We start from the raw sequence: 144,179 nt of genomic DNA, 5'->3' as shown, positions 1-144,179 counted from the left end.
TCAAGAGTCGGAGGTCGACTGAGGATTTGTTGAAATTGTGTCAAATCGAGATCGAGGCCGCGATCTGATTGGTTGTTTCAGTTATGAGTTTTGATTGGCTGTTCTCGTGGTGTATCTTGATCCTATCTGTTTAGATGTAGTTTATTTGGTTTCATTTTTGGCAAGGTATTTTAACCTCGGATCAAATTTATTAGTATTCTTATGCTGTGCATTTGCGTGTTAACACTGAATTTTCATTTGCTAGGATGGTCTGTATAGGTTTCGGGCACCTCTTTTAATTTTGGAAGGCTTTCTCCTTGTTGCTTATAAATAAACTGAGATATCATCTCGCCTTTTATTTGCGATGTTTGTGTCTTATAAGTCGATTGTGCCCTGTAAGTGTTTAAAATTTGGTCTAAATGAGATTATGGCATTTTGCTTTATCTCCAGAATGACTTTTCTTTTCTTTATTGATTATTAATAAGTGTGGGGAAGGCATCTCGCCTTTTATTTGCATTATTGCGCTCTATTTGAACATTCAGGTTTAGCTTTTCCTGGTAGAAATGGGTGGCCCTGAAAAGGGCCGTTTTTTTCCGAGGACGTAGAAGCAGTGGCTTCTATTTTACAGTGTAGTTTTCTTGGCTGAGGTTAGTCTTCGTTTCACTTTGCTGGCTAGCACGCGGCTCTTCTTCTTGTCCTTCATGGCGAGAATGAGGAGTCTCATTTGCTCCATGATCTGGTTGTTTGTGGTCGTTGAAGTAGAGGGTTGGTTTCCTGGCGTGTACACGCCGTGGATGTTGAAGTGCTCTTCCGCCCTGGATTCCCTCTCTTCTGCCTTTGCTAAGCTTTCCTTAGCTTTGTCTACGAAAGCTTGCGTGTGGGCCTCGATCGCGGATTTAAGCTCTGTTGCGGCCTTGTCTTGTATGTTGATCATTGCTGCCAGAAGGATGTCGTCATCAGGGCACCCCCTGAAGTCTACACGGCATCTGACATGGTGGGCGTTGTTGCTGAGTTGTGTGAGCATGTGGTCTGCCCAGTCAGAGCAGCCTTTCAGGTAAGCTTTTGCTCTGACGACTTCGTCGTGGTAGGGGTTGCCGTTGACTCCTGGGGGGCCGGCTGTAATTGGCGCCGGTCTCTTGGGGATTCTCCCCCTGGGTGGTGCAGTGCTATGCCAGTTTTTTGATTCCATATTTCTAGGTTTTTTCCATTCCCTAGGAGATCGTTTTCCTCTGATACTTGTTTGATGATACATAGTGAGCGCGTTGTGAAAGAAATTGCTGTATTGCCAGACTTATGCCTTCCATTGAGAGTGTGCTGCTTTAAGTATACACCCTGCTGAGGGTTGACCGAAAAGCGCTTTCTGCAACCAGTCCACCCTCCCCCTTCCCTCGACAGGCGAGACGCCTCTATTGTGCCAATCACGAAATGCCCTTTTCAGGGCCCCCAGTGTAGATCGGTATCTATAAATCTCATACGAAGTAGGCGAGACACCTACTCTCTTATAAAGACGTTCTTTCCCTATAATAAAGGCGAGAAGCCTAACACACTATAAGAGTCGCTCTCTACTCAGCACGGAATGTCCTTTTCAGGGCACCCTACATATATAAATGACTATGTATCTCATACCAGGCAGGCGAGACACCTACCTTCCTATCAAAGACAAGTGGTTCTCATAATAAAGGCGAAAAGCCTAACACACTCTAAGAGCCGCTGTCTACTCTGCAAGGGGCGCTGTAAAAATACACGTCCTCAGAGGCCCAGCTCTGAATCGTGTTATTCTGGTAAAGTGGAATCTAACTAGGTCATGAGCCCACCACCCCCAACACTTGAGGGACACAAACATCGCAAATAAAAGGCGAGATGATATCTCAGTTTATTTATAAGCAACAAGGAGAAAGCCTTCCAAAATTAAAAGAGGTGCCCGAAACCTATACAGACCATCCTAGCAAATGAAAATTCAGTGTTAACACGCAAATGCACAGCATAAGAATACTAATAAATTTGATCCGAGGTTAAAATACCTTGCCAAAAATGAAACCAAATAAACTACATCTAAACAGATAGGATCAAGATACACCACGAGAACAGCCAATCAAAACTCATAACTGAAACAACCAATCAGATCGCGGCCTCGATCTCGATTTGACACAATTTCAACAAATCCTCAGTCGACCTCCGACTCTTGAGCCATTCACACGCTCGATTCATACCGTCCACTTTGACACAAGCGAGACACTTGTGATCAAGCATGATACTATAAAGCCGAGATGGCTCGTATCATTCACAATGGCGAGACACCATTGATGAAAATCACTAAACAAAGCATGATACTTAAAAGCCGAGATGGCCCGTATCATTCACAATGGCGAGACACCATTGATGAAAACTTACTAAACAAAGGCGAGACACCTTTGCTTACCAGCCCCTACGTCCCTAAATTTTTCCTTTTTTTTATTAATCGGACTCTGCAGCTGATGAAGGTCACTTGTTGACCGAATAGCGCTTTCTGCAACCAGTCCACCCTCCCCCTTCCCTCGACAGGCGAGACGCCTCTATTGTGCCAATCACGAAATGCCCTTTTCAGGGCCCCCAGTGTAGATCGGTATCTATAAATCTCATACGAAGTAGGCGAGACACCTACTCTCTTATAAAGACGTTCTTTCCCTATAATAAAGGCGAGAAGCCTAACACACTCTAAGAGTCGCTCTCTACTCAGCACGGAATGTCCTTTTCAGGGCACCCTACATATATAAATGACTATGTATCTCATACCAGGCAGGCGAGACACCTACCTTCCTATCAAAGACAAGTGGTTCTCATAATAAAGGCGAAAAGCCTAACACACTCTAAGAGCCGCTGTCTACTCTGCAAGGGGCGCTGTAAAAATACACGTCCTCAGAGGCCCAGCTCTGAATCGTGTTATTCTGGTAAAGTGGAATCTAACTAGGTCATGAGCCCACCACCCCCAACACTTAAGCTATTTGGCCCTGGGGCCGGCCGCAATGTGGGACTGTCCGAACCGGGAACCGTCCCTTAACACTGGTTACTTTGTAGCTAGTGTTTTGGGTACTGGCGTGACGGGGTTTTTTCTGCTTTATCGGAACACGCCTTAACCTACGGATCACAAGGAACAAAATGATCTATGTACCATAATACACGGACATATGATAATGATAATCACATACCACGTAGGCGAGACAACTACGTTCCTATTACTCACTAGGGAACAATAGTAATAACCAAGAAAACCTGACAAACAACCACTAAAACCAAAATTTACACTTGTCGGGGGATTCTGTGCATACATTCTTGAATAGTCAAGACATAAGACACCGGACAATGGCTTGACAATCAGCCAATCACAAAGCTCCTTAATGACACACTTTTAGAATCAACGGGAAGCACACAACACCACATAGCTCCTTAACGTCGGTGCTCCCCTCAGCAGGGTGTATACTTAAAGCAGCACACTCTCAATGGAAGGCATAAGTCTGGCAATACAGCAATTTCTTTCACAACGCGCTCACTATGTATCATCAAACAAGTATCAGAGGAAAACGATCTCCTAGGGAATGGAAAAAACCTAGAAATATGGAATCAAAAAACTGGCATAGCACTGCACCACCCAGGGGGAGAATCCCCAAGAGACCGGCGCCAATTACAGCCGGCCCCCCAGGAGTCAACGGCAACCCCTACCACGACGAAGTCGTCAGAGCAAAAGCTTACCTGAAAGGCTGCTCTGACTGGGCAGACCACATGCTCACACAACTCAGCAACAACGCCCACCATGTCAGATGCCGTGTAGACTTCAGGGGGTGCCCTGATGACGACATCCTTCTGGCAGCAATGATCAACATACAAGACAAGGCCGCAACAGAGCTTAAATCCGCGATCGAGGCCCACACGCAAGCTTTCGTAGACAAAGCTAAGGAAAGCTTAGCAAAGGCAGAAGAGAGGGAATCCAGGGCGGAAGAGCACTTCAACATCCACGGCGTGTACACGCCAGGAAACCAACCCTCTACTTCAACGACCACAAACAACCAGATCATGGAGCAAATGAGACTCCTCATTCTCGCCATGAAGGACAAGAAGAAGAGCCGCGTGCTAGCCAGCAAAGTGAAACGAAGACTAACCTCAGCCAAGAAAACTACACTGTAAAATAGAAGCCACTGCTTCTACGTCCTCGGAAAAAAACGGCCCTTTTCAGGGCCACCCATTTCTACCAGGAAAAGCTAAACCTGAATGTTCAAATAGAGCGCAATAATGCAAATAAAAGGCGAGATGCCTTCCCCACACTTATTAATAATCAATAAAGAAAAGAAAAGTCATTCTGGAGATAAAGCAAAATGCCATAATCTCATTTAGACCAAATTTTAAACACTTACAGGGCACAATCGACTTATAAGACACAAACATCGCAAATAAAAGGCGAGATGATATCTCAGTTTATTTATAAGCAACAAGGAGAAAGCCTTCCAAAATTAAAAGAGGTGCCCGAAACCTATACAGACCATCCTAGCAAATGAAAATTCAGTGTTAACACGCAAATGCACAGCATAAGAATACTAATAAATTTGATCCGAGGTTAAAATACCTTGCCAAAAATGAAACCAAATAAACTACATCTAAACAGATAGGATCAAGATACACCACGAGAACAGCCAATCAAAACTCATAACTGAAACAACCAATCAGATCGCGGCCTCGATCTCGATTTGACACAATTTCAACAAATCCTCAGTCGACCTCCGACTCTTGAGCCATTCACACGCTCGATTCATACCGTCCACTTTGACACAAGCGAGACACTTGTGATCAAGCATGATACTATAAAGCCGAGATGGCTCGTATCATTCACAATGGCGAGACACCATTGATGAAAATCACTAAACAAAGCATGATACTTAAAAGCCGAGATGGCCCGTATCATTCACAATGGCGAGACACCATTGATGAAAACTTACTAAACAAAGGCGAGACACCTTTGCTTACCAGCCCCTACGTCCCTAAATTTTTCCTTTTTCTTATTAATCGGACTCTGCAGCTGATGAAGGTCACTTGTTGACCGAAAAGCGCTTTCTGCAACCAGTCCACCCTCCCCCTTCCCTCGACAGGCGAGACGCCTCTATTGTGCCAATCACGAAATGCCCTTTTCAGGGCCCCCAGTGTAGATCGGTATCTATAAATCTCATACGAAGTAGGCGAGACACCTACTCTCTTATAAAGACGTTCTTTCCCTATAATAAAGGCGAGAAGCCTAACACACTCTAAGAGTCGCTCTCTACTCAGCACGGAATGTCCTTTTCAGGGCACCCTACATATATAAATGACTATGTATCTCATACCAGGCAGGCGAGACACCTACCTTCCTATCAAAGACAAGTGGTTCTCATAATAAAGGCGAAAAGCCTAACACACTCTAAGAGCCGCTGTCTACTCTGCAAGGGGCGCTGTAAAAATACACGTCCTCAGAGGCCCAGCTCTGAATCGTGTTATTCTGGTAAAGTGGAATCTAACTAGGTCATGAGCCCACCACCCCCAACACTTAAGCTATTTGGCCCTGGGGCCGGCCGCAATGTGGGACTGTCCGAACCGGGAACCGTCCCTTAACACTGGTTACTTTGTAGCTAGTGTTTTGGGTACTGGCGTGACGGGGTTTTTTCTGCTTTATCGGAACACGCCTTAACCTACGGATCACAAGGAACAAAATGATCTATGTACCATAATACACGGACATATGATAATGATAATCACATACCACGTAGGCGAGACAACTACGTTCCTATTACTCACTAGGGAACAATAGTAATAACCAAGAAAACCTGACAAACAACCACTAAAACCAAAATTTACACTTGTCGGGGGATTCTGTGCATACATTCTTGAATAGTCAAGACATAAGACACCGGACAATGGCTTGACAATCAGCCAATCACAAAGCTCCTTAATGACACACTTTTAGAATCAACGGGAAGCACACAACACCACATAGCTCCTTAACGTCGGTGCTCCCCTCAGCAGGGTGTATACTTAAAGCAGCACACTCTCAATGGAAGGCATAAGTCTGGCAATACAGCAATTTCTTTCACAACGCGCTCACTATGTATCATCAAACAAGTATCAGAGGAAAACGATCTCCTAGGGAATGGAAAAAACCTAGAAATATGGAATCAAAAAACTGGCATAGCACTGCACCACCCAGGGGGAGAATCCCCAAGAGACCGGCGCCAATTACAGCCGGCCCCCCAGGAGTCAACGGCAACCCCTACCACGACGAAGTCGTCAGAGCAAAAGCTTACCTGAAAGGCTGCTCTGACTGGGCAGACCACATGCTCACACAACTCAGCAACAACGCCCACCATGTCAGATGCCGTGTAGACTTCAGGGGGTGCCCTGATGACGACATCCTTCTGGCAGCAATGATCAACATACAAGACAAGGCCGCAACAGAGCTTAAATCCGCGATCGAGGCCCACACGCAAGCTTTCGTAGACAAAGCTAAGGAAAGCTTAGCAAAGGCAGAAGAGAGGGAATCCAGGGCGGAAGAGCACTTCAACATCCACGGCGTGTACACGCCAGGAAACCAACCCTCTACTTCAACGACCACAAACAACCAGATCATGGAGCAAATGAGACTCCTCATTCTCGCCATGAAGGACAAGAAGAAGAGCCGCGTGCTAGCCAGCAAAGTGAAACGAAGACTAACCTCAGCCAAGAAAACTACACTGTAAAATAGAAGCCACTGCTTCTACGTCCTCGGAAAAAAACGGCCCTTTTCAGGGCCACCCATTTCTACCAGGAAAAGCTAAACCTGAATGTTCAAATAGAGCGCAATAATGCAAATAAAAGGCGAGATGCCTTCCCCACACTTATTAATAATCAATAAAGAAAAGAAAAGTCATTCTGGAGATAAAGCAAAATGCCATAATCTCATTTAGACCAAATTTTAAACACTTACAGGGCACAATCGACTTATAAGACACAAACATCGCAAATAAAAGGCGAGATGATATCTCAGTTTATTTATAAGCAACAAGGAGAAAGCCTTCCAAAATTAAAAGAGGTGCCCGAAACCTATACAGACCATCCTAGCAAATGAAAATTCAGTGTTAACACGCAAATGCACAGCATAAGAATACTAATAAATTTGATCCGAGGTTAAAATACCTTGCCAAAAATGAAACCAAATAAACTACATCTAAACAGATAGGATCAAGATACACCACGAGAACAGCCAATCAAAACTCATAACTGAAACAACCAATCAGATCGCGGCCTCGATCTCGATTTGACACAATTTCAACAAATCCTCAGTCGACCTCCGACTCTTGAGCCATTCACACGCTCGATTCATACCGTCCACTTTGACACAAGCGAGACACTTGTGATCAAGCATGATACTATAAAGCCGAGATGGCTCGTATCATTCACAATGGCGAGACACCATTGATGAAAATCACTAAACAAAGCATGATACTTAAAAGCCGAGATGGCCCGTATCATTCACAATGGCGAGACACCATTGATGAAAACTTACTAAACAAAGGCGAGACACCTTTGCTTACCAGCCCCTACGTCCCTAAATTTTTCCTTTTTTTTATTAATCGGACTCTGCAGCTGATGAAGGTCACTTGTTGACCGAAAAGCGCTTTCTGCAACCAGTCCACCCTCCCCCTTCCCTCGACAGGCGAGACGCCTCTATTGTGCCAATCACGAAATGCCCTTTTCAGGGCCCCCAGTGTAGATCGGTATCTATAAATCTCATACGAAGTAGGCGAGACACCTACTCTCTTATAAAGACGTTCTTTCCCTATAATAAAGGCGAGAAGCCTAACACACTCTAAGAGTCGCTCTCTACTCAGCACGGAATGTCCTTTTCAGGGCACCCTACATATATAAATGACTATGTATCTCATACCAGGCAGGCGAGACACCTACCTTCCTATCAAAGACAAGTGGTTCTCATAATAAAGGCGAAAAGCCTAACACACTCTAAGAGCCGCTGTCTACTCTGCAAGGGGCGCTGTAAAAATACACGTCCTCAGAGGCCCAGCTCTGAATCGTGTTATTCTGGTAAAGTGGAATCTAACTAGGTCATGAGCCCACCACCCCCAACACTTAAGCTATTTGGCCCTGGGGCCGGCCGCAATGTGGGACTGTCCGAACCGGGAACCGTCCCTTAACACTGGTTACTTTGTAGCTAGTGTTTTGGGTACTGGCGTGACGGGGTTTTTTCTGCTTTATCGGAACACGCCTTAACCTACGGATCACAAGGAACAAAATGATCTATGTACCATAATACACGGACATATGATAATGATAATCACATACCACGTAGGCGAGACAACTACGTTCCTATTACTCACTAGGGAACAATAGTAATAACCAAGAAAACCTGACAAACAACCACTAAAACCAAAATTTACACTTGTCGGGGGATTCTGTGCATACATTCTTGAATAGTCAAGACATAAGACACCGGACAATGGCTTGACAATCAGCCAATCACAAAGCTCCTTAATGACACACTTTTAGAATCAACGGGAAGCACACAACACCACATAGCTCCTTAACGTCGGTGCTCCCCTCAGCAGGGTGTATACTTAAAGCAGCACACTCTCAATGGAAGGCATAAGTCTGGCAATACAGCAATTTCTTTCACAACGCGCTCACTATGTATCATCAAACAAGTATCAGAGGAAAACGATCTCCTAGGGAATGGAAAAAACCTAGAAATATGGAATCAAAAAACTGGCATAGCACTGCACCACCCAGGGGGAGAATCCCCAAGAGACCGGCGCCAATTACAGCCGGCCCCCCAGGAGTCAACGGCAACCCCTACCACGACGAAGTCGTCAGAGCAAAAGCTTACCTGAAAGGCTGCTCTGACTGGGCAGACCACATGCTCACACAACTCAGCAACAACGCCCACCATGTCAGATGCCGTGTAGACTTCAGGGGGTGCCCTGATGACGACATCCTTCTGGCAGCAATGATCAACATACAAGACAAGGCCGCAACAGAGCTTAAATCCGCGATCGAGGCCCACACGCAAGCTTTCGTAGACAAAGCTAAGGAAAGCTTAGCAAAGGCAGAAGAGAGGGAATCCAGGGCGGAAGAGCACTTCAACATCCACGGCGTGTACACGCCAGGAAACCAACCCTCTACTTCAACGACCACAAACAACCAGATCATGGAGCAAATGAGACTCCTCATTCTCGCCATGAAGGACAAGAAGAAGAGCCGCGTGCTAGCCAGCAAAGTGAAACGAAGACTAACCTCAGCCAAGAAAACTACACTGTAAAATAGAAGCCACTGCTTCTACGTCCTCGGAAAAAAACGGCCCTTTTCAGGGCCACCCATTTCTACCAGGAAAAGCTAAACCTGAATGTTCAAATAGAGCGCAATAATGCAAATAAAAGGCGAGATGCCTTCCCCACACTTATTAATAATCAATAAAGAAAAGAAAAGTCATTCTGGAGATAAAGCAAAATGCCATAATCTCATTTAGACCAAATTTTAAACACTTACAGGGCACAATCGACTTATAAGACACAAACATCGCAAATAAAAGGCGAGATGATATCTCAGTTTATTTATAAGCAACAAGGAGAAAGCCTTCCAAAATTAAAAGAGGTGCCCGAAACCTATACAGACCATCCTAGCAAATGAAAATTCAGTGTTAACACGCAAATGCACAGCATAAGAATACTAATAAATTTGATCCGAGGTTAAAATACCTTGCCAAAAATGAAACCAAATAAACTACATCTAAACAGATAGGATCAAGATACACCACGAGAACAGCCAATCAAAACTCATAACTGAAACAACCAATCAGATCGCGGCCTCGATCTCGATTTGACACAATTTCAACAAATCCTCAGTCGACCTCCGACTCTTGAGCCATTCACACGCTCGATTCATACCGTCCACTTTGACACAAGCGAGACACTTGTGATCAAGCATGATACTATAAAGCCGAGATGGCTCGTATCATTCACAATGGCGAGACACCATTGATGAAAATCACTAAACAAAGCATGATACTTAAAAGCCGAGATGGCCCGTATCATTCACAATGGCGAGACACCATTGATGAAAACTTACTAAACAAAGGCGAGACACCTTTGCTTACCAGCCCCTACGTCCCTAAATTTTTCCTTTTTTTTATTAATCGGACTCTGCAGCTGATGAAGGTCACTTGTTGACCGAAAAGCGCTTTCTGCAACCAGTCCACCCTCCCCCTTCCCTCGACAGGCGAGACGCCTCTATTGTGCCAATCACGAAATGCCCTTTTCAGGGCCCCCAGTGTAGATCGGTATCTATAAATCTCATACGAAGTAGGCGAGACACCTACTCTCTTATAAAGACGTTCTTTCCCTATAATAAAGGCGAGAAGCCTAACACACTCTAAGAGTCGCTCTCTACTCAGCACGGAATGTCCTTTTCAGGGCACCCTACATATATAAATGACTATGTATCTCATACCAGGCAGGCGAGACACCTACCTTCCTATCAAAGACAAGTGGTTCTCATAATAAAGGCGAAAAGCCTAACACACTCTAAGAGCCGCTGTCTACTCTGCAAGGGGCGCTGTAAAAATACACGTCCTCAGAGGCCCAGCTCTGAATCGTGTTATTCTGGTAAAGTGGAATCTAACTAGGTCATGAGCCCACCACCCCCAACACTTAAGCTATTTGGCCCTGGGGCCGGCCGCAATGTGGGACTGTCCGAACCGGGAACCGTCCCTTAACACTGGTTACTTTGTAGCTAGTGTTTTGGGTACTGGCGTGACGGGGTTTTTTCTGCTTTATCGGAACACGCCTTAACCTACGGATCACAAGGAACAAAATGATCTATGTACCATAATACACGGACATATGATAATGATAATCACATACCACGTAGGCGAGACAACTACGTTCCTATTACTCACTAGGGAACAATAGTAATAACCAAGAAAACCTGACAAACAACCACTAAAACCAAAATTTACACTTGTCGGGGGATTCTGTGCATACATTCTTGAATAGTCAAGACATAAGACACCGGACAATGGCTTGACAATCAGCCAATCACAAAGCTCCTTAATGACACACTTTTAGAATCAACGGGAAGCACACAACACCACATAGCTCCTTAACGTCGGTGCTCCCCTCAGCAGGGTGTACACTTAAAGCAGCACACTCTCAATGGAAGGCATAAGTCTGGCAATACAGCAATTTCTTTCACAACGCGCTCACTATGTATCATCAAACAAGTATCAGAGGAAAACGATCTCCTAGGGAATGGAAAAAACCTAGAAATATGGAATCAAAAAACTGGCATAGCACTGCACCACCCAGGGGGAGAATCCCCAAGAGACCGGCGCCAATTACAGCCGGCCCCCCAGGAGTCAACGGCAACCCCTACCACGACGAAGTCGTCAGAGCAAAAGCTTACCTGAAAGGCTGCTCTGACTGGGCAGACCACATGCTCACACAACTCAGCAACAACGCCCACCATGTCAGATGCCGTGTAGACTTCAGGGGGTGCCCTGATGACGACATCCTTCTGGCAGCAATGATCAACATACAAGACAAGGCCGCAACAGAGCTTAAATCCGCGATCGAGGCCCACACGCAAGCTTTCGTAGACAAAGCTAAGGAAAGCTTAGCAAAGGCAGAAGAGAGGGAATCCAGGGCGGAAGAGCACTTCAACATCCACGGCGTGTACACGCCAGGAAACCAACCCTCTACTTCAACGACCACAAACAACCAGATCATGGAGCAAATGAGACTCCTCATTCTCGCCATGAAGGACAAGAAGAAGAGCCGCGTGCTAGCCAGCAAAGTGAAACGAAGACTAACCTCAGCCAAGAAAACTACACTGTAAAATAGAAGCCACTGCTTCTACGTCCTCGGAAAAAAACGGCCCTTTTCAGGGCCACCCATTTCTACCAGGAAAAGCTAAACCTGAATGTTCAAATAGAGCGCAATAATGCAAATAAAAGGCGAGATGCCTTCCCCACACTTATTAATAATCAATAAAGAAAAGAAAAGTCATTCTGGAGATAAAGCAAAATGCCATAATCTCATTTAGACCAAATTTTAAACACTTACAGGGCACAATCGACTTATAAGACACAAACATCGCAAATAAAAGGCGAGATGATATCTCAGTTTATTTATAAGCAACAAGGAGAAAGCCTTCCAAAATTAAAAGAGGTGCCCGAAACCTATACAGACCATCCTAGCAAATGAAAATTCAGTGTTAACACGCAAATGCACAGCATAAGAATACTAATAAATTTGATCCGAGGTTAAAATACCTTGCCAAAAATGAAACCAAATAAACTACATCTAAACAGATAGGATCAAGATACACCACGAGAACAGCCAATCAAAACTCATAACTGAAACAACCAATCAGATCGCGGCCTCGATCTCGATTTGACACAATTTCAACAAATCCTCAGTCGACCTCCGACTCTTGAGCCATTCACACGCTCGATTCATACCGTCCACTTTGACACAAGCGAGACACTTGTGATCAAGCATGATACTATAAAGCCGAGATGGCTCGTATCATTCACAATGGCGAGACACCATTGATGAAAATCACTAAACAAAGCATGATACTTAAAAGCCGAGATGGCCCGTATCATTCACAATGGCGAGACACCATTGATGAAAACTTACTAAACAAAGGCGAGACACCTTTGCTTACCAGCCCCTACGTCCCTAAATTTTTCCTTTTTTTTATTAATCGGACTCTGCAGCTGATGAAGGTCACTTGTTGACCGAAAAGCGCTTTCTGCAACCAGTCCACCCTCCCCCTTCCCTCGACAGGCGAGACGCCTCTATTGTGCCAATCACGAAATGCCCTTTTCAGGGCCCCCAGTGTAGATCGGTATCTATAAATCTCATACGAAGTAGGCGAGACACCTACTCTCTTATAAAGACGTTCTTTCCCTATAATAAAGGCGAGAAGCCTAACACACTCTAAGAGTCGCTCTCTACTCAGCACGGAATGTCCTTTTCAGGGCACCCTACATATATAAATGACTATGTATCTCATACCAGGCAGGCGAGACACCTACCTTCCTATCAAAGACAAGTGGTTCTCATAATAAAGGCGAAAAGCCTAACACACTCTAAGAGCCGCTGTCTACTCTGCAAGGGGCGCTGTAAAAATACACGTCCTCAGAGGCCCAGCTCTGAATCGTGTTATTCTGGTAAAGTGGAATCTAACTAGGTCATGAGCCCACCACCCCCAACACTCTGCAACCAGTCCACCCTCCCCCTTCCCTCGACAGGCGAGACGCCTCTATTGTGCCAATCACGAAATGCCCTTTTCAGGGCCCCCAGTGTAGATCGGTATCTATAAATCTCATACGAAGTAGGCGAGACACCTACTCTCTTATAAAGACGTTCTTTCCCTATAATAAAGGCGAGAAGCCTAACACACTCTAAGAGTCGCTCTCTACTCAGCACGGAATGTCCTTTTCAGGGCACCCTACATATATAAATGACTATGTATCTCATACCAGGCAGGCGAGACACCTACCTTCCTATCAAAGACAAGTGGTTCTCATAATAAAGGCGAAAAGCCTAACACACTCTAAGAGCCGCTGTCTACTCTGCAAGGGGCGCTGTAAAAATACACGTCCTCAGAGGCCCAGCTCTGAATCGTGTTATTCTGGTAAAGTGGAATCTAACTAGGTCATGAGCCCACCACCCCCAACACATAAATTCTAATAATAATCGACTTGCTTCTCGCTATTGTATAAGGCATGGTTTAAGCTTGTTCGAGAGATAATAACAGTCGCGTTTAACAAAAGATAGTAAGACCCCCTCCTCTTTAACTGATGTCTTACACTGTTAATATTGACCGCACTTTCATATATTATGTAATACACTGACAGACTTTCCCCTGTTGCACGTTGGCGTTGGATTGTACTTGTGCCTCTGTCAATACACCTCATTTAGTTTAAATATTTTTACCGCATAAACCTTTGTGGTTTAGAGTTATAAGTTTAGTAGTAGGAATAGGATGGTTGGACAAAAAGCTTCTAGTCAACTGGCTTAGACCTAGGGTGTGATGCTGCTATCATCAGAGGAAACACCTACACTGAATCCTCTTCCTGAAATCCCCCTAGCTGAAACAAAAAATGCCCCTTGAACCGGTCCATTTTTACAGGGTCGAATGATTTTTGATATCATTGAGCGTCTTTAAACGAAAGCTTTTAAGTGACAAAAACAGAACCGTGTGGTGATTGTTTATTAAAGCGTAGGTTTATTCATCATGATCCATTTTGTAAACAACACATGCCTAAATTTTACTTGGATTGATCATCGTCACTGTTTGGCTACTCGCCTATAATGCGTGCTGAACGACAGACAACTTATAAATATTATCTGTGTTACTGTGTATTTGACCAAGTTAAAATAGAACGGTGTCGGTGATTTAATCCATCGAACATATTAATATTTCTTCTTTTAAAACCAGTGTTAGGTTAACATCAAGTCAATTTAAGTAAAGCTAAGTAAAGCATGTTTCTAGTTCATCCACGCTATATAAATACATGAAGGATAACAAGTCTCTGTAGCCAATTAACTTTCACAATGCCCTGTGCTTTAGAGTCCCATGTTATACAAGCAAATGAGTATGGCCTGAGAGAAATATAAATATGAGGCCGTGTATGAAGATGTTTCAAATAATAAGAATCAAGAATTTAAACATGTTAGGTACATGCACATCATTTAATAAGTCATTTCACAAAAATGGCATCTAATTTTTCAGATAAACCTCCACTTTTATCGATCTCAACGCCTTGTCTGATGTTTACATGTAGGCGGTATACTCCAATATTAATTGCGAACAATATCAACAGCGACTCGAGATCGTTGCCTAGCTGTCTTTCACACTTTTACACAAACCCATGAAGGGTTAATAAAAGGATTCGCGTTGCGACATCTATCTCTTTCTTTCGAACAAGCAAATTAAGGGCTGACCCGAAGTAAGCTGGCATAACTAATTTCTCTTTGACTGTACAAGGGTATATTGTAATTACTCCACTTGGTCGCCTCCATTGTCTTGTAACAGTGACAAAGAATGTGTTTTCACACGCTAGTTTACATAACTCCTTTGCCTTGTGTCTTTATCAAGGTTATAATCAGTTTGAATAGGTTGTCTTGCCTCACTTAAAAAGGGAGTTGTTCTTCACACTGGTTTTTGCCTAACTTATGCTAACCTATTTTGTACAAATATGGTTTTAATAAATCGCCAAAATCATGACACTAGTGAACATTGTATATCAAACGTTTTGATACGATTAAATAAATGTCCAATAAGGATTACGGAATGAGTTACTATTTACCTCCCCCCACGCCCCCCCTCCCCCCCCCCCCCAAAAAAAAAAAAAAAAATCCTCTTTTGATTTCGAAATGAATTTGTTTTTAACGTAAAGAAGTCCAATACCCCTTTCACGACTCAGTCATTGTACAGCATGTTGTAATCGATATTTAAAAAAGTTCATAACTTGGACCGGAGTTTGATATACAGTGTACTGTAGCTACAATGGCATTCCTCAAGTTGGGTCTGCTGGGGGAGGGGGCATTTAAATGATAAACGAAGAAGTCCACCTGTAAACAGCAGCGGTTTAAATGATCGCTATCTCGGTTATTTTTCCTTTGACAGCATCATAGAAAATGTTAAGGGAGAAAGTCACACATACCCACGGCGTTGTTTTGTCTTCAGCATTTCCTCCTTCCTGCTTACTGCAAGTATTATCGTCAATTAATTAAACCGAGAAAGCAATTAAATGGTGGCACATTGAATATAATCACTATGTGCATTTCGCTGAGTGTAAACACGATCTAGCGAAACATTTTATTTCAGAATAAATTTATATGTGATTTCACCTCTGTCGTTTGTGTTATTTCAAACAAAACGATTTCCTGAAAGACCAACTTTAAAATGTATGTCTATTCAGCAAAATAATGTAATTTAATACAACTATGAGTAATGTATTTAAACTACGGCCGTATATGCGATGGCCATGTGGGATTATAATTGCATACCTTGATGCAAAACAGTCTATCGTTTCTCCTACCGCGAGTCCCTTTAATTAATGTATTATATTACTCTTTACCCTTTTTATTTGACACTGTCTCTGTTTCTCTCCCCTTTTCCTTTCTCTTGTAAGAAGGAGGGCAAATAATTAAGCATTCAAAATATGCATCACCAATCTTCAGAAAAGAATGAGTGAATGAACCATTGGGCTGGCCCACAACGTCCGACACAGCAGAATAAATTAAATAACAGCTTTCACAGATTTAACTGCAGTTAGCTGTATAGCGTCACTATATACATAATCCGCTGCACGCGCGAAGCTGTTGAACAAAAGGATAGTTCTCTATGGAAGACATTTTGTTTACATAAGTACTCTAAGGGGGCGTGCCTAACCAGGCGACAAGAGGATTAGGCTAGTCACTATATTCCGTCAAATTCGTTTAGCGACCCTATCATTATCACACTCCCTCTATTGTATTTTCTGACGTTATAATTGTATCTAATCTTCTTACGTTAGATGGAATAAATGCACACATACATAATCTTATGACTGTATATAGTAAGTTCAGATGGTATTAGAACACTCAGATATTTTATGGTCTATCATGGCTCTATCATGGATAAGAGAAAGTGAAATATATGTATGTTTAAAGTTCTCCTTCATGTTTTAAACATTTCTGTTTTATGTGTAAGAGAGAAACAAAACTGCTAAATCCTTTTAAATCAGCTCATTCCCATGCGGCAGCTGGTCCCTGCGAATTATCTGTACATAAATTATACACACAGTATGGTGTCACATATATATATATATATATATATATATATATAGAGAGAGAGAGAGAGAGAGAGAGAGAGAGAGAGAGAGAGACTGTCCATGTATATGTATGATTCTCCATATAATGTGTCTTTCTTTTTAAAATACCTTCCACAATACAAAACACTAATTATATTACATTTTTTTTTGTTTCCAGGTTGTCACATTGAGTTTTTTTAAAGTGTGACAACCCAATGTAAATATACAACAGATTTAACTCTGATTTGACGAACGAAACCATGGCCATGGCGACGAGCTGTTCAGCTCATTCAAGTAAGGATACGCAATCAAACAAAACGGATTGCCTGGATATTTTAATTTCTAACAACCGCTCATTGCCATTGCCAGAATACGAGGCGTATTTGCAGGCTCTACTGCAAGATGACCACGAAACACTAGACGGTCTTTTACAGACCAACGACAGATTCATCATCAATTCTCCATTTGACATTCAACACGACCCAGCACCTAGTTTGAGCATTGAGTGTCCAACATTTTGCCTTCCTCTGATGATCGCCGTAATGCGAGGATCTATCAGATGTTTCCACTTACTGCTATCAGCCGGAATTGATATAGAATCATCAGAATCTAGTAATAACACTATTCACGCTTTGATATGGGCCGGTAAACTGTGGCCAGAACGCATGGAACAATATCAGAAGATTTACAAGATTCTGGAGTCACGTGTACCACTCATTACACTACGAAAACTGCTGTTGCAGGAGAACGACATTGGGTTGCGCCCACTTGAGTTGACATCAGTCCTTGGAACACTGCCTCTTATGATGACTATTCTCAACACGAAAGGGGTTTACATGTACCCTAAGCCCTCTCCAGCACTGCAACAACAAGTGTGGTATGACATCTCAGATTACCACGAAACCTCCGGTTGCCGGTCTTCAAAAAGTCCGTTTTATCATTTGATATATCTTGAAGAATCCCAGTTAGAGAATAGTGAAACTAAATACCTCTTTAGATCCCCTTTTATCAAGGCTTGGACACAGACCTATGGGAAAATGGTGAGACGATATCTGATTTACGAGGTTTTTGGTGAGATCCTGTATGGCACAATATTCTGGATGTTCGTGATGGGCCTCCGTTCAAGCAAGTACAACGCTTCATCGCAAAATGAATCGGACTCGGGCAATGGCACCGATAACACTTTTCACTGCAAGAAGCTGACTGCAGATCCTCTTTTCAACTTTCTCGAGATCGTGCTCGTTCTTTTTTGTAATTTTATTCTTTTGGCAAGTGTAGTAGATTTTGGCAAAAAACTTAAAATGTTTATTTCAAGCCTAATTTTGACAAGAAAGAAGGGGTTCGGCTTCAGAAAAATTATATTTTGTACGCACAGAAAAAGTATCGCTTTCTTGAATATGCAGCACGCAGTATCTTTTATGAAGAGCCTTCTAATGATAGTCCTATTTGTGCATTATGCCATTAATTATCACAGTCCATCGCGGTTACACATGTACGTCGAATATATGTTGCAGAGTACAATAATGTTATTGAACACATGGACTTTTCTCTACTACATGCAGCTCCTGCCAAAGATAGGGTATTACGTATTAGTTTTCGAGCGCATGTTGGGCGACTTAACGAAATTCTTGTTACTATTAGGTATTTTCATGTGGACATTCAGTCTTATGTTTTTCACTCTGCTGCTTCCCTTCTGTGAAGATTACTTCGGTAGCCTTGGTGTGTCGTTTTATTCAACTTTCAAGATCATGCTAAATATGGTTGTTGTTTCCGCGTTAGCAGACCCTGGCACACCAGAAATGCACGTACTTTTGGTTTTGCACATTATATACATTTTATTCGTTGCAGTCCTTATAATGAATTTTATGATTGGTACAATGTCGAACACCGTGTCAGAGCTCCACGTCCAAAGAGAGATTGTTGATAATTTACAGAAGCTTGCCATATATTACAACAGCGCTGCAAGTGCTAATTGCTGTTGTTTTTGTCGACTTTGTCTTACAATGTCAGGGTATGTCAACACTGACGATAGATGGTACCTCAGAGTCTGGTACCGTTTGGACGAATTCGAACGATTATCCCATCAATGCTGACTGTCTGCACTTCACTTGAATTAACATGTTAGTATGGAATGGATGCGTTCGATAATTAACGCTCTGCAGTCAAATATTTCTTTACCAGAATGAAAGTAAATCTGTTAGGCAACACTGGATCATTTTTGAAAAATGTCTTTAGGCCTGATAAGCAAGAAGACCAGATTTGGTACTCTGAGGACCGATAAAGAAAATCAGGATCAAATTTGAAGCCTCGTAACACCAGGACCTTATAATCGCTTTTTTGCTTCACAATTTAAAGTTGCGACAGTTGAACTTTTGATATGAGTACTTGTTAAATTAAAGGGGAAATGTCTACACTTCCATCATTGTTTAAAATATGTTGTTTTCTGTGCATTTTATTATACTGAAAATACTGTGCAGGACATGAAGCGGGTTACAAGAAATGAAATTGGCAAAATATATACTTTACCCGAATGATGGAAATTAGGAACACTTTTAATAGATAATAATTTAGATATAGTCACTGATACTTTATTTTGAGAAAATGTTCATAAATGTAATATCCATGAATGTATATTTTTTTCAACATGTATATCACGTACTTCTTTGTCTAATATTGAAACGTATTTTCATACTACGTCCTTTTCCGCTTCTATCTCAATTTAATGTTAGCATTATATTTTCTCGAACAAGCACTCGTTATACAGATTGTCCTTTCTGCTATGTGTATTAGATATAAAGTTTTGTCGTTTTGTGTTTATGCAACTTCCCTAACAAGTGCTTCTTGCAGATGAAGGACAAACATTCTTCAAGATAACGCGCTTTTAAACGATAACATGCATTAAAAATTGTATGCATTTCTTATATCCAGAATAAATTGTACTACATGTATCTTGTTTTTAGTACATTTCTTTTTTTAAGAACCCGAAATAAAGTTTAAAGAAGAAACTTTTCTTTTCGGTAAGAAAACTACAGCGGCAATGCATAAACTTAGATAAGCAATAACAAGTCGTTTGGGGCATTTGCTTTTTATTTGTGGAATAAGAATACATTAAAAATATGAATCAGAAACAAAGACGTTTCTGGAAATAAACTTACGCGCGCTGTTTGCCAATATTTTATTAGCGCGCAGTAATTACATTCAAAACAGATATTAAGTCTTTGAACAAAGAATTTATTTTGAAATAGAATCTATTGAGCTTAAGGTCAACAGTTTCATGTATACTTTTATTAACCACATACACTGTATATACATTATAAATATATTACTGTAAAAATTAGACCAATTTTGACTAGAGCATGAAATGCGAATTTTACGCGCAAGAGATAGAAACACACTCTCCGTTTTCTTTTTTATTGGAACTTCAATAACATTAAGTTTTCGGTTCTTTTCACACTTTGAAAAATAAAATGAAAAACCTAATACATTTCCGTATCTTTGCCTTCAATTATCTTTTGCATTGTGTGAATAGCACATGATAGCACAACAATTTCAAGTATTAAATTCTCAGATTCACCGCTATCGTGTCATGCTGCTGAACACGTGCTTTTTTCATCAATTCAGAAATTGCTATTGAATTTACATATATCTGCTAATACAGTTCACGAATCAATAACAATGAATCATCGAAATGATACGCCACCACTTAATTCGTTACTTTATCAAGTAACTGCAATTTGGGGAAAAGAAGGAGGCTTTCATGCCAGTGTATTTTAACAGAATCTTTTGGCCCCATTTAAACTGAGCTGTTATAGAGACAGAGAAAGGAAACAAATCAGTAAAAAGAATGTCAGATATCATTGATATATAGGGGTATATCCAGACACATCTACAATCTCTAGTTTTATTTCATTTCTGTCCAAACTTCTTCAACATACCTTGAGTTCATCTTTTTTGAGCAAGAATAAACGCAATTCCTGTATAACTTTCTGGCAAATATAATTGGATTTTGAATTTGATTCTGAATATAAAATGAACATATGGCCATTAACTCAGACGTCAGCAAGGAAGAATCTCTTTGCTCTGGGACAAACTTTAGGTATGATATATTCTAGTTTTGAGAAAGCACTAGTGTAGTGTAATTGATTGTGCATTTTGATGTTTTTCTATTCTGATGCCAACAGGCCAAAAGAGTCTTGACAAAAGAAACGTCTTTAAAAATAAAAATAATAATATTAGTAATTATTATTATTTTTTTTATTATTATAAAGTTTTCAAAACTGCGTTACAAGTACGATTTAGCGCTGTGTGCATGCAATTACAAAACATGCTATCTTGAATTAGCAGTTACTGGAGAAATACGTACTTAAGTTCGACTGAAACTACGCTATCATTCAAAATTTCAGCATTTTTCAAGATTCAATGTCTATGAAACTTCAATGAAGAGTAAAATCAATTCCAATCAAGATACCGAAAAATTGACTACTGTTTAAAGATACAGGTTTTGAGATTTGTATTACAATTGTCAACCAATTGATTCCAAATGTGCGGTATCAGTAATATCAGACAATGGGGCACCAGCTCACTTAACAGATAAATAGATCAATTAGTGTATTTGCTTTCATATCCATTAGCCGACGCTCTTTAATTGGCAGACTTCACAAAACGTGACTATTTAATCAACAAAGATGTATCTAGTAATGGAAATCATTTATCTTTAAAGCTGTTAAATGTCATTAGAAACACGCCCGTGTCCCTATTCATTGTGACAAGAGTGTTACACGTTTGAAGCGCATTACTTCACCGTTGTCCGGCACCGATACTGAAGTCACTATCTGTATGTTTGTGATAATACACTGTCACCTGAGCGATATATGCCAGGACACCTCGAGTGTCCGCAAGAGGTGTGCAAGGCATATATCGCGATAAGGAGGCAGTGTATTATTTTACATACATACCGAGAAGAAGTACTCACATTTCACAAGCAATAAATGTCTCTTTAATAAAGCATATGTCACATAACATCTCTAGATTTGCATACAAGAGGTTATGATACATATTTATGTTGCCAAGTTAAAGCTACCCATAGTTACGTATTGATCCACCTTAATGCGCTACATAAAGGGGTGTCGTATTCGATATTTGAAAACACCTGCGGTGGGAATGCAAGCTGCAAACCAATTTCGCTACAGGCTGTGCAACTTAGACGCAGGTAAGGGTATCTTGTACCAGGAAAGAAACGCAATTTATAGGTTACTAAACAGTCACGAAAATGTTCAGGTATACATGCCACAGAAAAATAACTTTATGTGGAACAAAATATCTGGCTGACAGAAAAAGTGGGCTTATGGAAAAGCATGAGAGATGCATAGGTAGTTAATGTAAATTTTTCTGTGTATTCATAGAGAAAATCTAAAATATTAATTACATTTCCAGCATTTAAAATAAAACGGTCTATCCGCAAAGATGAGTAGGGGAATGCGGGGCTATAAAAATTGGGATGGAAAGAATACTATTACTATCAGGCTTGTAGATTTTTTCAGATGAAAGCGCATTCATATACTTTTATTGTGGTATAAGTATCAGAAGTTCACTGTAATCATTTTTTTTTTTTCAAAGTAAATTCAATTTAAAATGTCTTGTCCAAGCCCAAGGGCAAGTTTTCACACCCCGTGGGGCAAGTTCGCACGCATACTAGAATCCAAAAGAAAAAAAACAGTTTTACCCATTCCTATGCATTTAACTCGATATAACTGAGTAACAATAGCACTGTTACCTGTACCTTAGGCTACACCTTCTTGAAATAAATCTGAGCTTAATAACAACAGAACCAACAAAAGCACAGTCGCTTTGACCGAAATATTACAAGATTTATTTTCAAAGCAATTTCTATCTCTAATGTGTCAATTAACAACAAATCAACTACCTCAAAAGCTGATAAAGATTAAGTAATTACATTAGAACGAAAGTGTCGATTTCTCTATTCTCCATTATAGTCACCGTTATGCCATATAAAAAATGCCAAGGGGCGAACTAGGGGCGGCTTTCCTCAAAAGGGACTTTTTTGTTAACCATGTGATTGCATAATACTTGCAAGGCTTATCCAAAGTAAGAATTTGTCACAGTAAAGGGCATAAATCCTACACAAGATACATATTGTACATAAAAATGACTATACTAAACTCACAAAAAAATAAACAACAAAAAGAGACTACTTTCCAATGTAAAAATTAGTTCTGGCTGGCGAGTCACGCTTTATCTGCATTGCCCCTATTTTTTGTTTTATTACGCTTGCACATATCTTGTAACCATTCAAACTGACGGAGGGTTAATTTCATTGTTTTACTTTGGAGATAAGTGGGTGTGCCGACCTCCCCTTCTTTTCTTACAATAATTTGTTTTCGAGTTACAATGTTCTGTTAAAGGGATAATAACTCTTCGTATGAGATCTATTTGAGAACAACTCATAGAAATATAATATATTCTGTTTTACCACAAAAAAGGCAGTTATAGCTATGATTCTAATATCTGAGCTTGCCTTTAGACCACGTGACCTCCATTGATGGCTATACTCTGTTATAATCTCTTAAGAGATTATAACAAAAAAATAAACTTTTTAGAACAAAAAATAGGGACTAACTTTGAATGTAAAAATAGATTCATTAACCATTGATAGCCTCAGTATGGGAAATTGTTGTTTACTGCAGGAATATTCATTTTTGGGGCAGAGTGAAGAGTTATTATCCCTTTAAGGCAACGGTTTGCACACTCTAATAAACGCAAATGTTTTAACTTTTTGCAAAAAGCCAAGAAATTATTGTATCTCTTTGCTTCCAGATCGTTCCATAAAACTTCACTTTTAAAAAACTAACAAAAATATCACATCCTGATGGAGACGAGATGTTCAGTTCACCCAAGTAATGACACGCCATCAAATAAACCCGTTTACCTGGACGTTTCACCACATAATGAATGTCTTTTGCCATTGCCAGAAAACGAGACCTTTTTGCAGGCTTTACTGCAAGATGACCACGAAAAACTAAGCGGATTTTTACTGACCATCGACAGAGGCGTTATCAATTGTCCATTTGACATTCAACACGATCCAGCACCTAGTTTGAGCAAAGAATGTCCGACATTTTGCCTTCCTCTGATGATCGCCGTAATGCGAGGTTCCATCCGATGTTTCCGCTTGCTGATATCAGCTGGAATTGACCTAGAATCATCAGAATCTAGAAATAACATCATCCACACTTTGGTATGGGCCGGTAAACTGTGGGAAGGACGCATGGAACAATATCAGCAGATTTACAAGATTCTGGAATCACATGTACCGTTCATTACACTAAGAAAACTGCTATTCCAGGAGAACGACCTTGGGTTGCGCCCACTTGAGTTGACATCAGTCCTTGGAACACTGCCGCTTATGACGACTATTCTCAACACGGAAGGTGTTTACATGTACCCTAAGCCATCTCCAGCACTGCAACAGCAAGTGTGGTATGATATCACAGATTACCACGTCACTTCCGGTTGCCGGTCTTCAAAGTGCCCTTTCATTCATTTGATATATCTCGAAGAATTCCATTTAAAGAATAATGAAACCAAAGCTTTTTTGGAGTCTCCCCTCATCAAGGCTTGGACACAGGTTTATGCTAAAATGGTGAGACTTTTTCTGATTCATGAGGTTTTTGGTGAGATCCTGTTTGGTATAATGTTCTGGATGCTTGTGATTGGATTGCGTTTGAATAACGTGCACGAGCAATCTTTTCAAAAGTATTGGTACAACATTTCAGCGACAAATGGGTCGGGCACAGGGAATGAGTCTTTCATCACTGTTGACTGTAAGAATTTGGGTTCAGATCCTTTTTTCTCCTTCCTCCGGACCTTGTTGTCACTTTATCTCTATTTCTTTTTGGGAGTAAGTATTTTTATCGCTGGCCAAAAAATTAAGTTGTTTATTTCTAACGCTAGTTCGAAAGGAAAAGAGGGCTTTGGTTACAGAAAAATAATACTCTCTTTGGGCAGAAAAAATGTTGTTTCCATATACAGCCAGGACGTTGTCATTTTTTTGCAAAGCATATGTATGATAGCCCTTTTTGTGCTGGTTTTCCTCGGTGATGACAGCCCATGGCTATTTGTCGCATATATGTTGCAGAGTATTTTAATATTGTTAAACTTGTGGATTTTTCTTTATTACATGCAGCTCCTTCCAAAAATAGGGCATTACGTATTGGTTTTTGAGCGCATGTTGGGCGACTTAACAAAATTCTTGTTACTATTAGGCATTTTCATATGGACATTCAGTCTTATGTTTTTCTCTTTGCTCCTTCCCTTTTGTGAAGATAACTTCAGTAGCCTTGGTCTGTCGTTTTATTCAACGTTCAAGATCATGCTCAATATGGTGGACGTTGTAGCCCTAACAGACCCTGACACACCAGAAATGCACGTACTTGTGGTTTTGCACATTATATACATTTTATTCGTTGCAGTCCTTTTAATGAATTTTTTGATTGGTACAATGTCGAACACAGTGTCAGAGCTCCACGCGCACAAAGAAATTGTTGATATTTTACAGAAGCTTGCAATATATCATAATAGTGCAGTCAAAGCCAATTGTTTCTGTTATCGAAGGTGTCTGAACGTGTCAGGCTATGTCAACACTGACGATAGATGGTACCTCAGAGTCTGGTATAGTTTGGACGAATTCGAACGATTATCCATTAACGCTGACTCTCTGAACAGGAATAATATGATAGATGAGGACGAGGACGAATAACTATATCTGCAGGCTTTTTGCGGGACTTTTGCAAAAGATCTCTCAGCGAGATAAGACTGGTCAGTTTTGTGTAAAATGTATTTGAGGCTGAACAAACGAGAAAGCGAAATACAATTTTGGGACCAATTTTGAAGCTCCGAACATCATGATACATGTATAATAAACCGTTTTTATTTTTAACTATTCATATATCTATTAATGTATGCATGTATGTGTGAATGTAACAATTTATGGCTTGAATCCAATTTAGTTATAAAATTTGAACTTTTTAATGAGGACAATCTCACAATTTAAGAGCAAGTGTTGCAATGCTGACTGATGGAACGCTTCCATTCCATTCTAACATGTTAATTTTAAGTGCAGTGCAGACAGTACCTGCATGAAAGTAAATCTGTTAGGCAAAACTGGATCGCTTTTGAAAGTGTCTTTAGTCCTGATAAGCAAGAAGACCAGATTTGGTACTCTGAGGACCGATAAAGAAAGTCAGGATCACATTTGAAGCCTCGTAACGCCAGGACCTTATAATCGCTATTTTGCTTCACAATTTAAAGTTGCGACATAATTGTTTAAAATATGTTGTTTTCTGTGCATTTAATTATACTGGAAATACTGTACAGGACAGAAGCAAGTTACAAGAAACGAAATTGGCAAACTATACTTTACCGAATGATGGAAATTATGAACACTTTCAGTAAATAATAATTTAGATATAGTCACTGATACTTTATTTCGAGAAAATGTTCATAAATGTAATATCCATGAATGTATATTTTTTCAACATGTATATCACGTTCTTCTTTGTGTAATATTGAAACGTATTTTCATACTACGTCCTTTCCTGCTTCTTTCTCAATTTAATGTTAGCGTTATATTTTCTCGAACAAGCACTCGTTATACAGATTGTCCTCTCTGCTATGTGTATTAGATATAAAGTTTTGTCGTTGTGTGTTTATGCAACTTCCCTAACAAGTGCTTCTTGCAGATGAAGGACAAACATTCTTCAAGATAACGCGCTTTTAAACGATAACATGCATTAATAATTGCATGCATTTCTTATATCCAGAATAAATTGTACTACATGTATCTTGCTTTTCGTACATTTCTTTTTTAAGAACTCGAAATAAAGATTCAAGAAGAAACATTACTTTTCGGTTAGAAAATTACAGCGGCAATGCATATACTAAGAAAAGCAATAACAAGTCGTTTGGGGCATTTTATTTTTATTTGTGGAATAAGAATACATTAAAAATATGAATTAGAAACGGAGAAGTTTCTGGAAATAAACTTACGTGCGCTGTTTGCCAATATTTTATTAGCGCACACTAATTACATTCAAAACAGAACTTAAATCTTTTGAAAAAGAACTTACATGTGTATTTTGTTTCACGTGTACTTTTATTAAACACATAGACTGTATATACAGTATAAATATATTATTATGAAAATTAGACCAATTTTGATGAGAGCATGAAATGTGAATTTTACGCGCAAGGCATAGAAACACGCTCTCCATTTTCTTTTTTATTAGAACTTCACGAAAATTGGTTCTTTTCACACTTTGAAAAATAAAATGAAAACCCTAATACATTTCCCTTTCTTTGCTTTCATTTATTTTTTTCATTGTGTGGATAGCACATGATAGCACAACAATTTCAAGTATTAAATTCTCAGATTCATCGCTATCGTGTCATGCAGCTGAACACGTGTTTTTTCATCAATTCAGAAATTGCTATTGAATTAACATATATCTGCTAATACAGTCCACGAATCATTTACAATGAATCATCGAAATGATATGCCACCACTTAAATTTCGTTACTTTATCAAGTAACTGCAATTTGGGGAAAAGAAGGAGGCTTTCATATCAGTGTATCTTAACAGAATCTTTTGGTCCCATGTTATAGAGACAGATGAAGGAAACAAATCAGTAAAATGTATGTCAGATATATAGCGGTATATCCAGACACATCCACAACCTATACTTCTTTTTATTTCTGTACAAATCTTCTTCAACATACCTTGAGTTGATCTTTTTTGAGCAAGAATAAACGCAATCCCTGTATAACTTTTTGGTAAATATAATGGTGCCAGTAACTGACATAGAAATATGCAACATAAGTCCCAATTCCAGTTACAATGGATTTTGAATTTGATTCTGAATATAAAATGAACATATGGCCATTAACTCAGACGTCAGCAAGGAAGAATCTCTTTGCTCTGGGACAAACTTTAGGTATGATATATTCTAGTTTTGAGAAAGCACTAGTGTAGTGTAATTGATTGTGCATTTTGATGTTTTACTATTCTGATGCCAACAGACCAAAAAGAGTCTTGACAAAAGAAACGTCTTTAAAAATAAAAGATAATATTAGTAATTATTATTATTATTACTATTATTATTATTATTATTATTAAGCTCTTCAAAACTGCGTTACAAGTACGATTAAGCGCTGTGTGCAATTACAAAACGTGCTATCTGGAATTATCAGGTTTTGGAGAAATACGTACTTAAGTTCAACTGAAACTACGTTATCGTTCAAAATTTCAGCGTTTTTTAAGATTCAATGTCTATGGAATTTCAATGAAGAGTTAAATCAATTCCAATCAAGCTACCAAAAAATTTACTACTGTTTAAAGATACAGGTTTCGAGATTTGTATTGCAATTGTCAACATTCGTTGAAACAATTGATCCCAAATGTGCGGTAACAGTAATTTCAGACAATGGGGCACTAGCTGACTTAAACAGATAAGTAGATCAATTAGCGGTAGGCCTATTTGCTTTCATATCCATTAGCAGACGCTCTTTAATTGGCAGACTTCACAAAACGTGACTGTTTAATCAACAAAGATCTATTTACTAATGGAGATCATTTATCTTTAAAGTTGATTAATGTCATTAGAAACACACCCATGTGACTATTCATTGTTACACGTTTGAGGCGTATATTACATCACCGTTGTCCGGCACCGATACAGAAGTCACTATCTCTATGTTTGTGATAACGCGCTGTCACTCGAGCAATATATGCCAGGACACCTCGATCGGCTGCATAAGGTGTGCAAGGCATACAGGGTATAACGCGATGGAGAGGAACTATATTGCTTTACATACATGCAGAGAGGAAGTACCCACATTTCACAAGCAAAAAAAAAAAAAAGAAAAAAAAACCCTTTAACCGAATAAAGAATATATCATATAACATCTCTAGGTTTGCATACAAGAGGTAATGACACATATTTATGTTGTCAAGTTAAAGCTACTCATTGTAAGGTATTGATCCACCTTAATGTGCTACATAAAGCGGTGCCGTATTTGGTATTTGAAAACATCTGCGGTGGGAATGCAAGCTGTAGACCAATTTTGCGACACGCCGCACAACTTGGACGCAGGTAAGGGTGTCATGTACCAGGAAAGAAACGCAGTATGTAGGTTACTGAAAACAGTCACGAAAATATATGTTCAGGTATATAAATGTCACAGAAGAATAACTTTATGTAGAACAAAATGTTTGGCTGACAGAGAAAGTGGACTCATAAGCGGAAAAGCATGAGAGATGCATGTAGTTTAATGTGCATTTCTCTGTGTATTCATAAAGAAAATCTATTATCAAAATTATTATCATCAGGTTTCTAGATTTTTTCAGAAGAAAGCGCATTTATACACTTTAATTGTGCTTTAAGTATCAGAAGTCCGCTGATAATTTCTCAAAGTATATTCAGTTTTAACATGTCTTGTACAAGTCCAAGGGCAAGTTTGCACACCCCGTGGGGCAAGTTCACATGCATACTAGAATCCAAAAGAAAAAGATATATAGTTTTACCCATTTCTGTGCATTTTACTGTAAAGAACTGAGTAACAGAAGAACTGTTACCTTAGGCAGTCAGCAATGCATGCAGACAACTTGAAATAAAACTGAACATAATAACAACAGAACCAACAAAAGCACCTTCGCTTTGACCGAAATATTACAAGCTTTATTTTCATTCTGCATTCTGCATCATATTTATAAAAATGAATAACTGTAAATCTAAACTCACAAAAATAGACGCCAAATTTACACTCTAAAAATTAGTTTTCAAGGTGAAAAATGAGTTCTGGTTTGCGAGTCACGTTTTATCTGCGTTGTAGCCGTCATTTTTGTTTCATTACGCTTGCAAATATCCTCTCAAAATGACGGAGGGTGAATTTTCTTGTTTCACTTTCGAACTAAGTGGGTGTGCGGACTTGCCCCGGGGCGGACTAGTCCCACCTTCCCCTTTTTTTCTTACAATAGCATGCATTCAAGCTACAATATTCTCTGAATTCAACGGATTGCACAATTCGATTAACACAAGCGTACAAATTGTATAAAACATAACTTTTTGCAAAAAATCGAGAAATTATTTTATCTCTTTGTTTCCAGATCGTTCCATAATACGTGTATTTCACTTATAAAGGAAACTAAGAAAAATATCACATCCTGATGGGGACCAGACGTTCAGTCCACCCAAGTAATGATACGCCATCAAATAAACCTGTTTACCTGGACGTTTCACCAGCTGATAAACGTTCTTTACCATTGCCAGGATAATAATAATAATAATAATAATAATTTATTAAGCCAATAAAATACAAATGTATAAAATCGGGAATCTTTTGCCCTGTAGTAGCGCCATTGAAATATAAAAAAATGAAAATTAAAATTACATGTTAGAGTTAAAAATAGTTACTGCCGAAGGATAAAAGCTATTTAAAAATCGCTTACTACCCTTAAAAGCTAAGAGTCTCGAATTGCTAGGTAAAAATTTAAAAAGGGTATGGGCTGGATGGGAACTGTCTGTCATTATTGATAATGTTTTCTTTTTAGTCCTGTCTAGATATATAGTATGGACGGGAGTTAGATCTGTTCCAATTACAATCCCTGCAGTTTCGACGATCTTTTCCAACTTGTTCCTCTCCTCCACAGTTGCACGTCCATACCAAACAGTTACTGAATAAGTTAAGATACTCTCTAAAACACACCTGTAAAAGTTCGTTAAAATAAACACATTTCTGGTAAAAGCTTTCAATTTCCTTAAGAAATACATTCGTTGACGTGCCTTTTTCAATAGCTTCGTGATGTTATCGCCCCAGGTTAACCTATTATTCAGCTGAACCCCTAGTAATTTATAATTAGAAACCTGTTCGACCGCTTTACCGTTAACTTCCAAGGGATTTTTACTTATCTGATTTCTTCTGAAGTCTATGATCATTTCTTTTGTTTTGCTCACATTTAATATCAAGTCATTGTCTGTGCACCAATTTACTAAACTTGTAACCGACTGCCTGTATGACATCTCATCATTATGGTGTATCAAGCCGACTAAAGTTGTGTCATCGGCAAACTTCATTAAAAATGTATTTTCCTCCCTCGCCACACAGTCGTGGGTGAATAACGTATATAAACAAGGTGATAAGACGCAGCCCTGGGGTGTGCCAGTGTTTAAAACTATAGTGTCCGAGAAGTTAAAACCGACTTTTACTGACTGTTTTCTGTTTAAAAGAAAATCTAAAATCCAATCGCAGAGTGCTGGTGGAAAATTAAGATCATCCAAAAGTTTAAAATACAATTTGCTTGGTACAATAGTATTAAATGCTGAGCTATAGTCAACAAATAAAATTCTAACATAGGCATTTTTACAATCAAGATGTTCGAGAACTTTGTGTAAACACATAGAAAGAGCATCGTCTACACTTCTGTTACTGCGGTAGGCAAATTGGAGTGGATCAAAGCTATTTGGCACTAAGGTTTTAATAAAAGACAGAACAAGTTTTTCGAATATCTTCATAGGCACCGGTGTCAAAGCAACAGGACGGAGATCATTTAAATTCTCTACAGTTTTACTTTTTGGCACAGGTATGATGGTTGCTGTCTTCCATATTTCAGGCACTCTGCACATTTCAATTGACCAGTTGAATATTTCCGCGAACACATCTGAAAGCTGGGCTGCGCATTCCTTTAAAAGTCGTGATGTTATACCGTCAGGGCCTGGAGCTTTCCTGGTGTTTAAAGCCGAGAAATAACACTTGACTTGCCATGATTGAATAGTAAATGGCGGCACGCGCTCCCCTAGGGTTGGTGTGTGGACCTGAGTGTGGTTGGTCCTATCAAAACGAGAATAAAACTCATTCAACTTGTTAGGGAGTGTGGAGTCCTCTGTATCAACGGCACGTCTGGACCCTTTATACTGTGTGACCAGAGCGATATTGTCCCAGAGATCCTTTGCACTATTGGACTGGAATTTCTGTTCGATTTTCGAATTCATCTTTTTCTTTGCTTTTTTGATGGCAATTTTTAGGTCCAATTTTGTTTTACGATATGCTGCAACATTTGTTTCTTTCTCACGGTACGCTTGGTCTTTAGCTTTTATAAGATTCTTTATGTTCTTGTCAACCCACAGTTTAGTGTTCGGGTATTGCTTAATAGTCCTAGAAGGAATGCAGATCTCTTCACAAAACTTGATGTACTCAGTTACCACTAAAGTGAAGTCATGGATGCTGTTGTCCGATTTAAGGGCTGCCCAATCAGTGGATTCAAAGCAATCATGCAAGCTGTCTATCGCAGACTTTGAGAAAGATTTCACGTTTCGGGATAATGGTTTCGCACTTTTCAACGCAGTTCTGTAGACAGGTATCAGTAATACAGTGCAATGGTCCGAATTTCCAAGGCTCGATCGCTTGATTGCTTTGTAGGCATTCTTCGTCGCACAATAACAATGGTCCAGTACGTTATTGCCCCTTGTGGGGAATGTAATGTATTGGCGGTAATTTGGTAGAGCTGATTTCAGGTTAGCCTTATTAAAATCACCTAGGATAATGGAAACTGAGTCTGGATGGGAGTTTTCCTTTGACGAAATGACTGATGACAAAGTCCTAATAGCATGATTATTATCGGCCTTGGGGTGAATATAAACGCCCGTGATGAAAATGCATGGAAACTCCCGAGGCAAGTAGAATGGCCTGCATTTGATGGTAATATACTCAAGGTCCGGCGAGCATAAATGGGTCTCAATTTTAACATCCATGCACCATCTGTCATTCACAAGAAAACAAACTCCGCCGCCTTGTTTTTTACCGGTAGACTCTTTATTTCGATCGAGTCTGAATATTGAGAAACCCGGTGGTTGTAAGCAGTCGCTGGGATGATCTTCCGTTAGCCATGTCTCGGTGAAACAATAGACATTGCAGTCTGCATAGTCCCGATAGTTAAATATCCTATAGTTTATTTCCTCTATTTTATTGTAAAGGCTCTGAACATTTGACAGAATAATGCTTGGCAACGGAGTTCTTTGCTTTCTATGCCTTAATTTCACTAGATGCCCTCCTCGCTTACCGCGCTTCCGCCCGTTCTTTGTTTCTCGCTGAGAGGAGGCCCTTGATATTCCGATGTCACGACAGATGTAATCCAAATTTCCCGCTTGTAATGTCGATAGAGAGGCCGATGGCGCTTGTCGTATTTGGAGCAGATCTTCTCTGGTATATATGAGGATGGCTACCGACGTACTCAACATAAAAACTAGATAAAAGAGTAAAAATGTGGACGCTCTACAAAGCCTGTCGCCATTGATCGGCGCCATCTTGTGAAAAAAAAAAAAAAAAAAAAAAAAAAAAAAAAAAAAAAAAAAAAAGACGTATTTGCAGGCTTTACTGCAAGATGACCACGAAACGTTGAGAGATCTTTTACTAACCATCGATAGAGGCATTATCAATTCTCCGTTTGACATTCAACACGACCCAGCACCTAGTTTGAGCAATGAATGTCCAACATTTTGTCTTCCTCTGATGATCGCCGTAATGCGAGGATCTATCAGATGTTTCCACTTACTGCTATCAGCCGGAATTGATATAGAATCATCAGAATCTAGTAATAACATCATTCACGCTTTGATATGGGCCGGTAAACTGTGGCCAGAACGCATGGGACAATATCAGCAGATTTACAAGATTCTGGAATCACATGTACCGCTCATTACACTGCGAAAACTGCTGTTCCAGGAGAACGACCTTGGGTTGCGCCCACTTGAGTTGACATCAGTCCTTGGAACACTGCCGCTTATGATGACTATTCTCAACACAAAAGGGGTTTACATGTACCCTAAGCCATCTCCAGCACTGCAACAACAAGTGTGGTATGATATCACAGATTACCACGTCACTTCCGGTTCTCGCTCTTCAAAGTGCCCTTTCATTCATTTGATATATCTTGAAGAATTCCATTTAAAGAATAATGAAACCAAAGCTTTTTTGATGTGCCCCCTCATCAAGGCTTGGACACAGGCTTATGCTAAAATGGTGAGACTATTTCTGATTCATGAGGTTTTTGGTGAGATCCTGTTTGGTATAATGTTCTGGATGCTTGTGATTGGATTGCGTTTGAATTACGTGCACGAGCAATCTTTTCAAAAGTATTGGTACAACATTTCAGCGACAAATGGGTCGGGCACAGGGAATGAGTCCTTCACCACTGTTGACTGTAAGAATTTGAGCTCAGATCCTTTTTTCTCCTTCCTCCGGACCTTGTTGTCAATGAATCTCTATTTCTTTTTTGGAGTTAGTATTTTTATCGCTGGCCAAAAAATTAAGTTGTTTATTTCTAACGCTATTTCGAAAAGAAAACAGGGCTTTGGTTTCAGAAAAATAATACTCTCTTTGGGCAGAAAAAACGTTGTTTTCATTTACAGCCAGGACATTGTTTATTTTTTGCAAAGCATATGTATGATAGCCCTATTTGTGCTGGTTTTCCTCAATGATGACAGCCTATGGCTGTTCTTTGTGGCATATATGTTGCAGAGTATTTTGATATTGTTAAACTTATGGGGTTTTCTTTATTACATGCAGCTCCTGCCAAAGATAGGGCATTACGTATTAGTTTTCGAGCGCATGTTGGGCGACTTAACAAAATTCTTGTTACTATTAGGCATTTTCATATGGACATTCAGTCTCATGTTTTTCTCTTTGCTCCTTCCCTTCTGTGAAGATTACTTCGGTAGCCTTGGTCTGTCGTTTTATTCAACTTTCATGATCATGCTAAATATGGTTGATGTTTCCGCGTTAGCAAACCCTGGCACACCAGAAATGCACGTACTTGTGGTTTTACACATTATATACATTTTATTCGTTGCAGTCCTTATAATGAATTTTTTGATTGGTACAATGTCGAACACAGTGTCAGAGCTCCACGCGCACAAAGAGATTGTTGATATTTTACAGAAGCTTGCCATATATCATAAGAGCGCAGTCAAAGCTAATTCTTTCTGTTATCGAAGGTGTCTGAACATGTCAGTGTATGTCAACAATGACGACAAATGGTACCTCAGGGTCTGGTACAGTTTGGAGGAATTCGAACGATTATCCATTAACGCTGACTCTCTGAACAGGAATTATATGATAGATGAGGACGAGTGACGTCTGCAATTGGGAAATAACTATATCTGCAGGCTTTTTGCGGGACTTTTGCAAAAGATCTCTCAGCGAGATAAGACTGGTCAGTTTTGTGTAAAATGTATTTGAGGCTGAACAAACGAGAAAGTGAAATACAATTTTGGGACCAATTTTGAAGCTCCGAACATCATGATACATGTATAATAAACCGTATTTATATTTAACTATTTATATATCTATTAATGTATGCATGTATGTGTGAATGTAACAATTTATGGCTTGAATCCAATTTAGTTATAAAATTTGAACTTTTTAATGAGGACAATCTCACAATTTAAGAGCAAGTGTTTACAACTTTAATCTCATCCCACACTAACGTAGCATCATTTATTTTCAGTGCACTTACATTATTCTACAGCTGCAGTGTGAACAGGGCATAAAACTTTGTTAATCAATGTTTTAAAGAATGGTGGGAATCCTCCAAAATAAAATGTAAAACCCCTCCCAACATATTTGTTTATTTAAACACTTGAATAAAACACTTGATACTTCATTCCGCTCCACAATTAACAACTTTAAGCAGAATTATTTAATGCTTCTTAAATATTATATTATATTATATTATATTATATTATATTATATTATATTATATTATATTACGTAGTAGATTTACTTTAATTCAAAAACTAAGCATTATGTAGACAAACATATCGACATTAATTCACCATGTACGTACAATATCTGATATATAATATTCCTATATGTCGGGTTCTATGCGTTTTGGGTATCGGTATGAATACAAAGGGTGAGCGCATTGCCTATCGCACCTTTTGGTAGTTTACTATATATATATATATATATATATATATATATATATATATATATATATATATATATTACACGTTGTTTAAAACTATCATATTCGTAATTATATATCTATTTTATTCGGAAAGCGATGCATTTACTCGCATTTGAGAAGAATTTTAATAAAATAGTGAAAAAGGAGTTTTACATAATGTTTCTCTATGCTTTTCTTCTGGGTGAAGTGAAATGTAAAATGCACTGCACATAACACTGTACATAGGGCACCCAATCTTTGAAAAACTAATGTAATGGGACGTGTGTTGGGATTAGTGCAAATCATCCTGAATTAAAAAGCCAAATAATTGTAATAATAAATAACCAGAGTATATATACAAATTGCAATTGACACCATGTCCAAGTAAGGATAATTTAAAAGTAATAATGCCTTGCACAAAAGAGAATTTAAATCGTTCTTTGCGATTAATAAAATGTTTAATACCGTCACTGTGGCAACGCCCAATTCCTGTGAGTCATGCCTGCCCCGCCCAGCTCATACGAGGTGCAAGAAACCCACAGTCGTGTTTCACGGCTTTTCTATGACTACGTTGTAACTATATAAGACATTAATGTGTACCTTTCTACGATATATGTTTTAAGTTGAGCAGTACTACAAAATTTACATATCGATTATACTATCTGATTTATACTGTTTGAAACAAAATGCATTACTGCTTATGGCTGTACATGATTTTTTATATTTATCTCATCTCATTTATGCAGAATGTATACATGTATACCTCATATGACAGTGACGACAAACAACAGATAGTTACACATAATTCATGCTGTATTCCGCGGAGTGCGACTTTCTCTATGTTTTTACAAAGAGACAAATTAAAGTCAATCATCTATATTCAATTTGTCACAAACAAGCAAGTATACTTTTCCATCCTCTTGAACAAAACCCCTGGTCAGGGCTGGTCGTATGCACGGAAGGCACCTGGTGATGTAACCTTCCGCATTATTCAACTTGGCAACAATGTCCAAGGTCCGATACACTGCCTCGTACTCAAACATAACAGAGACCGTGTTCGACATGACGGCAATCATGAAGTTGATGACCAAAATGGTACAGGTTAGGAAAAATAACATATGAACAATGGTCAAAACATAAGCCAGGGGGGATTCTTTTTCAGCAAATTGGGTGATATCCTCCATGTTTAGCATTATTTTGAAGGTCGTGTAAAATGAATCGTGGAAGGTAATGAAAGAAAGGTCTAAAGTGTTGTCGCAGGGATATCGAAGGAGTGAATAGAATATTAAAGCGAACGTAGCTAGGAAAAGGCTGAGCAAGACAATAAATCTAAGAATTTCATGAAGCATTCGCTGAAACACGACTATGAAGTAGCCAACAATGGGTAACAGCTGCAAAAAGTAGAGGAAGTGCCAAACGTTCAGCCACGACAGAAGCGCCGAGAAGAAATAAATGCAGAAATACAAGATCGGAAATTTTGTTTCATCTGCCGGTGCCGTCATAACCATAGGAAGCAGGACAATTATGATCAAACATTGGGCTGCCGCAGTCAAGTGTAAAGCCTTTATGTCCACTATTCGTTTTCTTCCTCTTTGCATGTCTACAAATTTAAAAAGACGAAAACTTGGCTCCTTTCTCAGTCTAAAGAATCTAACAAACAGTATGATCTTTTCTACGAAAATCACCAAAGACTCCAAAAGCACGACAATACTGCATCCAAAACCGTGCGATCTCAGGAAATCGTCAAGGGGTATTTTCTGAGCTCTAGATGCTTGTATACTTTGAATCACAATATAAACTAGTATACAATATGAAAACGTTATCAATATCGTGACAATGTTAAACCCTCTAAGGCAACGAATGCTCGCTCTGGTCCACGTCTTAATCAAAGGCGATGTGAGGAATTCTGTAGTTTCTTTCTCTTTGACTTGAGACTCTCTCAGCATCATTAATTGAAAGAAAGGACTTTGCATGTGACGTGTACCAGTTGACACGTGATATTCAGTGACATCATAATAGTCGTAGTTCTGTAGCACTGGTGACGGTTGCCTAAAGCGATAGATGCCTTCAGTGTTGAAGATTGTATCTAACATAGCCAGTGTCCCCAACATGGCTGCCAATTCCAATGGACGAAGACCACGGTCGTTTTCATGCATCAGCATCTTCTTAAAAATATACTTCTCCACGGTAGCCTCTAAGTATCTGTAAATATTTATGTAATTTCCGATCTTGGTTGGCCACATTAACGAACCCCATACCAACACATGAATCACGCTGTTTTCGTGCTCGGTAGCATCCACATTAATACCCATGGAAAGGAAGAGTTTTACACATTTGACCGATCCACACATAGCGGCCACCATATGGGGTAGGCGGACTGATGGACATCCTTCCAAATGGGATCTTAATAATCCGTGTGGATTTTGAGATGAACGATTTATAAGTGAAATTTGATCTAAGTCTGCTGGATAATTGGTCAGAATTGCGAGAACCGTGTTCACGGAATCTTTCAAGATTGCCTCTGTGAGATTTTTGCGATCCAAAAATCCTTCTTCGAAGTCTTCATTGAACACTGCCCATGCTTGCAGTACAGGCCATTTGTGGTCCATGGTACTTTTTTCAGCGCTTTATTGAAATTTACGAAATTGTCCAGCGTTTTAGTTTCCAGAGACACGCAAAAAAGATCCTGTTTAATTCAGTTCTAAAAGTCTTTCTACAGTTTTCATGTACTAGGCAGAGCAAATGTTGACCCTGAAAATATGCACGTGCCCCTATCTGCAATTACCTTTTCCCCGAAATTTATAACCATTTATCTGTGATATAATATGACAACTGCCGATTAATCTCTCTCATCAGATCTGGCGTTTCTTTCACATATCAAGTCGACCATACTGTATTAGTTGCTTGGTGATCTGGCATTTGGAAATTGAATAATCAATATTGTGCAGCCTGGCTGACCAATCATCTACTTATTGTGACATTTTAAACATCCTACAAGTTAGTTGTCAGTGAGAGGCAGTAACCTTAAGCTTAAACCATTAAGCTGCAGTTTGGGCATTTGCCTGGGTTGGAATTCCAAGTGCTCAGTTCCCCAGGTTCGATATTTTAACGACGCAATTAACAGAGACGAACAGAGAAGAAGTACTCCCAGCATGCCTGCATTGTACTGTACACGATGGAAGTCCAAAGCACTCCGTGAAGCGATCGAACGAACTGCATTGCATTTCACCTAGCCATTTAATGCATTTTTGTTAACTTTGCAATTTTATACATTTAACAGGTTGCAGTTGCATATGATACAACATCTATTGGAAAAATCGACAAAACATTATGAAGCATACTGTTCAAGTGCGTTCCCTGTTTAGTATGTAGGGCCAATTACGTTTGTCTGCAAACGGGCTTATGTATGTATTTCCCGAGCGGGGTTAGTCACATCATTTGGAAGCGCCTGTTTGCTGTTCTGAAAACACATGTCCGCTATCGCGTTCACTTGTTGGTTTTTAGGCCTCGTGTTAGCTTGCTCCTGCTTTTGCATGTCTGTCTATGTGTCTGACCTTGTGACCTTGAGTTTGTGTGACTGTCTCTTACTCCGCGTGTCCTGTGTAATGGTTTTTGCTCATCTTGCTCACGAGGAAAATTTCCAATAATACTGTAAGTCATCAAACTAAAACAAGAACCCTAAATTCGTGGCAAGACATTTAATAATGCAATAAAATGTTTACAAGCATGTGTACAGAATAGCATAGATTGAACCATTTATTACCAAAAGTTAAAGAACATTCGCATTCTCTGAGACACCCTTAGAACTTGTATATACAAAAGTTAGAACTGTTAGATCTGCAAAAACTTTTGTCCCATGGGCCCTCAGAAATTTAAATATACGAGATCTAAACTATTTTAAAGAAACTGGTTGATATAATATTTTAATAATTGAATTTTTTTTAAATTGAATTATTTTAAAGAAACCGATTGATTTAACATTTTAATATCTAGTCTTTGTCTGTTAGTAACAATGTGGGAAATTTTGTGGGTGGATCGTGATGATTTTTTTCGCATACGCTATTCTTTCGTGTTAAGTTTATCTTATCAAAACTCAATATACAAGTTTGCATGCCAGATTTATTACTCTGCACCGAAGTATACCAGAATCGTTTTTTTTTTTTTTTTTTCGAAAAAAAAAAAAGCCCATTAGTTCTGAGTTACTAAAATCGTTTTATGGGACTCTGAAGTTTAATTTCCAGTTTTGGTTTTCAAAAACGATTTTGGCAACCAGAAACTAGTGCTGTTTTTTTCCCATAAACGATTCTGGCATCCAGAAATTTGTGTTAATCTCGGTTATCGCGCAACGCTAGGAGACACCCTAACACCCAGCTCGGTTTCCAGGCTGTGTTAATCTTGGTACTTCGCCTCTCCCTCCGTTCCTTCGTGTTTCCTCATTGTCGTGTGTTACTCTTTGTATACCATTGTATAGCCTGGAGGTTACCGAAATAAAAGGTAACAAGCACTGTACCATTTATTCCAAGTATGTAGGTTACAATTTACTACAATACAAGGAGGTTTCTTTTTAAAAAAATTATATTGATATTACTAACACTGTCAACACCTCGTAAATGAATATTTTTTGTGACTTTTAACGCTTCTGAAAAACGACACTATCTTCTGGTTGCCAGAACCGTGTTTTGAAACACGACACTACCGCACACACCCTTAAAATGGAATATTTTGCTACTTTTAATGCCTCTTGTTTCTGAGTGTCAGGGATGTTTATGAAAAACGACACTACTACACCGCACTCACCTAGGCAGTGTCAGCGTGGAAATCGTATCCGAACATATCTTGCGCAGGGGCGCACGGCATAGGTCAAATGAGGTTTATGCTAAATGTCAACATACAGAAGTGCTATCCCTTTGTTTTAATTAAGCCAATATACCGCTCCTTGGGATTGGCAGGTCACGTATCTTCTTAACCATGTTTAACTTCTGATACCAGATCCACTTGTGATATACCCTTAGTTGCTATCGATTAAAGGCCTATATGCCAATCGATAACAGTTTATTGAATGTGTAGGCCTACGTACATGTCTGAACCGTCTTACAGCAGGAGAAATATTCAGTTAATCTGGAAAACTATGTATTTTTTCGCCCATATTTCGCTTCTAACAAAGCCTACTGGTAAACTACTGTACATTATTTTCAATTGCTCGAAATGTGTCTTTTTTTTTACGTAATTCACAAGGTGAGAGAGGCATTCAGTGAATCATATCGCCACAGCAGCAACTCACTGTCAGAACACTCTACAACTATTTGCTGTTGTCAGGTTCGTGTAAATTAAATCATCACACCTATTCCTGCAAGAGCTTATTGCTTAGAAACGGAAGCGCAATAGCACGCGCCCCTTCACAAGGTGAGATCCACAGAAACAAAGTAATGGGTATTAATGGCTATTAGGGCATCAAAGTCTCGCGTGAAAAGGAACACCTTTCATGAATTGATTTTTTAAATTATAGCATACGATGAGTCTTTTTGATAAAGGAAAGTACATTAATTTGATTTACACAGGTTATGGCGTGATGGAAATATTTCAACTGCCGAGAAACCTTTTAGGGCTAAGTGTTGGTTGCAATACAAGGCCTACCCAACTACCAGACTCGGCACCGAATGATCCCGAATTTCAAGGTGTGCGTCAAGACGCATATCATAGTATAATACCCCGGAACAAATTTTGAAATGAGATGCACTACCTTCCAACCCCGCTGTGAATCATCACTATCACATCGCGTACTAGGCAAGAGCTGTGTCGCGTCTGATACCTAGAAGAGCGTACTGATACACACCTTGAAAAGGGGTATTGTGGTCCGATCTACCTGTGAATTCAGGATTATTCGGTGCCGAGCCTGGTAGTTGGGTAGGCCTGAATACCAAAACGATATTTTAAATAGCAGAACTATCTGACAACAATATGTAATTGTAAATTTGTGTACGACATCTTTTAATTATGAGTCGACTCGACTTTACTACTTTACAATCTCTCCCCATTTATAGTTCACGGGCGTGGTATTCTATATTTCCTTGTTTTCGCGTGTAATGGTGTCGTAATCAATGGTGTTCAATGTTAAAAAAACTCTTCATATAGAGCAAATGATAACAATTTCTACTTCGTCGCTAAAATAGCTTTGATTGGTACCAAAATTTGAGAAACTTTATTTTCAAAAGTTAGAAAACTTTCATTGGGTTTGGTAGCTCTTAAAAATAGCTTGTTACACGATGGTCAATGGAAATATCACTCAAAACTCTCTGAAATGAAGTCTTATAAAAACTCTTGAATGTTTATATAATTGCAAAAAGTTTCAGTTTGGTGGTAAAAAAAAAAGAGAAAACTGACACTTCACCTACAGATATAGTCCTGAGTAAGATATTTTCAAGTTAATTGGCTTGGTTGACGACCACACGGTGTGAACTACAATCCGATGTCAGCGTTTTGATTTAAACTTCTTTATTAAAAGATATGGACCCCTAATTACAATGCTTTATTAAACAAAGGCATTATTCTGCCTCTTTACTGATAAAATCAGATTCAGATTATCTATTCTCGATAACCATTTACAAAATGTAGATACAGAGAAACCCAACAAAATAATAAAAAGTAAGCAGTTAGTCAATCATGTTTTTTCCGGAGAGTTATTTTTTCAAAATTGCCTTCATGAATTTTCATAAATTTAATCTTTTCGGATGTAAAAAGTTGTTCATGTTAGATAACATTCGAGAGCTGATGGAAAAAAAGGTAGAATTTTGTCTCTCTATTACCTGTGCAATTAATCAGAAAAAAGCTTTCAAAAAATCCTGGAGCCAGATAATAGCACTTAACGTTGTGATTAAATGGGCGTTAAAACGGTGTTGTTTGCTGTTCAGACGAGACAGATGTGTTTAACATCTAAATTACATCTAAATTCAGCCAACAAACGCTGCTGCAACGTCATCAGCTCGAGTTAGAAAATTTCCCCCGATGTATTATGATTCCACAACATTATTCTTTAACGCGACAGCGTTTATTTCTGAGGCATGTAAATATGTTAGCCTGTTTGCATTCAGCGACAGTCCCCACGGAGTTGAGTCGATCTACGTAGAGTCGTAGAGTCGTATTTTCAATGGGAATGAGCCCCTAAGCGGATATCGAAAAAATTCACTCTCCCATAATGTTCCCTGAAGATATTGTTATAGATGACTCAGCAGCCGTTTCGTTTCATCATACTTCTATGGCTTCATGTAATAAGTGCATCCGTTCTCTCCGCTAGGACAATGTGAACGTATGACGCAACCAAATAAAGCGCAGCCATTACCCAACCAAAACCCTGGATATGGAAATGGCGAAATGAGGATTATAGACAATACAATTTTTATAACGTGTTTGATCCATTTCTAACAAATGCTGGGGTGTTAAAATGCTTTTTTCTGGGACACAGACTAAAAAACACTCAAAAAGAACTCGTCTGTTGGCCTTTGTGGAACAAACCAGACAGATACACAAAGATCGCATTTCAAGTTTCTCATACACGTATGCAGGCGTCTGATTGTTGTTTTAGGGAAACTTGTTTCCCTTTATTATATTCTTTCAAGAACGAAAAAAAAATTGCAGCACATTTATGATCGTATTGACAATGGCGAACATGCAGGCGATTTGTGTATTGATATTCCTCTAGACTTCATGCCGCGAGTTTTCATCAAATATTGTGTGTATCTGGTGTTTTGGTTGGCGGACATGGCCTTCCCTTTGTTCAATATTTGTTCAGTGCCTTTGTTGGTAATTTCATCTCCCGATTCCAAAATTTTGCCATTGTTGTAGTGTAATGGTATTACGCACAGATTTTCTAAAGGGAAGTTATCAATAAAAAACAATGAAATCGTTAAAAGAGATTCTAGGTTAAGAGGAAAACTTAATACTGATACACACATATCGGCTGTGTCAGTTGAACTGTACTTGTTGTCGGAATATGATGTAGGGCATAAAGCTCTCTCTCTCTCTCTCTCTCTCTCTCACACACACACACACACACACACACACACACTCCGACACATCTAATGGATAGTTTCGTTAAAGGGATTTAGCTCTACCCTCTGATATCAGGGGCTCCTAAAATAGCATACAAAAATACACTGTGGCCCATTCAACACTACACTGTACATACACTACAAGCGCACCTTGTGGTCAGATAGAAATGGAACTCCACACTCAATTCTAAGCCAAGAGAACACCTAACGCAATCAATGATGTACATAGTAATGGTACCACTTCATCAGCCTGGAGATGTGACAGTTGCAACAGCTTGATTAGACCCTCTCTCACTGGACGGCGTCCTGTAGTACGGCCCTGTTTGAGAGTAAAAGGATAATACTTTACTTGCCTACAACTGGTCGATCATTGAGCAGTCATTCTCCAACCAAATAGTCGAAAAGCGATGCATGCTTGTGCCTCCTTTCTACGACCCCAGAGATGCCAGTTTCATGGTCGCACAAAGGACGCATAAAGGACACCGTCCAGTGTAAAGGGGGTTTTACGGACGGCTAAATGCTGGGGAAATTGTTATATATTATTATAGAGATTAAACGATGATAATCATTCTAATTACAGACATTTTTGGGTTAATAACATTCAAGACGGCGCGTCTACATGATACTGTAGGTGGTGAACTGTATCATCTTTATATATATGATATTTCTCAGTGAGAGGAAAAGTTAAACTGAATTTATTTTGGCAATCTTTTGTGCAATATACAAAAATATAGAGCAAAAACACTTCAGTGACATCCTCACAGTTCACTTGCCTTTCCCATTGTTAAGATCTTGTGAATGTCTGGTGTAACTGATGAAGCATTGAGGTTAGCTAGGCGCCGGTGTAACGAAAATGAGAGTCCGTGTAACAGAAAGTTCGCCATCCATTTAGTCATAATGGTTAGGGTTAGTTTGACCTAAGTGGGTCAAAATCTAGGGCGAGGCTTACCTGAACAAATGAATGGGAAACGGACTTTCTGTTATGGGGGACTCTCTGTCACATTACACCGGCACACCTGAGCCTTTTAAGGCTAGAAAGCACTTCATGTGTCATTAATACAAAATTGAAAAGTTCGGAAGTCCAGAATTTCCTTCAGATACGATCACATCTAACTGCCCAGAGAACCCAGTTGGTTAATTTTGCCAAGCAAAAACTGTAGAGCTTTCTGTCTAAACTGGAAGTTAAGCCCAGAAAAGAGATTTGCTTAATATAGAGCGGTTTAGCGATTATTCAAACGAACACTGCAATAAAGGGAACCGGAGAAGATCAGCATTGGTCAGAATTGTGCCGGAAGTGACGTGCAGTGGTGTTAGAAACGAAGCTGAGTGGTCATTTTAACATAGAGGTGAACTGCAGTGAAGACGGGTTGTCGGAGGAAAAAGAAGTTTTCTAAACAACATGGTAAGATAACACTTTTTCTTTACGCATTTTGGGCAGAGAAAACTTGCAGAAATAATAAATGCATGATATGAAAACGTGACACGGAACTTGAAGGTGCAAAATCGTGCTTAATTGGCGGTCAACTTGTTTTAAAATGAATGCTGCATCGACCGCCATTGCGACAAAGAGTGTAAATGGAAAATAATTCCCGGGAGGCTGTAAATCGTTGCCATGTGGAAATTTGGCATTAATATAATCCGATATGTCCATATCTAAGTATTTTTGGGGTGTATAAGCTGCAATTAGAAAGAAGTTTTAGAGGTCTTGAAGGACCTTGTGAAAACAAGGAAGTAGTTCGTAACTAACAAGTGAAATGTACCGATCTCCGACTGCTGTGCACAGCTGTATCTTTTTTTCAATATATTGACGAATTTTTGTCACAGGACAAATAAAACATTTCACTGACAAGATCTTCCCAAAAAGACAAAAAGAGAATTCAGGTGAGCTGACAGGTAATTAAGACTAGCTCAAAGTACTAATAATTGACATTATTATGCAATACTCAGTTGGTAAAACGATTCTCACAGGTAGATAACATGTAACATGACCAATTTCTATAGGCTAATGATTTCCAGCCTGAGGAAATTGATTGCCAGTCTCTTTTGTCAGTGATTTTTAACTCAGATAAGAGGCTGTCAGAATGTCACCTTTGTCTTGGCATTTGTCACTGATTAGCGCCTTCCCCAGTGTAAAAGGTATATCAGTGTGATCATGTGTGTGGAATTTCATGCCAGATGGACATATAAAGATCTAAAAATTCGTCAATATATTGAGAAAAAGATACAGCTGTGCACAGCAGTCGGAGATCGGTACATTCCACTTGTTAGTTACGAACTACTTCCTGGTTTTCACAAGGTCCTTCAAGACCTCTAAAACATCGTTGTAATTGCAGCCCATACCATAAAACACCCAAAAATACTTAGATATGGAGATATCGGCTTATATTAATGCCAAATTTCCACATGACAACGATTTATAGACTCCCGGGAATTATTTCCCCTTTACGCTTTTTGTCGCGCTGGCGGTCGACGCAGCATTTATTTCTAAACAAGTTGACCGCCAATTAAGCACGATTTTGCACCTTCAAGTTCCGTGTCACGTTTTCATATCATGCATTTATTATTTCTACAAGTTTTCTCTGCCCAAAATGCGAAAAAAAAGAGAGTTATCTTACCATGTTGTTTAGAAAACTTCTTTTTCCTCCGACAACCCGTCTTCACTGCCGTTCACCTCTATGTTAAAATGACCACTCAGCTTCGTTTCTAACACCACTCCACGTCACTTCCGGCACAATTCTGACCAATGCTGATCTTCTCCGGTTCCCTTTATTATCCTTTCTTGAGAGTCGGAAGTAATCATCCTGGAGGGTGCACAGCTGGACGCTCGAGCCTACTAACGTAACACGTACCTACTTAAGGAGCTCACATGTACACTTTCGAGTGCTCGTGCACGCACGTGCACAGACTCGTGAACTACTTCTCTTCTGGTTCAGTATTTTCTGGTATAATCTTTACTCTGTCAAAGGGATAACAACGGTTAATCTGAGGTTCAAAAATCTACATTAAATTCATTGTAAATAACACATACAGATATAATAAATTCCATTTTACCACCAAAACGGCGGTTGTCACTATTATTCTGAAATCTGTGCTTGCCATCAGACCACGTGGACCTTCAATAGCTGGTTATCCTCAGTAATAATTTCTTACAAGATTATTACAAAAATCCAACATAAAAATAACATGGACTAAATTTGAATGTCGGAACAGATTCATTAACCATTGGGAATTATCGAAACATCGTCGTTTACCGCACGAAAATCCGATTTGGCACTTTTTCTGGTCAAAATGAAGAGCTGTTATTCCTTAAAGATATTAAAAACGGCTTACATTCATGTGCTCCGTTTTTTTTATGTTTGCTGTAACATAATAAGATAGAACTAATTTTTAAACGTTGTCTTTTCTTCGGTCTATGTATAGGTAGTTAAAAATTCCAGGTCGAACAAAATTTTACATGCCTTATTTTATGTCAAGATGAAAAGTAACGAACAGAGTCAAATTAAATGAGATCAAACAGACGAAAAGAACAAGGTCCTGACTTCCTTGCGGGGGGAACATTACAATATCCCGAAACCATATGTGATGGACATAGGAATTACGTCATTAGTTTACTCAACCCAACATGTGCACTGCTAAAAGAGGGAAAATCATTAGGTGAGGAACTTCCTGGATGTTTCTTTCAAAGCTGGGGCTCTGTCTATTAAATGGGTTTTGGTTTTAAGCGTTTTAAGGTAAAAAGATAACCATGTTGATTGCAAAATGGAACGATTTTCGTAAATACATTGTTTTGAAATTTAGACATGGAATCTCACTTACAAGTATTCGGTGAAAGATGTAAATATAGCTGTTTTTAAGGAAAAAGCTTCATTAAATAAACACGAGGAGAAACATTCGTTGTATAATATATGCCGCCAACTATTCGCCCTCAAGGGTCACGTTTTGTGTCTTCTTTCACATTTCCAAGTAAACAAACGTGACAAATTGCCGTAAAAGGAAAGAAGCATGTTTTTGTTTTCGCACCTGAGTGCGCTATTTCCATCTGTTTACTTTCTATCTTTCTGCCTGAATGCGTAATTTCCATATTTATTAACTGAATTTAGCATAGTTTTACTTTATCTGTATTACGTATAGTACTTGATCATGAATTCATTTTCGGCAAGAGTCGGTATTCATCATTTTAAAAAGATTGCTTAACACTTGATATGGCTTTCATTATTTAGAAGTGGAATCAAAACATATCAATTTCCTGTAAAATATTTTATTCTTAGACTCTTAGTGATCACTTCAAAAACAGCGCTACGGTTAGAATGGCGGATAAGGGTAAAACAAAGTATTCAACGCCATCGTGTTTTATTCTTGTGGTAAATGAGTCATATTGCCACTGGAGTCGAAAACATAGGCCTGCAAGTAATTGCCTGTCACTGGCAGGAGATCCCCCGTCGTTAACACCCCTTGTTTCTTAAAAACACATAATTTACACTGATTTCTATTGAGTCGATAGGAGCCTATACCTAAGACATAGATACCCTCTACCAGATCCACTGATTGATTTCTCACTAGATAGTCACAGATAGGCCCAATGCCTCGATCTGGCAAAATATGGTCACTCTTGTAACTGTGGTAGGTGGCAAATGTGCTTAAACACCCCATTTCCATAGAATTTTAGATCGATCTATCCCTGTGGGGAGTCTCACTAGATTACTGTCAGCTTGGCCGGCTTAAGCGTCTGTCCCGCCTACTAAAAGCTGTACGGGGGTAATTAACTATGGTGCCCGCTCGGCTGACTGCAATTTAGTGTGAACCCCCAGGGAGTTAGGTCGATCTAAAACTTAATCTTTAGATCGATCTAAATCTCTGGGAAAGCACCCTATTATATCTGCCGCTCTGGTAGAAGGAAAGTCACAGACATATCACGGGTATCAGGGATGGACTGACACAAACACACAATACGTAAAGGGGGGAGCACAAGTGGCAGGTGAAGGGACAGGGGCGGATACAGATTTTTTTGAAGGGGGGGGGCGTTTTTTAGGGATTGACAAGCTTCGGATTGCGAGGCGGTCCCTCTCCACCTTGGCGTCAGGTTCGGGGCACGCTCGAGGGCCCCGAAAATAATCGGTGTGTTGGAGAGCAAATGGAGCCATTTGGTACGGTTTAGAACTATGATTCGGGTGGACGTTTTTTGTACCTTTTTTTAAATCAGAAATCGAAGGGGGAATCAGCACTCCCCTTACACCCACTAAATCCGCCACTGAAGGGGTGTATGGGTTTAATCCCTATTAACCCCGTTTCGGCTGTCAGGAGTGACGGGTGGAGATGGCACATTTCATGTTCTGCACATATCATACTTCTATGACACATATACAGCCTATGTACAGGCACTACATGTATACGTATGCTATAGCTTGTCAGAAATTAATCTAAAATCTAAACTTTAATCTAAAATCTAAAATTCATTATACACGTGTCCTTGTTGGCTTTTGAATTTCATTTCTCTTCTTTCCCGAAATAAAGATCCATTTTTTTTGCAAGAAAAAAACTATAATGTCTTAGTCTTTAAATAATCAGTAAACGACCAAACATTTGTACCGTAGATCCCTTGATAGCTGAAAATCAACTCAGATTTGTTATCATGTCGGTTATCACGACCAGGAATTAAATAGATCTTCAGCGTCACTTGTTGATATGCTGATTTATTTTTGTCGCACGACAGTGCATTGAGTCATACGCTTAAATACAGGATTAACATCCGACACAAAAATTACTTCAGATTTTTGACGTCACCAAGTGGATTCATCAATTCCATCATTCAGGCATACTTTCTGCTTGATTAACTGATTAATAGGCCTACATTCATTCATTCAAAATCACAGTTGGCGAAAGTCTTGGTGAAGAATGCTTGAATTTTATGTTAGAATATTTCAATCAAGGTACCACTACATACAGAATCATAACAATTACAAAGCTTACTATATTTATTTAGATTTTGCTGCTATATAAATTGCCTTTCAATATAGCCATACGCGTTTTTTTTTTTTGGGCCAGCCAATAACAAAAATAGAAGGTTTATCATTATCATTGTAATTATATATTATATTACAACAGAGTTTTGCGTGCCCGATTAGCAGGCTTAAGCTACTTATGTATATTTCCTCGGATAAAACTTGATTATGTTAGCGGGGGGTTGGATAACAACCGCAGTTTTCCCAACTTTGACGTCAGAGTCACATGGCCTGATTCTGATGTAGCCTACATATTACTACCCTCTGCCAAGATGGCAGATATTATAGGCAAATTTAAAAAAGCCAGCCAATCAAATGACTGTCTTTTTACCTCAAGACATATCTGTGAATATCTTGTGAAAATCAATCTGTCACCCTGGTGGTGGGTAACATATTACAACATTTTCAATGTCATTTACAGAAGACCGATTGTGTTAGAGGGGCTTTGTGTAGCAGCACAATCGCAGTCTTCCCGGCTTTGACGTCAGTAGTCACGTGGTCTCTGAGCCTGATGTACACAAACCTTTTCATGTCATTGACAGTAGACCGAGCATTATTAGGAGTACCATGTTTTAACTGATAATTTCCTCTGGATTGCCCCCTGTCCTTTAAGGGATTCTAAAGATAACCAGGAGAGGCGTTTATCAATTTTTGAAGCGTCACGCCAACCTTCAAAGTGGAGAATTCAGAGCGAAGGGAGTCTTGTTTTTCGTGGAAATTTGGCTGGTGGTGTTTTTTCAACATGGCGACATCCAGAGATGAGCATTTTCCTGTAGCGCTCAATAAACAGAATTCGACTAAAAACAACAAGACTGGACCGCGATACAAACTGGTTCATCAAGGAGATATACAAGTATGTCGTCTGAATCACACACGAACCATTATAAGTAAGATTATGAACTCAAAGTATTTGCGAAGATGGGAAAGCCATCGCCTAGAATTGCGTGACCACGAGATCGGATCGACTACGGTAAGTTGCTTATCATGTCATCCCACAATTAACGATCAATTAATTATTCGGATTTACAATCGATTTTTTGCAATGGAATGGATGTTATTCTACTGTAATGTTATATTTTTTATTTACCGTTTGTCCAACGTATATTTCTCCGCTTTGCTCATGCAATGTGAAGACTGTATGAAGACGCGAGTCATGTGATCGATATTAAAAAAGCTTTATAAAGCTACATATACGTAGCAGGATATGCACATAAGTTAATGACAACTGAATAAATGAAATGACATTTTCTGTATGTAAGATAATTTTGATGTTAGACCTAGAAAGGATTATTTTCTCAGATTAACTGGAAATGTCAAATGTTGCCATTACTAGTGTTATTTTTCATCAGCTGCTGATGTTAAAATGATTATAAAAACCTTTTGCATCAATGTCACCACTTAACATAGAGCAATACAGCAGAAGACTTGAATGAGCGCAGTCTCCCACAGCGTTAACTTTTATCAGCTATCTTTCACAACATGTTTTCTTACTGAAAGTATAGTGATAAATGAAAGAAAAACAAAGGATTGTATGTTACAGAAAGTGGGGGATATTTTTTTTAATTTGGTTTTGATAATAATCATGTCAGCTATCAAAAAAATGTCAGTCCTATTCACATTTACCAACTTTAAAGCCATCCAGAGCAAAAGACCCAAAGAAGAACCATACTAACAATTATCCCTAAAACATAATTTCATTCAATTTTAATACACTCAGAAGAAACTAAAAATCAAGTGACCCAGTGTTTCATTATCTGAAGTCCGAGTCAAAGTGAAGTGTGGTACAAGATCATATGGGGTAAAAGTAACTATGGTGAAGTGAGTGTAACAGTTCTACATTTGGCTCTAATCGTATTGGTTGTATGTACGAGGAAGTTAGGGAACGTTTTATTTGGTCTGTGAGGTTGATTTAATTGGTAGCACTGTCAGCGGGCATTGATGTTTAGCTGTAAGTCATATAAGCACATTGCATAGTTCATTCTATTACATGCTTAGATACACTATAATGTACTTTACAGACTGCCTTGAATTTATTGGACTTGGACTGTTAGATTGCTGAATATAGCACTGTTTTAAATCATGGATTTTTTTTTTTTGGGGGGGGGGGGGGAGGGGGGTTTCTTTTTACCTCCTTCCCTGCACTTCTGCATATATATATATATATATATATATATATATATATATATATATATATATATTGTGTTTGTTATAGTTTGATATTATAATTGGGTTAATAAATCTTTGTCTTGAGCATAGAATGTGCTTAAATGGCCTTTAACATGTCACAGAGACCTCCTCCCTTTACTTAAGTGATCCAGAGATATCAACTGATGTAATTCTAGAGTTTTGCTCACATAGACTTGTACACCTTAATGATGTCGAGGTTTACAGACACATGCTCACTCACTCTCCCTCTCCCTCCTCTCTCTCTCTCTCTCTCTCTCTCTCTCTCTCTCTCTCTCTCTGTGTGTGTCTGCCTGCCTGATCATACCTGCATTTCCTGTATTTATATAACCAGCCTACAGTTCTGAGTAAGTGACATAAAGTACTGCATATGATGGTTATCATTAAAACATGTGGTTTTCAGTTCAGATTATGCTTTCATTAATGATACTAAAGTCATGACTTTGGCCTTTCAGCTTAACAACAATTGAGTCAGATATAGCATTTTTAAACTTGGAAAGCTATCCCCTACAGTTACAATGAATGGTTAATAGTAGTCTGGGACAGGGTAGGAAATAAAATGTGTGCTGTGTTTTAATGCTTCAGTGGAGTGCGCCACACCCATACCAGTACTATACTAATATTGAGGGCATTCACAACAGACAATCCCCCAGTCCTACTGATCTTCGGATCAAATATGGCTAACCCTACATGAAAGAAGAGCTGACTATATAGTCTCCCTGCCTCCACACTTGCCTTTAAATGGATTAAATCATGGCTCCGAGGTTTAATTCCTGCAAGGAAGGCGGGTTTGGAGGCAAGGAAACCATCAGTGGATTAGTCGGCTCTTCTTTCCTGTAGGGTCCGCCATATTTGATCCAGGGATCAGTAGATCCGAGGATCATCTGTTGTGTCAATGTGAATGCCCCTATTGAGTCTGACAGGATAAGATGCAACACCATACAAGTACTAGTACTAGCATACAAGAATTCACTTTTAGTTTTTAAATCCAAATTATCATTATTTCTAATAGGACAAATTAAGGGATCATCCATACACTCGAAATGAAAAATGATTCCCATTATCTGACACAGCGACTTAGAAATAACCCCATTTTCTTTATCCAGAAGTTTAAAAGCTAGTGGATGCCTGATTGCCTTTCATATAATGACCCTTTTAGCCTTATTAGATTTTGCTTGTAAGTAATTGACTCTGTCTTTTATTCACCACAAGCAATCAAATAGACCATCAAGTACTTGTACATAATGCTATGTCTAAATACAGTAGATTAAGGTTAGTGAGCATGGAATATTTTCACCGCTTGCTGAAAATGATTCAGCTTGACTAAAAGAAATCTAAGGTCGCATTTAGAACAAACGATCCTCCTATCTACTAGTCCGTGGATTAAATATGGCAGACCATATGTGAAAGCAAGACCACATAATCCTTCAGTGGTCTCTCAGAATTGTCATATTAAAGACAAAAAAAAAAAAAAAAAAAAAAAAAAAAAAAAAAAAATTAAGCAGGAGACCTTCAGAATTTTTCAAGTTAACATCGATGGGCACCATTTTTTCTGTCAGAAGACGGAATAGGAGGATGGATCAACAAAGATAATTTGGAAGACTGTCAGAAAGTATATCTGGATCTGCCCCTGTTAAGAGTTTAATGCATGAAGTGTAGACAAAATCTAGGTTTGGCCAGTAATTTCAAAGTTGTAGGGGATGAGGAGGGAAAGGAGAGCCAGAGGTATCTAAAAAAATGGACCTTTTTACCCCATTTGTTGAAAATGTCATAGAACCAAGATCAATTTTTTAATCACAAGGGAGGTTTATTCACAGAAGGCAACAGCCAGTACTGCTTGAGAATAGAACTTCTAATGCTGCTTTTAAGGTCTGAGCAGGAATATTTCAGGTATGTAGATTTATATCACCTTAAAACCTGACCTCCTAAGATTAATTTGATGTGGTAGGTATCTACAGTGCATGCTTTTGCTAGCCACTTTTATAACACCTTTTGTGGTATATATGGGAGAGGAGCATGGAATTGACACTTATGGTTCTGGTTTGAAGATGGAGTAGGATTATGATTTATGTCCAGTCTAGATATTGGACAGATACATGTGACATTATTGAAAAAAAGTTGTTCTCCAGCACAAATATTTCCCCCCCCCCCCCCCCCAAGTGCTGAATTTATTGTAGGTTAGAGAAAAACTGGTATAAAATGTTTTGTTTCTTTTATTGTCTAATTGTGAAATGATTATAATTGTGCTTCAAAATTGGTTTACTCGAACGGGAATGAAAATGATGACGCCAGTTTTGATCTAAATTTACCAAGGGACATGTGTCTGTCTACGTGCATGTGCATGTTTATGCACAGTCATACATGTATTTCATACATACATTGTGAACAGAACAAGGATACTAAACAAAAATTCCTGACAGTAAGAGAATAAGAAAAAAAGAGAAAAAATACATCATCATAATTTTTCAACTATGCTAGCAACAAATCCATTTATTGATCAAGCGACCCAGTAAAATATTATCTCTCGAAGATTTTTTTTTTTTTCGTTTCATGTGTTGGCAGGTCGTCTTTCCTTGATCTGGCGTTTACACTGATGTGTCAATTATATTATCAGGCACACAGGTGTAAGTATTTGTTTGGATGAAAAAATCTATTGAACCAAGTCGACGGTCTATTTTGTTGAATCTTTAGTTCCCTAAAGGAGTATTTGTAACTTTTTTTACAATTGAAAAACTACCCAACCCCACTGTTAAACTAGAAAAAAATAGTAATAAGAATTTTTTTTTTTAATTTTTAAGTAGGAGTTTTTTATGTGCTTGTCTATAACATGAAATTACTCTTCATGTGTAACGCAAATCAGTCTCTTTCCTAGAGTCTTTTGATGTGCATATCAAGGAATTGCTTTTAAAAGAATTTCTTTTCTCGGCTTTGTCATATCTCCATAACCAACTGCCAGTTTGGCACAATGGCACATCGGGGTTTGTTATTACCAGATTTCTTGAAATTATATTAAGTTTTGAAAAATTTCCAGCACCAAGGGTTATTATACAGTCTTTCAAGGCAGGATATTAGCTAGTTACTAGGATTAAAGGTCTTGTGTACATAACAGAGTTAATTTTTCTCTTTGCTTTAAATCACCATGTGTCATGTGAGTCTGAAGATTCTTCCTTAACACGTGTCTTAATGCTTTCTTGTATGTTTGACATTCTTAGGTAAATTCTTTAAAATGTCAATTGTCTAAGACCCCATTCCAATAGATATTTAGATCGACCTATCCCCCTGGGGAGTCTCACTAGATTGGTGTCAGCTTAACCAGCTTAAATGTCTGTCCCGCCTACTAAAAACTGTAAGGGGGTAATTAACTGTCGTGCGTGCTCGGCTGACAGCAATTTAGTGTGAAGATCGATCTAAATCTCTGGGAATGCAGTCTTACTTACTCAAAACAGTAAGTCACTTACTGGTTGTCAGTGATTTGCTGTAAAATGTTTTTTTTCCTAATTTTAATGGACCAACACTGTGTCTGGACGTTAAGGGTGCATTCACAATGAAACAATCGTACTAGGTAGATCAGTGCAACTCTCTATGAAATCTATCTGATTGCTATCATGTTAACTGAATGATACACCTCCTCTACCAGATAGTCGTCTCCTGCAGCTGTTGTTGCCTTTATCTCCCTAGTCACCATGCACTTTCCCTGTCAGCACCATAAGACCGCATTCACATCGAGTTGAGCCATGGCTCTACCAAGCCATGAACTAAATATGGCGGACATACATGAAAGGAAAACCGCGTTATCTTTTAATAGTCTCTCCGCCTCTCACATGCCTCCCCATGTGTTGTCCCAATGGAGCCGAAATTTAATGACTGTACCCCCGCAGGGACGACGCATGGGGAGGCGTGTGAGAGACGGAGAGATTATTAAAAGATTAGGCGGTTTTCCTTTCATGTATGTCCGCCATATTTAGTTCGTGGCTTTGTAGAGCTCAACTCGATGTGAATGCGGTATTAAACAAAAACTGTTTCTAATATTTCTCAAAGTTACAAGGATAATTACTGGACAAAAATACAACTCTTGTAAATCTCTGAAGTTGAGGTGTGCTCAGATTCAGGCCATGACTTTAACAATTGGAACTAAAACCGTCAGCTGTTGACCACCAAAGACAGTGAGATAACAGCTGCTTAGTGCTTGGTACAGATCTTAGAATCAATGGTAAATAAGTTGGTATATTTGGTGACACAAATCAATTTTATTCTTAGACTGTCTAATGTTTATGCATAGAAAGAAAAAAAAATTGATGAACTCTGGGTTCAATAACGAGGCTAATGTGTCCGGATCTCTGATTGGGAAGAAATAACAGCATCAGTTCCCCTAAACTTGCAGAGATTCATTATAAAATAAGTTATTATAAATGTGCGGGAATCATTTAAACCCCCCCCCCCCCCCCCCCAAAAAAAAAAAAAAAAAAAAAAAACTGGTTTATATTCTATTTCTCTGGTAAAAAACAAAATAGAAAAACCCATGCATGTGTGTATGCATATATTGATGGGGAAACAAAGCCATTGATTTGGACAGATGTCTGTTACTTTGATCCAGATGTTTCTGATGACAGATAAGATCTAGTGTCATCAAATAGATAAGGTCTCAAGAGTGGTGAGTCAACAGAGATGGGGATAATAACAGCTTGTCTACTATTTTAAGCTGCATTCAGTGCTCCTTTTTTAAAAAATGGAACTTTTTGAATCTATAGACAAAACCCCAGTGGTACAAGTTTTTTTTTTGAAAATCCTAGAAGCTATCATTTTGGTAGGATTTGGTATCCTTTCTTTCACTTCTATATTGATCTATCTGTACTTTGAAGCATTCACTTTTACTACCTTTTACTACCTTTTACATTCGTGATCACCTTTTTTGTTTGCATATAAATGAATAGACATAAGCAATGACATGTATTTATCGAAAAGTTGGAGCAATATCTTTGATGCTTTAACAAATATTTCACTTGAAGTCAACTCACTCTTCAGAATTTTCATGTCATATTATGATAAATCATAATAATAAATACTATTTTTCACATTTGACCTAATTTGGCAAGAAATGACCATATTGTGTGAAATGGGACAGAGAGATCACCAGGTCACCTGAGTATTGACTTAACACATGGCGACTATTCTAAGAGAAGTGTTTATCAACAGTGATGTTCATTTTCCGCCCCTCGATGTGTAAATATATTGATTTATTTTGAAGGTGACCTGACAAATGGTGGAACATCTGAGGTGAAGCATCCATAATAAATTTAACATAAGGGCAGTTTGAAAATAAGGAAGGCCTTGATGTATTTTGTTGGCAACAAAACAATAGAAGGAAGTCTGAAAAGAATGTGATTTATTGATATGTATCTGCTGGCGAAAATGTCGACATGGTTTGGCGGTTTGCTTTTAGGAAAAAATCTGTTGCGTCAAAAATGGGTCAATTATTCATCCGCCTACAAAAATTCAATAACTTGGCAAGGTTTATCCATGTGTGCCGACCGTGAATACTGTATCTTGTCAAATACCTACATAGCCACATGAACCTATGATTGAACATACCAGGAAGCCATTGTGAAAATCTGGGAATGCATTCTTGTAATATTTATCCTGTTGATGTGATATCATAAATAAAATACTTAAAATCTCAACGTTTTAGTTTATCCTGGATCCTTGTAAATTTTCGACCCAGCTTCTGTAATTTTTTCCCTTTTCCAACCTTTCCAAAATTCATCAGCAACTTTGATCATTTTATGGTTTTGATGTTTAGAGAACTCATCAACAAAGTGCTTAATGGTGTAAGCACTTATCAAATAAAGGTATTAATGGTATGTTTATTACTAAATGTGATCATAGTGTGACCTCTGTCCATCAGGAAAGGAACATCCTTGATATAAAAAGTACTAGTAACCTTTTACTGATGATCAATATCAATGTTGCAAAATGAGTCCATATCTATCTTTGCTTGACTAAACTTGTGTTTCACATAAAATAAAAAGGAACATTTTTATTTTTGCATTGACACTGTATTTTGACTTAGTGCCCCGTGTAGCATAGATGACATGTTGCATAATCAATTGTAAGAAATCTGGAGGATCGCCCTCAATCTGGAAGAAATCTGAAGATAACTATCGACAGGTTTCATTGGGTTTCAATGTCCATTAAAGACAGCTGATCGAATTGTGCACATATGTACAGCCCCAACATCGCCTCCATCATTTAGCAAGCTTCTGCATATAATAGATATTGATCCGAGCCGAAACCAAGGCCAAAAAGCTGCTGGATCTTGGGGAAGGATATTACTGTCATCCTAATTCACTTGTGAGTAGCTGCCTCCTGGTGTTAACAGCTGATATATTTATTTATTTCTTCTTGTATTAATTTTTATTAAGGATTTGATGTCCAGAGTTAAGTGAAGAAAAAGTGAAATAAAGACTGTTTGTTTGTCTGAAAAAATACCTTCTGGCTAGAAAATAGTGGTATTTTTATAATTTTTTTTTTCTGGGAAACCATGCTTCAGAGAAACTAGAAAGGTGACTAAATGATATTGCACAATTCCAGGTATTGCAATCAAAAATTTGCTGTAGGTAAACAAGAAAAGCAGCTAAAGAAAATGTTAATTAAAGTTCATTGATTACTACAGGTCTGATTCGTGATAGTGTGACATTTGTGGTTGTCAGGTATCATGGTAACTATTTAAGGTGCATTTCTAGCCAAATTTCGATGAATTAACTAAAAGCGCATTCAGAACAGCGAACTAACAGATCCCGATATCAAATGTGGCTGACACACTTGAATGCTTGTTGCGTAATCCCGTGGGGGAATCTTTTCAGTGTCTAATGGGGAATTAAAAGGCAAGCTTTTTAGTGGGTCGCCATATTTTTATCTGCAGATCTGTTAGTCTACTGCTCTGAATGCCCTGTCAGTTCACTCGGAAGGGGCTAGTTTCATAAAGGAACTTGAGGCGAAAAGTTGTTCTTAACTCTCAGATCAGTATTCAGTTTAAATAATAAATCAACAGTAGTCAACTAAGGGTAATTCAGACTACTACGATAGCCACTTTTTTACCATAAAACAGATGCAGCATTCCATTTGATGGGGTTACGTCTGATTCATTCAAAAGAGTAAAACTTTGGTCTTAAAATTAGGACCCAATTTCTTGGATAAATGTTATGAAACAGGCCCCAGAATCCTGTGATTGAAAATCCTTTGCTCCTTGTGCCCAGAAATTGCATGCTAAAGGAGATTGCCGTAACTTGACTCAGTATGAACTCCAGCTATTTTCATTACGTTTAAGAAGCATTTCTTTTGAAAAGTAGAGCATAATCCCCAGGATTGGACTTTTGAGGCCCTTCTTAGCAAATGTAAATCAGGATTATATATAATAAATCTGTAAGAATCTGTGGACAACTTTCAGACACAAGGGGTAAAAAATTCTTATGCTGCAGGACAGTTGTCTTAGGAAGCAAATGCTATAGTGACATGCAAATCACAGCAAATTATTTGTTGTAATTCTGCAGAACTTCAGCCAAAACAAGGAGGAAAAAAATCCTTAGATAAATTCTTAGCTTTAATTCATTCTCTTATACTGATCAGCCATTATTTCTGACCCCATTCTCCCTCAAAATCCTGTGTGACATCCAGCTATCTGGGATCATGTTCAGATTTAAACATTGTACCAGCTGGATTGAACCAACTCTACAAGGGATTCTCACTCAGTTGCATACATGGTGTAATCAGCTAAATTGCCTGACAAGCTTCCTTGATGACTAGTGGGGAGGGGGGGGGGGGTTAACTTCCTTGTGCGTTTGACTTAATTGCCCCCTAGCAGCGTGAGGAAGTTGATTACAGTAATTGCACTTGGGCAGAATCTCCTGCAAAGTTGGATTGATCCAGCTGGTACAGTGGGTTTATCTGAATGCTCCTTAGGATGATGCCCATTATGATTGTTTGCCTCAGTGGAATGGACACTTGATATCCAGCCTATAGAACCTAGGGGGAATGTTTCAAGTTTTTATTTATTTATTTATTTATATATTTATTTACTTATTTATTTTTTGCATTAAGTATAAAATACCTAGCATTTTATGATTAGTTAATTGGAAAATTGTAGACTCTGGCATTTGCAGTAATTAGTGGGCAGAAATAAAGTCAATTTGCACCTCTGTGGAATTGGGCTTGATTGAAAGCTGTGTACGTTTGTAAGTTTTTTAACCATCACGTGTTGACTTATTATGTAAGACCGTGTTCCAATAAAGCTTTGATTGACCAATTATTCTTAATGTAATGGTTTCTTGGAATCATCCTTTTTCAAGAATTCTTGTGATAGAGCTATTTCAACGAATGAATAATTGATAATAGGGTTGTTAGGTTTGCGTGCATGAATAGACATGCACCCTCTCATCTTTTGACTACGATTGGGTAGAATAGACCTGCAACGTTGTCCCTGGCACGTACTTTTCTTGAACTCTTGCACAAAAACAGCATAAAAATTGCTTATGACAAGATGGAACAGAAGGCATCACTCGTACACAATAATTACAGGATTTCCATTTGTCTGTACATTTTACTTTGAGTGCTAATGATTCCAGACATTTTCGTTGCTTGAGGATGCATTTTCTGGAAACTAGACATTTGAATGGAAAAAAACTTGAATCAGAAGCGTCATGAAATGAGGCTGTTGTTGCATACAAGACTAAAAACGTGCAAGAATCCACGAGGTGGGAAGTAACTTATATCAATAAGGGTGAAACCAGTAATGAGGTTTTTTCTCGGATTTCCGACTTTTGGGGAGCCAAAAACATCATTTTTGTAATCGGTGCAGGGGACCCCCCGGGACCCCTTTCCATATTTGTAGACTTTTTCACTAAAAGGCAGTCTCATCCCTGCGAAACTTATCACTGGGAATATTATCTAAGACAACGATATAAAATAAACATGTAAAACATTGTGAATACATACTGTTTTACAGAAGACTGTCATTCTACAAAATTAAAAAAGAAACAACCAGAAGTGTCCATGGAAATATTCTGCCAGCTTTTATTCAAAGTTATGCTGTACTTGGAAGAATTTCATTAAATTAGAACATTCCTGTTGAGTGGCATCAACAAAATTCAAACAGTGTACTCTACATTCTGAGCAGTTAAAGCACCACAAATTCTAGATATATATAAACATTTTTGTGATAGTAAAATTATGTATATATAAATATTTTTGTGATAATAAAATTATGTATCTGAAAGTGTGATAATTTTTGCCCACTGAAAAGATCGAGTCATTACCGTCAGTGCACCATCTCAGCCTTATGCCTGAAAGAAACCAGATGTCGTGAGTAAAATATATATCCTTCACTTTGTGCACTGTCTTCTTGTTATTGGTTCAATGAAAATGAGCAATTCTGCAGATAAATAGGTAAATGCACTCTCTGGAGAACATGTGCTCGCTCCAGCATGATGTTTGTTCGAAGGGCATTGCAAGTGATGTCATCAGCAGCATCTAAATTTAGTCAACCGAGCAGCAAAAAGAGACCCAGGTGTCCAGAAGTGATTTGCAATCCTGTGGGAAAAGGCGAGTTAGAATTTGGTCAGTGCTAACTCTTTAAATTGTCTCATCAAAGAAAAGAACTTTTAGTATGTAGATACCGTAACATGTGTTAAAATGAATTTTTCATGACATACAAACAACTGGTTTTTCTCCACTTCTCCACATCAGTACATGAGCTGTACATCTCCCAGTGTGCTTCTGAACACAGCCAACCCAAGCCTAAAATCACACACACACACACACACACACATGCACGCACACACACACACACACACACACAAAACTTGGACCATATAGCCCATTTTCCTCAGTTACATGATTGGCAAATGAACAAGTAATGGTTATGTTCTGTAATGTAATGTTTTAATGTGTCTCACTGAGCAAAAATTATGCACAGGGAAAAGATGCTGTTGTGAGACTAATAAAGATAGATGTACTCTTTATAGATTTTCCACAAAGGCTTTACGCAGACAGTCGTCCAGCTGTCTGTCAGAGTTCTTGTAATGTCAGTTTTGAAAAACCATCTTTTTGTTTTCACATTAGAGTACATGGAGCTCAGGCATCTTCTTAGTAAGAAAATGAATATGGGCTTCATATTTCAAAATCCTGGCTAATACCTGGTTTTTCCACACAACTGATCACCAGGCATGCTTGTATTTTAGCATATTGTTCAGTGTAGGATATTGCCATGGTAACTCATCAGCGAGTTTCCTTGAAATGAACTGTGCTACATAGAGCACTGAATGTGATTTACATACCTCATTGAACATTATGGATTATTTTCAACCTGCAGATGTTTGTTTCTGGGCTTCATACTTTATACATTGTCATTGCTTTAAAAGGTATATAAAACAATTAAAAATATTCTTTATGTTATATAATTGTTTCAGTCATAATTGTTTGTCAGGATACTAGGACTTTTTTTTATAATTAGTATGAATTCCTGATCTCCCACCCTTAACTTCTAATTGCCAGTCAAGAAAAACTCATTGGCTGGGTTAAATTCAATAAGGTATTTTAATCAGGAAAAATAATATTTATATTAAATTAAGTTAAGAAAAGGAACATTTATAAAGCAGAGCAACCTCAGTGCTTTGTACACCTAGTGTACTGTGTAATGTACTTCAAACAAGTATTGATTAATGCATTGGGAATTTATAGTAACGGCAATAAAGGATTTGCTCCTTGTTAACTTGTACACTGCTGCAAGGAGGATGTGATGTGTTTCACTGTTAGTGTCCGTAGCTACAGCAGTGATAGAACGTGTACTTGTCATCGGTTTCATGTACTTGGCTTGTGCAAGCAAGCCTCTGATGTTACCCTAAACTTCAGTCTCTTTGTGTGTCAGTTTCTCTGTTTTCAAACTCTACCATGCTTAAAAGCTGTCATCTAATTAATGTGAAATGTAGAAGTTGGGCCTGTTTCACAAGAGAAGCATAACCCAAAAACTGATCTGTATGGTAACTCGTATGTATATTTAAGCTGGGGGGCGTCCTTTCTACGTCCTTTGTGCGACCGTAAAACTGTGGTCATAGAAATGAGGCACAAACATCACTTAGGTTGCAGAATGAATGCAAATGGGGCCATACTGCGGGATGCAGAAAGGATGCTGTCCAGTGTAAAGGGGGCTTTAGCAGATAATGTAAGAGATCCTAATAGTACATCAATCTTAACTTACAGGTTAACATTTTTGTTCCCTTAGGCACAAGATTTATAAAGTGGTTGTTCAATTAAATGAAATACTCTGGCTGTTTCATAACAGTTCTTTATCGTTTTGAAAGGAAGGCAGCTGTGGAAAATGTGGCCTGTTGCTGAACTGGCAACTGCGTCTACCAGTGATGTCAAATTCAACAGTTCAGATTTGAACTTTGTCTGACAGAACTTATGCACCTAGAGAACTTACCCTGAGTTAGATTGATAATGTATCCTAAACGTCATAAATTCAGGGATTGCAAAGAAGGGGGAAGTTGTTTTTAACCTATTACTTGCCTCCTTGAACTTTTTTTGTTGAGACTGAGCCTGTTTGTGTCATGATAATATTGTAAAAGGTAATATGTCTATAGATATGGGAGAACTGACGCTTTCATTAGGAGTTACTTTGCTTGACTCATATGAGGACTGAAGTTATTATAGTAATTATGCTGTGTGCACACTGGCTTGAGTGCAATAAAGGTAGGTTCGTGTCACAGATTTGGTCTGGAAGAAACCACTGGGAACGAAGCCATAAACAGCTGCAAGACGGTGTTGATCTTCAAAACTGAACAAGTCGGGCTGTGTTATATTCTTAGTAGAGAAGTCTTTACTGAAGCATGTAAAACCACTTAGGTCTAAGTAGTACTGAAGGTTGTTCTTGTATTACATGTATTACATTTTGTTGTGTGATCTTTCTTGTTGTCTGCGGTTTCTAGTTTAAAATGAAGAATTTTTTTCTTTTGCATAATACCAGCAATTGTAATTGGATGCAGATATTTCTTATGTACAGTAGAGACTGCTTCTAGTCAAATGTACTGCTTACAGGTAGACCATCCATCACATACTACATTTGTGTGTGACAACATATTCATTTAAACTCCATGTAAGATACAAATGTACTTACTGTAGTAAATACAGATGGCCGACCAACAACGCCCTATTGCCTATCACCTATACGTCGTCTGAGCCTTACGATTAAAAAAAAAACATGGCACCCTACCTGCTACTCCTGAGTCTATTAACACACCCTTATTTTACTCATCTAATTCCAGGGCCTTAAATTTCTTTGCAAGTTATAAATTCAATAAAAAAAATCAATTGATAACTCCTCCTCTTGCCATATAGGAGAATCTCGTCTTCTCCACACCAGCTACCCCCAGACAATGACTGATTCTTTAACAATCCCGATTATGCCAGATAACTTCAATGATGCACTTTCCATTCAACCAGTATATTTGCTACTATAAATGAATACTAGTATGTGAGCATGCACAGTCGCATGCTTTTGTAAACCAAGGTACGTAATCTCTGGTGTTGGCAGTGGGTGTGGGAGGATAAGTGGTACCTTAAAATTCATACTTTTCTCTTTATGTTCAGTGTCAACTTAACCTAATTTTTATACGCTTGTCTTCAAGAAATTATTTCTGGAATATGTTGTCCATTTTAGTTTTCCAAATTTAATTTTAGATGAGAACTATTTGTTATAAAAAATTAGACAGTATGGATTTCTGCTGTCACAAGCATCATTGCCTAGAGACCCAATAAAACCATATTTGTAAATCTGTATTTCTTAGGAGTTGACTCTTTGAGTGTGACCTTCATAAGAATGAGTAGTTTATTCCATCAACTGCATATAAATACTGTTAATAGTATACGTACTACGTAATGGGCCGAAGTGATGATGTTGATGCTGATCATAAAAATACATTTTTTTTTTCACATGTACAGCACATAGACTAATGTGGTATTGATCGCGGAAGTTAATGCGGATGGCAAAAAGACAATTGTTTTAAACAGTATATAATATGGCTGTGAGAATGATAATAGAACACCAAAATTGTTTTAGCATATAGCACCAAAATTGAGCATCTGTGCATGAATGATAATAGTGAAAAACCATAATTCTGTAGAACTTTATATTATCTAGTGCAAGGGCTAGAATGATCTATATATTCCAATGATATAAGTAAAGAAAATAATTATTTGACCAAAATGGGCATACAAACACATATATTATTTAAAAACCTATGACATAATGTTACATGTGATTGTTTTAGCAGATGTAATTTTAAAACCAATTTCAGTGTCATTATCTGTACTTTTCTGTTACTCAACATTGCATGATTATACAGAGGCAGATCCAGAGATATTTTCTGACAGTCTTCCAAATTATCTTTGTTGATCCATCCTCCATTTTTGACTGGCTTCCGACAGAAAAAAATTAGATGCTTGTCAATGTAAAATTAAAAAATTCTGAGCATCTTCTGAAAGACCCAGAAGACGGCCTACATCCGTCTGACCCTGTTCTAGACCCCATTCCCACAGATTTTAAATTGATCTATCCCTGTGGGGAGTCTCACTAGATTACTGTCAGCTTAGCCGGCTTAAATGTCTGTCCTGCCTACTAAAAGCTGTAAGGAGGTAATTAACTACCATGCGCGCTCGGCTGACAGCAATTTAGCGTGAACCCCCAGGGAGTTAGGTCGATCTAGATGGATCGATCTAAATCTATGGGAATGCACTGTTAGTCATTGTGACAGTCACCAGTTACAGTACAGCTTAATCAAACATTTTAAGACAATAAAAGTGCAGTAATTTTTGCTTTAAATTAAGCATAGTCTGTTGTTGATAAGCATTAAAACTTTATACACTATGTTAAAACCCATCGATATTTTAAATGGTTCAGGTGAAACAGCTGGCAAGTAATTTTAAAACAGTCAAAAATTGAAAAATAAAAAAAAAGATCTGTAAAGTACATTCAGTTGTGAATATATTGTTTTGAATTGGAAAAAATAACCAAGGTGACATTGAACTTTAAGAAACTGGTTTTTGGCGGTCTTATTACTCAGACTCTGTTGTCTTATTTCCAAGGGCATCCAATTCAAAAGAAGATCTATCCATTTGTAATGTTATATCAGGAATGGTTAGAAATGTGTTGTAAGAGTGCATCCAGAACAGTGTACTAAGTACTTACTGATCCGCGGATCAAATATGGCCAACCCATGTTGCGTAATCTCTGCGGGGAATCTATTCAGTTAGTGGGTCACCATATTTGATTCGCAGATCTGTTAGTCTACTGTTCCAAATGTGCTCTAAGATTAAAAGGAGTGAAATAAACCTTGGGTGCACTGCATGTGTGATGAAAAAAAAAATGACTAAACAGCCCTAAAATTGCTGATCTGAATTCAGGAAGAATTTTTCGTACATTTTGTAAATATCTTTATTTTTCAGCCGACTGGTTTCCTAGAACACCCAGTTTCATACTCCAGTGTTGAAGAGGTCAACATTATTTCAAGATGGGATGCAGGTCAAAAATTTTGCTTAAGGATAACAATAGCGGATGGATCATTACTTTTACAGGTATTGTTTACTTGCATTTTTTGTTGAGTTTCCAAAAGCATTGAATGACATGTATGTATCCTAATAGTAGAGTGAGGTAGGATATGAAATTACTGTCTTATTTAATTATAAATCAAGGCTTTGCTTGGATATTTATTATATAAGATAAAACATCTTCCATAGTTCTTTCCTTGATGAAAAAAGAAAGGGGGGAGTAAGGGTTTCACTTCCATTCCACAAAAACTTGATAGGTAACTGGGGTGGAACTAGTAAATTTAGCCAAATCACCACTTTTTGTCTATTTGTTATCTAGATGGTTATAATTTGACTAAAAGAAGTCAAATCAAGCCCTTTTTGTTTAAAGCCAATTTAAGTCAGTTTAAGCATTTGGCTTAATTGGCGAGTGTTAGCACTACCCCAGGGTAAATAAGAAGAGATAACTTCACAAAGTTTTTATTTTCATCAGTCACTTAAAACAGATGGATGTCATGATATTCATCGGAGAATCCCTGAATGTATGCTATAAAAACCCATCTACGAGACCCATTATCAGTTGCCTCTCATTTACAAATGTACGCCCCGATATGAAATGTGCCATACCAACACCACTGGGGACCATAAGAAAGCGTTTCTAAGAAAATTCCTCAGAAATCAATATGTTTCCTTCCTGTGTATGAGCTTGCCTCTAACCTAGCACTTTGAAGAAGCTGGGAATCAGAGAAAATAGCCGTTAATCTCAATTTCTAGCATGTGGCGTGGAGCTCGTGATTTGTAGTGCATATTATTGCTGATGGTGAGAGGATAGAGGCACGAATCGGGGTCAGCTGGGTTCGTGTGATCCAAAAAATAAATAAGTAAATAATAATGATAAATAAATAAAATAAAATAAATAAAATAAAATAGAAAAAAAAGCATACATTCATTAAATTAGATAATTAAATAAATCGATAAATAAGTATATAAGATAAAATGATAATAATGGATAGATAAATAAATAAATAAAAATGTATCTTAATCATTTGGCCATTTTGTCCTTGATTGAGTTTGATAATTTGAGTACAATGGAATATTAAGCAAGTTATTGTGGTTAAAAAAAAATAATTGAGCCCTAGTGAGGTCATATAGTCAAAGAACCCCTTTTCTCTGGTTTTCATGCCCTAGAATATCTGTGTTATAGATGTACATTTTGAATTACATATTTAAAGGTCTGACACCTAATGGTATGCAGTATTTTAATGTGTAATATGTGAAAAACACTTTTTTTTTCAGTCTGCTTAAATTGACACAACAGTAGTAGAACTTACTAGTCAAATAAAACGATACAACAGTAGTAGAACTTACTAGTAGTCAAATAAAATGAAAAAGTGCCTGCTTTAGAACAACAAAAAAAAAGGCATTTTAGACCTTTATTTATATAAGTGCACTACTATAAACTTATTTTGAACTAAGTGGACCTAATTTCTGGCCTTACAGTTCAGACAAATTTCTTAGACAGAAGTTCTTTTGTGGGACTTTCCCTCCCATCCAGATCAATCGTTATCTAAGGAAAGATATCATTGGTATGATTGAGTCATTTAAGTCACTCGGCTTGAAGTGACAAAAAATGTGGTTTGTAAGGTCACTAAGATCGCACTCACATTGAGTTGAGCCATGGCTTTACAAATCCTGGAACTAATAGACACTGAATAGATTCCCCAGGGGGAAGTATTCAAGTGGGTCAGCCATACTTGATCCACAGATTAGTTAGTCCAGTGTTCTGAATGCGGCTTAAAAAAAGAACTGGACCCCCCAGGCAGAACAAACCTGATCTAAGGATAGGGACCCAGCAGGCTCAGATACTGCAAGCATATTTTATTAACAGTTTCTATTGATTGTGAACTCCAGAAATGCTGTATATGTGCCAAAAGTTGTCTACTGTGATTGGAATAATTAATCGCTCTTCTATGAGTGGCAGCATAATTTAAACAACCTTTTGAGAGAAAAGATGAGGATATAAAGATCTGTGTGATGCAGCCTGAGGAACGACATCATGGAGTGAATCTTGGAGTCGTTTCCTCGTCGTAATTATGATCTTAAATGTTACCTGAATAAGTTGAACAATACTGGATTAAGATCTGTGGAAAGGAATGACAGAGAAAGATGGTATCATTTGAATAATTTGTATAAATGTGTATGTAATTCCCTAGTTGAAGTCCATACATGTGTACTTAATTAACTGTTGTCAGTGATACATTGATAAATTCTTTGCATTTTTTTCAGGCCAACAATGCATATTTGAGAGACCAGTGGCTTTATTCAATTTTATGGAAGGTGAGTGAAAGAGGTCCAGGTGTTTGGATTTTAGAGTGGTCTATTCACACACAAAGAAAAAGAAACTCAAGCATTCAATTGCATACCACGGGTCATCATATGCAAATTTTTTTAATGTCAAATTTTTGGCTTGAAACACATGCAGTTATGAAATGGCTTTACATCTGGTAGTACAACATTACTCACAGTAATTCACAGTAGATGGCAGCAGCATGCATGAAACTCTGAAATAAATCTTAAGAGGTTCTAACAGAAAGTGTATCTTTATGAAAAACAAATTCTAGATTTTTCAGATATCCCACACTGAACATTTTATTTGAACAGCTGTTTTTAGCCATGCTGTTATGATATGAAGATTTCAATAAACAGGGTGGAATATGTTGGTTCAGTCACTGATTTTGAGTATAGCTTTAGGATTGGAGGACAAATTTATTGGTAAAACAGAATAAGTCCTTACCTAGAGACCAGACAACATCAATCAGTCAAACTTGACGCCTTAGTCCACCATCTGTGAACCTTGGTCATTTGAATGGTGATTTTGCGCATGAATCAAATTTTTATAAGAATGTCGTTTCAAAAAAAAAAAAAAAAAACAGTTGTAGCACCAGCTAGAAATTAACCAGCACAGTTTCATTTTTATTGCTCTAGTTCTTTTGTCAATTTTTCAATCCTATCTGGTTAATATGCTGTAACATGTCATCGATTTTCTTTGTATCAGGTGCAAGTCATAATGGTAACTGTGTCTGACGTTAACCAATTTAAAAGCTTTTATCAGTATTGCCGTTGCAGGAGCATTTGTAAAATGATTCTTCACTGTTGTAATGTATTTATTATGAAATGCATTTTTAAGTACCATTTCAAACAGAATTGTTATAGGCAATTCATCCTTCATGAATTTTTTTTAGTATAATGGAACTTAGTAATTATGGTGGATATGCTTTCTGTTACAGCGTCACATATACAAGTATGAAAAATTGTTGAAGAATTCAAGACGCCCTGAAGTGTTAGTAAAAGAAATCAAGGTGGGCATTATTGTTAGTTTCAAATTTTGGGTGCTTTGGCAGTTCATTATCTTTATTGGACAATACCAACATTTAATCCTGTTAGTTTTTGGTTTGCTATGTTGCTTTTATGTGAAATTGATACATCTTCAAGCTTTCCCTTAGATTTCTCTGAAAATCTGAACTTTTGAATTCACATATCAATATATAATTAATGTAATGCTTTTAATGTTGCTTCTAGAATTTGATCTGGAAGGGACAAAATTAACTTAATGCTACAACATTAATCAAGTAGCAAGGTGTTTAATTTACTTGAGTAGACGCAGCAAGGTGCTGGATTTCCGTTGGGCATCAAGGTTGAATTGAGTCAACCAAAATGACCTTGACTATTAAAAAGAAATATAAACCTCTACATGGCCTAGGAATGGTATTTTTATTTTATTTTTTTTTCCACAAATAGAAATTACTGTCATCAGTTATCCAAAAGTTTTAAAAATGAATTGAATGTAAGATTGCATTTCTGTAATTTCAGAGCATGGTTGACTACTCCTTGTCTACGCCCATTCATGACACAAGTGTTTATCAGTTTCCCCTGGAGCTGGTGTCTGAAATACTGCAGCAGGTCAGGAACTGTTGACATTTCTGTAAAATAAAAGTAAAAGCTGATGCTCACGACACAAATTTGTGAAAGCTTTTTCCAAGAGCTCGAGCACAGCCATTACCCATGGCTTCCATATCACTGTTGACATTTTTCATAAAAAAAGCTGAAGCTCACGACACAAAGCTTTTTCCAAGAGCCATCGACTACAGCCATTACCCATGGCCTCACTCACTATAGATGCCTTTTGGCTCTCTTGGTGCTTTTTATCTCAAAAGAGTTCTGGGCTCAGTCCAGCTTTAAAAAAAGGTTTAATATCCTTTTAGTCAAATAAACTGTTGGTTTTAGCCAAATGTAAATGTTGCACTGAATGATGAATTTGGCAGAAAATGATAAAATGCTTCGTATTTTTATTTGTCATGTAATAATGTATTTAACCTTTAGCTAAAATCTACTATGCTGATGTTAATCTGTCGGCAGGATTAAATTAGTAAAGATCCTGATGAGAAGGATTTTTCTTTCTTTTTTCTTTTTAAATGTTCTTATGCAGTGTCATGTAATCTAAAAAAGAAATCACTTATTTTTTTCATATTGCCAAAATGTTTTCTTTCATTTCATCAAAATGTCAATTTCACTAACAGTCACCTGCTGTTACGCCTGTGGTCACACAATGAATATGCTTTGATATTTCAGAACGAAGAATTTCTGTCAAAAATTGAACACGAGAACATCATTGTTGCCATAGCTCCATTGTTGGAGAAGAACCACCCCACCCAGGAAATCTGTGACTTTTTCTCAAAGGTAGGGGGAGGGGCTTGTCTTGTGGCGCCTTCTGTTAGTTAAGTGGAATGATAATTGTAAGAATACTCCCTGCTTGGTATTGTTTGTTCAAAGAGTATTTCAATGAATGAAATGTTATATAAACCATTGTGTAATTATATTTTTTTATGTGTTAATGAAATATAGTTAATTTAGTCAGTGAATAAATGGAAAAAATGAACTTTTGTAAATTTTTTTAAAGCAAATAAAATCATATAATAATTTGAAAACTGAAAAAAAAACTATATTTGATTTTATGATATTGCAGTTTATTGTTTTCAAAAAAGGCTGTTAGACCTTCATCAGCTTTCTTAGAAAAATGTGCTAAAACCAAAACTAACTGCCACACCTGTGCATTATAATGGTGATATATGGTTGCTTTATATATTCCAGCATTGTCGTAACAGTCCAAGATCAAAAATTGTCATTGAACTCTTCACGCCAGTGGTGCATAGGATTTTAAAACACAATATGGTAAGTGGTTGAAACAGAATGTAAGGATTCTGCAGGCCTAAAAAGTCTCGGTACAAAAACTTAAAACTAAACCAAATCCTATTTTGGTTCTTTGCACATAAATATAAATAACACAGGCATGAGATTTTTCCGTCTTTTGGCGGAATTCCGACTTTTTTCCTTCAAAAATGTCATTTTTTATATCATTGCAAATCCGTTGAGAAAATTTCAGGGGGGGGGGTAGGGGTACCCTTCCCTTCCCCGGCGAGACCCTTCACTCATCGGCACTCGCATGTTTTCAATTTTGACCTTGCCGAAAAACGTTACCAACCGTACATATATATCGATTCTGGGACGCACTGTTATCAAGGGGGAAACTTTTGCGACATCTATACGACATTTATACAGTCATTGAATGCAATTACCGTAAAACGGCCTGTATCCTGTTCATATAGCGCTGCGCGGTTTTTTCCATGTGGTATCGTGTGTCGCTTTTGCGTTTTGGAAAATGAAGCTACTTGAGGCCGGTGTAAACGACGATAGAGTCAGAGAAATCGATAAAGGGATTAAGAATAAATTCAGATAGGTTGTTTTACTAGATCGGTTGTGTGTATGTCGTATGAAGACATTGAACTTGCATCTGAAAATTTTCATGTTTTGAGTTGTCGACTTGTCGCTCGTTTAAAATTGTGCCCAACTGTTGAATCACTAAATCTACTGATCGTCTGATGTGATGACGGTGTTGTCACTAGTAATAGTATAAACGATAGTTGTACTAGATCTATGACATGGTTTAAACGTACATCAACAGAATTAAATGCTGAATTAGAGATCAGTAACGTTCTCACTCAGTCACTGGTGTGTGTGTGTGTGTCACTGAGTGTGTGTGTGTGTGTGTGTGTGTTACTGTATTATAGTGTATACTGTCAATCAAACTATTCCTACATGTATAGGCCTAGCCTACGTGTGCGTTAAGATTTTTCTTCGAAAAATCTTTCAGACTTTTTTATCAAAACCAAATCTCATGCCTGATAACAAGACTTTTTACTTAGGCCATGATTGGTTTAATTAATTATTTTTTTGCAAGACTTAATTGATTAAAAAATAAGCCTATGAAATTAAACAATCGATAAGGTAGTCACTGGGTAGACTGAGGTTTGTTACAGTTGTAAGCAATAGCAGGCCTGTAGACAGCAATTTCAAAAGGAGGGTTCTTTTTCTGAAAAAGCGGACCTTTTACCATGAAACCTGAAACAAGGGTGTTTTTTCTAACCGTCCCCCCCTCCCCCTACAGGCCTGAATAGAAATTACACAAGCCGAATGTACAGCTAGGACAGATGTTTATTTCATGTTCATCCTTCACCTAATGTCATTGTCCTGATAAATATGACGCATGCAGTCAGAACAAAATAATGGGACATAATTTTTTAATCATGCATTGAAATCATAGAGGATGTACAGAGAAGAGATGCTGGTATAGAAATCAAAACCACAATACTGCTCTCATCACGTACGAATGAACAATGAAATAGAGTCATACATTATATATAGGTTTAATTTCCTTTAATGCTCTCACAAAAGTACTTGCTGGCTAAAAGTGGCTTTTTAAGAGAGAAAATGTACATGTCACAAGAGCAGCTGGTTGTGCAGTTTTCAAAGCTTTGTGTAGCTATGGAAAATGAGTAAAAACGGTGCATCAGTTTGTTTCATAGCAAGTCATAAAAGATTAATACACGATTTTTTTATGAATGGCAGAAAATGCTGCTACAGAGCGATGGTAATGTTTGCTGAAATTAACAAACCAAAGGGGTTACAAAGGCCAATTTAGCTTTGGGTAACCAAGTGTGACAGGATGTTCTTTATGTATCCCATTGTGATTCATAGGATGTGTTTTCCATCTCATTATATTAATTATTTATTCCATACCCCCCCCAAAAAAATACGATGTAACAATAAACATTTTTAAACCTGTGAATTGCACACACACACTTATGCACATGCTCTCTCTCTCTCTCTCTCTCTCTCTCTCTCTCTCTCTCTCTCTCTCTCTCTCTCTCTCTCTCCGCATTTACAGCAGTACATAAAAAGATAGAAATTGACCATTAATGTTTTTTATGCCTTACCGTGAATCCTTGATAAATTTCTCTGTTCTAAAGACCAAATTAATGTCATTTTCCACAAGACTGGCTGAATATTTTTGTTTAAGGTGCTAGAAACATATATGAAGAAAAAGGCTGTGTGAGATACCTACACGTTTTTTCATTCCAAAAATTAATTGTCATTTTAAGGGATTTATAATATTTTATTGATTATTGACTTTTAGAAGTTGTGTTATATGTATGCTTAATGGCATTGTTAATGGGATTGTAGAAGTCATAGTGTTGTTTCGTCTCAGACTACATGATTGTAGTCTGTTTTCTGTATTTTTGTGACTGCATCAGAAATAATTTTATTCAGAAGACTCCATTTGATCAGAGACATTAAGTTTCAAGGTGCCAAAGCAAAACGGGCAGAGAAAATGTGCTTAGATCCATGCATTACTTAAGAAAGTATTCAGATCATTGAAGGGGTCATGAAAGGGATTTAAAAGAATAATAAATCTCATTTTGTCACTCATATTTTTTTATTGACTCATTTTTAAGGACTTTGGAAAGCATCCACGCTCTAGAGCCTTCATCACAGAGTATATTCAGGCCTTGAGCTCACAGAATGACGGAATCCGAGTGGTAAAGAATTTTGTGAAAACGTAAGTATTAAAAAACTTTTTATAGATATTTTATCAACTTTTCATGAAGTTTTCTCTAAAAAGACAGTTTATAGATATGTTTTCAAAGGCCTGTAGAAATATAAGTAATGGCCACTTCTTATTCATGGATAAAAAAATTAATTAAAGATTGAACAATTTTGCTTTTGTGCTATAGGTCTCATTTGTGTGGAAAAATAAACAATTTTACTTACTTAATACTAATAGTTCTCATTTTGACCATATTCACTACAATAGGCAGCACTATTACCCCATTCCCAAATATATTTAGATTGGTCTATCCCCCTGGGGAGTCTTGCTAGATTGGTGTCAGCTTAACCGGCTTAAATGTCTGTCCCGCCTACTAAAAGCTGTAAGGGGGTAATTAACTGTCGTACGTGCTTGACTGACAGAAATTTAGCGTGAACCTCCAGGGAGTTAGGTCAATCCAGATGGATCGATCTAAATCTCTGGGAATACACTCTATGATGCAACTTGTTGATTTCCAACCTGCCTAGTTGGTCTCTAGATGGTGCTGATATGCAAGACAGGCTTTGCTGATATTGCATGCACACATTTTCTTCCTATACAGTATGTGTAATAGTTAAGATAGTCTACAATATATTATATATAATATATATTTCAGTATGCATGGTCCAACCAGTGTATGTCCACATCCCAGAGTGCTGCCCAACTTGGTGGCTGTTTGTTTTGCTGCCATCTATGGATGCTACGAAGACAGAAAAACGTAAGTCATTTAACCTCCATCTTTGTATTCATCTACAATTTCAGCTACTGTTTTCATTTATTCATAAAATTCATTGTTTATGAAGTATGCCTGCGGTTAGATCAGATGAAAGGGCAAGCCCGTGGCTTTGTTAGCCCTTAGCTGAGACCTCAGTGTTGCGAGATCATTCTCAGTGGTTTTATGTATTGTTGGAGGAATTCTGGCATGTTTCCAATGTTAAGTTGGCATTTGAATTGTCAATAGAAAAGTATGAAATATCAGAACATGTTATGATGAGGAATTTTTATTATTGTTTGTTTTATTGTGTTTGTTGTGACCTTCTGATTCTCAAGAAAAGGATGTTTAAAAAAAGGTCAGAAATTCATCATTGTACAGGCAAAAAAAAAAAAAAAAATCAAAGTCTTGCACATTGTAAAAGTGACAGTGATTAACCATTGATGGGGATTAGCAAAGCAAATGTGGTATTTGTCAAAGAACAGTGCTAATATTAAGTGGAAGCTTGAGATGTTTCTCAGGACAGAAAATAAAAATAGAATTTAATTATAGGAAGGCACAAATTCCAGATCTCCTAATTCTTTAATTTAGTGCCCTGTTTATTTTATTATAACATTCTTCAGTCTAGGTGCAAAATGAAGAATATTAAGCGAAAAAAAAAAATTACTTGACAGGTTTCATAATGATTTAACATGATTTAGTCATTCTGGATGGAAAATAATTTTGATTATCAACAACGCAACATGCTAGGAATATATCATTGAGAGTTTGTCTGTTCTTGGCTATTTCACTGGAGTTGTCATTTAGGAATACAGATTATCACAGCGCCATTGATAAATGCTTAATTTCCTTGACATTTCAGATTTATGCTCAATAATAACAGCATCAGCAGCTACATCATGACTGAAATACATGACCGCCTAACCTGTTACCTTGCCATTCTAGAGACCATGTAAGTTGCCATTACATCTATACATTACATGTCCTGTGGCAAGCTCTATACGCAAGGAATATCCTACGTTAGATTTTAGCTCGGTAGAAAATCTTTGGAGAGGCGGGCCTACACACGATGTGTGTCATTTGATATATGCTGTAAACTGTTTATTTTCCTAATGCTAGCATTATGTTGTTGTTTTATTAACATATATATAAAGGCCATATTGACTCGACCAACTTGAATTTTTTTTTTTTTTTGGTTACGCTGATTGTGTATTATGTATATTATGGGCTTGTAAAAACACTTTGTACTTTCTGCTCATGTTGGAATAAATTGTCTATCTATATGAAGTCGGAAGGTTTACCTGATGTGTATTTATATTCTTCTTGCAAGCTATAACAGCCTAAAGAATAGGGACACACAAAGAAGGAAAATTTGACAATTAAAAACAAATTAAGAATGATCATATGTATACAAGCATATGATTTAATGTTACTGTAACATTTGAGTTTGCAAAAAAAATTGCCAGATATTGATTTTATATCAGTGAAAAGTATTAATGTATTTCTCAAATATCAGTCCTAGCTGGATCCTGTTTTTTTTAGGACCAGCCCCTTTAGTCTGAATACGTGACAAAATGCATGTTTTCAATGTGGAAAAAAATTGAAGAACAATTTATTCAATTGAAATAGCAGGAAATACCATCTTTTATGTGAATTACTCCATTAGTGACGCCAATACTTCATTTGTAGGATCAAAAAAATATGATCCTACTGAGCTAGAAAATGTGATATTTCCTGTGTGCTTAGATATTATGGACACCTATTATTTAAACCTTGTTATACCTTACTATTATGCAGATTCTTGGGAATGTCATTACCTTGGATCCTTGATTCTTGGAAATTGATGTATATAACAGTTGGTGCACAGAAAATATTCCTGAAACTGTGAATTGTTTCTTGTGGAAATGTTTTTATTTTGAATTACAGAATTATCCTTTGGGTAATTAATATTTTCAATTTCAAGGTGTTTGATTTATGATAGTGATTTGACATTCGTTTAATTTTATTCTACTGATGTTTGAATATTATTTCTACAGGTCAGAGTTTGAAGACTGGAGACCCAATTTGGCTAGTTTTCTGCAACCTATACCATTTCCAGACGAGTAAGTAAAATACACAATTACATATGAAACAAATTATTATCATTATCATTATCATCATTTAATATGAATGGTAAAGAAGTTATTGGATGTAAAAACCTGCCCCATTATGCATTGTAAAGAGATAAGAAATTATACATAAATGGTTAATTGATTGTCATTTTAATAGTGTTGTTAATGGTTTGACACATAAAAAAAATTACATAAAAATAAATGGAATAAAAAAAAAAGGAAGATGCATACGAACAGTAAAATTGACACAAGCTATTATGATGATTTATTTGTTTTGATGTCCAATTGCCCATAATTTTTTGTCTAAATCCTCTAGGAACCCAATAGAACCTGATGTTTAAGTATGCATACACCTTGTTCTTTGTTGCTATATGTTTAATTAGAAAAAAGAAGGAAAATTAGACATTTGAATTAAATTAAGAATGATCTTATGTATACAGGCATGTGAATTGATGTCGATACATTACATTAGAGTTTGCAAAAAATTGTACCAGGTATTGATTTTATAGCTGCAGTACAAAGTATAATAACGATGTATTTCTCAAGTATCAATCCTGATGGCTTCTGATTTTTTTAGGACCCGCCCCTTCAGTCTGGAGAAATATGTGTGTATACCAATAATTCCATTAATTTCAAAAGCATGCTTGGTTTATTGAAGATATAGTTGGTTATCCTCTTAAAGCACATGATACCAGGAGATCATCAAAAATTTAAAAGTTCGAGGAATTTAAGACAGTAATGAGGGCTTATCTCAGAATTAAGAAGTGTCATTGACACGGGTTTTGTGTAATGTTTGCGTAATTCCGACTTGTTCCATTATTTTCTGTTCTATACATTCCAGTGTGCAAGGATTTCAACTGTGATAGTAATTAAAAACAGGCCCAAAGCCAGCCATTTCTAAAGAGTGGTTCTTTTTCTGAAAAAAGTGGATCTTTTACCAGGAAACCTACATGTACCTAGATAAAATTTTGTCTAGAGGGAACCTTTTCTCGATACAAAATGGGGGTTCTTTCAAACTCTCCAAATCCCCCTGTGGTTACAGACTTGAAAAAGCCACTTTAAAACGGTTATGAGCAAAAATTGTCTGCATCACTAACATGCCTCAGAGAATCTCAAAATGTCTGTGTCACTGACGTGCCTTAGAGAAGCAGTTATGAAAATGTGACAAAAATGTCTGCATCACTGACTTGCCTCCACTTTTTGTGGATAACCCAAATCCAAATTAATTTTTAACCCTTTATTTGTGGTCTGATTTTTATAGAAGCCAAGTACATCTTTACTCATTAAAAAAATTATAAGAGAGAATTAAACCTGATTCTTCATACTCTTTCCTGCTGTGAAATATTACATGATTGGAACCTGACCTTTTTTTTTATTTGTCTCTAAGTTATTGTCATGACGTCAACTTATTATCTTCATTCCTGTTTCTTCTTGGACAAAGCAAGAAAGGGTATTAAGAGCATGTGGTGATTATCCTGTTAACAAGGTGATTAGGATTTTAGATTACTACTGTGTTCTTACCCTCCTCATTGGCCAAATGACCATGATCTTTTTGTGTAGATCATTGTTATTGATGGGGAGCACTCTGGACTGTTAATTGTAAATTTTGGCATATGTATTGAAGGATTATATCTAAGTATCATATGTTTTAAGGATATTGTTTTTCTGTGCTATCTTTTTCAAATATTACTGGCTGATTTTCTGGGTAGTAGTAATTTGTTCGGATGAAGTCGAGGTGTCATTGGCCCATTTTGCAGATGAATTAGAGGTCTGAGGCCACTTTCACAACAGCAGGCTAACAGTGGACAAATTTGGAAACTGAAGATTTTATGTGAAACAGGCTTCCAAGTTCCATTTTACTCTCTCTGCAGGCTTAAAACATGTTTTCTTTTGCAAACCTAATTACAGAGAGAGTGATAAAGCATGATTATACAAGATTCTCCTTTTTTCTTTTCAGTGCCCTTGCTGATGAAGTCTTCACAGTGTAAGTATAAAAAAAGAAAGATGGAAAATTAGATTTTGGTGTTATAATGACAAGCTTTTTGGTATTTTTGTTTCGTGCAAAGAAACTGAATGCTGCGATGTCGTAATATTATCAGAAGTTTTGATGTGGAATGAGCTGACACGCAGTCAGGGGAGGGGGGGAGGATGGTTATTGTTGTTATCATCACATTTGACAAAGGATCCATTTTCTAGCTCCATGCCTTGGGACAGAACCAGCCAGCTTTATAATTTTTACAAATAGCTTGCTATTGTAGGAGGTAAATGGCCCATCTTTCACCTACACCAATAAGTTGACTTTGTTTTAAGTTAATTCTTGGGTCCCCAGATGGAAGTTTTCGACACAAGTTTATTGCAGCTATAAAGGTTATAGACAATGATTTCCTCACCTTTCAAAATGGGTACGGGTTTTTACTAGTTTGATTTGCATACAATAGTGGGATTCATCAGACAGTTGTGTAATCTTGAGGATTCTTAAGGACATCTCAAGATTATGTGGTAATTAAAATTTTTTAATGGCACACTTTTTCTAATATCTTAATTTTTCAGAATTTTTTTTTATTTTCAGACAAGCACCACAATGCATTTTCTGACATGAAGCCAACTTAAACTTTTCAGAACTATAAAATCAGCATTTCAAAAACAACAAATCATTATTTGGGACAGGATTTATGAAACCAAATGGACCAAGCAATTACCATAGTTACTTATTACCTCTGTGTTTTTCGGCATGTTGAAATGTGATGTTGGTACCGTTGAATAAAATTTCCCAGAACTATTGGATTGTTTTTATATTCTAATGTCAACACCACTTGCCTCTATTGCCTCTATTGGTTATAAAGCTAGTTTTTAACATGCCATGAAGGAGTTTGCAAAGCTGGTAGATTTTTTTAGTTGGATTAATAAAAGCAAAAGGGGGAAGGGCTTAGTAAAGCATACGAGCTTTGAAGCGATTCTCAAAAGCACTTGCTTCAATGATAATACAGGTACCTCCCAATTTAACTTAGACATTCAAAATGTGGAGGTAGAGCTTTTGTACTTTGAAATTGCTTCAAAGCTGTTTCCCGAAAAATAATTAATTAGTCCGATTTAGATACTACCTGTGTTTCTTATGCACCATCATACGTACACCAACAAAAAGTGTCATTTGAAGACTACAATGCAATCACTCTAAGCTCACAACTTAGTGTAAAATATTCAATTGCACTTGAACAAAAGGCCTATGATCTGTGCTAATCCTGGTAGGCTTTAAAGGGAATTATCATGAAAGATGTCTTTTAGATCAAAGCTAGCGATAAGTTCAATGGATAGTTAGAGTGCAGGTGAGAGTTGTGGGGTGGGGTGGGGGGGTGGGGTGGAGGTCATTGTTCTGTGATCGTGCTGGGTGGAAATGAGTCACTTTGTTTTGATGTGCAACAGTTTCACTCAAACATTGTGTTTAAACAACAACAAAAAAGAGTTCCCTGAAAGTCTCTCTTTGATGCATATTCTTACTGAATATATATTAGGTAGTTACATGACTCGAGGCTGAAAGCAAGAGGTGTACTGTTTGACTCCTTGTTCAACACTTCTGGACTAAGCAGACTGAGCACATTTCCTCAGTGATCTGATAATGAACATAAAATCCCCATGTTGATGATTATGTTGTGTCATCTGGGAGTCTGGACTACTTATTAAAAGCATCAAGTTAATGCAAGGCGCCGAGTGCATATACTCTTAATTGATTGTGGTTATACGATACAGTACATCTTAATTTGACATTAATTTGACCATGCAAATTGATTGAACGGCAAATTTTATTATTTGACAGCAATATTCACATGGATGCCACGTATAAGTGAACCCAGATGCTTTGTTACAAAATCATTAGTTTCACTGCTACTCCTGTGACCCCTGACTCAAGAGTTGCCAGAATCGGCATTTTATGATGAAATTATGAGAGACATCAGGCTTTGTAAGCAAGAGGAGTTCAGAGGGTACAAAAGAACTGTGTTTTTGACTGGAAATTTTCAATAATGAATCAAATTTGATCTGGATACTGAACTTGGTTCAATTAAGGGGCTAAAAAGGTAAAAAAAAAAAAAAGACCCTCCCCTCCCTCCTTTAAAACAGGCTTACTTGTAATAACATGATCATGATTTATTCAGTTTTTCCACCGGAGCTCTGAAGAGTGAAATGTCTCTCTGTTCCAGTCACATGTGTCCTGTGCTGAGACAGTTTGCGTTGGACAGTCGCTGTGAGGTTCACCAGTCTCTGTTGGGGATAAGAGAAGGCAAGGAGGGATGGTTCCACCTCTACTGCCCTGGCAACATGGCCTGCGAAGACGAAGGGGAACTTTTTGGAACAATGGTAAAGCCCCCTTTTACACTGGATGGCTTCCTTTCTGCATCCTGTAGTCTTGTTTGAGGTTTAAAAGATAATTCTTAACATGCTGACAACTGGTCGATCATTGAGCATTCATTGTGCAACCAAAGCGATGCTTGTGCTTCCTTTCTGTGACCACGACGATGCCACTTTCATTGGTTGCACAAAGAATGCAGAAAGGATGCCGTCAAGTGTAAAGGGGGTTGAAACAAAGTCAATAACAGGGGGCACTGTTGCTTTCACCTGCCTGCCCATCTTCAAAAAACAAAATGGCAGCTGTAAAATGTTAGTGTTATAGCTCTGATTTTGAGAATATTGCTGCTAAAAAAGCTTGTTTAATTCTATCGCTGAAAATTTTTGATTGAAAGAAGTTCTTAAAAGTTTAAAGTTCTGACAGTTTCCTTGGGTGTGGCTGAGTATTATAAATTCAACAGAAATAATTATAAAAATGTTTTTTTCAGTTGAAGGCCCTGATCTGTTGTTGCTGCAAGAGGAAAAAGTTTCTAGTGAGCATTATAAAGATGATCAACCCTTGTATGTTGCTGTCACTGAGAGAAAATGAGGCAGCTATGGAGGTAGGTAGATAAAGGCTTTAACCAAATACTATGTATGTCTTTAACCAGAGATTTGATACAGAAAGAACTTTTCAAAATGAAGGCATGGTATGTATATGTCCATGAATATTTTGATCACTGTCCTGCCCATGACTGCCCATACCATCACTGTAGCTGTTTGACACATTTTGTTGTTCCTACTAAAACTGCCAAATAGTAATTTTTGTTTTGCCTCAAACTTTTTTCTGAGGAGCTCTGTTTTGTGCTGTCGTGGCTGCATGGTAACTCTGCTGTCTTGCCCATAGGCACTCACTCGGAAGCTTTTTTCGAGTCACAGTAGCTATGGTGTGTAAAAGGCAGTTGTCTTTAAAAATTCAACATAACTGACATAATTTTTACCACAACTGTTGTTTACTGGAGAGAAATTCCAATATTTAAGAATCTGATGTGATTTATTGATTTATAAGTAGTGGCAGTGAGGGAAGTTGGAGGTTATGATGAGCAATATATATATATATATATATATATATATATATATATATATGTTGACTTGAGACTTTCCACGTGTTTTTATGGGTACAGGTATGAAGATGATATGATTATCTTTTGTAAACAGCAGTGAAAAAAAACACCTGTGCACATTCATCCAGACATATAATGAAGAAATCTGAAAAGATCATAGCATGAGAAGTGGCTGTTTAAATGTTGTGTGGTGTGCATGTGTTACTGCTATTCCTATGACAGGTTGTCAGAAACCCATTGATTGGTGTGGGTTTGGTTATTTGACCCAAGCAATCTTGGTGGGCGAATAAATGCTGAATTGTATAATGAGATGTTTGTCAAATTTATTTGTATAAATTAATGTTGTATTTGAGATAGAATCTTTCTTTCTTTGTTTGTTTATCAATTTTTGCTGAAACAAGTGAATCTGAGTAGAATAAGACTTGCTGAAATATATCGGAGATTTTAAGACTACAAAAGCATATATAGGAGGTGAAGAGGTGAGGGAAGAAATAGCAGCAGGGGAAATGTGCTTTGCAAAATCAGTATGAAATATAACAGTATAATAAGTTCATTCACAGTTTTGCTCTTGGCTTACCCATTAACAACAACTAATGCTAAAATCCAAAAGGTCAGCATTATTGCCTGCGTGTTGTCATATGCTGCTTCAAATGTCATCAGCATTTTCGTTAAATTGTCAGATGGGAGCCTCCCGGAAACTCGTGACATAGGGAGATCTATTTTCATCTTGGAAGCATTGTGAAATCCTCTGAGAGGCTGACAATAGCATGGAGTTACCACTGTGCTCTTGATATGTAGAACAAGTGCTATAATTATCCTCCCTGTGAATAGGCTGCCTCTTGAACCCGATAAATTGAGATTTGAACCAGCACGAACTCTTCTTTGTGTGCAAATGAAAGGAATTATCCTTGCTATATATATATATGTGATCTTTCTGGACAATAGCAGTCAGTGGATTAGTGGTACAACAAGAGATATCTGTGTGGGTACAAGGGGTATATGTTTCATCACATTTGGTCGGGCACATCCTGCTCTGAGTTCAACTTGACTTTCAATTAGCTGTCAAGATGGTAACAAAAGAGACCGTGATTATTAGTTGTTGACAGTTATTTTGATCTTCATACACGCACACAGGTATGAACACAGAGAAGAGGGCATTTAAAACTGAACTGAATTCTAAATTGTGTCTTGAAATGAACTTGCTGAAGCACACAAGTCGCGTAGCAGAACTTGTGTGGTGTCACTTGACCCATGAGAGATATTTTGGTTTGAGTGGAGTTCACAGACATTTCATTTCATTCCCCCACATTCTTATTACATATCAGTGCCGTATTATATATCAGCCCAGAAACATTTTCCTTTTTCTTTCTTTTTTTTTTTGAGGGTTTTTATTTATTTTATTTTGCCTTTCTAATATGACATCCTACAGGGATTGCATGTAATAATAAATACAGCCCATACCATATTTGCTGCTTTCTTTCAGTCCAATTTGATTTTTTTTCTGGGGCGTTAAAATGTAGCATTACAGCTGAGCTAAATTAATTCATAGCCTGTCAAGTGGGGAAAAAAAATGTGAGAAGATTCCCTTAAATGCAATGTCAGTAAAAGGCCTGCTGTGTGCGTGTGGTTTCTTCACTGTTTGTAGCTAGGTGATTAGTAGATTCACAAAACGTAATCTGTCTGCTTGCACAGCATGTTTTATTCTGAATCAGAAATTTTAGCTGCCCTTGTTTTCAGAATATTCCAGGGTTTGATTAAAAAAAGGCAGTGGCTTGCCATTAACTTTGTGTGCAGTGTTCCCGCAGACTCCCTGGAGATAAACTTGACAACAAAAAAATATTTGTTTGGGCATTTCATTACGTCTGAGATCAACAAAAATTTGGGCATTCAAGTGTCAATTTGTAGTCCAATTTGTATCAATGTTACACTTAGAGACCATTCCCAGAGCCTCTCGTACTAACTGTGGATCGATCTATCTCCAAGGGGAGTCTTGCTAAATTGCAATCAACTAAAGCAGCTTACGTGTCTGTCACACCTACTGATGTAGCTAGAGTAGAGGGTAATTAATTATCGTTTCGCGGCTTTAGTAGGCATGCCAGACATCTAAGCTGCTTTAGCTGAAAGCAATTTAGCGAGAAACCCCTTGGAGATGGACTGATTCTGTTAGATCAATCTAGGTATGGGAACCCAGTCTAACTAAGCTGAAACATATTTGTCCAATGCTCCAGTGTCTAGCCCTTGTCACCTTCGTCAGGGAATATGTATCAAATTGTGAAATCAATTTGCTAGTGACAATCCACTTCTTATGAGATTTCCCAGGGCATTGAAGATTAGTTGATTTTTTATTATCATACCTGCATGCATTGTGTGGCTAATTTTAGATCTGAATTTTTTTTCCTGACTATTGCTCGAGAGATAGCAAAGTCTTTTTTAGTATTATTTTTGCAAAAGTTATGTTTTTTAATTAGTTAATCACTGTTGGTAGCTAGGAAGATTGATTTTAGGACCATGTAAAAGATAAGTGTATACACTTAGTATGTTTTACCCTCTTTAAATAAAGTTTATTATTATTATTATTATTATTATTATTATGGCCAACTTTGTATTTTTGACAGGTGCTGTGTGGAATGCTGGAACATGAAGTGATAGAGAACAATGACCTCAAGATGCAGATTATTACCACCTTACAAAGCACAGCCTCTGGAAAAAGAATGTACGCAGCGACTTGTGACCGACAAATTGCCTTAAGGGAATTGGTAAGAATAAAGAACTGTGAAGTGTTTACTCCAGCAAAAAGTTGTTCTGAAAAATATTGTTTTTTAAATAAAAGGGTAATCATGATCACGGTGATTGGTTTAATGACATATATATATATATATATATATATATATATATATATATATATATATATATATATATATATATAATACTTTTGTGCAGTTTGAAACATATTGGGTATGTAATGGATTCTTTTATGTAGTATGATTTGACTAAACTGGTAGAGATGCCCAATATTCTGAGGAAAACTGATCTTGATTAATAATTAAAGTGTTCCAAGGGGTAGCTCTTGGGGGTTTTTTATTCACGTCAGTCTTTTTTTTCTTGTTTTTTAAATAGTCTGAACTTATTCTTCCATATTTCATCTTCTCAGTAATGGGATCATTAGAGCTGGTTGCTTTTAAATAGCTTTTTTATTATTAAGAAAACTTTTCTTTTCCTTAGCAAAGAAGCTTAGTTGTAATAATCCTATTTCTAATAAGATGCTTGTTCTTCTTGATGCATAAGCTGGGATTTATCTCTGTAGCTTTGTTACACAAGCAATTCTGTTTTTTTTTTTTTACATAGCAACAGAAAGGTGGCCCCAAGAAGTTGACATTACCTTCAAAGTCCACGGATGCTGATTTGGCCAAGATGTTGAGTTCTGGCAGTTTTGGTAACCTGGAATGTCTCAGTCTTGCCTTTACCCAAGTCTCAAGTGCCTGTGCAGGAGAACTGATCAAACTTCCGTCTCTTAGATATCTAAATCTCTGGTCAACACAGGTGAGAAAATGTTCGATTTCTGACATGGTCTAAAAGATTCTTTCCTGGAGTTTTCAATCAAATTGAATTTTTCTAGAAAAAAAGAGCAATTTTTTTTTCTACTCGCGAATAATTGTTCGACCAAAACGTAAGCTTGGATACAGATGTTTTATATCATTTCTCATTGAATGTTTCAAGTCTAAATGACTGGCAAGTCACATACTTAGACCATCATATCATCCTGATCGTTTTGGAAGAAAATGATGAATGTCATGTACTTTTTTGAACTGGTTTTATCTTTTCTAAGGTCTGAATTGATAAAGGGAAGTAGCTTTGCAGCATACATAGATACACAAATGGAACATTTCAAACACAGATGATAGTAAAATTTACTGTCGTTCATAAGTAAATACATTTTTAGAATGATAAAGGCACATAACTTTCATTCATTAAATATCTAAATATCTGGTCTTAAATGGTATTTAAATCATTGAAAGTACAATGAAAAGGTTTATTGAAAGATGTCATGTACAAAGATATCTCTCATGCACAGAGAGGGAGAGGGAGCTGAGAAAATACCAAAAACTACAAAAAGGGACTTTTTTCCATTGAGCACCTGTTAGTTCATAGATATAAGATGCAAGATCTTCGTGTTTCAGTAATCTTATTTAGCAAATTGTTAATTGTTTCTATTAAATATTTTGTATGTTAGAGGGAATTTTCTTCTGACAATGTGACATTTAGACACAGACAGAAAAGCTGATTATATTCTTTATAGATGTACGCCCCAAACAAACTGCCACACAAAGATGACGTGGGTTTTGTTTATTGACTTTATCAATGCCGACCTACATGTTTGTCTTTTTTTAATTATTATTATTTTTTAAATATTTTTTTTCTTTTAAATACTCTCTCCACCTGTTTTTATTAAGTTCTTTGACGGGCATTCATTTCTGACACATTTTTTCATCTTTGTTCTAGTTCGGAGACACTGGTTTACAGCTGATATCAGAACACCTCCACAAACTACAAGTGTTGAATCTATGTGAAACCCCAGTAACAGATAAGGGCTTACAGTGCTTAGCAGGTAGGAATAATAAAGTAATAATAATAACAACAACAACAACAACAGGCATTGTTATATATAAGCCATAATATATTGAACTTTGGGTTATTTTAGACCACAACAGTTACTGTATTAAGAAAAACAAATGGGAGTCATATCTTATAATGATAAATACCTTATCCCAAAGGCCTCTCTTATTCTGAGGGCAGTGTCTTGATTCAAGATCTCTCACCTCAAGTTAGTCACAAAAATGTTTTGGCCTGCTAACCCCAAGCATAAAAGTGCATGCATGTATGTGTGTGTAATTAACACACACACATACACACACACACACACACACACACACACACACTAATTAGGATTTCTGTATTATGATTAAGTTAACTGGTCTGAGTGTTAAGATATTTTTCATTTTATGATCAGAACACACAGACACGCACACACACACATCTGATTAATGCAGGTAGTTTTAATAAATCATTGCATTTTCCTCTCTTCAGGTCTGAAGAATTTAAGAAAACTGAATTTAAACAGCACCAGCTTATCAGCATTAACATTTGAGAGTTTGAAGGTAAAGATCTAGTATAGTATTTCAAATGTTTCATTTGTACTTCATTGTTTTTCTAGGAAGGGAAAAGTATTTAAAACAATTGTTTTTCTTGGAAGGGGAAAGTATTTAAAACAATTTTATTTAGATTCAATCTACAGAGATAATATAAAGAGATTAACTGCTTTATATTGATTACATCTACTGGTGATGTTATTTTGCATCAGTACGCTTGGATTTTTCAGGAAAAATTACCAGGGCTTCAAGAGTGTGACGTACGTTACACAGAGGCATGGTGACTAGATGAAAGGGCTGCAGTAACTCTGTATGGTAGAGCTTAACAATCATCACTTTACACTTGCTATGGCAACCGAAACCATGGCAACCAGCACCATGGCTACTAAATACTTGTCAGATATGACTGATCACAAGCAGCATCATTGTTGGCTCAGTTGCCGTGGCAGTGAACAAAGTCTGGTGCTCCATGGCAACTGCAAATGTGACTGATCCAGTGACAATCAGCGCTATGACAACCAACACTGTGACAAACAGCACATGGAAGTCACATAGGTGGATGGTTGTACATTCTGACAGAATTGTGTGCTCAGGAAGTTCTTGGGAACGGAAGATCGAAAAAAGCACAGACTTATACATTCTGGGAAAGGCCCTTGTCACAAGAGAGCACAAAAACGGGGATTAAAATAAAACTTGGAAAAGTTGCCAGGAATCATAGACATTTATGTACTGCAGCACAACTAGCTATGGCATATATTGTAATGGTTGAATGTTAAAGCCTACTACTTCTGCAGCCTGGTTGTTGAAGTTAAACAGCCAATGACAATATTATACTAGTATAATCACACACACTAACGTTGTGAAAACAGTATATCAGTTGACACTCAGTATATATACATGTAGATCACAATACATATATTGTGTAGTACCAGTAAGTGTTTTGCGGATTTTGATATAGCCTTTGATATGGCAGGACCATATGTTACATGTGAATGTACAAAGGATTATTTATGTTATTTATTCATATTGTCTTTATTTGCCTCTGCTTTTATATACTGGATGAGATGTCTGTGAGAGAGGTGGTAAACTTGTTGAAGAATATGATACGTGTGAATATGGATGTGTGTGAAAAATGGGTCATCGTCAACAAAGGAATGCCCAAGATAACGTGGCCAAGAATGATTCCTGCCTCAGGGTTGAAATTGAATAAGCATACGCACGTGTCAGGTGTCAAAGTTTTATTATTTGGCAATTTTGATGTCGGTGTTATGTGCTATGGGCTAAAATAGAGTGTGAACTGAAAACAACCTAACACATTTGTTAAGTATGATGGTTGCATCCAGCAAACTGTATTCAAAAGTAGCTGTTACCCATCTTGACAAGATGCCCAACAAATTAAAAAGCCACTTTTTTTTTTTTTTTTTTTTTTTTTTTGTGAACATAATCAAAATTTTACTTTCAAGTGCCATTTTGCACCGCTGGTTGGTGACACGTTGTAGCGCAAAGGAGCAGGATATCTCAAAAGATTTGAAGAAGTTTTTTTTAATTGCTGATGATAAATTTAGCACAGCAATGTTGTTTTCATATGAAATGGTTAAGGTTTGTTGAATTATGGACTTATTGAAAGCATTCTCTCTTGTGTTATGTAAAAAATCACTTGTCCGTCAAAAATCGACTTGAATCTTTAAATCAATAAGAAATATGCCCTTTTGACAGGAATCATATTACTCATGTTGCTGCAAATACTTAAAATTACTTATCTCCATCTGAAATATTTCGAAGGTTCATTTTTCAACCAAAATATGGAAATCCTGAAAATTTGGCCTTCCATAATTTTGTGAATTTATCATCACTAATGACATGGTAGCTAAGGTAAACAGCAAAGGTCAAAAAAGCAGATTGCATTTGATGGTGGTTTTCATCTTAGTATATAGTGGCATGGCAGTTACAGTGGGCGTACATCCATGTGCAATATTACAATGATATATTTACAGATATAGGTATAAAAACCTTGTTTCTTGAGACAGCCATTTGTTTGCTGTCCTGATAGACAGTGTGTACATACATATTTATTTTAAGTCTTGAGGAACCTAAATATTATGACATGGCTGCCATCTTGGAGTGGTAGAGATGCCAAAAAAAAAAATGTTTTTTTCATGTTGTCGCTTGGACAATCGGACATCATTTCAAGATGGCAACCATGGAAAAATCTTGCTACACTCCTCCATACCCTTGTTTTGATGTAATTTAGATTGGTGCCCAGTTTTCATGTTTTGTTTGTGAAAAAAAAGTTTTCCTTGTTGTTTAGCCGCTTTAAGTTATGGTGCCAACTGTGCAGAGTAATTGTTTGTTATCAATGAATCCAAGTTATGTGTGCACTCCTCTGCGACGTAGAAGTATGTATTGTCTTTGTAAATAATTACAGTAAAAATATTACACCTCCGTGCTTTTCTTTGCAAAGATGCCACCCAAAAAGTTAGGCAAGTATATTATTTTATTATCAGTGGTGCAGGTTAAAGTGATTAGTTTAAAAAGGCAAAGCCATGTTTTAAGAGCTTTTCAGCTTCCCACTGCAGTGCTATCCTGTCAAGTGTTATATGCATGGCTTTCCTTTGACAGCTGTAAAGATGTATATTTTTTAATATAAAAGCTGCTTTAAGGTTTTCATGTCACAGAATATATTCATACAATATACAATCACATTTGTCATGCCATAGTTTGGTCTCCTAGATAGAACAGATTGCTATGGAAAACATCGCAGATTGTGGCGGCTCGTCTTTTAAAACATTCTAGTGTCAGCAGAGGAGGCTGATGGACCACTGTATGCCTTAATGTTGCAAAACATACATATAAATCAATTAATATATTGCTTTGCATATTATTTGTTAACCTTGCTATATATAAATATACATATATGTATACTGTAACACTAGTCAATCTGTAATGAACTGAAGATATTATTAGAAGTAGTATTTTGTTCAGGTAAAACCTCCGTTTGTGTCCGGTTCCGTCCCCCATATATATGTGCTGGCGTATAATTAGTTTCTAGTCCAAGCATACATATTCTTATGCTGTGCTGATGAATATGCTGCCTTATTGCAGTGTGCAATATTAAAGCTGTTCAAGATTTACCAAAAATTAACCAATCTGGGATTGGGTTACAAATGTGCATGTCACACTTACTGCTTTTCCACAGTCTTAAATCACTTTATTCAGGAAACAAATTATTATATGTTAACTAATCATTCAACGAGTATAACTGTTTTCCTATGTCCAGGATAAACAGTAGCTGTTATCCAAGGTTGAATGAATGAGTCTCAGTACTATTCTTTTTTTTTTTTCGTTTAATTTGCATGACCACGGGCATTTAACGCATTGAGACAAACAGAGTAAGTGGTCTGCACCCTTCCCCCCTCATACTTAACAGATGTCTCTCTCTTTCATTTCTGCCATTGTGGTCTTTTTTGTTTTGTTTTCACATATTCCAGAGACCAAATGAAAGCACTGGCAAAAACAGTTGTCCTTCGAATATATTTTTGAAGTGCACATGAAGGTACACTTTAATTTTTTTTTTTTAATTTAAAGTCAAAGAACATGTGGACACACTTTTTCAAAGAAATGGTCTCCATATTTTGATATTATTACTTCCTTTTTCATTTGGTTTGCCATTTAAACCATTGTGTAAAGAAGGCAAAACATTTAAGAGCACTTTGTAAATCATTTATTCAGTCCATTGGAGTTATGAGAAATACCAGACAAAATTAATTTTAAGTTAAAAGTGCTACACTGCATTTATTAAAATTTAAATATACTTATTAACATAAATATTGTCTATATTATTTCTATGTTAATGTCAATTTTGAAAATAAAATGTGTTTCTATATTAAAGTTCCTGTTTTAAATTATTCTTGGCACATTATAGTATGTGATAAGTATCCGACTCCCTTTATTTGGGTTAATAATACTGCATCAGATATCGAATGATAATAATCACTTATAAGCAGGACATACCAAAGGTAAAAAGAAGAAGAATATTTCATATGAATTAATTTTAATACACTGGTATGAAACATCAAAAGAATGAAAATTAATGTTCAATGGAATAATCTGCCCTTCTGCCAAGTATTTTGTACAAAAAACATTTCAGTGATTTTACAATTAAAATTTTGCACAACATTTAAAACACAATGGCTATTTTGCACTTAGATATACATGGATTGTATTTACAAATAAAATGAAATAATTTAGGGTGCGCATTCATATAAATATATACCTGTCACACACGCACACACACACACACAGGCACACACACTACATTAATATTTAACTTTGTCAAGGTTATGAATATGAGATGTAATTCTCTGTTGCAATTAAGTGAAACGAACATGAGCACTTGTGCAAAATTTACTTTTCATAAAAAAAAACTGTTGGTGAAAAAAAACAAAGCAAGGATAATTTTAGTTATCAGTGAGGATAAATTAGTAAATTATACATTATACTTAAAGAAATACTGAAATAATTCAAATTCTGATTGAGTATTTGGCAACTGTTGGTGAACAAATCCAGAAGGATAGGACAATCTTAGTTTTCAGTGAGTATAGGTAAGCAAATGATACTTTAAGAATAATTAAGATAATTAAATTTCTGATTGAGTTATCAGTGAGCACAATTTTCATTTATAAATATTTGATATCAAATGAAATGTAATTTTGACAAATTGAGTCGGGACAACTACATATGGATTGCCGTGATATTATCATGTGATATATTTGCAGGTAATATATAGAAAGAAAAAAGCCAATCCTCAAGATTTTGATCATTTCAGGCATTGCCGTGATGGGCGATTTTGGAGCCAGAGTCCCAACTGCCGCAGCACTGGATGCAATATAAAGTCTCATCGTGCTGAAGTGAAAAATCAAATGACACCACATGACTACATACTGAGGGACCATTCTCAGAGACTATCGCACTAACTTCAATTTTTGCCAGGTAGGGATGAAAAATTTTTTTCTTCATTATAGTGACCGGTAGGTGTGTTTCATCATTTGTAGTGAGGATAAAGTACTGGAAGAGTGGTTGTGTCATTATTAAGGCAGAAATAGAGCCAAAACTCTCTCCACCCCCCCCCCCCCCTCTCTCCAAATCCTATTCTCAGGTGTGCTTTTTGACAAATCTTTAAAGCTGAAATTGGGGGCTTTAATGAAGTGATCCGGGCGTGTTTCCGCATTTTTTATGAATGACAGGTGTGGTAGGTTGATTTTCGTCACATTTTGGAAAAATCGGAGACGGGTCAATTTTTGGTGATTTTGAGTGATTTTCATAAGTGCCGGCACTGTGAGATTTCTTCAATTTTGGCCAGGTAGGGATGAAAATTTTTTTTTTCATTATAGTGACCGGTAGGTGTGTTTGGTCATTTGTAGTGAGGGTAAAGTACTGGAAGAGTGGTTGTGTCATTATTAAGGAAGAAATAGAGCCAAAACTCTCTCCACCCCCCTCTCTCCAAATCCTGTTCCCAGGTGTGCTTTTTGACAATCTTTAAAGCTGAAATTGGGGGCTTTAATGAAGTAATTCAGGCATGTTTCCACATTTTTTAAGAATGACAGGTATGGTAAATTGATTTTCGTCACATTTTGGGAAAATCGGAGACGGGTCGATTTTTTGTTATGATTTTCATAAGTGCCGGTGTAACATGAAAATCTGACTCCCATGAAAATTTGACTCCCCCTCCACAAAACTTCATAAATCTTACTTTATTTTGAGTATATGACTGTGATCTTGTAGTATGTAAAATGGAGGATATATTGGCACTTTTTTTGTAGTATGCAGGTGAAAATGTTCATGAAAAAATAAGAAAATTAAAAATGTGCACATAATGAAAATCTGACTCCCCCATGAAAACTTGACTTCCCCTCCACAAAACTTCATAAATCTTATTTTATTTTGAGTATATGACTGTGATCTTGTAGTATGTAAAATGGAGGATACATAGGCCCTTTTTTTGTAGTTTGCAGGTGATAATTTTCATGAAAAATTAAAAATGTGCATTTTTGAAGTTTTGTGGAAGGGGAGTCAAAATTTCATAGGGGGAGTCACATTTGCATTATGAAAATCTGACTGGGGAGTCACATTTTCATAATGAAAATCTGACTGGGGAGTCACATTTTAGGGGAGTCAGATTTTCATGGTACACCGGATATGGCGGTTTTCTTCAATTTTGGCCAGATAGGGAAGAAAAATTTTTTTCTTCATTATAGTGACAGGTAGGTGTGTTTGGTCATTTGTAGTGAGTGTTAAGTACTGGATGAGTGGTTGTGTCATTATTAAAAAAGAAATAGAGCCAAAACTCTCTCCACACCCCTCTTTAAAGATGAAATTAGGGGCTTTAATGAAGTGATCAGGGCACTTTTCCACATTTTTTATGAATGACAGGTGTAGTAGATTGATTATTGTCATATTTTGGAAAAATCAGAGACAGGTCGATTCTGGGTGATTTTGAGTGATTTTCATAAGTGCTGGCACTGTCAGTTTTCTTCAATTTTGGCCAGGTAGGGAAGAAAAAATTTTTTCTTCATTATAGTGACCGGTAGGTGTGTTTGGTCATTTGTAGTCAGTATAAAGTACCGGAAGAGTGATTTTGTCAAAATTAAGCTAGAAATAGAGCAAGAACTCTGGCCAACCCACCTGTCTTAGATTCTGTTCCCAGGTTATTTTTTGATCATCTTTAAAGCTGAAATTGGGGGCTTTAATGAAGTGATCCAGGCGCATTTACACATTTTTTATGAATGACAGGTGTGGTAGATTGATTTTTATCACATTTGGAAAAAATCTAAGGTCGTTTCTGGGTGAGTTTGAGTGATTTTCATAAGGGCCGGTACTGGCAGTTTTCTTCAATTTTGGCCAGATAGGATTGAAAAATTTTTTCATCATTATATTGACCAACTTTTAACATGACGCAGCCTGTGAACTTTCTGCATGTGCTTGTTATAATTGGACTTTCGAAATAACTTCCAACCACAAAGGCCGCAAGGAAATGGACTAGCATCTGGGCCATGTTCATCCTCATAATGTGCTTTTACATCAGACTCTGGGACTAACTTTTCACACAAAGTACATGTAAACTGCTTCAACGTTTCTATCCCATGAGTAACTCTTGCATGATATGAAAGTCCATTTCCAGACGACAGGTAAGGTATAGGATCACCACAAACACACCGAAACTCTGTACCTATTTCATGGGAAAACGAAGCATGCTTCTGCATTTCATCCCTACCCCCAATGATTTTATCACAGTTTTTACAATCATAAAGAATGCTGTACCAACGTCCCTGATAAAGCCCATTTACTTTGTATCCAATCACCACGGGTTTGTTCTCAGAATATGAGACCAATTCAGATTCATGGCTTGAGAACTTTGGGTCGGTTTGAACAGACGATGACTGGTCTTGTATGCTGAAACTACATGTACTAGTATCATCTTCCTCGGGGTCAGTTTTAATATCTGAACCAGGATGTCTGGACTCCTTACAACAAGAAGAATAAAATGACTCCATGTTGCAACTTCAACAGAATATATTTTGCTAGACTAAAAGTTACATTGTACAATAAAGATCCCTTTCCAGCCTCAATCCAATCTCTCTTTAGTCTCTCCCTCTCTCTCAATCTCCCCCTTATGATTTAAGTTCACAAATTTTATGCTAAACTTTATCAATTAAATTGTCAATCACATAACTTATAAACTGATTGGTTACTTCAGACACAAGTCCAGCCCTTCATGGTGGGCACTCCCAAGTACTCTATGTAATCAAGCTCTATCGGATTACTATAGCTTGGGGGTGCTTGCTACGTGTCAAATATTATCTAAAGCTACTTATACACCTTAGCTTCCTGTGTGTGAATTTTATCAGTCAAAGGATTCCACAGATTAACTTAATACCACAGTATGTTTGAAAGTTTTAAAAATACTACATTTTTTTTTCAATACTTTGGTCCCTGAGAACAGACTATGATATCCTCAAAACACCAGCAATTGATAAATACAAGGGTTCTTAGTTTAATCGTGATAATTTTTTGAAGCTTCTAACTGATTTTTATTTATCCACAGTTAGTTCTTGCAATTCTTTAGAATACATGAAATCGAGATAAAAATTCTGAGCTGTTCCAAATGTTGGTTCCGAACCCCAGAATGCAAAAAATCTTGGTTTATTCCTAACTAATCCATGGTACATTCTTAGATATAGTAAGTGATTAAAGTACATTCTTTACCATTCCTTATACTAGGAGTAGTGAAGCCATTTGCTTGACCAAGCGAGGGTGAGGGACTTTTTTACCTGACTTTATATACTTGTCTTTGAAATTCCAAGAATACGGTCAGAATAACATTTATAATCCTACCAGAATCCTAGGTGCATTTAAAGAGACTTAGCATGTACTAAAATCTGCTTGAATATTAGTTTACAAATAAATTAACCCTGCCACCATTGCCATTACAAACTAGAGGATCAGAGAAGCGATACCGCCTCCGCATATTGTACCACCAGCTGGAGCAAGCGCATTCGTATAGACCCCCACATACACAAAATAAGGGACACAGCCACCAGTCTTGTGCTTGACAAGCTGTAAACATGCAATCAACAAGAATTTTCAATATATGCAAAAAATATATGAAACTAAAAATGGTACAATCAAATTTAAGTTCATCGTAAGGTAGGTGAAAGGTCATTTTCAAGGTCACAGTAAATTGCCAGTATATGACTTCCTATTCAAGTTCAATAGTAACTATGGACCTATCTCTGCCAGGTTTGGAGTTAAAAGAGAAAGAAATTAGCAGAGTTCAGTTCATGATAATAAGTAGATCAAATGTAAATTTTAAGGTCACATTTAGATTGCCAGTATATGACTTCATATTCAAGTTCAATAGAAACTATGGACCTATCTCTGCCAGTTTTGGAGATAAAAGGGAAGCAAAATTTGCAAAGTTCAGTTCATAGTGAAAAGTAGGTCAAAGGTCAATTTTAAGGTCACATTTAGATTGCCAGTATATGACTTCCCATTCAACTTCAATAGTAACTATGGACCTATCTCTGCCAGCTTTGGAGATAAAAGGGAAGCAAAATTTGCAAAGTTCAGTTCATGGTGGAAAGTAGGTCAAAGGTCAATTTCAAGGTCACACTTGGATTGCCAGTATATGACTTCCTATTCAAGTTCAATAGTAACCATGGACCAATCTGTGCCAGTTTTGGAGATAAAAGAGAAGCAAAATTTGCAAAGTTCAGTTCATGGTGAAAAGTAGGTCAAAGGTCAATTTTAAGGTCATATTTAGATTGCCAGTATATGACTTCCTATTCAAGTTCAACAGTAACCATGGATCAATCTATGCCGGTTTTGGAGATAAAAGGGAAGCAAAATTTGCAAAGTTCAGTTCATGGTGAAAAGTAGGTCAAAGGTCAATTTTAAGGTCACATTTAGATTGCCAGTATATGACTTCCCGTTCAAGTTCAGTAGAAACTATGGACCTATCTCTGCCAGTTTTGGAGATAAAAGGGAAGCAAAATTTGCAAAGTTCAGTTCATGGTGAAAAGTAGGTCAAAGGTCAATTTTAAGGTCACATTTAGATTGCCAGTATATGACTTCCCATTCAAGTTCAATAGAAACTATGGACCTATCTCTGCCAGTTTTGGAGATATAAGGGAAGCAAAATTTGCAAAGTTCAGTTCATGGTGAAAAGTAGGTCAAAGGTCAATTTTAAGGTCACATTTAGATTGCCAGTATATGACTTCCCATTCAACTTCAATAGTAACTATGGACCTACCTCTGCCAGTTTTGGAGATAGAAGGGAAGCAAAATTAGCAAAGTTCAGTTCATGGTGAAAAGTAGGTCAAAGGTCAATTTCAAGGTCACAGTAAGATTGCCAGTATATGACTTCCTATTCAACTTCAATAGTAACTATGGACCTATCTCTGCCAGTTTTGGAGATATAAGGGACTAAATGTTATAATTTTGGAGGTACCATAATGTGCCATAAATTTCCTACAGAAAAAAATTAATCAAAATAAAGAAAAGGTCATTTTGGTCAAAATTCTTGAAATGGGAGGTGCTCTGAAGTTCCAGAAGTTCAAATTTGATGAAATAATGTCATTTTTGACCACAAGTTGTCTGCTTTGCCAAGCCTTATGTATAATTTTTCGAGAGTTCAAAATTTATTATCCATTACCGTACTGCACATTTTGCTTTCACCACCAACATGTACTTTTTGATACAGCGTAACTTGAAAACCGTATGGAATACAAAAAAACGGAGACCACTTTCAGTGTTGAGCTTTACACGCTCTACAAAATGCAAAAAAGAATGGGTCTCTAGCATTAACAGTTCCCGAATTAGAGACAGTTTTCAGTTTCGGTACTTTATGGCCGCTACTCCCGTGAAAATGCACCGATGGACCCCAAATTCACGGAGATGAAAGATGACCCGAAGGGTAACACTTTCCAATAATATTATTGGTTAAGTCTGTGAGGTGTCTGAATAACAGGGCAAAAAAATTTTTTTTCGTAAAAAATTTCATTTTTTTGAAAATTTTGGCCCGTTTAACCTTGAAATAAAGGTCAAAGGTCAAATCCAAGGGCATATTTGAAATCTACACATATGACTTTTGGAAAGCTGTCTGTAGAAATTTTTCCCATAACTCCTTCTGCAGGGTAGATAATTAGCATTTAATTTTGCCATTTTTAGACAAGGGTGCATTGCAATGAGTGCCACACCTAGACCCCAATACCGACAAAGCCCAAATTTTACGTGGAACGAGTTGAGATTATAGGTGACCTAAATCCAAGAGATGGGTACAGGGGCCCTTACCGTCTAGGAGGAGAAGCGGTAACGGTGACTTGGCGGCGGAGCCGCAGGAGCCGGCGGAACATACGGGTCGGGATTAAAACCATGGGTACCGCCAGCGCCTACGCTGGTGGTACAATTACATATATTAAAATCATTGGGGTATTAACATAATTAATTTGTGCAATTTATTTGTCGATTAAATACTTGATGGTAGTGCTAATTCTTTCAAAGACCATAAAAATCTTGCCATTCCAATAAATAAAAATCCATATTAAATTCACATACATGTATATCATGTGTCGAACTATCACGAATTCAACTCATCTACTGACAATAAGAGTGAAAGTAGTCTCAGTCTTGCTACGTTTTCTGCTCTCAGAATGTGCAACACAATAGGTGACTAACATGCGCCTACATGTAATACTATGTGTAATTGATATTGCAATGTAACTTCATATGTACAACTAAAACTTTTACAAAGGCATTTTAACTGTAACTTGACTTTGAACAGTCATCTGTTTAACTTAGAAATCCAGCTATTATGAAGAGGTAGTCAACACTAACAATATCTGGGGTAGCACTAACACTCGCCAATTTAGCCAAATGCTAAAACTGACTTAAATTGGCTAAAGAAAAAGGGCCTGATTGACTTGTTTTAGTCAAATTATTACCATTTTGATAACAAATTGACAAATTAAAAAGTGGTGATTTGGCTTAGTCATAAAAATTGCTAGCGCTACCCCAGAATATGATCTCTTACAGCTTTTCCATGTCTTCTAGTCTGATAAGGTGCACTTTACAAGACTGATTTAATTTGACATCATTGGTCACTTCTGAATTCTGCTTAATGAAATACACTTCTTTTGAATCTGACACAACTTTTTCATCTTTCTTGTCCAAATCCACATTTTCAACAACATTGGAACAGTCAGCATCAGTCTTTGACTTTTCTTCCAGACAAAAATTATTGGCAGTATCTCCCTCAGAGTCTGCCTCTGAGTCGATCTCCACATAGGTTGTCAATTTCTGAGCTTTCCTTTTCAGCCCTCTAGAGGATCCTCTCTTAGTAAATGTAGATTTTCTGCCACTGCCTGTCAAAGTGTCCACCTCTCTCCCAGGGTCACTCATATAATCATCTGAATCTAACTCGCTGTCTGTATCACAATCACTGACGTCCTTGCTGACATGCTTCCTTGGTCTCTTTATAGTTGGTCTTTTCTTAGAATCTGTATTGTTCTTTTGTTTCGATGTTCCACTTTTTCCATTCTTTCTCTTTCTAGCTTCTACCAAACACAATGATGGATCTGGTTTGTCTGGTTTCTCATGCCCTATTTCTGCGTGTCGACGGGTGTGCAGCTTCCAGTTGCTGTGATTTACAAAGCCTTTTCCACAGTATTCACAATCTTTTATCATTTTCCCTGTGTGAACTCTAATATGTTTGTCCAGGTTGTCCTTTCTGGTAAATTCTCTGTTACACAAGTAACATACATATAGCTTTACATTATAGTGACTCCTTAAATGTTGAATTTTGCCACAGTTGACAATGAAATTGCCGCAAACTTCACACAAAAACTTTTTTTCTTCATATCTACAGACATGATTTTCCCAATTATCATAACATATGCCACATTCCTTACACATTTCCTGGTGTACTGCGTGGTAACATTCTTTGTGCCTCTGCAAACTTTTTAAAGAAGTGAATACTTTATCACATTTATCGCATGGTTGTTGTTCAGACTTGAAATGATGCATAACTTTATGATTGTCTATCATACTTTTTCTTTTGGTTGTGTATCCACAGATTTCACACACATGCCTGCGAGAGCCATGTTTCTCTTTCATGTGCTTACGTAAAGATAAAGAGCTTTCAAACTTTTGGCCGCAATCTTGGCAACTTTCAACATAACGCAGCCTGTGAACTTTCCGCATGTGCTTGTTATAATTGGACTTTCGAAATAACTTCCAACCACAAAGGCCACAAGGAAATGGACTAGCATCTGGGCCATGTTCATCCTCATAATGTGCTTTTACATCAGACTCTGGGACTAACTTTTCACACAAAGTACATGTAAACTGCTTCAATGATTCTATCCCATGAGTAACTCTTGCATGATATGAAAGTCCATTTCCAGATGACAGGTAAGGTATAGGTTCACCACAAACACACCAAAACTCTGTACCTATTTCATGGGAAAACAAAGCATGCTTCTGCATTTCATCCCTACCCCCAATGATTTTATCACAGTTTTTACAATCATAAAGAATGCTGTACCAACGTCCCTGATAAAGCCCATTTAATTTGTATCCAATCACCACAGGTTTGTTCTCAGAATTTGAGACCAATTCAGATTCATGGCTTGAGAACTTTGGGTCGGTTTGAACAGATGATGACTGGTCTTGTATGCTGAAACAACATGTACTAGTATCATCTTCCTCGGGGTTAGTTTTAATATCTGGACCAGGATGTCTGGACTCCTTACAACAACTACAAACTTCCTGGTCTGGTATTGCATTCTCAAGAGGAACATTTTCTCCTTTTTCAGGAAAATGGTAAAACCCACCGCAAAAAGAACACAGGTAGCGATTTGCTGCTTGCCCAGGGAATGAACACATGGAGGGTGAATGTGTGAGTGTTTTGGTATCTTGCACTTGATCATTGGGGAAAGCTGAATTTTTTTTGTCAGTTGTAATACTTGCCCCAGGAGTACCAGCATAAACTGAATCATGAAGAGGCTCCTGTTTAAATTCAGTTTTAATGTCCTGGTAGTTATGCACATGAAGAGATGCATCATTACCTGGTTCAATTTTCAAGGCTGAAGAAATGGTTTCATTTCCACAACTATCTGATGAAGTTGCACCGCTCCAACTACTGCACTGCTCGCTGGGCTCATCTTTTATCTCTGAGAATGTGCAGGGACCATCTACACAACAGATTTCTGTGTCTGGAGCTTTTGTCATCCCCTCTGGCAATTCGTTCGTCTCACTGGGACAGAGCTGTCCAGGTTCAGTTTTAATGCTAAATGTCTGCTCTGAATTCCCAGTTAAAAGACAGGCTTCTGAATGCTGCTTGTAATTTGATACAACGTCACTAAAAGCTTCAGCTGCCATTTTCCAAAGTTGCTTTCTCAATTCAATAGGCTCTGAAAAGAGAAATATTTAGCTTCAGTGAACTTGCTCTGATAACTTATTATGAAATAGCATTTCAAAAAAACTGTATACATTTAAAACACATATATATGTGTTATTTAGTAATTAATGATAATCTTCGGAGCAAAATTAAGGCTAAATCCCATAGGCACTTTCAGTCTACTGAGTGCTTAGATTTTTCTAACTCCACAGGGAACGCACGCTGAATAAATCAGTTTTACAGATTAACCAACCCCTTCTGTTTCCAACATTCTCATATTATCACCAGTTTTCTGTATTCCTTACAATGCCAACAGGTGATATGTCATTCAGTTAATCTACTTGCATTAAGCACAAAGACCAATAGTGTCCATAGTGTATACTCAGTATCTCTATTCATCCCTGCAATGTTATTCCTGTATCTCATATCCTCCCACAACATTTCTCCCCTAGTAAACATGTGACATTTAGAACATAATTTTTAAGGGGACAAAGTGTGAGATATAAAAATCTCTTGCACATAAACCACCTCTTAATTGTTAGTAATAGTAACAATGTTTATTTTCAACCAAAGGTACTGGTAGTTGGATTGTACAATTATGTGAAATATACTTCACAAAATCTTACAAACATATATATAAATAGTGGGGTATAATGTTGTATATAACTTGAATATAAGAACAGTTTGATGGCTGGCCATTTCATACTGTGATGATCTTGCCTCCCCGGGGAGGATACAGCCCAGCTGCTGTATGAGGCGCTATAACAATAAATTTCTCTGTCAGACTAAGGAACCTGCTTCAAACAAAGTGCTAAGTGAGAAGACAGCAAGGAGACTGTGTGTGTGTGTGTGTGTGTGTGTGTGTGTGTGTGTGTGTGAGAGAGAGTGAGAGAGAGAAATTAAGAGAGGCGTGTGTAAAGATGCAAGGCGGGGGCATTGATGCTGGTTGTACATGTAATGTTATTTTGCTAAGGGGTGCAAAATACTTGAAAGTAACAATGCGGGCGATTATTAATACTGCATATATATATATCCTAGGTACATAACTCAAATTCACTGTAAATTTAAGAGTGCAAACGACTACTACACGCCGTGGCACCACGTAACCCAGAGCCAACAGGTGTCCATCGGTGCAAGATTAACCAGATCTTCTGACTTCAAGACTGAAGATTAAACCACTCCCTATACTCTAGTAGTGTCCTAATTCTTGACATGAACGAACATAACGTTTTCTTCGTCCCAGCTGTGCTCGTCAGTATCGCCCAAAGCCTTCTAAATTAGCAAAAAAAAGGTTTCTTAACTTACATAAGATAAAATATATGTAAATAAAATTTACAAGAATTGAGTAAAAATAAGTGTACCTTTGTATTTATCACGAGGTTTGATAATGGCGCCCAAGTGTTAGCCCCCTCCAGGGTGATCCCGCCAATATTGCACAATCCTACATTATTTACATAGCCACTCTTTACAAGAAGGAGATTCAGGTACGAGAATGATGAAAACAACTACACATCGATAATGCATTCATCTTGTTTCAGTGGTTACCGGTACAGAAAAGAGGGTCGGTGTATGGTAGTAAGCCAAACAAAATGCAATAATAATAATAATAATAATAATAATAATAATAATAATAATAATAATAATAATAGTTGAGTGCTTCATGAACACGACAGAAGGACGCGGAGTGGTGTAGTGGTTTTTATTTATTAGTGATAAAAGAATCTCCTTCTTCAAAAGAGTTACCGGTCACTATTTAGTTTACTGTTGTCATGTAGATGTCAGGGATTAGAACAGTTTTGGCGGGGTCCCCGGACAAGAGCGTACGCCTACGCGCCATTATCACTCTTCTTAGAGTCGTAAACGCAAAGGTAACGATTTTAAATGGCTTGTTTTATTTTATTTCTCTTAAAATTATTTATATATTTGGCTTAAAATTATTTATTTTGAAAGCTTCATTGTCAAAAACTACCGTAGGTCATTTAATACATGACAAGTCGGGTAATTATCTTTCCAACTTGTTGAGAACAAAGAGTCGCTTTCGTTAATGGTGCTTGTACTTTTTCGCAGACATAGTTAGGAAAACCATTGCATAAGAATTATATGTAAATGTACAAATGTCAACCTGTATGTAAAAGGTAAAATATATAAAGTGAATAAATAGCAATTGCTTGCATGTGATGAAGAGGGCTGTGATAGAAAAGAAATCCATTGTTGTGCGTCACCATGCTTGAAAATCTGAATCTGGTTTTGCAAACATCACAGGGCCAAATGATTTTATGGACAAAGAGGTCTAATCACCGCACAGAATTTTCATTACTACTGTAGGTAACACAAATTAGGTGTATTTTCTTGATAATTTACTTCATGTAGCATCAGAACAACTTCACTGACATTATATTTATGTTCTCTTTTAAGACCCAAGGAAAATGGCAGCTGAAGTTTCTAGTGACAAATCAAAATACAATTTGGAGGAGACATTTAGTGTTAAAACTGAACCTGGGCACAATGGACATCTCTTTAACGACGAACCAAACAGATTGCCAGAAGGGATGACAAAAGCTCCAGACACAGAAATCTGTTGTGTAGATGGTCCCTGCACATTCTCAGAAATAAAAGAAGAGCCCAATGAACAGTGCAGTAGTTGGAGCAGTGCAACTTCATCAGATAGTTGTGGAAATGAAACCATTTCTTCAGCCTTGAAAGTTGAACCAGGAGATGATACATCTGTGCATGTGCATAACTGCCAGGACATTAAAACTGAATTTAAACAGGAGTCTCTTAATGATTCAGTTTATGCTGGTACTCCTGAGCAAAGTATTACAATTGACAGAAAAAATTCATCTATCCCCATTGCTCATGTGCAAGATTCAAAAGAATTCACACGTCCACCCTCAGTAGGTTCATTCTCTGGACAAGAAGCAGCTTGCCCCCTGTGTTCTGCGTGCGGTGGATTTTACAATTATCCTGGAAATGAGGAGAATGCTCCTCCTGCAAAACAAGACATGAAGGTTTTTTGTTGTTGTGTGGAAAGCAAAGATTTTATATCAAACATTAAAACTGACCCTGAACAAGGGAATGGATGTTGTTTCAGCATACAAGACCAGTCATCAATTGTAAAAGTGGAGCCAAAGTTCTCAAGTCATGGATCTGCAATGGTCAGGCCACAAGTCAACTGGACAGGCCATTACTTTGGTCAAAACACCCATAACATTCCTGCTCATCATCACAACTTTACTTCATATTTTCCTCCTGCATTTATATGCTATCCCATGCAGCAAACACCAAGATATTCCCTGTCCATGCAGACCCGGCGTGGCTTTATGCAATATCAAAGGTGGCGAGCAGCCCTTCCTTATCTTAATTATAGAGGGCCCCATCACCCTCATCTGATGCCATACCCAGTAAGATCCTATCCTGCTATTGGATACCAGATGAACTACTGTCATGAGAAGTCAGGGTCAGAAGATACACCCGTGGTAATTGGATACAAATTTAACGAGCTTTATCAGGGACGTGTGTACAGCATTCTTTTTGATTGTAAGAGCTGTAACAAAGTGATCGGGGGTGGAATAGAACTTGAGAAACATGCTGTTTTTTCCCATGAAATAGGCTCAGAGTTTGCGTGTTCTTGTGGCATTCCTTACAGTAAGCTAAGTTCGTTAAATGCCATGTCACATGTAACAGATCATCATGGTGAAGGAAAGAAGTCGGTTTGTATGGTGTGTGAAAAGTCTATTCCAACCCCAGATTTGAAGGAACATTATTGGCACGAACATGGCCCAGGTGTTTGTCCGTTTCCTTGCAACCTTTGTGGGTGGAAAGGATTTTTCAGAACTGAGTACTACAAACACATGCGTAAAGACCATAATCTGCGTTATGTTGCAGCCTGCCAGCACTGTGATCTTAAGTTTGAAAACTTCCCATCTTTACGCAAGCACGTGAAAGAGAAGCACCCTGTGCAGGTTATGCATGTGTGTGAAATCTGTGGATACAAAAATAAAAAGAGATATCATTTGAAGCAACATAAAGCACAGTGTCATTCCAATTCTGAACAACAACAGCCATGTGATAAATGTGATAGAACATTCCTTTCTCTAAAAAGTTTGCAGAAGCACAAGAAAATTTTCCATGCAGTGGAGCAGGAAATGTGCGAGGAATGTGGCCTAGGCTTTTATAATTGGGAGAATCACATCGATAGATATCACCAAAAAAAGTTTTTATGCGATATTTGTGGCAACTTCGTTGTTGGCAGTGGCAAAATTCAACACATGAGAAGTCATCTAGATATAAAACTATATGCATGTGACTTGTGTGACAGAGAATTTACCAGAAAAGACAACCTGGACAAACATATTAGAGTTCATACAGGGAAAGTGATAAAAGAGTGTGAATACTGTGGAAAAGGCTTTGTAAATCACAGCAACTGGAAGCTGCACACCCGTCGACACGCAGAAATAGGGCATGAGAAACCAGACAAACCAGATCCATCATTGTGTTTGGTAGAAGCTAGAAAGAAAAAGAATGGAAAAAGTGGAACATCAAAACAAAAGAACAATATGGATTCTAAGAAAAGACCAGCTTTAAAGAGACCAAGGAAGCATGTCAGCAAGGGTGTCAGTGATTGTGATACAGACACAGACTCAGACAGCAATTCAGATTCAGATGACTGTGTGATCATGACTGACTCAGAGAGTGATTCTGACACTTCGACAGGCAGTGGCAGAAAATCTACATTTACTAGGAGAGAAACCTCTAGAGGTCTGAAAAGGAAAGCTCAGAAATTGACAAGCTATGTGGAGATTGACTCAGAGACAGAGACAGAGGAAGATACTACCAACAATTTTTGTCCGGATGAAAAGTCGAGGAGTGATTCAGATGATTCCCAAAGCTATGAAAAAGTAGATTTAGATGGTAAAGATAGAACTGAAATGGCAAATTCAAAAGATGTGTACTTCCTGAAACAGAATTCAGAAGTAACTAATGATGTGAAATTAAGACAGACCTGCAAAGTGCTCCTTATTAGAGTAGAAGAGATGTGTTAGTGTTGACTACCAGTAGCTCTCCATAATATCAGCATCTGAATTTCCAAGTTGTATTGATAACTTGTAGCTGGAGACTTTTGAAGTTTAAAAGTAACATTGGGAGATTTACTACTGTATATTTTTTCAATATGTATTGATATGTAAATTGATAATGATTATCTATAACAGCTTATTAAGTTTGTAAACTAGTCTCATTAGATATCTTTTTAAAAAGTTATTTTTTATTATAATTATATTTTCTATTCTTATTATTTTTGAAATTTTGACTTTTCAGACATTGACATTATTGAGTTGTGATTTTGAACTCCCCTGGAGCAGAAACACTGTCACAGTGGTAGTTTTCATGAATATCCACATAAACAGAAGTGAGAAATTAAAATTGGCGGGGATTATTTTGTTAAGTATTATTATTTTTCTGTGAGTGGTATTATGTAATATCAATTCATGGTTAATGAAAAGAAATTTTTGTGTACCATCTTGTCAAAACATTAAGTATGTCTGCACAATTTGACAGTTTTGCTACCTTGTTTTTCTTTATGTTGCCTGCATGTAGATTTCATTTATTGGTAACCTGATTTTCAGTCTTTTTGTTTTATTTTAAATTGTAATAAATTTGTATAATGATTAAATTTCTAGACTAAGAAAGCATGACCATGTAATAATACTTGTAATATAACAAGTATATGACAAGATTTACATAAAATTTGTAGGAGTTAGTGTTATGATAGTACTTAAATGTTTGTATGTTAAACAAAGATAAAAGACATTACAAAATAGATATTTGTGGTTTGTCAGTTTATTACAGGGATGGATCTCATACACTTACTGTAGTTTGTATGCCTTGTTTATAATTTTTCACTAAAATATTTTCTTCTGTAAATAATTTTTTGCAATTGTAAATGATAATTTTTGAAATAAGTCAAAGTGAAGTTTTAAAAATTTCCAGTAATTAGGCTAGACAAAATTACAAAGGTGCTTACTAAGCTCAACCTTCTTTGTCTCTGAGGAAATCAGAATTTTCTACATGTATATTTTTTAATAATTTCATTTTTTAAATTAAAAAGTAAAAAAAAAAATGAATTGGTCAAAGGTTTAGTGAGTATTTAAAAACAGAAACAACAAAAAATCACTTGCCGTACTTATTGCAGAAAGCATGGACAAAATAACCAGTTTTGCAGTTTTGGTTATTCTATCCATGCAGAGATTCAGTGCACGCGGATCAACTTGACAACTTTGTCTGGCCTATCTGTAAATTTTACAGCTTAAAACTTAAAATCCCATCTGAATGGCAGAGGAATGTGTGTCACTTATGTAAATACTTATTTATGCACAGGATATTTTTTAATGATATTTTATATAGATATTTTATACATGTAAATCCATTCTGCAGTTTTTTCATCATTAATTTAACGACTATTTTATAAATATTAGCATTGATTATTTTATTAATTTGTTATAATTATATGTGAGTGAAATGTAATTCTTACACCAGTGAAGATGAAAAAATATGTTTGTAAAAGCTGATGGGGAGAGGAAGGAAAGGGAGTAAGCTGCACTGCTCAGGGGGGAAAATAAGGCCTTTCGGAATAATGGGGATTGTAAATGTATTCCAAATTTTTGCTCAGCGGAGGGGAGGGGGGGGTGAGAGAGTGGTCGCTCCCCCATCCCCCCACTGAGCACAACAGCGACCTCCCCCACACTGAGCAAAATTTTAGGAACCATTCCCAGAGCCTGTTGTACTAACTGTGGATCGATCTATCTCCAAGGGGAATCTGGCTAAATTGCAGTCAAATAAAACGGCTTAGATGTCTGTCACGCCTACTGAAGCTGCTGAGGGGTAAATAATTATCATTTAGCAGCTTTGGTAGATGTTCCAGACGTCTAAGCCACTTAAGCTGAAAGCAATTTAGTGAGAAACCCCTTGGAGACAGATTGATCTTGTTAGATTGATCTAGGTATGGGAACTCAAGTCTTAGAATCTCTAGATTTTAGATTTCCAGAGGTTTGCATCTCTGAGTTGCTGACGATGCAATATTCACCTCAACCAGATTGTGAAGTAATAATATTATTTGCTTTTAACTAAGTGAGAATCATCAGAGGAATAGAGAATTTTCTTTCTGGGAATGATTCAAAGGGAATTCAAAGCCTATATACGATTGAGTGATAGGAGTACATTCCCGTGTAGTTTATTATCTGTATATAGGTCATGTTTGCTGTCTAGTTTCATTAAAATTCAAAGGTATATTAGCCAAAGTATAGGTAAAAATACTCCATATTATAGTTTTTGATTGTACTTTTTATGTACAGACACAGATGTGTCTGTACATATTGCCATCACCTGCGTCTGTCGTCGCCGTCGCCGATTATGTCGCCGTCGCCGTCGCCGTGCACTTTCAGCGTTAACACCATAAGTGGAAGACAGTTTTACTTTTTGGCTTTATATTTACAGAGCTGATGAATATTCATAAAACACAAGTCAAGTTCGAAAATCAGCATGATCGGGCCATTATTGTAGAATTTATGCTGTTTTTTCACTTTTCAGCATACATGCAACACTGTTAACACATTTCAAGGAAAACTGATAGGCCTGTTGTCATGAAACTCACAGGAGTAATCAATCTTACTAAAACGCAGATCAAGTTCGAAAATCGGCATGATCGGGCCACTATTTTAGTAGTTATGCTGTTTTTTCACTTTTGAGCATATATGCAACACTGTTAACACATTTCAAGGAAAACTGATAGGCCTGTTGTCATGAAACTCACAGGAGTAATCAATCTTACTAAAACGCAGGTCAAGTTTGAAAATCAGCATAATCGGACCATTATTTTATAAGTTATGCTGTTTTTTCACTTTTCCTCAGATTCAATTCTTAGGCATGTTAACAGTCTCATTATTTAATTAATAAGATACGTAAAAGTGTTTGTTTGACATTTCCTGCATCTTTACAACATTGTTAGTTGATTACATAAAAATTATGGTAAACTTGTAATCGTGTATTGTGTAATAAGGTGTCAAAAATGGAAATAAACTCATATCATTGCAGTTTGTAAGATTCAATCATTCACTATGTTCAGAAACTCAGAATGGAGGAAATTGGACATTTGACACCGTTTTATTGATATTTTTCACATCTCATCAATTTTCTTAGTTGGACATATAAAAATGGCAGTAAACTGTTAATTTTGTTTTATGTTAAAAAAGTGTTAAAAATGGAAAAAAAAAAACATTTCAGAACAGTGCTGTCTTATTTACATTTTGGCATTTTCAAGTTGTGACTTTGAAGTTCCATGGGCCTGAAGACCTTTGCTAGTCACATTTTCTGAATATCCATAATACTAATATTTTATTATTAAAAATTGATGGTCATTATGCTGTTAAACGTTATGTAATATTGCATCAAAATTTGGAAAAAAATATTTTGGGCACTGCTCCCATGATGACCATTTAAGAAAAATCATGTCACTTACTGTTCTCAAACTTACAGGAAAGAAACATGGGACTAAAATACAGCTTCAGTAGGCAATGCAGTCTGTTTGGTAATTCTTTCTGCTAGTTAAACAGTTTTTTTTGTGTGAAAATTTAATTTTTCACATATTGGCATTTTCAAGGTGTGACTTTGAAGTTCCATGGGCTTGAAGACACATGCTAGTCACATTTTCTGAAAATCCATGATACGCATATTTTATTATTAAAAATTGACGGTCATTATGCTGTTAACCACTATGTAATATTGCATCAGAATAGAAGAAAACACAATTTTGGGTGCTGCTGCCATGATGACCATTATGGGAAAACCATGTTACTGATGATTGCCAAACGTTCAGAAAAGAAATACAGGACTAAAATGCAGCCTGAGTTGGAAAAGCAGTCTAATTGGCTTCTTTTTCTGGAAGTTATACATTTTCAAAGTGTGAACTTGAACTGCCATGGGCCTGAAGCCTTATGCTTGTTACACATTTTACTTACATTGGTATTACCTGTTGAGCATAATTAAAATTTGATGTTGAATTTGCAGTTTAACATAATGTACTTTTGCATCAGAATTGACAGTAGCCTATTTTGTGCATAGTTATTTCCTGCTTTTTGTCTGTACATTTGACAGCTTTGCTGCCTTGTTCCTCTAGCGAGCTAACTTGAGTCTTTTCAATCAAGCATATAGCAGCATTCAAAGGCGTTTCCCTTTGCACAGGAACATGCGCTGACGTTTGAACCCTGTGCTGTTTTCCACATCATTTATGAATAATTATTTTGTCTACTTTATTTAATAACCTGAAGCCTTCCAAGCCTTTGCAATCGACCATTAAGGATAATGCCCCGTCTCCGAATTTCTCACCAAACAGAAACTTCCCCGAAGAAACAATTTTTCCTGCTTTTGAATTATTGGGCGTCCAGCACCCGGTACGCCGATTTGTTTTAACACAGCATGCCTATAGTCGTTTCATTTTTCCATATACAGTGTATTTTGATATTTTGTTAACCCCATGTTTTCACATCGTAGTGTATAATCTGTGGCGGATTTAGGGGGGTCCTGGGATGATGAGAGAGAGAAGGGGTCCCCAAAAGTGTTTCCTGGTGAGTTGCCACGCATACGTAGTTAAGCGTACTGGACGAGAGACCCCCATATTGTTACAAAGTGTTATTTCACTGTTTATGAATTGTTCGACTAACGGCACAATAGATTTGTGCATTTTTCAGCACTGTTATGTCGCTATCGAGTAATTGTTATGTTTGCGCTCATTCGGACACTCCCGTTGAAAGAGCTGTCAGATTCTCAAAAGCAATTCGAAAGCAGACAGAAACTAACAACAAAAAACCCATTCTGAGCACTAAATGCGCTTCCTAAACGGACTCATTTTAAATTTGTCGGTGAAATTTCTCAAAAAGTTTGACCCTTTTAATGCATTTTTTACGAAAGGACAGTCATTTATAACTAAATTGTGCAATTTAAAATAGAATAAGACATCGAATCCACGTGCAGGGTTGTGTTGTAAATGGATTCGTGAGTAGGAGAAAATTGCCTGTTACCCAAATAAAATTCATTTTGGTGGGTAAGTGTAGAGTCATTTTAAAATATAGGATGCAGAAAAAAAAACAGTAGTTTGACAGAATAACTAGGAAAAAAATTAAAGCAAATTTTAAATCTGCTTTTCTTGGGTTAAAAAAATTACCCCAGGAAAATTATTTGGGCAGATAAGTCCCGTCACTTTGAAAAATTAGTCGCGGAGAAAATTGTAGTTTCGCAAGACAACCAGAAAACGTTTATGAGACATTTTATACATGTATCTCTCGAGTTGAAGATATTATTAAAGCGCCTTAGAATAATTGGTCAGTGATCTCAATAAAAAAAAAAACAATAATAATAAAAGGATTGCAACTGAACGCAGTGCGTTTGGCTTTTTTGAGTAAATAATGAAGTTTAATATTACATTTAGCCAAATGATACTAAAATTTTCAAACTGAAGATTTTTGCGTGGTTTAAATTGCTTCCTAAAAATGGTTGCAGAAAAAATTCATTCCGAGGCTTATATAGTAGACCTATCAATTAACTATTACTTTTTTATATCCGTAAACAGCTAACTGTTTTATAATTTTTTTCATTTTTTTTTTTTAATTGTCAAATTTTAACAACTCTGCACGTGCCTCTCAAAAAGGCGCATGCGCCATCTTGTACTAGAAAAATCTCGTTCTCATTTGTCATAAAGTTCACTTCCTGTTATTACAAGTTCGGGGTCAGCTGTGTGTCGTCATTCATCACGTGACATGATCGCCATTTTTCCACCAAGCCTGAGAAACAAAGAGTGCGGTACATGCAAGAAAAGTGATTGCAGCAGGTTTTCAAGTTAGTCTGCTGTCGGTAGGTAGGATGAGTAATCGCTGAATGCTTACAGTCGGAAAAATTAAGCTGAGAAATAAAGAAAGCGACGCCTGTAGATAATATCGCTAATGCGTGTTTGTGAATGGCGGGAAGTGGGTTAAATTCATGTCGGGCCTGTCTGTCCTAGGTGGCGCTCGCGAATCGATTGCATTTTTATGTTAGAAGAATAAGAAGAATAATTCTGCTCAGCTTTTTTTCCTAATTATATTTCTAAGCATATCAGGACAATGTCGATTAGTTGCAAGCGTGGCTGTTATCTCAACCGGCGAATACTAATTATTTGCAGTGCTGTAATTAATGGGGATGTGAGGGAAAGGGGGGGGGGCGCAGAAAGCAGTGTCGGCAGTCAGTGAAATGATTTTACTATAATGTGATAGCTGAAAGAGATAATAAATGTCAGTCATTGCTACTCTGACTTTTGCTCATATCTGACATTATTGACATATTCCAAGTCATTGTTAATAGTAGTGTCTGACCAGTTGGCCATCCTCACTGACCAGTGCTTGTCCTGCCAAATTGGTCAAATCAGAATTTGACCATTAATGAAAACTCAACTTGATAGTCTCCCCTTGATAGCCAGAACAGACTACCAGATCATGATATGTATAAGGTGTGGACTTGAAAAATTGATTTTTCGTGGTAAAGCTTATGGGGTTCCTTAGGGAATTAATTATAGTCATCTTAAGCTCCATCGGCATTGAATTAAACAGCCAGTGAAGTCATAAAGTTACTGTTTTTTGGTTTCTTCAGTCAGTGTTATATTTTATGAATTCTGGTGTGGAATGAAGGCTGTGGCAGGCGTGTTATAACTGATGATGGCCAAGAAATCAAAAACACCAATAGGCATTGCCTTAGAGTTTGCTTAAAGCTCAAAACAGCTACCTTAGGTTCTAGATTCCAGTATTGCCAGCTCGATCTTGATTTCATATATAAGCCATATCAGCAATACTAGTAAAAGCGACTCCATCACAAGATATATTTAATATTTAACAAGCTAGCTTTTACTGTGCTCTGACACTCGGGGTAAAAACAGCTTAATTTCTAGTTTAAAGCTTGACTTGCTTGTTGTTGCTTGATATTTTAATTTTCTTGACTTCCTAAAAGTAAATATATTTTCTTGTTTCAGGTGTAAAGCATGATGATGAGACCAGGTGATGGTGAAAGTGTAACAACAACATGGGGCACCAGTGGCAGTGAGGAACAGGTAACAGATTTTTTCCCTTTTATATTATGTATTTAAATAGTAGATCCGTTTCTTTGGGTGGTTTTCTGCTATATTATAAGCCATCTCAAGATCCCTGCTTGTAAGGCACTGAGCCATTTCTTACAACTTAACAACCCCAAATTATGTCCTCATCGAGGTTGAAGCGCAAAAGTATGTTAAAGTCTGCCAAATGAGATAGGTGTGTATGGTGTGTCAACTGACTTATGGCAAGGGCAATAGCACAGTTATTCATTTGAGTTTCTGAAAATGACCACAGAGCATACAATTGGTTATATAACTGATATTTTATTAGAGTTGTATTTGTTTTTATTTCACTGGTTTTTGCTAATTATGACATGGGTGATTGTTACCTCCAGGATCCAGAGAGCTGCACAAAACTAGATGGCGCTCATGTCAATGGATCTGCAGAGGGAAAAAATTGTGAGGTGCCAGAGATACAAGTTAAGCAGACATCCACAGAGGTATTTGTATTTCAAAAGCCCAATTTTTGTTTTATTGGTAAATTATAAGATACTGCTGTTGAATACTGAAAAAGGACATTTCTGCCACCCAAAACAATGTTGATGAATGAAACTGAAATATTGATGTGTTAACTGCACTTGTGTTCTAGTTTGAGTCATTTCTTGTATAGCAATTAAGTATTCAAAACCAAAAAAATTATTCCACATCCACTGTGCTACAGTACAAAGACCAGTGCTGGGGATTTTGTTGTTGTATTAAGAATCATTTCATATATTTGCAGAAGGGTATAGAAATGAATGGTTCTACTAATTCTCACACGGTGGTGGAGGATGTAAATGGAGAAGCAGAAGTGACAGATGAACCTATGGAAACTAACCAGTTTGTACCAGTCAACAGTGACCAAACAGTTATACCAGAAAACAATGACCAAGCTGCTTTACCAGCTAGCAATGGCCTAACTGTTATACCAGGCAATAATGGCCAAACTGTTATACCAGATAACAATAGCAAAACTGCTACACCAGACATCAATAGCCAAACTGTTGCTGTTATACCAGTCAACAATGGTCAAATTTCTATACCAGTCAACAATGGCCAATCTGACTGTCCCTCTTCCACTGACATATCAGGTCCTCAGCAAACCAAGAAAAGTTCTGAGAATGTGTCCAGTCCAGACGGTATTAGTGCTCAATTCAGCAATCTCAATGACAATGTAGTTGCTCAAGATGAAAGTACACTTGGTGATGGGAAATCTGAAGAACTTGAAAATGAGCTGAATGGCTCTGATGCCAGTGATGTGGTTCAGAAAAGTGATCCTTGTGGTGCTGAAATAAAAACAGCCAGTAAAAGGAAAGAAGGTGGAGAGATGAAACTTAATCAAGGGACAGAAGTAGAAAACCAGGAAGCCAGAGCAAGTCCTGTAAAAGAAGTTGAAGAAATGGAAATGGACTCCCCTACTCAGTTGCATGAAAGCAAATCTGCCCCTGAAGGGAAAAAACAAGACTTCAGCTCTGTTTCGGGGAAGATTGTTGAGAGCACAGATGAATTCATCATTGTCCAGAACTCAGACACTGATGACAGTGAGACAGAAATGGAAACTGGAGAACCCACCAAAAGTACAAATGGTGAAAAGGAAAAAAGTAGGCATTATATCATTTTTTCATTATTTCCACGTGGCTGCTAAGGCTGTTTTTCCATTGGCTTACTAATTAATGTTTCTGTCCTGGAGTATGCTGTAATTTGGTTGGGCATCTGGATTTTTTTTTTATTTTGATAAAGTTGATTTAATTACAGGGGATATTTTAAAGTAAAAGGTCACAAATTTTTTATATATATGTATATGAATGAATTTTGAAACTTTAGATTGATATTTTCCACAAAAGAATACAATTAATTTTGCATCTTGATAAACATAAAACATTTGCATGGCATTCATTTAAAGCAATAAAGTTTTAAATCCTTTGTATGATATGGTGGGCATGTCAGTGAAAACATAAATCGTGTCTTGATGATGATTTGTGTATTTTTAGATGGCTCTACTCTACAGGACCTGGTGGAGGAGACGGTGGGACAGATGGCAGCACAGGTGGGTAGATTAGGCTCCTCTTGGCAATGAAAGACTGGATTTAGAATTGTTGACTTCGGTGAAGAATGTGAAAAATTATCTCGGGTAAAAGTCTAGAGTATAAATATTCCAATTTTATTTAGATCTCTAGTTGTTTCCTGGTGTTTTTCCTAGAGCCCCTGCCATATGGTCCCTGAGCCCTGTCTTTCTAGTTTTTATTTCTAACAATTTGTCGGAGTTTTTTTTTTTTTTTTTTCTGGTGTGTGTGTGTGTGTGTGTGTGTGTGTGTGTGCGCGCGCGCGCGTTGGGGGGGGGGAGGCGTGTAAAGACACCTTTACCAGTTTCAGTTAAACTGCTCGTTTAGTCTTAGTTAATATTTACAGTCTACATAACATTATGCATCCACATTTTTTTCTTTAACAGGAAAGCCCCTCTGCGCCAAAGATCCACACTCCATCATCAGTATCTCCCTCTAGTGGTGGGTCCCCAGGTGCTAGTCAAGCCAGTGCCCCAAGAGCTAATGGATCGCCCACGCCCACCAGTGTGACATCAAAATCTGCAGGACCCCTTTTAAAGGCTCTCACCAGTGCAGGTGCAGCGCCCCCAGCGGCATCCTTCAACACTTCTCAGCAGAAACAGACCCCAGCTGTAAAGGAGCCGGACTTCTATGGGGAGGCACCCAAGAGCATGGTAGGGCTAGTTGGTGCATTTCTGTTCAACATTGGTCTTGATCTAGTGAAGGAAAAGACTTATAAAAGTCTCGCTCGTGTGCAGACGAAACGCCTGAAAGAGGACAAATTGGAGGAAAAGGAACAAGAGGAACTTGAGAAGATGAAAAAGGAACACTCAGTTTTGCTGGAAAAAAATGAATCCCTGCACCATAAAAATTTGAAATGCTCCAAGTGTAACTTCAAAACAGAATCCCAGAATGTTCTAGAACATCACATGGAGTATCCCCACATGGAGGCAGATAAGATGACTTGTTCCTTCTGTGACTTCCACAGCCGCCAGCCCATAGCTTTCACCTATCACATGAAAGGAAATCACAATAAAAATGCGCGCTTCGTCCCAAGACCTCTTTTTCATCAATGCACGCTATGCTTCTATGAACAAAATCACAAGAACCGCTTAATGCAGCACGAGATAGGCTGCAGGAGACGGTTCGACATTGGCAAAAACCTGGCTCCCACCAACAATTTTCTGCACCACTCTCTGAGTGTGGAGGTAAAGAGGCCCCCGCCACCAAAACCCAAACCTGCCCCACCAGTGTCCCTTCTCCCTGGAAACAAACCTAACGCTGCGCAACAGAACAGGACACCAGGGCCCCAACCAGGACTCTCTCCTAGTCAACATTTAGCGGGAATGCAGACCTTCAATCTCAATGGCCAGATTTACGTGTGGACCAGCGTGGGGCTGGTTCCTATGCATGCTGCAACCCAAGCCATCCAATCCTCGCGCCCAATTTCTGCCATTGTGGGACATCCCAAACAGACAACAGCGCCACCTACTCCTGTTCAAATGTATGCTGCTCAGCCTGATGGACCAAAGTTGTCACCAGGATTATCTGCCATTTCGCAGATTTTGAAACGGTCTGGATCTTCAGTGGATGTCAATGGGCCAACTGCTCCAAAGGTTTCCAAGAAAGATTACGAGGTCTGTGAACTTTGTGACGGCTTTGTCATGAATCGAGATGCATTGCGAGTTCACTTTTATTACGCTCACCAGATCAACATGTCACCGGATATTTTCCAGAAGTACAAGAGTCCTCCGCTGACCTGTGCTGTGTGTATGGCAACATTTTGGACATCACAGGGCTGGAACCGCCACTCCAAAACTCACTTCCAGAACGAGTGTTTCATTTGCAAGAGGAGCTTTCAACAGTTAGTCACTCACCTGGAAACTGCCCACGGCCTGAACTTCTTAAACCTGGTGGAAATCAACCGCTGTGTGAGCTGCGGTAAGACATTCACGTGTGAAAAAGACCTTGAATCTCACATGGCGAAGTACCACGGACTGAGTTTACAGCCAATGAAAATGGTTGCAGAGGTCAGAACAGCTGCTGTGGCCAGAGATAGAATTGAGAAAACTCCTGCGTTCGCCACTCTGCCAGCATCCAGGAAGAAGGCTGTCCCAAAAGGGAAACCCACGACCAGTCCTCGTGTCATGACGCAGAATACTCCCTATGAGTGCAAGACCTGTGGTATTAGCAATTTTGCCAATGTGCAGGAGTACTACCATCATTTCGGAGAGAAACACGGTGGGTTAGGATGCCGCCACTGCTCAGTGAAGTTCAACTCTCTGGACGAGCTGGGCTACCATTTGTTCTTGGCCCACAAGGAGAAGCTTTTCATGTGTAACAAGTGTGGCTTTGGGGCACTGTCCACTACGGCCCTCAGACAGCATATGTTGGACCTGCACGAAAAGGTGCGGTGTAACTTATGTGGTCGGTGCTATGAGGGGAAGGCGTACAGAATCCACCTCATGGGGCACACAAAGAAGTGTCATGTCAGAATAGAGAGGTTATCACGTAGGGTTCTGGAGAAGTATGGAATTAGTGGACTTTCTAAGGAGATTGATGTGGGTAAGGCTGTTGTTAAGGACAACGGCAGTATCCCCAGGAATGATGTTGCTCTTGAAGATGATGTTGTAGTTGTGGAATAAAATTATTTACATACATGGTAGCATAAAATGCAGTTTATTGTATTTATTGGAGATTGTATATTATTACTATCTAAGAAATTGTCATTTGATTGAAAGTCTGCCATGAGAAAACTTGCTCGTAAAAAAAAAAAGTTTAACATATAAATGTGAGAGAATGTTAACTTTCACAAATGTTATAAGCCTAGCAGCATTATTGTAGGAAAGTGTTCTGCCAAACAATTATAAAGAATTGCGTTAGATTGGAAATGATGGAAAATCACCTTGTCCATTTTACTTCTGTTTTCTTATTGAAGCTTAGTGTAGCTTTTGGGATTTTAAAGAAAATTTCCCTAAACTTTAAAACTTCAGCACATTTTTAAAGACGGCATAAATATTGTAGTAGGTTCATAAACAATTCAAGAAAAAATAAATAGTTTTCAACTTGAGTGTCCCTTGGTCTTTGTACTTGGACCTCGGTAGTGAGGAAGCATTCTACATATTCATCTGTGGAAAATCTGAAGAAAGTAAAATCCATAGAAAACACATCACTGTAACATATTAATGTGTACAAATGTTTCCCAGTTGTGATTATTAATTGAAAATGAAGAAGGCCAGTTGACACCTGTGTCAGGAGTCTATATACGCATACAGAATGTTTTTTTTTTTTTAAATAAGGAAAGTGCCTGCACTGTATGGAGAAATTCCTGTTACCAGTGTACCATCCTACCCCAAACTACCCCCCCCCCCCCCAAATGGTGTTCTGACAAATGTTTAAGGAAGTCGACTACACTGGACAGTGAGATATGTGTGCTCAGGTTAAGTTTGTTTAAAGTCTGTGCTGAATATATACAAAGGAGGTATATTGTATTCAGAATTATTTTTGAACTAAGGAGTTTAGATGAAGTTTGGTAAAAGTTCAGCACTGCTATTGGCAAATTTATGAATTTGTTGTTGTCAGGTCTGACAGCGTTATTCACAGTAGATGGTTATTGTTTAGCTAAGTTACAGTGTATTGTTCTCTTACAGAATTTTCTCCCTTTGGAGGATATCCATGTTTTTGTGTACCGGAGAGGAGGCTGGATCTATTTTTAACTCGAGTTAAGATACTGGTTAATTTATGAAATCTTTAGTAACAGTGAAAAAAGCAGGCAGTTTGGACTAATGTCTTTTCTCGTCTGGTCTTTGTTAGAATCAGGTTGTAGTAGTTCATGATTAAAGTGCAATGTAAATGTAATGATTGTTTCTGATCTGTAAGGTGCTTTAACTATAATTAAGATAGCAGTTGCTGTTGTTGTGTGACAGGTGTACCTTTTGAAGAATGTATTATCAGATTGAATTCAATATTTATAATAAAAAGTTGCATACATTTTGATTCGTGTTACAATTTTTGTTGTTGTGTAGGACCCCATTCCCAGAGATTAGATCGATCCAAACTAGATCGACTTAACTCCCTAGGGGTTCACACTAAATAGCTGTCAGCCGAGCGGGCACGAAAGTTAATTTCCCCCTTAAAGCTTGTAGTAGGCGGGACGGACATTTAAGCCGGATTATCTGACAGTAATCTAATGAGACTCCCCATGGGGATAGATCGATCTAAATGACTGGGAATACGCCCTAGGAGTTCCAATTTTGCAATTTCTGCCGAAAGCAAAGTTTAAAACCACTTCTTTCAGATGTATTGGGCATCAGTCAATATTGAGTTTTTTTTCAGACTTGGAAAATGTGTTGATGAGATTGTGATATGTGTTAATTGTGTAATAATTGAAACAACTTCAGTTTGTGCATTAAAATTGAATTCAACTCTAGCAAGTGCTACTGATGTCGTGTGTGCACACACCTTTATCAGTGCAGACTGGTAAAACTAATTTGACTGGAAATGAACAGTTCTTTATTTGCAGCAGGAAAATACCTCGCCACAAAATTCTAACTACAATTCTGTACAATGGTTCTGAAGTATTTGAGTACAATAAACTTTTACAATGAACAAGAGGAAATCCATAACTGTCATTACATATTTAAAACGTCAAGACCTGCCATTAAAATGAGAGTGAAAAGTTTTAATCTTCCTAAATCAAGTTGGTGTAATGACTGTATTATGCAGATACAATTGTCAATTGGTACAAAGACTGTTCTTTGTTTCAAGCTCTGGAACCATGTTTCACTAAGATCCCATTCCCACAGATACCATAAGTCAACCTTGGTTGACTCAACTCTGTTGGCACTCTTGCTGATTGCAATCAGCTTAACTGAATGACAGGTCTCGTTTCCTTTTGTAATCACCACCTTTTCTGTATTCTACTAAGGCAAGGTGGAAACACTTTCATATGCTAAACTGACTGCATTCAGCAAGAGTCCCCACAGAGTTGGGTCCATCCACGTAGACAGATAGTCCCTTTGGGAATAAGGCCTAAAAGAAAAACATATAGGCCAACCAATTTTCACTTCATGAAGGCACTCTAGTTGGCTGATCTGTTAGCCTTTCTGAGGCAACTGTCACAGTTATAATTTCTGGTCGATCCTCAACACGGCGCACTTGGGCACCTTATCTTGTAGTAGTCAGTCTGGTACCACAGCTACAAGGCATGGGTGTTCCCTTCTTTTTCAAACAAAAATGCCTCATGTAAATGGCTATTCCATGTCGACTACATAGCACATCATCTGCTTACTGTTTGGGAGATAATGGTAAGTAACTCTTTGGGCTAATCACATTGTGTGCCATTGTCAATCATTCATTTGAGAGATGAAATATGAGATGGAAGATGGTAAAATGATGAAATACAATGCAGAAATCTTTGAAAATTAAGATCTGGTCATGTGCACATTATTGTGACTACTGTTGCACTGTTCTTCAATTGCAGAAGTTTGATGCCTCAATATTTAATCCCTATGTTTCAGTATTTGGCATCTTTTATATTGATATCATTTCTCCTGTAGAACTCTGACTGCACATGACCTATCCTCACATGTTTTCTGTCGGGAGGGTCGTACTCGTTATCTAACCTATGACCGTAGTCTGAAGATGACAATGTAGGGACAACTTTCACTTTTTCCTAAAATGATGAAAAAAAATTGATAAGACATTTTTCTAAAGCCTGCACAAAAAGAAAAATTATTACTATAAAATGCTTTTGGGGTGATTTCTCAATTGTGTTTTATTTGTGTCTAATCAAAAATAGTGGCTGTAACTAAACATTTTTTAATCACTGGCCAAGCATAACTTTCACTGGTGTTTGGTTAAGGACAATCTGTTAGGTCCTGACAACTGAACAAAGTATTAACTGCTGAACTTAAGACTTGAAAGCTGACCTCATTGTTGACTGTGAGTCCTCGTGACTTGGCATGTTCTCTGTCATCCTTGTGAAGGTACATGTTGTACAGCTCTGGTTTTCTAAATAAGCGATCATATGTTGAGCTTGAATACCTCTCCTGAAATGAGAAATATACGGAAAATCAATTTCCATACACTGCCACTGTATACTGGGCATATATGCATTATACGTCATTTGCCATTTTATTCTATTAGTTTAAATTAAATACCACACTGGTTTTAACCTTTCAATATGGTAATAAAGTGTCCTGTTAGAATGATTGTTTTATGTGTTTCGTAGATTCATCAACTGATCAGGGTTACAACGGAACGTTTCCAGACTAAACATTGATGCATTTCCAGACGGCGGCCATGTTGTAACCAATGAAAACAACATCAGACCCACCTGTCTCTCGCTGTTGAAATAAGTTCTTTCTTTTGGCACATTTCTCTCCGTTGGTACAAATGCAAAAGCTGACAGTTCACATGGTCTTCCTCTCATTACAAATTCATCTGTATCTGTGCTCACACGGATTATCTTGTCGTCCTTTTCTTCCTCGTACATTTTTAAGCCTGACCGAGTCGATGCTTGTTTCTATGTTTGCATAGATCGGCTATCCTCGGTGTTTATCGACTTACTCCGTATAATTGATCACATAAAAGAAAGGGGAGTCAAAAGATGATTACACTATAAAGGAAATTATTTTTGTGGTAAAAAGCTTAATGAATTTAAATATTTTAACTTAATCGTCAATAGAAATGAAATAATGTGTAAAATAGTTGTTTTCCCATGAGGCCCTGTGTAAACACCTGTCATGGCGGAAGTAGGTAATTTTATTTCTGAACTTTTAGTTTCTTTTAGTTTCTAGTGCTGTCTGGGCAGTTAAAGAGTATCATTGCAAGTAAGGAAGACACGATAGCCTACGTCGGAATTGCACTATTTCTAAAAGAAATATATCAACGCCCAGTTGTTTGTTGAAGATACCAGTATTACGCTAAATAGATGTGTTGAAAATGTTTTAGTTTTAATAACTTGCCAGGTAGGTAAGTAATGAAATGTGTTATTTCGTATGTTGTATCGATTTTCAGTACTATCGGTATGGGCTCATTTATTAAAAAAAAACTACCCTGGTTTTGGAATCCCAACGAAAATCTGACGGCTTCTTTAAAACGACGATTTGGTGGTTAGGCATGTTTGCAAGGTATTTCCCATCTCCATGTTATTTTTTTATATATGTACAGACACAGTGTATATATTCTGATTGGTCTGTCTGTCTGTGTCGTTGCCGTTGCTGTGGCTGTTGCCATCAATGTCTGGCACATGTCGTTTGCCCCAAACCGTATTTTTGTTTTACTTTAAATTTACTGAGTGACTTTGTTTGATTAAGAAGCAGGTTGCTTTCGAAAATTCACATGATCAGTTTACATTTATGTTTTTTTTTTTTTTTTATTTTATTTTATTTTATTTTATTTTTTATTTTTTTGCAGAATTTCAGTAATGTTTGCCCCATAACTGCCAAACCATATTTTTGTTTTATGTTAAATTTACTGAGTGGCTTTCAAACTAAAAGTGAAACCCTTCCTGTAAATTTTATTGTTAATTTATGGATATTTTATGACTCAACCGTTTTAAAGAAGTTACATAAGATAAAGTTTTTTTTTTTTTTTTGGGGGGGGGGGTGATTTACCATTGTCATTTCATATATCAAGTAGAATATTATGCCCATATTATGTGGTGTATGTAATGCAGTGACTTGAAGTGAAAGATCGGTATAGCAAGGCCATTGAAACAAAATATCACCTAAAGAAACTGTCACACCATTAAAGTCATAATAACTCTTCGTTTTGGCCAAAAATTGGATTTTCCTGGAAAAAACGGCAATTTTCCCGTAATTACCAATGGTCAACGACCCCATTCCTGCATTCAAAGTTAATCCAGGGTTTTTTCCTAAACGTACAGTTTTTTGTTAAAATCTCTTAAGAGATTTTAACTGACGAAGCTCTCTCTGACATTGCATAGTCACTGGTGACCTACTTTAAGCCGCGGGAAAAGCAGACAACAACAACACTATATAACAATAATATAAGATTCATGATATATATTCGTCTTTTTGTTAAAAATGCATTTATATCCACAATGTGTGCCATTCTGGGCTGTTCGTTATCCGACGCACTGTACAAAAACTCGCAACTTACGTCTGCGGACTGCACTAGCGTTTGGCGCCATATGTTATTTTGGTCTCAAATGAACGCGAGAATCCGCATGACACCCAAATGTCATTGGCAACGAATGCCTTGACGACCGGGAAGAAAGGCATCGAAAGCCCTACTGACAAGCACAGATTTTAGTTTTACTACAATAACGGCCGTTTTAGTGGTAAAATGCAAAAGAATACATTTCCATGCATTGTTTACAATGTATTTCTTGTGGATTTTTTAATCTCAAAGGAAGAGTTATTATTGCTTTAAGCCCCAACTATCTAATATTTATATCAATGAGTCAACTGCACTTTGACTTTAGGGGAATTTTTTTTTGTTAAGAGGAAAAGTTTTATTATCAATTGATATGAGTGGAAGGAAATCATATGGCTTTTGCATTTGCAGGTCTGTTCTGTATACTATATCGTAAAAAAAAAACTACTAGCAACCCTTGTGGTCAGAGAGTAAGTGATATGTACTTGCAAGTTGTTCAGAGGTGCTCACTCTGTTTTTTCTCTGAAGGTTGCATGTAAGCTCATCTCTGAAGTGGTACTTTCTTACAGATGTTATAGTAATAACAGCAGATGTTGATAGGTGGAATATTTCATTATCTGCTGTTCAGATGTGAAGGGCACTTGTTAACCTTTATATCATTGGCAAATATACTTGACCAGTTTGATGATTCAGTATCTCTTTATATCACATTTCTTGTCAGCTCCAGTCAGGTAAAAGTATCATTAATGATTTGACAGGACGTTTTATGACATTTTGATCTGCATTATGACAAAAAATAGACTTTTTTGAAGTTATCAGTCACAGGGCATTGTTTTTTCAGTTTTGAACATAAATTTTTCTTTATTATATAGGTTTGTGAAATCAGGTGACTGCTGTTAATGAGTAACATAAAAGCCATGTCTCCACTGTGATGCTGTGGCCCAGGATGAAGACTGATATCATATAAATAAACCAGGCGTTGGACAGTGATGATCATTCTGGTTTGGCTCTCTGTCATCACCCTCCAGTCCTCCTCCTTTCAAAGACTCCTCAGTAGGATTTACACTTCAACCATGGGTGCTTGCCTGTGTAAGGATACGCCCCGGGGATCACAGGGACACCCTGGGGAGATCAGTGACAGTGTGGATAATCCGTCACGTAGACAGGTGCCCCTGGGTCATATTGTCACGGAGCCACTTAATCACTTGGACATTATAGAGAGCTTGATCCTGAACACTATGTATAACATCAAAACCTTGGTGGATAAGTAAGTGGGTTGGAGCAGATAAGAAGGTTTAAACTACAGTATTTTTTCCACAACAAAGTGTTTTCATCGTGTTGCACTTCATGCATTGTGAATGAGGGCAAAATCAGTTGAACCTTATGCTTGGACTAAAATTGGATGGAAAGGGCATAGCAGAAAGTATTATAGATTGGTAAAAATGTCATTAGATTCTATGGGAAAGAATTGTTGAATTGCCTTTCAGCTGTAAAAACTGATCCAGAGAATTTATTTCATATTTTAAATATTTCAGTGACCGAGCTCTACCCCATTCCTTGCTTGCCATACACAAGATTGCAGACACAGAAAGTGGATGGCTACTTGTGGTCAGTTCTTTGGTCAAGGTCATACCACTGGAAGACCCCCTGGGTCCTGCTACTATCACATTACTACTGGACGAATGTCCATTGCCTAGTAAGGTAGGGGTATTGTGGTGACCACACTATTCACATAACATCTTTTAAAATAGCTTTATTGGCTCCCAGTTAGGTGGAGATTTTTATTCAGAATTTAATTTATTATTTTCCTCTAAGTGACAATAAGCCTCTTTATATCTTTGTCACGATACAAAAATTGGAATAAATCACCTTTTACATTCTCCACCTGCAAATAGAAAAGATTTTTTATAGCAATTAGTAGGGTGTATGATGGCAATTTTTGAAAACTATTTTGAAGTTGATTATAAAGTTTTTTTTTTATCATATGAATTCTTCCCAGGTGTGATAGTGGAATCAATTGTTAATGAAATGTCTGTTGCTATACTTCAGGGGACAATAGCAAAGATAACCTCAAATCTCAAGATAGGAAAGAAGACTGCCTTAGATGAGAGGAAATCCAAAAATATCCAGAGGCAAAGGAATACATGTATTGTGTTGGGATGTTTGGCAGAAAAAATGGCAGGTAAGAAGGGCAGTGTGGTTAAGTCATGGGATAATGGATGACCTTGTTTTATTATTTATTTATTTATTTATTTATTTATTTATTTATTTATTTATTTATTTATTTTATTTTTATTATTTTTTTTTTTTTGTTACTTGACATCTTACTTGTGGAGTGCATGATTTTGGAACAAATATACCATTCGATGATTCAGAACCATAACCATTCACTGGTGGTGGTTGTATGGGGGGGGGGTCCAGTTCCAGCACTTGTTGCTCGTTAGTATTTGCACTAGAAGTGTTGTTCTTATTCCCTCTACATGGAAGGTCTTGATTTTTTTTATTCCAGAACAGGTCTTGATTATTTTATTCCAGAACAAATGAATGCAGAATAGTGAATTCAATATAAGTATATCCAGAAGTGATGTTTTTATTTTTCAGGCCCAAACAGTACATGTTTGATGACTGGCAATGTACTGGACTATTTATTTACTAACTTGGTAAGTGAAATGAATGTTTCCACTTATATACCCAATTCATGAATATTTCAAAATTAATTTTCTATCACAAATTGAGTTAATTTGTATTATTGATACCTGTGGAATTTTATTTACATTCAGTGATACTAATTCACTTGTGCATTAGCTATATAATTGTGATAATCTGTGATAATCTTTTGATTACTGTTCTGTTGCCAGGAATCTGACTGTGATCCAATTGTGATTTTGCATTCCATTGTTGCACTGGAAAAGTTTGCTCAAACAAGTAAGTGACTAAATGAATATAAATAATGGAGATTTTTGACACAAAAATGATTTGTAATCTGTGTAGTCTAAGATTATATACATATCCCATATCACAGCAGTAATACTTTCTGGAACATTCTGAAAATTAATTTGGGGAAAAAAGCAGGGGGGGGGGCTTGTCTAAGTCAACTTAACTCTTTTGAACCAAATAAGTAGAAAAATAATCGAAAAAATTGAAAACAGAAATAAAATTTTCTTGCACTGTGACTCTCAGGTGTGACCAAGTGTGTGTGTGTTTAATATTCCAGGTGAAAACAAGTCCACCATATCTCAGGCTCTGGACCAGATGGTGCCCAACCCCCTGGAGACCCTGGAGGCCTGGGGCGGGGTCAACGGCCAGCTGGACACTAGGAGAGAGGTCACCTTCTGTGCACAGTGGACGCTGGATAATTTGTGTAGGGAGTTTTGGAGTGTTGCACTGTTTTTAACTGATCCATGTTTCCCAGCTAAATTTTTCTCCAGGCAGTATTTTCATGGATGTGTGATATTAATTTTATTGTTTTTTTTTTTTTTGCCTGTCCTGGATAAGTGACTATAGAAATTGTTTTATGTGAAAGATTTTGCCTGTCCTGGATAAGTGCCTAAAGATACAAAAAATATCTCGTGTACTGTCCTTTCGTGGGTAATGTGTTGGTCTGTTCTGATGAGTGATTTGAGCATAATTTGATCATGTGTAAATTGCCATTTTGATTAACTTTTGATTAATATTTTTCTTCTTTATTTTCATGCCCTTGATCAGTTGTGCCAACGGTAAGCTTTTCTAAACATTTTCTGAAGCAAATTTGATAAACATATACAATGTAAACAATAGTTAAGTACATTGACAAGTAAACTCTTTTTTGTGTTTAAACTTTTTTCATGACATTTGACAGATGAAACTTAACTAATTGTTGCCATTGACATTTTCAACAACTTTAGTGTTTACTTTAAAAATACACCGAAAACTGATTTGAAAGGTGTTTCTTTTTTTTTTTTTTTTTCAATGTTCAGGGCCGCAATTTCACCTACAAGTCAATGGACCACTCGGGCAAAAATGTAATACTAAACTGCAATGATGTCAGTGAGAACCTGAAGATTGCACCATCTGGGCTAGAGGTAGGTAATGGATAGATGTGCATCTCAACTGAAAAAGTTGCTAATTTAAGGATCTCTTCAGGATTTTTATCAGTCATTGGAAATATATTATTTACTTCATGTTTAAGTGTAAGTAATGAAATGACAACTCCCAATTCAAAATGCCATTTTCTCTGAAATATAGCTGAAAAATAGTAATGTCATTTTCTCTGAAATAAAGCTGAAAAATAGTAATAAAATGTTTAATTGGATAAACCACCTTGACCCATTTTTCAAGGCCACAGATAACCAATGGTAGGGCTCAAGAACCAGCTAGTTTAAATATGATATTTCTCTCATTTTTTCAGGCAAGGTGTGACGCGTCGTCTTTTGAGAGTGTGCGAAGCACGTTTCAAGCCAACACGGGAGTGTGGTACTACGAGGTCATGGTGATCACTCCAGGAGTCATGCAGATAGGATGGGCCACCAAGAACAGCAAATTTCTCAATTATGTTAGTATACACGACCATTTTTACAGTATTGTTCCCAAAGAATGAGATATTCCCCTGGTTCTGAAGTACTCATATATCTGTTCGTACCTCTTTCATCTCTACCAAAAAAACCCACAGCTTCCTCATCTGCTTTTGAGAGGCAAGAGAGAGAATGGATTGCCATTCAAACAGAAATTAATTGTTCTAAAATCTGTTCGATTACCATGTTTTTAATGAAAGATTTTCCTTTTTAGACCTCGGGAGGAAAATGGTGTTTCCCTTAAAAGCTTTCTTTTCTTCTTTCAGGAGGGTAATGGGATAGGAGATGATGAGTACTCCCTGGCTTATGATGGCTGCCGGCAGCTAATATGGTACAATGCCAAGTGTGAACATCACTCCCATCCATGTTGGAAACCAGGTAATGACAGACAGACTTAGTAATAGACTTTTTTTTTCCTATTTAAATTTGAAATCTGCTATTTACATGGCAGCTCTCCAACTAAAGTGGCCCCTGAGCATCTGTTCATAGGGCCACTGGATCATTTCTTCCTGCAGTTTTTTAGAACTCAAAATCTTGTCTGTAAAAAAAGATAAACTGCAGGTATAGATATGCATACATTGTATAGGCACACTCATATATATATAAGTATTTGAACATTGATGGATCAGGACAGCATGACTTACTGAGCCTTACTTTGACCTTCAGCACACTGGAAGTTATTTTTCTTTTAAACAGTATGATTTTCTCTCTCTTTCTCACACACACACACACACACACACACACACACACACACACACACACACACATGCACACAAACACACACACACACATGCCCAATCACACAATCACATACACACACATACACACACACATGCCCAATCACATACATTCATACACACGCACACACACACGCACTCACACACACACACACACACACAGAGGCGAGTCATGAATGTCATACTGGTGTCATCAGCTTAAAGCCATTTCCCATTTCCTCCACATAATTACACCTGCACATCAAAGTTTATAACATCATTTATTTTGTAAAATATGATACAGTGCGTGGGAAAAACATGTCATGGACCATGAAGTGACAGAGATATGATCTGGTGGTACTAATTAACAGTACTCTCCTGTGATTGTACCTGAAGATGAAGTTATAAAAGTCAGAGCACAGCCTGTTCACATCAGTTCTAAGTTGACGTCATTTTGATTCTCAAATGAGTCACTGTATAATAAGTAAAAATATTCATCAGTTATATGAATATTTGAGCAACAGTGGCATCTCTTGGATATACTGCTATCTGCTACGTGTCATTCGGGGCTGGTTTAAAAACATCATTCTGAATTTTATTTTATCTAAATCTGGTCTCACTGTGCCTAATGTCATTATCTGCAGTTATATCTAGAAGTACTTGCTTATCTAGGTTGTGAGTGATCAGGTTTCTAAAGTTAACTTTGAGTGATCACAGGCCCCTAACCAACAATTTCAAATACTAGTATCCTTTTTCTGAACAAGTGGCCTGTATACTATCATCTTTTCCTTTGAACCCACTTCAGAATTGGTAAATAACATGGATCAAATTCTGACTGTGAGTGGTTATTCATTGTTCAGGAAAAGGGTGGTTTTATTGAATCCCCTGATCCTCCCTGATGTCTGACTTCAACAAGTATGTCAATATTTAAACCTAACAGAAAGTTATTAATTAACAGCAAATTTTATCTTTGTCAGTAAAAAAAATATTATACACTGTAGACCTTCTCTTTGTACAATGTGATTGTATGGTCTAAAAATGTATATGCTAGAAGATTTAATATAATATATAAAACTGTCATGCTGAATGTCATGAGGATGCTCCTTTTAATCACATATAAAATAGGCACCATTCTTTGTCATGTTGGAACTTGCACCAATATTCTGTGAGCTCTTATCTCGTGAATGTCTAATTTACTCCTTTGGATTAACTGAATTTTTACATTAACAGTCACTCAGTAGTGAAATAATAGAATGCAGTTATTATAAAACATATATTTATAGTTATTTTAATGCATTAAAAAGTATGATGACCTTGACCTTTCACTTCTGCATTTTCTTCATCCACTCATTTTTGCTTCCTAAGCATTGTCATGATTTGGGGGGTTTTGTTTGGAGATGTCATAACTAAAATAGTTGGTTTCTTAACAAAATTAAGCTAAGATTTAACAGTGGGCTGTGCAGGATCTGCCTGAAGTTGTTGCTGCTGCTGCTCCTTGATCTTGTCGTACTCCTGTTGCTCGTATGTTGACCTACTTTTGAAAAGGTCATCCACCATCCTGCGTAGCTTGAAAGTGGCAGTGTGCCTCATGGATCTGTTTTGGGAGTGGGTCGGGATGCCGCGCTTTGGTTTGGACGTCTCCGTCTCTTGCTTGGCCTTGGCTGCGGCTATCATGGCCTGTAGCAGAAGTGGGTCCTGTTTCTTCTTTTTGGCTTTACCTTGACTCTCTCCTCCTCCTCCTTGTTCCATCTGGATTTTCTTCTTGCCAACATTGGCCCAGCGTTTCTTGGCTATTGCTTTCATCTTTTGCTTGGCTTCTTCAGCTTTTTCTTCCTCCAGTGCCTTAACGAATTCATCCAGCATCCCTTCCTCTGCTGCCTTCTTCTGGCGCTCCAGCTTGCTCAGGTATTCCTTGAACCTCTTGTGGACATCACGGGCCTCCCTTTTCACCTGGTCTTGACTCACCTTTTTGCATTTTGGTATAGGGAGCTCTCCCTCCCTCCTCCTGGTTGAGGCTATTGTCTTTGGGCGAGGTTTATAATCGATCTCAGGTTGGCCCTCTTCTCGCGACATGTTCAAAACGAAGTGCATAATTCGAGCTATTTCCTCCTCACTTTTCCTCACACAGACATCGTCCTCGTCAATATGCATGGGTTCAATGGTGGGGGCCGGGAGAGGTTTATACATGGTGGCATTCTTCTGTGCCTTGTCTCTTCCCTGGTAGCCTCCACTCGAGGGTTTATTTGTCAGAGCCACCTGGTCAATGGTGGGTAACTGGACCTTCAGAAAATATTTCTGTACTGCAGCGCCACTCTCTTCCTTATTGGTCTCTGGAACCACTGTAGTTTTTGATTTGGACAGTGGCTCCACCCCTGGCAGTTTTGTTTGCTCAGTCTCACCCTGTGGCACTGTGACGGTAGCAGGACGGGGACCGAGAGAGGTGTGGGTGGAATTGTCAACCACCCCCATGGCTGATTTACTTTGAGAACGTGACGGGAAGATAGAAGTAGTAGTAGCTTGCTGTAGTTTGTCTTTATTTTCATTTTGATCATTTTGAGGTTCTATCACATCAGGAGCAACTTGTTTATTTTTCTCCTTCAATAAAGTCTGTTTTTCCGTCTCTTTTTGCAAGCTTTTTGCAAAGTCTTGTTGACGTAGAGCTTTCCTCGCTTCTGTTACAGTTGGAGAGACAAAATTAGGATCTGCTTGATACCGTAAAGTCACTGGCATTTTCTTCTCCAAGTAGCAGCTCTTTTGTAAGTTTTTGTTCAAGTATCTCTCCAGGTTTGCCAGGGCCAGGTCCTCGTAGGTGAAATCTTTCCACGGATGCATGGCCCTCTCTCGCTGCATGTGAATTTTCCGCTGATCTATTTCCAACAGACGCTGGTCATGGCGGATATGGTTGACTTGTTCTGCCATCTGACGCATTTCCCATGATTCCTTTTTTTCTATATACTTCTTGAACCTGAAATTATGTCAGTGGAAATTTTGATGACTTGACATTGATAAAGGGGTCACTAAAATGTTTTTTAATGTCATTATAAGATTGATTTTTAAAATATGGTAGAAGAGCACAGATTATTTTTCTGAAACTTAGAAAAATTATGACATTGACAAAAACTGTAAAAATCATATCAGATTGTTAAGTGCATCCACACTTACATGTGACATTTCTGCTATTTGACATAGAATTAATTTAAAAAAAGAAGCAAAATAAGGTATTGCAGAAAGCAGGGGAGTCTGTCTGTTAACCTGAAGTAAACACGTGGTTTTCACTGGGGAACTCTTACCTCTGCAAGGCCAGCTCAATCTGCTGACCCTTAATCCCCACCAACTTCTCCTCAAACGAGGCCTTCTTCTTGACGTAGCCCAGTGCATCCTCATCCTTCCCCCCACTGCTCTCCCCCTGCTCATCTATGAAGAAGCAGTTACCTGGAATGGAGGGATACATTCTTTTATTGGTATTATACAATGATTAGGTTCAGGCAATATATTCTATAACTACAGCACTAACACTTATCTATAATAGCAATATTAAAAATGTTTAAAAATAAGGAGAAAACAAATATTTGCAGTATACAATCCCCTCTACCCCTCCCTCTGTGTGTGTGTGTGTGTGTGTGTGTGTGTGTAAAGAACTAGTAGTTCAGATGTCACATGTGTGAAAGATGATGATTTGCATATGCACACACATGCAGATGTGTTTACATATGTTCCCTTGACAAAAGTTTGTCTTCTTCAGATATGAAAATTCAATAATTTATTTTGAAAATAGACCAGACACTCAATCATCTGAAAAAGTATATTCGACTAGGGACCCTATGTGAAAAGTTTCAATAAGGCAACCAATATCCATTTCAGTTTAGTATTTTACAACAATATATAGCTTTCTTTGTCATCAGTATAGTTCACTTCATCAAATAAATCACCTTGCATCAGTTTAATAAAAAAAAAATGAGATGTTGAGATTGCATGTTCAGGGTTGCAGAATAATGACCTGCCTATCAGATGGATCACTAGAAAGGATTTAATTATTGTCCCCTGACACTAACCCCTTTTATCCAGGTGTTTGGGTTCTATTCTTTGATAAGAAAATGCTTTTAAGTACAGTTAAAGATCCTTGTCATCAAGGGACCTTCCCACAGTTAACAGTACATATAATATAACTGCTCAGGTCCAATGTGAGAGATTGACAACTTTTATTCTACTATTCCCCAAGAGAATCTCCTAAATGTAGCCCCCACACTCAACAGCTAATTAATTTAGGGCAATTACTCAATCTTTTCATTGGGGGAAGATTGTGAATTTTACAGATACTATATTTTTTAAATCATAATTTCTTAAAATTAGAACATTTGTATTGAGTGGTAGCTACTCTATAGTTCTATTCTGTGCAGTAAAACACCACAAATGCTTTATAGAAATATACATTTTGTGATTATAAAATTATCATCTGAAAGTTAGGTAATTTTTGTCCATTGAAAAGATTGAGTAATTACTGTACTTTAAATAAACAAAGGAAGTAAACCTATAGCAATATTAACATGTTAGAACTACAAAGTGGACTGATCAAGTATACTGCCTGATGTGAAAAAGACAAAGGATTATAGTAATACTTTATTGAGCATTAAAATGTTTAAAAATTACATTTTACTTTTACATATAAGTTTATACAACATACATAGACAGTTAAAACTTTGGAAGGCATGAGGACTGAGAAATAAAAGCTTTTATGTCTGTTGTTAGTGCTGGTATGGGTGTTTCGTTTCTTAAAACAGTATGGCTCTTAAGCATGATTCACTTTATGGACTGAGCTGCCAGTGAAGTTTTTTAGGATCTGATTTCTGCTGTGGTGGTATAACTAAAGGGCAATTCATTTAAGTGGGATTTATCTGCCAAAATGGATTTTTCCATGGAAATAAGCAGTTTTCTCATGAATCATTTATCCCTCTCTGCACTTGGATTTGACCTTTGATTAAATTTATACAGGTTGATTTAGGATACAATGACTGGTCAGTCATTATGACCAGCGACCATCTTCCTAAGCGCTGATGTAAATATCATCATCAGGTATGCTCCAAAAAATATTATTTAAGGGGTTAAATCATGTATAGGGTGTATGTGAGTTTTTATAAGAAGCTGTGGATACTGAAAATAAGTATTTGGAGGATTTTCAAACCCATGGAGTGTACCTTAAGTCTAGTTTAATAACTCAGTTATTGTTACCCAAGTCTCATTCCAGGCTTCCCCTGCCTCAGTTTTGGACCTGATCTGTTTGATTTCATCTGTGAGCGTCATGAGACATTAAATATTTTTATCAGGTGTAAAAGATACATATTGGTTAAAGAAAACAGTAAATATTAGGACTTTTTCTCTAATCTTTATTGATGGTATGAAGATGTGTTGTTTGGCTTAAAAGATGTACTTGAGGATCCTCAGATTTGATGTGTTTAGTATAGGTCAGGAAATATTTTGTTCATTTGAAATATTAGATATTGCAGCATGCTCAACACTGAAATCAAGTCTTCAATATAAGCCTTATTTCAAGCATATAGGGCTTTCACTCTGATATCAAGTATTGGCTGTATCTATTAGGATTTCAGATTAAAACGCATAAACCCTGTCCTGAGGGGGGAGTTAACAGCTGAAATCCCAGCTTATGTCAGAATAGAGAGGGGTGGTGTTAAGGATGAAAGAAGAATTGCGTCAGATCTGGCCTAAGTGTGCCCCTTTTTACATTCATGGGTCTTTGGATAAAAGCTTTCCAATAAGATTCAGGATGATTTCTTGTTCCACTAAAATACAAGTCTCTCAGACAGTTGCAGTGAAAAGATTGAGAATATCCTTGTTAATATATTGAAAATATTTCAATATATGATCATTTTAAGTGATTAAGATTTATTCTTATGCACAAAAATATGAGGAAAATGTTATTAATAATATTATAATATTATGTTACATGTAATTATTGCCACAGATAACTAGATCACTGGAAAAACTTGCAGAAGTGTATGCACTTAAGATAATATGTTTTATTGCACTTGCGGCATGCAGATAAAGCAGATACTGGCAGCTATGAAAAAAATATTTGGGTTTTATTTATAGCTGGCAGATGAATATATATCTATTAAGAAAGTGTTTTGTGTAGTATTCTGCTGGTTAGAGTGAAGACTTGGTGCCTTGAGTGAAGACAAGTGGATTGTTTTTACTGGCATTATAACAGCTGTGTCCTGTAAATTTTAGCAGCAGTTGCAATATGTCATAATTACCAACTGATTCATGATGCGTTAACAAGTTTTAGAGCAAGAGGGTTATATGGGGAGAGTTGCGTTTTTTGACCTGGCAAAAGTGGCGGAGATATATTGAGACAGAGATTTGTTAACTTCTGCTGAGGGTTTAATGTTTTGAATTATTTCTGTAAAGGTTTGAAAAAGCATTTCTACCGTAGAAGGTCATTATTTCTGTAAAAGATTATTTAAAGTAATTCTTCTTTTATAGTTTTAAAATTTTAAAGTAATTCTGCTTCAGTAGGTAATTTTTGACAATAACATCTTTAACATATTAAAAACTGGGATTCTTCTTGGACAATTTTGTTTTAACAAAATACCCAATTTGTCAGTTATATCAAATTGATAGGTGAAATATTTTACTATAAAATACGTTTCTTTTGCCACAATGCTGTTTATATGTAGCACTTTGCATACTTTCCATATATTAACATGAGGCTTGTTCTTTATGGGGTTTTATTACTAGATCTAGTTATTTGATAAACCTACCTTCCCACAGTAGTTTTGGATTATTTGTGGACATCCCCAGCATTTGAAACTATTCCAGATTTGTTTAGTATCTCTTTCCTCGTAGCACTGCATCCTATGCCTGGCCTAGTGAGCCAGGGTTGTCCCCACTATGCATGGGGTTGCTATGCATAGAGTAAAACTCTGAAACTGTGTACGTTGTCTTATTTGAAAGCTAAAATCAGGCTGTTTGTAGTTAATCTTCTTCTTTGAAAATATATATTGCCCAGCTGTTCTGTCTGTTGTCCTGTTAAATGAGATTTGTTGGGTATTGTGACGAACTCGGTCAATCCATTTTGTCTGTTTGCTGTGACCTACGCATTCTACCGAGAGTGCATGTTTCGTGTTAACAGTTGTGACCACTCAGAAGTGAGAAAAACCTTCCAGTCAATTCCTTCTTGGCACAGGTGGTTGGACCAAGTTTTAAATCTGTTAAGACCTAAAGTAGCCAGATCTTGATGGGGTTAATAGTGGTCCATTTCTCGACTAACTTTCACTGTCCCCATAAATATCGCTGTCAGATGCAGATGGCTGGCGCGTAGGTAGTAGAGAATTCTTTAACAATAACTACTAATGAAAATAACCCATGTTACCACCCTACCTTTTACTTTTACAATTTCATTATGGCCTTTCCAATTGGCTTTATCAGCATATCAATGTGTTGTTTAACGGATCAGCGGAGTTAAAGTAGGCGATTGAATGGAATTATAGTAGAGTTCTGTTATTTCTGCTCGGCCAATTGGATCTAAGTTTCAGATCAATAGAGGGCACTGTGATTGTTTAGTCAGATATGCAGGTGACATTGAAGAAAGTGTCGAGTTTCCTTCAGAGCTAATCAGATAGAGACTTTGTTGTAACACGGGCTATTCTGGTGCTGTGTTGACATGTTTTAATAGATGGATGGAGGGAGTGAAAAAGATCTTTGTTGAAATGGAAATAATGGTCGTCAAGGATTGGAGAAAGGGTTTTACAAAGACTTGGTGAAAATTAATGTTCACTGATGTTATGACATTTGACATTTGTTGCTTTTATTAGTTTTAACCTGTGTTAGATGATAATTAAATAATATTTGCTGTTTATTCAATTTTTTAGAAGATGGATTAAATTGGGTAGATTCCATTGAACTTTTCTCCCACAGAGAATGTTTTGTCCTCTCCTTCCACCAGTTCAGTTCATGAGATGGAAGTTCTAGAGCATTCACATATTTTCTTTCTCTTTTTTATGAAATAAGAAAAGATGTAAGCAACATGCAAATTCACAAATTAAATATTTGAATAATGCCAAATTAAGTCAGTAATAGGTCATAATTGTTACTTTTAGATGATAGGAATTAAAGGCCATGCTAGAAAATAATTTATAAGATGTGCATCTGTTTGAGACAGTTTACGAGTAACTAAAAAAATTGAGCAGATTATTTTTGATAGAATGATGGATAAATAGACATAAAATAATAGAGGTAGTCATCCATGAAAGTTGATTACCATTTTAGATAACTTAAGAAGGTATAATTATGTGTGTACTTTAAAAGATGTAATTATATTTTAAATTTTAGCAGATGTTATAGCTGTTGTTATTAGAAAGAAACACTTTATGCAGTGTAATCTATAGGCTCACAGGGCATTTGATTTAATTTGAACTCTGGTCCCATTTATTTCCTATAGGGGGAATTCTGTAAATAATTCTAGTTTATTGTCCATAATAAATTGTCTGTGGGCAATATGTTAATGATATCAGTCTGTATAGTGGACTACTACACTCTCGGCAGACATTTTGAACTCTTCAGAAAGAGGATTAAATAGCTGCGCAGGGTATATTTTAAAGAGCTCAAATGCACAGAATCAAAGAAAAACCTTTTTCATAATTTTGACCTTTTTTCTTTCCATCATAGAGTGCATGAGTGGCTGGTATAATGCTAGTAAGTGGGTTGTCAATACTTGGAGTAGAATAACAATGCTTTAAGCCTGAGGGAAAGAAAATAGGACTAGCTAGTGTACACAGTTCTGCTTTCACATCAGTCTGGATATGAGGAATTGTGGTAGTTGTGATCCCAACACAATCTTTCTCTTTCTCACACTTAGATCTCTGTCTCTCTTTCTCTCTCTCAGCCATCTTTAAAGTTGTGGGATATCAGATAAAAAACCATTACTTTTCTGTCTCTACAACATTATTTGATTGTGAAGAATGTAAATATGTTATATATTTCAAACAATATGTATTGATGTTAATTATGTGAATCATTAAAAAGATTTATCCCCGTCTTGCACTTACCTCGTATAAAACCTGCCTGATAATCTTTTAACAGCTTCTCACTGTCGTCAACTTCAAAACTTCCCACTCCAAACTGAGAAGAAATAGCCGTGGATGGAATTGTGAACACCATGATAGTGATGTTATTATTTTAGCGAGTTTTAGCTAGGCCTAAGCACGTTCCACAGCTTGTTGGTTTTTGTGAACTTTTTTAATATTGAAAGATGAAGCATCCAAATTCCTGTCGAGGATTGGGGAATATATTTCTTTCCTTTTAAATTCTGTCTCTTTATTCATGGGTTTTAAAAGCACACCTGAAGCTTCCGTGTCAGTAAAAAATGTAAAATTCACAATGATTTCGCCCGGTGAGATGAGTCGTCTTTGCTGTTCTTCCCTTTTCTCCGTTTCCAGTGTTGAAAGTTCACAAGGCAACCTCAACAGTGGTGGTGAAAGAACTGCTTACTGTGCTCTTACTTCCCTGCTGTATGTCTTTTTTATTTAATGTCTTTCCTGAACAGAAGTTAACTTGTTGTCCTAATAAGAGTTGTAAATGTATAGGACACAGAGTTCTTCACTTTTCCATCTGTAGTACTTACTTAATGGTAGTTTAGTTTTGTTCCATGTCAGATGCCACACGACTTTTAGATTTTATGCTAAAGTTAAGTACCTCGGTGTATGTTGCACTCGCTTTTAAATGTTTGTAAAAATTCCAGTCTCAGTGAAAAACACACTAACCCACTCAGTAGGTGGAGAGTATTAACAGCTGACCTCTGTGTTGCCGTGGCAACTGCCAAATAAATGTTGTTTAACCCAGCACCACATGTCACCTGATTTTACTGTAGTTTTTCCTCCCAAATGGTTTAACCGTTGGATTAACCTCTCAAATGATCCACTCAGTCCCACACTGCTTTAGAGATGAAAAAAAAATTTTTTTCCAGCATTTTCCCTTGGAGATGTAGTTATTGTCTGTGTGATAAGAACAGGTGTAATATAATAGCAATTTCCTGACACTTTATCTCCTGTGTATTCAGTCTCCCAGAGATAGACTCCATTCAAATCCACCTCACATAGAGTGACACGAAACCCGTCCATTGAAACCCAACCTAGCACCTATCTTATTGTGTGAATACAATGCTGCTGTCAACTTCAGTTCAACTTCTTGAAATTCAATATCACACTGGTATTAGGCAAAAGCCTCAGCACCACTGTTTTGGCTGTTATGTTAAATGGGCTGGATGAGTAATGAAATGGAGGCCTTTTGGTGGAGTGGGAAAGTAGTGCATCTGACTGTTACCATGGTGAACAGAAGTTGTTTTTGTTGAATGATGGTCACATCCTGGTCTTCAGAGCGTTCAAAAGTTTTATGAGTAATTGGTGAATAAGACTCCTTCCATGTTGGAAAAGTTAATATCCTATATTAGTCTTAAATGTTATTAAGAAGAAAGCAATTTAGCCACACTGAATAGAAAGCCATTTTTATGTAAGTGATAATTGTAACTGAATCATTGACAGTATTCAAAACTATCTAAAGACAGGTCTCCTTTCTGTCTCCATTTTCAAAAGAAATATTTATTTTTGGACATCACAATTGGATATGTATCCATCTGTTAACTTGAATGCTCCCCTATTGTATTTTGCAGGAGACATCCTTGGTTTGCTACTTGACTTAGACAAACAGGAGATTATCTTCTCCTTAAATGGTAACTGTCTACCTGCTTATAACCAGGTATTTGCACACGCCAGGTGAGTAGAAGATGGGGAGAAGTAATTCAATTTTCTAGTTTATTTTGTTTTACAGTAAAATAGTTTATTTTTGTACTTAAATGCTATTTTAAATATTCTTTGTAAAAAGTATATATTTAGACCATTTTCCTAAAATGTATAAACACCATTTTCTGCTTGTTTTGTGCATCTCACTATAATTATAACACTATTTCATGTTTCATTATATTTTTCAATATAATTTATCACTGTGGTTGTATCTTTATGTCATTATATTATATTTAGGTCAGGATTTTTTGCTGCAGCAAGTTTTATGTCCTTTCAACAGTGTGAATTCAATTTTGGGATGAAACCTTTCCAGTACCCTCCTAAAATTGCATTTAAAAAATTCAATGACTATGGGAGTCTTACAGATGAAGAAAAACTTATTTTACCAAGGTACAAATATTGTTTTCTTACTGGGCTGGTTAAAATACAACTTTTGAAAACTAATGTAATGATAAGACAAATGCACAGAAATTTGTTAATGTATAAATATATCGATCCTATTGTGAAGCTCATTGACAGAGTGATTGAAATTATTCATTTATTTCCTCCTCAAGGATAAAAGACAAAAAGTCCAAGACAGAATCACACACACTCGTCTTTCTAAATTATAAACTATATGACTATTCTACCAGTAATGATCAATTGTTAATTTTTTTTCTTAGTTTAATCACTGACTTATTACTCCATAGTATTGTGTGCTCTACTTTCTTGAAGCATTCTCACCGTAATATCCAGAGGGAGGTGGGGTCTGCATGACTGGTATACATGTGATTTGATCTATAAAATTAGACCTAATTTTAGATATTAAGGAAAAATGTGTGAAAAAATGGCTAAGTGGCCATTCCACAGAATCTGGGGACCGTAAACCTGAAAAATTGGAAGTCGCATTTCTGTACGAATACAAAAATGTCCATATAATTGTTTTTTCTTTTCATATCCCAGGCACATGAGGCTTGCCTTGCTGCGACAGGTGACGGTGAAGGAAGACTCGTGTACGATATGTTTTGACAAGCAGGACACGGTGATGTTGCTGCCATGTGACCACACAGGCTTCTGCATGGACTGTGCTATGCAACTGGAAGTGTGCCCTCTGTGCAGGACTAACATAGAACAAAGGAAGCAAGTGGTAGTGAGGACAAACTCTGTGAAAATTATGAACAAAGATGACGGAGTGCATGGGACAGAAAGCGAGGAAACGAAACCGGGAATGAAAAGTGCAAAAAATGAAGATGAGAAAATACAGATTTGTATGACAGATGTGGAGAGTAGCACTGATGCACATTCTGCCCTGGAAGCTACGAGTACACACACAGAAAGCAGCTGATGATATAGAATTCACTTGACTCAGTATTGAGTTGGGCATATTTAGAAATAAATTGCATATTCAAGGATTAATTCTGTCGATACATTTTAAGATTCTAAGGGCCTATTCAGAACAGTGGATTTACTATTCTGAGGGTCAAATACGTCCGACCCACTTGAATACTTCCCCACGGGGAATCTATTCAGTATCTATTAGCGGTTTGGCAGCAAGCTTTTTAGTGGGTCGCCACATGTAACTGTTATGAATGGGGCCTATATAAGAGTCAAGTGTCAGTTTTGGTTCAGTTGACTCAAGACCCCCCTGTGAATTTTGAAAAGTTAATGCAATTCAGTAATTTTTATTATGTCAGTTAGTTTTTAAGTATGATGGTTAATTCTGTTTCAATTTGGTAAACTATACTGAATTGCTTTTCTTTCTTTTCTTCTATTTGGCTGAATGGTATACATTGTTAGTTATTAACTAAAAATTTATACACGATAAAGCTCAAAGTACTGAAGACATCACACTGGTTTTGGATGTGCACCAAATGATTGAGAGCCCAAACCTGGATCTACATGTGCACTCGGAGATCACGAATCCAAACCATGCTACAGGGGTGCACCAAAGGAGATGGATTTCAACATCAATATTTGTGACTTCTTAATACTCACCATTTTAATAGTCAAATATGAAGATTTATTCATAAATTGACACATTTTGTAATTTCGGATACTGCTATGCTTATTTAGTTTTAAAAAAATCATTTCACCTCTTGCTGCTGATGCAATCTTGTGAATATTGAATACTTTGATATTCTTAGTTTATTTTGCTTCACAATTGGTGACTTATTTCATTTGATCAAAGATAACATGGATTACTCCTGTTGACATTTTGCAGTTTTTCACTTACAGTAAATTGATGTTACTGCAGAATTGAGAATACGGTTTAGAAAAAACTATTTTGAACGTTTATCATTATCTTTAATGGATTCAAGAGAATGGGTCATTTCTTGATTTTTTTCTTTTCTTGAAACCATATGTCATTATTAGAAGTTTATGCAGAACAAAAAAACCTTCATTTTCTAGATAATAAATGTTATCAACTTACGCAATTTTTTCAGTTTTTTTATTAAAAAAGTAATAGAAAAATACGGGTTGGGGTCAGTGGTGACGTCTCCCACTCTGGCACAATCTTACAGAAAATTGTGCAATAAACCATAATATAAAGCACTGCAGAATCGTTTTTGCGGTGGCAGACAATACTGGACGGAGGGAGAAGCGTTATTCTCATAAATGACTATTACTTAATTTGTATATGTGCCGGATCGAATTATTATTGCCATTTCTTTGGTGCTGAAGATTAAGCACGCACAAGCACACACACACACACACACACACACACACACACACACTAAAACAATCTGCTAAGCTACCAATTGCAGCAGAGAAGATCATTTCTGTTCTCCTCCAGATGGCGCTATAGAACGGTTTGGTTTGTCAAACTTGGCAAAAACTGCTCATATTGCAACATGCAGTAGACCATGTAGGGATAACTAGTGACCTACATAATGCCATTTTACTTTGGGTGTGTAAGGGTCTGAAGCTTGATTTGATTAATTTAATCTAGTGTATTTTGAAATATGCAGGGAACAAAAGCTTCCTGCGCATTACTATTTTAGCACATTGTTAATCAAATGTTGTCTGTCAAATTATGGTAATTGATAAATAGAAAGGGCGATCACCTAGCTCTTCCTACCTACTACCCCTATGAATCATTTGGTACCTGAACCCTTGGAAGAGATATCACTTCTTCAGTTCTGAGTGACCAGGGTGTGGATGTGAGGCGGTCAGGATACCAAATATATGGGTATTTCAGTTTTAACCGATTCAACGAAACGTTCTGAGACAATGGTTTTAGGTATTTGTCGAAACCTTAACTTTGGTGCATTTTAAAAAAAATGGGTTTGACGCCTGCATGTTGAAAGCTGGGTTTTGCCATCCACCAGTATTTTCCCCACGTGATATTTTGTGTCCTCCATGCCTCCTTTATTTCATCACTTACCTCATGGCAGTGAAAATTGCGGTTCTACATCATGTTAACTACACAGAATTTGAAACTACATCGTCAAAATTAGTAGTGCCATTAAAGTTTTACAAGCAAAATAGTCAAGATGGGAAAAATTCTGTGGAATGGCTCTTTAAAGAATTTGGCTGTTGAAATTTAGTGAGTGGTTTTTAATGAATTTGTGTCATAATTATAGTACAGTAAAATAGTCACAATTGAAAATTAAAGAACAGGATAAAGGTTTAGTGATCTACTTCCATTTTTAATTTTGAAATGATTTAACAAATAATACCATATTATGTAATATTGGTAGATAATTACACTGCTTTTTGCGTGACTGATTATGAAGCAGTCGTTTCCAAGGCATAAAGGGCGAATTGCTAATTTGCAAGTAATGCTTTAACGTAATTTTGATATTTCTCATTTATGG

The 144,179-nt window shown here is 37.3% G+C and overlaps 7 protein-coding genes across 10 annotated transcripts; 4 read left to right on the top strand and 3 right to left on the bottom strand.

The window, feature by feature from the left end:
- The first annotated feature begins 50,377 nt into the window (after window positions 1–50,377).
- On the top strand, window positions 50,378–91,928 carry LOC106181403 (C-Maf-inducing protein). Its single transcript, XM_013565773.2, has 19 exons — window positions 50,378–50,860; window positions 66,568–66,696; window positions 68,935–68,985; window positions 69,936–70,007; window positions 70,519–70,608; window positions 71,278–71,385; window positions 71,797–71,877; window positions 74,499–74,602; window positions 75,246–75,347; window positions 76,204–76,293; window positions 77,378–77,443; window positions 79,410–79,436; window positions 81,646–81,802; window positions 82,279–82,392; window positions 85,509–85,649; window positions 86,239–86,433; window positions 87,394–87,499; window positions 87,979–88,049; window positions 88,271–91,928. Exons 1-19 carry the CDS (start codon window positions 50,633–50,635, stop codon window positions 88,322–88,324), a joined length of 1,986 nt encoding a protein of 661 aa, XP_013421227.1. The 5' UTR covers window positions 50,378–50,632; the 3' UTR covers window positions 88,325–91,928.
- Window positions 91,929–95,591: 3,663 nt separating this feature from the next.
- Window positions 95,592–103,122, bottom strand: LOC106181402 (uncharacterized). The gene is made up of 2 exons (XM_087010214.1): window positions 103,102–103,122; window positions 95,592–102,007 (listed from the first exon to the last, which is right to left on the bottom strand). Exon 2 carries the CDS (start codon window positions 101,973–101,975, stop codon window positions 99,624–99,626), a length of 2,352 nt encoding a protein of 783 aa, XP_086866340.1. The 5' UTR covers window positions 101,976–102,007; window positions 103,102–103,122; the 3' UTR covers window positions 95,592–99,623.
- A 595-nt stretch (window positions 103,123–103,717) lies between these two features.
- On the top strand, window positions 103,718–111,299 carry LOC106181394 (uncharacterized). 2 transcript variants are annotated; one of them, XM_013565763.2, is made up of 2 exons: window positions 103,718–103,862; window positions 104,410–111,299. In XM_013565763.2, the coding sequence occupies exon 2, from the start codon at window positions 104,421–104,423 to the stop codon at window positions 107,034–107,036; it is 2,616 nt and encodes an 871-aa protein (XP_013421217.2). In that variant the 5' UTR covers window positions 103,718–103,862; window positions 104,410–104,420; the 3' UTR covers window positions 107,037–111,299. The 2 variants fall into 2 exon arrangements, with proteins under 2 accessions (XP_013421217.2, XP_086866339.1); XM_087010213.1 differs by lacking the exon at window positions 103,718–103,862 and adding an exon at window positions 104,014–104,129.
- Window positions 111,300–112,735: 1,436 nt separating this feature from the next.
- On the top strand, window positions 112,736–120,177 carry LOC106181406 (uncharacterized). Of its 2 annotated transcripts, none has more exons than XM_013565776.2 (6): window positions 112,736–112,893; window positions 114,041–114,118; window positions 114,496–114,600; window positions 114,882–115,740; window positions 116,131–116,186; window positions 116,589–120,177. In XM_013565776.2, the coding sequence occupies exons 2-6, from the start codon at window positions 114,050–114,052 to the stop codon at window positions 118,824–118,826; spliced, it is 3,327 nt and encodes a 1,108-aa protein (XP_013421230.2). In that variant the 5' UTR covers window positions 112,736–112,893; window positions 114,041–114,049; the 3' UTR covers window positions 118,827–120,177. The 2 variants fall into 2 exon arrangements, with proteins under 2 accessions (XP_013421230.2, XP_013421233.2); XM_013565779.2 differs by having other exon boundaries at window positions 112,756–112,897.
- A 499-nt stretch (window positions 120,178–120,676) lies between these two features.
- On the bottom strand, window positions 120,677–122,743 carry LOC106153150 (cilia- and flagella-associated protein 90-like). Its single transcript, XM_013526964.2, has 3 exons — window positions 122,519–122,743; window positions 122,112–122,231; window positions 120,677–121,855 (listed from the first exon to the last, which is right to left on the bottom strand). Exons 1-3 carry the CDS (start codon window positions 122,675–122,677, stop codon window positions 121,697–121,699), a joined length of 438 nt encoding a protein of 145 aa, XP_013382418.1. The 5' UTR covers window positions 122,678–122,743; the 3' UTR covers window positions 120,677–121,696.
- A 31-nt stretch (window positions 122,744–122,774) lies between these two features.
- Window positions 122,775–142,791, top strand: LOC106153154 (RING finger and SPRY domain-containing protein 1). Its single transcript, XM_087010791.1, has 14 exons — window positions 122,775–122,940; window positions 125,178–125,572; window positions 125,841–126,006; window positions 126,355–126,487; window positions 126,907–126,965; window positions 127,164–127,230; window positions 127,520–127,666; window positions 128,011–128,047; window positions 128,228–128,366; window positions 128,693–128,836; window positions 129,122–129,233; window positions 140,253–140,355; window positions 140,620–140,772; window positions 141,325–142,791. Exons 2-14 carry the CDS (start codon window positions 125,295–125,297, stop codon window positions 141,704–141,706), a joined length of 1,920 nt encoding a protein of 639 aa, XP_086866917.1. The 5' UTR covers window positions 122,775–122,940; window positions 125,178–125,294; the 3' UTR covers window positions 141,707–142,791.
- On the bottom strand, window positions 129,834–139,790 carry LOC106153156 (uncharacterized). 2 transcript variants are annotated; one of them, XM_013526976.2, is made up of 3 exons: window positions 138,634–139,790; window positions 132,862–133,003; window positions 129,834–132,536 (listed from the first exon to the last, which is right to left on the bottom strand). In XM_013526976.2, the coding sequence occupies exons 1-3, from the start codon at window positions 138,743–138,745 to the stop codon at window positions 131,009–131,011; spliced, it is 1,782 nt and encodes a 593-aa protein (XP_013382430.2). In that variant the 5' UTR covers window positions 138,746–139,790; the 3' UTR covers window positions 129,834–131,008. The 2 variants fall into 2 exon arrangements, with proteins under 2 accessions (XP_013382430.2, XP_013382431.2); XM_013526977.2 differs by lacking the exon at window positions 138,634–139,790 and adding an exon at window positions 136,348–136,968.
- Window positions 142,792–144,179: the final 1,388 nt, after the last annotated feature.

This window comes from Lingula anatina, chromosome 4 (genome assembly GCF_051362555.1).
Source record: "Lingula anatina isolate TDL-2025a chromosome 4, LinAna3.0, whole genome shotgun sequence".
Classification (NCBI taxonomy): domain Eukaryota; kingdom Metazoa; phylum Brachiopoda; class Lingulata; order Lingulida; family Lingulidae; genus Lingula; species Lingula anatina.
Note: the sequence above shows the minus strand (reverse complement) of the source record. Positions and strands in the feature narration are given on the sequence as shown.

Bases quoted from the DNA above. Each gene is read 5' to 3' on its own strand.
- LOC106181402 (XM_087010214.1), bottom strand. From the start codon at position 101,975: ATGGCAGCTGAAGCTTTTAGTGACGTTGTATCAAATTACAAGCAGCAT.
- LOC106181394 (XM_013565763.2), top strand. From the start codon at position 104,421: ATGGCAGCTGAAGTTTCTAGTGACAAATCAAAATACAATTTGGAGGAG.
- LOC106181406 (XM_013565776.2), top strand. From the start codon at position 114,050: ATGATGATGAGACCAGGTGATGGTGAAAGTGTAACAACAACATGGGGC. The intron at 114,119-114,495 runs GTAACAGATTTT...TGTTACCTCCAG, and splicing joins CCAGTGGCAGTGAGGAACAG to GATCCAGAGAGCTGCACAAA. The intron at 115,741-116,130 runs GTAGGCATTATA...GTGTATTTTTAG, and splicing joins AAATGGTGAAAAGGAAAAAA to ATGGCTCTACTCTACAGGAC.
- LOC106153156 (XM_013526976.2), bottom strand. From the start codon at position 138,745: ATGGTGTTCACAATTCCATCCACGGCTATTTCTTCTCAGTTTGGAGTG. The intron at 133,004-138,633 runs GTAAGTGCAAGA...CCTCCATTCCAG, and splicing joins TCAGGCAGGTTTTATACGAG to GTAACTGCTTCTTCATAGAT. The intron at 132,537-132,861 runs GTAAGAGTTCCC...ACATAATTTCAG, and splicing joins ATTGAGCTGGCCTTGCAGAG to GTTCAAGAAGTATATAGAAA.
- LOC106153154 (XM_087010791.1), top strand. From the start codon at position 125,295: ATGATCATTCTGGTTTGGCTCTCTGTCATCACCCTCCAGTCCTCCTCC. The intron at 126,007-126,354 runs GTAGGGGTATTG...GCTATACTTCAG, and splicing joins AATGTCCATTGCCTAGTAAG to GGGACAATAGCAAAGATAAC. The intron at 127,231-127,519 runs GTAAGTGACTAA...TTAATATTCCAG, and splicing joins GGAAAAGTTTGCTCAAACAA to GTGAAAACAAGTCCACCATA.
- LOC106153150 (XM_013526964.2), bottom strand. From the start codon at position 122,677: ATGTACGAGGAAGAAAAGGACGACAAGATAATCCGTGTGAGCACAGAT. The intron at 122,232-122,518 runs GTGGGTCTGATG...TTCTCATTTCAG, and splicing joins ATTTCAACAGCGAGAGACAG to GAGAGGTATTCAAGCTCAAC. The intron at 121,856-122,111 runs GTCAGCTTTCAA...TCATCATTTTAG, and splicing joins GACTCACAGTCAACAATGAG to GAAAAAGTGAAAGTTGTCCC.
- LOC106181403 (XM_013565773.2), top strand. From the start codon at position 50,633: ATGGCGACATCCAGAGATGAGCATTTTCCTGTAGCGCTCAATAAACAG. The intron at 70,609-71,277 runs GTCAGGAACTGT...TTGATATTTCAG, and splicing joins TGTCTGAAATACTGCAGCAG to AACGAAGAATTTCTGTCAAA. The intron at 82,393-85,508 runs GTAGGTAGATAA...TATTTTTGACAG, and splicing joins AAAATGAGGCAGCTATGGAG to GTGCTGTGTGGAATGCTGGA.